The 142,722-nt window shown below is 41.2% G+C and overlaps 8 protein-coding genes across 10 annotated transcripts; 1 reads left to right on the forward strand and 7 right to left on the reverse strand.

Moving 5' to 3' along the window:
- Positions 1-480: 480 nt before the first annotated feature.
- LOC147305330 (interleukin-17 receptor D) lies at positions 481-14,849 on the reverse strand. 2 transcript variants are annotated; one of them, XM_086278307.1, is made up of 12 exons: positions 14,631-14,849; positions 11,778-11,862; positions 9,037-9,195; positions 8,559-8,677; positions 7,282-7,405; positions 7,069-7,107; positions 6,822-6,967; positions 6,628-6,702; positions 2,624-2,690; positions 1,997-2,140; positions 1,677-1,849; positions 481-1,514 (listed from the first exon to the last, which is right to left on the reverse strand). In XM_086278307.1, the coding sequence occupies exons 1-12, from the start codon at positions 14,742-14,744 to the stop codon at positions 999-1,001; spliced, it is 1,761 nt and encodes a 586-aa protein (XP_086134433.1). In that variant the 5' UTR covers positions 14,745-14,849; the 3' UTR covers positions 481-998. The 2 variants fall into 2 exon arrangements, with proteins under 2 accessions (XP_086134433.1, XP_086134432.1); XM_086278306.1 differs by having other exon boundaries at positions 1,997-2,143.
- Positions 14,850-15,074: 225 nt separating this feature from the next.
- Positions 15,075-32,744, reverse strand: fam50a (family with sequence similarity 50 member A). The gene is made up of 13 exons (XM_086278082.1): positions 32,505-32,744; positions 31,685-31,769; positions 31,466-31,565; positions 24,174-24,295; positions 23,275-23,348; positions 22,825-22,891; positions 20,933-20,994; positions 20,720-20,796; positions 20,086-20,140; positions 19,833-19,881; positions 18,189-18,259; positions 17,125-17,235; positions 15,075-15,290 (listed from the first exon to the last, which is right to left on the reverse strand). Exons 1-13 carry the CDS (start codon positions 32,613-32,615, stop codon positions 15,282-15,284), a joined length of 993 nt encoding a protein of 330 aa, XP_086134208.1. The 5' UTR covers positions 32,616-32,744; the 3' UTR covers positions 15,075-15,281.
- Positions 32,745-33,109: 365 nt separating this feature from the next.
- On the reverse strand, positions 33,110-36,870 carry cav4b (caveolin 4b). Its single transcript, XM_086277578.1, has 4 exons — positions 36,269-36,870; positions 35,902-36,185; positions 34,739-34,926; positions 33,110-33,684 (listed from the first exon to the last, which is right to left on the reverse strand). Exons 2-4 carry the CDS (start codon positions 36,178-36,180, stop codon positions 33,501-33,503), a joined length of 651 nt encoding a protein of 216 aa, XP_086133704.1. The 5' UTR covers positions 36,181-36,185; positions 36,269-36,870; the 3' UTR covers positions 33,110-33,500.
- Positions 36,871-37,297: 427 nt separating this feature from the next.
- Positions 37,298-68,639, reverse strand: LOC147305333 (SLIT-ROBO Rho GTPase-activating protein 3-like). Of its 2 annotated transcripts, none has more exons than XM_086276947.1 (24): positions 68,371-68,639; positions 59,318-59,675; positions 57,324-57,495; positions 57,051-57,213; positions 56,178-56,240; positions 55,909-56,082; positions 55,584-55,712; positions 55,182-55,403; positions 54,671-54,772; positions 54,343-54,528; positions 54,119-54,203; positions 53,669-53,696; positions 52,798-52,825; positions 51,017-51,077; positions 50,775-50,852; positions 48,353-48,481; positions 47,612-47,717; positions 47,254-47,481; positions 45,480-45,535; positions 45,211-45,382; positions 44,206-44,304; positions 43,900-44,007; positions 42,105-42,207; positions 37,298-40,329 (listed from the first exon to the last, which is right to left on the reverse strand). In XM_086276947.1, exons 2-24 carry the CDS (start codon positions 59,385-59,387, stop codon positions 40,105-40,107), a joined length of 2,787 nt encoding a protein of 928 aa, XP_086133073.1. In that variant the 5' UTR covers positions 59,388-59,675; positions 68,371-68,639; the 3' UTR covers positions 37,298-40,104. The 2 variants fall into 2 exon arrangements, with proteins under 2 accessions (XP_086133073.1, XP_086133072.1); XM_086276946.1 differs by lacking the exon at positions 52,798-52,825 and adding an exon at positions 53,340-53,436.
- Positions 68,640-70,189: 1,550 nt separating this feature from the next.
- Positions 70,190-77,234, reverse strand: LOC147305334 (U8 snoRNA-decapping enzyme). The gene is made up of 5 exons (XM_086277386.1): positions 77,110-77,234; positions 74,775-74,906; positions 74,578-74,618; positions 71,105-71,345; positions 70,190-71,014 (listed from the first exon to the last, which is right to left on the reverse strand). Exons 2-5 carry the CDS (start codon positions 74,904-74,906, stop codon positions 70,769-70,771), a joined length of 660 nt encoding a protein of 219 aa, XP_086133512.1. The 5' UTR covers positions 77,110-77,234; the 3' UTR covers positions 70,190-70,768.
- gss (glutathione synthetase) lies at positions 76,818-88,520 on the forward strand. The gene is made up of 13 exons (XM_086277385.1): positions 76,818-77,505; positions 77,791-77,932; positions 79,316-79,461; positions 79,625-79,700; positions 80,699-80,838; positions 83,196-83,312; positions 83,646-83,726; positions 83,845-83,922; positions 84,047-84,116; positions 85,060-85,254; positions 85,398-85,479; positions 87,108-87,297; positions 87,422-88,520. The coding sequence occupies exons 2-13, from the start codon at positions 77,795-77,797 to the stop codon at positions 87,543-87,545; spliced, it is 1,437 nt and encodes a 478-aa protein (XP_086133511.1). The 5' UTR covers positions 76,818-77,505; positions 77,791-77,794; the 3' UTR covers positions 87,546-88,520.
- A 10,441-nt stretch (positions 88,521-98,961) lies between these two features.
- mrpl49 (mitochondrial ribosomal protein L49) lies at positions 98,962-100,267 on the reverse strand. Its single transcript, XM_086277287.1, has one exon. The coding sequence runs from the start codon at positions 100,265-100,267 to the stop codon at positions 99,671-99,673; it is 597 nt and encodes a 198-aa protein (XP_086133413.1). The 3' UTR covers positions 98,962-99,670.
- A 34,000-nt stretch (positions 100,268-134,267) lies between these two features.
- pim1 (Pim-1 proto-oncogene, serine/threonine kinase) lies at positions 134,268-138,249 on the reverse strand. The gene is made up of 6 exons (XM_086277693.1): positions 137,827-138,249; positions 137,470-137,576; positions 137,298-137,348; positions 136,796-137,162; positions 136,079-136,255; positions 134,268-135,983 (listed from the first exon to the last, which is right to left on the reverse strand). Exons 1-6 carry the CDS (start codon positions 137,906-137,908, stop codon positions 135,769-135,771), a joined length of 999 nt encoding a protein of 332 aa, XP_086133819.1. The 5' UTR covers positions 137,909-138,249; the 3' UTR covers positions 134,268-135,768.
- Positions 138,250-142,722: the final 4,473 nt, after the last annotated feature.

Genomic DNA, 142,722 nt, shown 5'->3' on the forward strand with positions numbered 1-142,722 from the left:
GTCTGACCACAGAACAGTTTTCCACCTCGTCTCAGTCTATTTCAAATGAACTCTGGCCAAAATTAGACAACAGTGATCTGGATTTTGTTCACATCTGGCTTCTTTTGTAAACTCATATCGTAAACTGTTGCCATTTAACCATATTAGTTGCAAATTGTTCCTCCAGCTGTTTCATTTTAGTGTCACTTGACTTTTCCAGCCTTTTGTTGACCTATTCCAACAAGTGAGCTGTTAGTTACGCTGCTGACATTTGGTAATAAACAGATAATCTTCAATTATGGTCTGTCTTGTAAAGTTTATATTCAGAAAAATGGAACAGTGATTGACGATATAAAATTTCCCCCTGTTTTTAATACAGTGTGTGTATGAGCCAATATTTAACCAAGACTGTTTCTGATCAAAGACAAGCTGAGGACTTACAGCACCAGCAAAATGTTAAAAAACAAACAAAAAACAAGTCGCAATAAAATGGCATTATTTGAAACTTTTTTATTTTATTAAAATTTTCGATGTAAATAAATTGTATTATTTTACACAAATATAATGTAATATACAAGACAAGACATTTATTCATATGTTTAAATGACATGAAGCTTTGATTTCCATTTGTACGCAGAGATGTACACAGACACGTGAAGCATGGCTGTAAAGTTGCTTGTTTACAATATTTAAAATTCAACTTCAAAATAAACAGTCTTACAGAGTAAGCTTGATAATAAGATTAATAGCTGATGTATTCATGGAACCTATTACACAATACTGCAAGAAAATTGACTGAAAATATTTATTTGAGAAAATATCTTTTTGGCCAGGACACATAATACTGGGTGCATATTAAGTTGCATATTAAGGCATTGCAGAGGTCATAGTGTGTGCTGAGGCACAGGTGTAGATCCACTCCTCACGTTTGAGGTGTAAACTCACAGTTTCATTCAACTATCACATATCGAGCTGAGAACTATCATTAACTGAGGGTGTGTAAGTCCCTTCTTCACTATCTAGTCCCCTTCTTCCAGAGAGTGCTGTCCTTTTCCCTCCAATGCCATTCCAGCCTCATAGATAGCCCACTGCAGAGCAGCTCCAGCTGGCACCTTGGCAAAGCCTTTCTCTGAGATGTGGTCTATCTTAAGGTAAGCCCCAGGCCTGTGCAGGGCCACTCCATGGAGGTGGGAGAAGAGCAGTGGTAAGTCACTTGTCAGTACATAGTGAGAAATGAGCCTCAGTTCAGTGGGAATGTCTGTCTCCTCTGAGTACTCGAAAATGGCTGCCATGTATTTGGACAGGTCCTGGCCCCAGGCTTTGGCTCGGCCCACCTCTGCACCAATAAGCTGGATGATTGCATCAGAGCTGTAGGCCTGATCTTCATCACCATCATCATCCTCTGGCTTGGGTCTTTGGTTAAAGCCCCTAGAGCACATCACCAAGACAAAGTCACTTTCCCGGATCTGCCGGCAGTGCCAGGCCATGCTGCCTTCCTCAGCCACGCTCAGAGAGTCCCAAAGATCCAGACACACCTTTGAAGAAAAATAAGTGGGAAGACTTTGTTAATATAAACCGAATCCCATCTCTTTCTCTTATTAAATGCATCTCATACTAACGAACACTTTGGCAAAATCTTGCCAAAACTGCCCTTACAAAATGTGCTGCAAGTTAAGAGATAAAATGTAAAACTGTACCTGAGTGGCCATGTGCTGCTGTATGAAAACACCTAACTGCATGACAGCTTTGACATGAGCGGGGCCCTCATGGCTGCTGTAGCAAATCAGAAGACGAGGAGGGGTCAGCCTGTTTTTGCGCAGTGATACCAATTCTTCCTGATTCCCAACTTCCTCGTGTTTGTTGATGATATCTGATGATTAAAAAAACAAAACATTTTCATGTGCTGCTGGGGAAAGGAGCAGATGGATTAGAGATACTAAATGAAAATGTATAAACGTAATAACTGGCAGTGGTTCAAATACTGATTTTACATGACATGTCTGGGTTGTTTTTGCACCTAGTTGTATGTCAAATTTCTTCATCTGCAGCTTGGTCCTCCTCCTAATGACAATAGCCAGACAGCCTCCAAGTACGGCTACCGCGACCAGACTCAGAGGAAGGACAAAAGCCAAGGAGGGAGTGACAGAGCGTGGAGAGGCATCTTCTGATAACACCAAAGTTTGAATTATTTCTTGAGACAGTTTAGTGGATTATCCCACTGCTTTTCAAAGTATTAGAATAGTTAAAATAAAAAGACTTATTGCATTGGCCACAAGTGTGTATCAGTAACAAACAGACAGCGAAATACGTATAACAAGTATAACTAACAAAGTAGCATTAATGTGTTTCCTATTTTGCACAGAAGTCGGCGTCATCTACACAAGGGTGGAAATCTTGCGACCAAAACAATTAGGAGGGTTGCTTGCTGCCGCACCTTCACCTAGTGAAAGCCAGTAACTGCTTGCCATTGGGGAATACACATTTTTCATGTCCAGTGATAGTTCTTGAGAAATTTGTGCATGCATGCAAGAAACCTGCATATGGTTCAGGAGATATAACTTTACAACTAAAAGTACAGAAAGCTTTGTACACACTGTGACATAGTAATTGTGTGAATATGCAGCAACAAAACAGCTTTCCTTACCTTTCTGAGTGTGCACGACATGAACATTGAACATTTTCCTAACTGCATCCACTTCATTAGCTGCAATCTGTGGAAAAAAGTCAAATAGGTGAAGCATGAAAGTACATATCTGACTGAGCAAGTGAAGAGCAAGTGAACATTTTGTCCTCTAAGTTAATGTGTTAGGAGCAGGAAGATTAGGCAAGCCCAAGGATTTGAGCAACTTTGCCAAATAAGGATTTGAGCAACTTAGGATTTGAGCAAATAAGGATTTGAGCAACTTTGCCAAATAATTCTCCAGATTTCCTCTCGTAATCTGGAGAGGAAATGGCGTGTCACAAATTTAGAGGATCATCATTTAGCCTGGAGAAATAGTTTGCTGCTTTATAAGAAAGCCCTCCGCAAAGCCAGAACATCTTACTATTCATCACTGATTGAAGAAAATAAGAACAACCCCAGGTTTCTCTTCAGCACTGTAGCCAGGCTGACAAAAAGTCAGAGCTCTTTTGAGCCAACAATCCCTTTAACGTTACCTAGTAATGACTTCATGAACTTCTTCACAAATAAAATTTTTATCATTAGAGAAAAAATTACCAGTAATCATCCCACAGATGTAATATTATCTACAGCTACTCTTAGTACCATTGATGTTAAGTTAGACTCTTTTTCTCTAATTGATCTTTCTGAGTTAACTTCAATAATTACTTCCTCCAAACCATCAACCTGTCTTTTAGACCCCATTCCTACAAAACTGCTCAAAGAAGTCCTGCCATTAATCTATTCTTCGATCTTAAATATGATCAACCCATCTCTAATAATCAGCTATGTACCACAGGCGTTTCAAGCTAGCTGTAGTTAAACCTTTACTCAAAAAGCCATCTCTAGACCCAGCAGTCTTAGCTAATTATAGGCCAATCTCCAACCTTCCTTTCATATCAAAAATCCTTGAAAGAGTAGTTGTCAAACAGCTAACAGATCATCTGCAGCGGAATGGTTTATTTGAAGAGTTTCAGTCAGGTTTCAGAGCTCATCACAGCACAGAAACAGCTTTAGTGAAGGTTACAAATGATCTTCTTATGGCCTCTGACAGTGGACTCATCTCTGTGCTTGTCCTGCTAGACCTTAGTGCAGCATTCGATACTGTCGACCATAATATCCTATTAGAGCGATTAGAACATGCTGTAGGTATTACAGGTACTGCACTGCAGTGGTTTGTATCATATCTATCTAATAGACTCCAGTTTGTTCATGTAAATGGAGAGTCCTCTTCACACACTGAGGTTAATTATGGAGTTCCACAGGGTTCAGTGCTAGGACCAATTCTGTTTACATTATACATGCTTCCCTTAGGCAGTATCATTAGAAGACATAGCATACATTTTCACTGTTATGCCGATGACACCCAGCTCTATCTGTCCATGAAGCCAGATAACACACACCAATTAGTTAAACTGCAGGAATGTCTTAAAGACATAAAGACCTGGATGGCCGCTAACTTTCTGCTTCTTAATTCAGATAAAACTGAGGTTATTGTACTCGGCCCTGAAAAGCTTAGAAATATGGTATCTAACCAGCTTCTTACTCTGGATGGCATTACCTTGGCCTCCAGTAACACTGTGAGGAACCTTGGAGTCATTTTTGACCAGGATATGTCCTTCAATGCACATATTAAACAAATATGTAAGACTGCGTTCTTCCATTTGCGCAACATCTCTAAAATTAGAAATATCCTGTCTCAGAGTGACGCTGAAAAACGAGTTCATGCATTTATTACTTCCAGGCTGGACTACTGTAATTCATTATTATCAGGATGTCCAAAAAACTCACTGAAAAGCCTTCAGCTAATCCAAAATGCTGCAGCAAGAGTGCTGACAGGGACTAGAAAGAGAGAGCAGATTTCTCCTGTTTTGGCTTCCCTTCATTGGCTTCCTGTTAAATCCAGAATTGAATTCAAAATCCTGCTCCTCACATACAAGGTCTTAAATAATCAGGCCCCATCTTATCTTAATGACCTTGTAGTACCATATCACCCTATTAGAGCACTTCGCTCTCGCTCTGCAGGCCTACTTGTTGTTCCTAGAGTATTTAAAAGTAGAATGGGAGGGAGAGACTTCAGTTTTTAGGCCTCTCTTCTGTGGAACCAGCTTCCAGTTTGGATTCAGGAGACAGACACTATCTCTACTTTTAAGATTAGGCTTAAAACTTTTTTTTTTTGCTAAAGCATATAGTTAGGGCTGGACCAGGTGATCCTGAATCCTCCCTTAGTTATGCTGCAATAGACATAGGCTGCCGGGGGATTCCCATGATGCATTGAGTTTTTCCTTTCCAGTCACCTTTCTCTCTCACTATGTATTAACAGACCTCTCTGCATTGAATCTTATCCGTTATTAACCTCTGTCTCTCTTCCACAGCATGTCTTTTATCCTGTCTTCCTTCTCTCACCCCAACCGGTCGCAGCAGATGGCCCCGCCCCTCCCTGAGCCTGGTTCTGCTGGCTAAACCCTTCTCTCAAGCTTCATGATGTAGTCTCCTGAAATGGTTTTCACCTCACAGCTGTGCCTCATCAGGGTTCATTTGTGGAATTTCTTGCCTGCTGGCAGCCCTATCTGACAACTGTTAGAATTTGTGTTATGGCAAGAACTAATCGGCTAAGTAAAGAGAAAGAACAGGCCGTCATTACTTTAAGAAATGAAGGTCAGTCAGTCCAGAAAATTGCAAAAACTTTGAATGTGTCCCCGAGTGCAGTCGCAAAACCCATCAAGCGTTACAATCAGTGATACGAATGACGGCGTTACTTTTTTCAGTAACGAGTAATCTAACTAATTAGTATTTCTATCGTTACAACGGCATTACTGTTACTAACAAGAAAATGCGGTGCGGTCGCGTTACTATTTTCCAACAAACAGACGGTTGAAGCTGTGTTCAGCTTACCGCACCTTGGGGTGAGATAGACTGCAGAGTGAAGGCAAAAGGGCCAACAAGTGCATCTCCGGGAACTCCTTCAAGACTCTTGGAAAACCATTTCAGGTGACTACCTCATGAAGCTAATCGAGGGGAATGCCAAGAGTGTGCAAAGTAATAAAGGGAGCCTATTTAAAAAAAAAAAAAACTAAAATCTAAAACATGTTTTGAGTTACTTCACACTTTTTTGTTTACTAAATGATTCCATATGTGTTCATTGATAGTTTTGATGTCTTCAGTGAGAATCTACAATGTAAATAGTCATTAAAATAAATAAAAACCATTAAATCAGAAGGTGTGTCCAAACTTTTGACTGGTAGTGTACCTAAGAATTATTGCAGAACATGTATATGCTTTCATAGAAACGGTGTTCCCTAATAGCTGTGGGGCTCTTTCAGCAGGATAATGCACCCTGCCACAAAGCAAAAATGCTTCAGGAATGGTTTAAGGAGCACAACAACAAGTTTGAGGTGTTGAACTGGCCTCTAAATACCCTAATCCAATCAAGCCATGCATGCAAGCCAGATACCAAAGCACACATTCAGGAGTGGTAATAAAGTCCATGCTTCGATGGGTCAGGGCTGTTTTGGCAGCAAAAGGAGATTAACACAATATTAGGCAGGTGGTCACAATGTGTGATCTTCGTATATGCATTTCACAACCACTTATTTGCTAACTTTGATTATGTGTGTGTATGTGTGTGTGTGTGGGGGGGGGGGGGTTGAGCTGTTGTATCAGACAAAGTTAGCTGTTTCTGGGAAAGAGAACAATGAAAGTGCACAAAAACAGGAAAGCTGCTGTCCATAAAAATTGAACGGTTAGTTAAAAGGCAGTAAAAGAATATGAAAAGACCTACAATGTCATCACCTCGCGCAATATGACTGATGAGCAAACTATTTTCTGATGAAATCCACACATGTGGTAAAAAGATTTGGGGGAAAAAGTCAATAAACACAAAGTCCATTCAAGTATTCAAGTTTATTCATCAACCAAGTCTTTTGGTGGAAAGCAGTTATACTTATGTCCACATATACTATAAACAGTGTTAGTCATAATTCTTTTACCTCACAGGTGTAATTGGTTCCTTCTTGAAGGTCGCTCAGCTGATAGCTATGGTGAGTTTTATTTGTAGTCAGATCCTAAGATGATGAAATTAATGCTTGTTACATTTATAAAGAGAACCTAAATGATCAGAAATATCTAAAAATAAATAAAAGGCACTGAATGAAACAAAGGTGCAGCACAGGAAATTACTTACCGGTATTATGTCGGTGTATTTTTTCCTGCCATTTATGTAACACAGCGAGAAGTAGCTTCTTATTCCCAGATTTGGAGGAGCCAAGTTAAAGGTCACAGTGATGGCACTGCCTTCCTGCTGAACCTCAATATGTTTAGGGTACCAGTCTGTAACCAGACCATAACAATAACATAATGTCATGAATAAAGCAGATCTTTGGAGAAAGACTGTCACAGACTGGACTTCACATGAAAATAAGTTTTCTCACCATTTTTACACTGCTCAAAGCCATTCTTCTCTGCACATGCTGCAAGAACATGAAGCACATGTTACTCTAAATATTGATTTAATGCAGTGTTGACAGAATAGCAGAGCTGATTGGTGGCAAAATATGTAAATTTATGATAATGCTATTCACTGAAGTTGGACCAAAACTAAAAAGGCAGATTTAAATAATAAAGGTCACCAAACAGCATCTTACATCGTGTAGAGAAGATCTCACTGCGGTAGAACCTCTCCCACTCCTCAGGCACTGGCAGAGCCATGACAGTAACAGCATACTGGGATCCAAGGGAGAGGCCGGGGAACGGGTCTGACTTGTACACCTGCAGAATAGCATGGGCACATTATACACTTCATATATGGTTTGGGGCAGTGAACTGTGATCACAGACGATGGTTCCTGTGCTCCTGAGCTCATGCAGGGATTTCAATGACAGAATCGTGTCTGTTTTTAATGCAACGTCACCCAAGAGGGTCCATGAGGGTCCGGAAATTTCAGCCTTGTCCCCTACTTACTGAGATTTTTTCAGATTCTCAGAATCTTTAGATTAAATTGTGTACTGTAGATGAGATATTTAATCTTCTCAATTTAAAACTGAAACTATTCTGAAAGAGGAATTTGTAGATGCTGCCTTTTTCCAGATCAGTGAACTTCTGCTCATCTTTACTTCTGAGACACTTTGCCTCTCTAAGAACCTCTTTTTATACCCAATAATATTACTGACCTGTTGCCAGTTAACCTAATGTTCCTCCAACTGTTTACTCAGTTCAGATTTTTTATGTTTTTCCTTGTTTGCAAATCATTGCATTGTGTTTTTATTTAAATTTTAGGCAATATCGCACAGGGGAACTTTAGTGTGAAAGAGCGATTCTTCGTCAAGAAGAAGTAAAAAGAAGCTAGTTACATGTTGTTGTTACTGTCAGTAGTGTTGCTGCTTTTTCATTCTTTGAGACTTACCAGTTAAAAAAATTGAATGGAGCTATTCATTGTTGTGTCCATGTGGTTTGAATATATGTAAATAATTTAAGTCCACTGGGGACGAGCTTGTTAAAAAAAGGCTTCATCTATAAACAATAGTCTTCTATGTCCTGCCTCATATTTACAGCATTTGGATGATCTTTAGTATAAAATGTTAAACTGTTTCCTCCAAGGACATGTTGTCAGTTTTATGTTTGATCGTAATCTCATCCAGAACATTATTTTGTTTTATTCTGTATTCAGTGTTTTGCAGTTTTCACCCCAAAACTGAAAGATGCTGTTTAAGCTCTGGTTCAAGGGAATGTAACTGAGAAAAATTTAGAAACCACTTGTAACTCAAAACATTTGTAAATGGAAATATATCCACATGAAGCCAGTTATTGTCATAACTAGCTGTAACTCAAAACTTTAAAAGCTTGACGTTTTCTTTGTGTGGTCTAACACAATAAAAGGAAAAATAACACAGCCAAAGGCCAAAGCCAGCGGGGCTCTTCCTACCCGTTGAGCATGTGAAGTTGGGAGGGATAAGTTGCGGTGGAAGAGAAAGAGCTGACAGGCAACGCTAGTCCCTCCCAGAGCCTGGAGGGACACCTGAAAGCCACGAAGGAAGGCGATCCCTGCAGCAAACACAAAAGAAACAAAGAATTAGCAACAACCCTTCATCAAACTTGCACACTGTGTGTACGAGTGTTTACGTCTGAGAGTTTGTTCTTTCTTTTGTTTTTTTATCAGGCTCCGACGTTGTCATGTGTCAGTGCCTCAGTCACATAGTACAATAAGAAAAATAATTTTGGAGACATCTCGCATATGTCTCATAATTGAAGTCAGATGTCTTTTTTAACCTCTCATAATAATAAAGAAAAACAAATCATAGATATCCCACCACCAAGTGAAAAATTACTCTTTTCACTTAGAAACTTAGGATACGACATGATAAATGATAGGTATATATTCTCAATAAGCAAACAAATTTTACCATAGTAACTGGGTTTCCAGGAGACAATGATGGTGTCAGATTGGGAGTTTGAGTCATTTAAAAACTCAACCTTCACATCATTTGGTGCTTGGACGTAGTGTTGACAGATTTTAGGGTCTTCATTTCCCAGCAGCTCAAAACATGGCCATGGAATACAACCTGAAGAGGAATAATGAGGAAAATACTTCAATAATAGCTCTGAGAGGCTGCACTTGCTAATCCCAACATGCTAACACATTTAAATTAATATGGTTGGAATGCTAAGATGGTAATATTTGCACCACAAATAGTTACAGTTTGGGCTGATGGGAATGTTATTGTAAACAATGGTCATAAAGCTGACAGCGGTAATGAAAGGAAAAGACAGATAACACAATTCTCTGACCAATCCTCAGTTTTTCAAATATAATCTATCTGAACTGACCCAATCCAAATCTGGTTCAATGGAGAAATAGGATTGCAAGATCGGATAAGATCAGGTAATCCAAAATTATTATTTTTTAAAATCTGGATTAAACACATTTTAATAGGAAAATAATTTATTTGATCCAGAATATCAGGATTACCCGGATCCCAGCAGAGGGTTGAATTCAGTCTGATCACAAAGGAAAAATCAAAACTCAAAAAGCAATCAAACAAGAAAACTAGACGTGATAAACAGAGTTAAGAGCTGGCAAACTGGATTATTGCCTACTCTGTGTTAGGTATTTATGCAACAAAATATTGTTATGCACTTATTTCAGTCATTTTATGATGCACTGTATTTTATAGATACAATATAAACATTACGATCTTCAGTTTTTAATTAATTAAAGTGGTAAAGAGAGGAAATACAAGTAATCAATTATGAATGTTAAAGCTGATTGCAGTACATAACAGTTAAACCATTGCAAACTTAAATCTGTAGACATGCTCTTAATGATTTCTGCCATCAGCATGTTGTTGCTGTACAAAGAGCAATGTTCATGTTTTAAAACCTGCTTTGTCAACTACATGCATGAACCCTCTCTCCTTCATCACAGTGGGGATAATCTGAACAAGACTTGGTGTTATGGTGTTATGTTCACCATTTGCATTTGTTTCACATGTCACATTCAACATACATCACTTCTACATAACTTAACGGTCACCAAAATTTGGAACCACAACAAAATATCGTTCGACTAGCCGCTAAATTTGGAATGAAGAAAACTGAAAAATCCCTGACAAAAACAGCCTAAATGGTGAGTTTTTGCTAGTGTAATTAATCAGTTATCTTTTATTTTATGTGAATTTTGGAACCCCCCTGAATCCCAGTTAATCCCAGTAATTTGATGAGCCGGATTTGATAATCCTCAAAAGTCTGTACCTTGATCAGCATACATTCATTCTTGTTTGAACTACTGGAACAAAATTGAGCGGTATTACTCGATCCATGGAAGGAAAAAAATGTATTACCAAACCCAGACAATTTTCATCTTTGGAACGACCGGGCAGTGGGGAACATGACTAGACAAAGCAGATTTAATATTAGTCATGGTGTTAGCATCAATTAGACAAGCACTAGCTGTAGTAATCCTGATAAATGTACTGCAGTTTTAATACTTCTAGACATTATTTGACATGTACATGTGCAAATTCTACACGATGCCTGTTTATGGGATGAGTGCAATACAACTATGTTGTCTTTATTTTTGTATTTTTTTAAACCTTTTTTTGTGGATTCAGCTAAATAAAAGAGAACAAATTGTTGTTTTTGTGCCAAGCCGGTTGTAAAAAAAACAAGGAAAAAAAGAAAGAAAAAAAGATATATTTTAACACTGATTCTTTGCAAAATTCTCAGTAGCATGTAGCTACAACAATCACTCATCCATTGATTTAGGGGTCTTTTTTATGCTTGAATGATTCATAGGTCAGTGTGAAGTGGCTAAGCAAACAAAAAAGCATTCCTTGGGACTTGAGTGAAAATGAGTGTAAAAGCAGCCAAAAGAAAAACTTTGAAAAACCTCCAGAAAGAAACTATTTCTCAAAAGCACTTTTAAAAGCTAAAAGACCGATTAATCCTCTGGGGACCATGAATAACCAAATTACATGGAGATTTGCTGACAGCTAAGCAAAGTTTTGTGTTGACATGGATCTAGTTGGACCAACAGCTGCCAGTCATTACGTTATAAAAAACATATTGGCAGCAGTCAGCTGTAGTGCCTCAGCCTCCAAGTAGATGCACCTATGTTATGAATGTCAAAATACTGGGTTGCCTTATTCTTAAGTTATCGCATTCAGAAGGCTTGACCTCTAACCTGCTGGTCTGAAGCATTCAGCTATGTGCTAGTGCAGTGCCAAGAAGGAACTGGTGTTGAAACGGTGATGATCCTAGTGAAACAACCATTGATCTGAGAAGCGTTATGAGGTAATTAGTCTGTCATTCTACAGAGAGAAATATTATTTACAAATGGAAAACACTGAAGACAATGTTGAAAGGAGTGGACATCTCTGCCAATTCTGCAAAAGTTAGCATGTTAAATGTTGAAATTAATCACAGTACAATTAGAAAAAGATTGAGCACGGAAGGTGGAAGGGTCGGAAGTTTACCAGGAAAGAGAGAAAAAAATGATGGTTGAAGCAGATGCTGTGCAGAGATAATAATTACAAGGTGAACCACATTCTTAGCACTGTGGAAATAGGTGTGAACCAAGTTCATTCAAACCTCAAACTCAGATAGAGCTCAGATATTTGCAGTATGATGTTTGAACCTGACTTACTTCCAAACCTTTCCATGGATTTAAAGCCCAGAGCCTTTCTGACATCACTCCTGGTTATTCTGCAGTATTCACATGCTGGACCGCCCTGCATAGGAGAAAATAAAGAGGTCAAACTGTACACACTCATCTATATCTCTTTCGTAGTTTTGTGCACACAAGGTTCAATTTGACCTTCCCTTTAACTTTATAATGAAAAGCAGGACTGTGTACAATCCCTGTTCAGCTGCCAAAAGTGAGGAGGAGTAGGGAAGGGAAAAATGTGACTTAATAGCAGCAACAATTAAGTCACATTCCTGCTTCCCAACAATGAACTAATATCCTTTGGCAGTTTTGCTTTACTCTTCATAGAGCTTAAGTTTCAGTAACTTACGTATCTGAAATGTATCTGTCCAACACTATGAAAGCCTTCCATGAGAGACAGTCTGAAAACGTTCAACTGTGCACTCTTCCAAAGTGTGTCTTTATCCTGTCTATCTCCCCTCACCCCCAACCGGTCGTGGCTAATGGCCACACTTCCTGTTAAAAGGAAGTTTTTCCTCCCCACTGTTGCCAAAGTGCTTGCTCATAGGGAGTCATGTGATTGTTGGGGTTTTCAGTGTTTTCTCTTTATTATTTTGGGGTCTTTACCTTACAATATAAAGCACCTTGAGGTAAGTGTGGTGTGATTTGGCGCTGTAAAAGTACAATTGAATTGAAAAGAATTGTATTGTAAGAATTGTAAGAATTGTATGTTCAGTTTGCCTGCCATAAAAAAAGGTAGTGCACCACTTCAGTTCAGTTCAGTTGAGTTCAAGTAACAATCATCAGAGGTGCTTTGATTTCCAAACATCTGCACATAGTTACCTATCACAGCTTAAACAGTGGATCAGCACTGACAACCCTTCATGGTAAGTTTGGAGAACCTTGTTGCTATATTACAAACAATATGGTTCTTGTTTTTGTAAGATTCTCCATGTAAAATCTGATTCCCATCTGTACAGTATGTGCTGCGGCTTGTTCTTGTGTTTAAACAGTGGATGCTTCTCAACATACTGTGTAGTGAAGGCACTGATCAGGGTTGACTCACTGTGCTCTGCTGTTGAGTGAACATTATCAATGAAGAGCAGGACAGTGCATTTCCCAAAGCATCGCTTTTACGGGGTGTTTGTGTAATTATAGTTAATGCTGCTTCACACTCAAAGCACGCTAAATTACAGAAGGACATATTTGACTTGTTGGAGCAGTGAAAGTGTGACTGGGTCACTGAATTTGTTATAGTTTCTCTGTAATAAAACAGCTGTTTACCTCCACCTTCTGTGAAAATGAAAGTCTGGTGTGCCCCTAGACAGATATAGCACTGGCTGTTGGTGTTTCTGTCATTAAAAAATTGTTTGATCACTTTCTTACACTGCTGACTTGCTCTACAGGTTTTAGAGATCATGACTAATAGGATGATAAAAGAGAAACCGTGTGTGCGGAAGGTTAGGTAGAAAGTCTGCGTAGCCTAAACCTTCGTTTTCTGGAGCAAACCAGCTGAGCAAACATGGAGGAAGTCTTAATCCATATAAAAAGCCCACACAAATTAAGTTTTGGAGAAAAATCAAAGTCTAATTTCTACAAGATGACTGAGTGCCCCACTTTTCATTAATCAAAATAAAATTGAAAGGAATACGTGAGCATGGCCCTTTGGTTTAACCATCTCACTGTGGTATGGTAACCCAGGGGTAATATCTTTTCAAGTAAAAACACTGCATTACTGACAGCAAATCTGGCTCAAATAAAATCAACATTTTGGATAATCGCTCACGACTGGGTCCATTTTAATGAGTTGCATCATAAATCTCTGTGGCACAAGCTCCAGTGAAAAGTCTCCAAATGCTCTCCTCCTTTGCTTTTTAAACTTTTTCACATTTAAAATCTCTCCATATGCGGGTGATGAATTTATCTTTGTGCCGGGAAATCATTACAACTCCCCCCTCCCCTCTTCTTCTTGTGACACCTAAAACTAAAGGTAACTGCTGCAGATTTCCTTCTCTGATAATAACAATCATAGGTTCATTATGTGAATACACACCACACAGTCATCACGGTATAATCTGTTTACAGCCAGTATGTGTAACTCCAGCCAACCTAAATAACGCAGTGAAAACATTCCGACATCCACCGAGAGTGTGGACAGATTGAAACTGTTGGAGCTTGTAGTGTGAGACGATAGCATGAGAAAATCCACTCAAGCCCCCCTCAATTTCTAACTTGATTTATGTTCAAGATTACAGGGTTACACACACACACACACACACACACACACACACACACACAACCACACACACACATTAAAGGAACATAAGATTTGTTTCTTAGATGATAACAAATATAGGAAATCTTGTACACGTCATACTTTCCACTACAGAGAACAACATACCCACTGAAGGGGCGGGAAATAAAATGTGACACCTGGGATTTTAAACCATGCAGCAGTTTGACGGTTTAAAATGAATTTTTTTCCCTACTAAATTTGGATCTTATATTTGAAGAATTGAGGATGTCGTTTTCTGTGTAACTCATCAGTTACGCAGCAGGAACTCAATCTGCAGGTTGTTTATTTGCTATTCTTTAGATTTATCTTGCGACCACTTAACGAAGACCTAAACTTTTCTTAAAACCAGGACAAACTGAATAATTCTCTTAAAAAAATGTGTTATGTGAATTATCTTTAGTCGGGAGTTTTTCTTACTTTTCAAACAAAGGCTGAGAGAACATCTGTCACAAAACAAAAAATAAAACATGATGCTGCATATTGTACGAATTATACAAAGTTACTGAATTAAGGTGAGTTAACAGTTGACTATGAAGGAGATACAACCTCCAGCTTACCTGCTGGATACAGTCCAGACTGCAGCTCTGAGGGGTGACAGGAGCAGCTGTGGCCTCAGCCTGACAGCAGAGCAGCTGACAAAGCGTCAAAAACAGGTACAAAAGCTTCCACATGCTTCTAGGGCCAGGACCTCATTGTCATGGCGAGCACTGGATCTCAAACTCTCACCGACACTCTGGCAGCTGAAGCACCTCCAAGTTGTGCTCGAGCATTAAGTGACAGCAACCTTGGAGAAGGAAGAAAGACGTGGAGGGGAGTGGTATCTTCAGGCTACACGGGAGGTGTGGCCTATAAACTCCCTGTACATGTTGGAACAGCTCTGCTGCCACAATAAGTTATTAGAGTGCAGAAAAAAACAAACATCTCATGGCAAGTCTATTAAACCTAAGTATCAGGTGAGGAAAAACAAGTCATTGCACAAATTTCACCAAAGACCTTTGAGGTGTTAGCCAGGTTCATTTTATTCAGCAGATGTTCCAACAAAGGTTTAGGAGTAATCAACTATGTACACAAAAAATTTTGTTTTCAAATAAAACCAATCAAATGTTGAAAAGAAATACTGACATTAAAACAAATAATAGAACAAGTAAAGATGGAAATTAGCAACTATTTGCGTCGAGGACCGGACATAGCGATGGAGCATCGGCGTCTCATCGGATCTGGAAAACAAAAAAATATTATGTAACGCCAAAAGAATCAAATACAAACACGCTGATTAGATAGAGTGTATCATGCATGCTCCTCATCAAACTGCCATATTTTTTTCCAGGTCCTGAGGCTGAAAACAATGAAAAACAAATAAGAATAAAAAAATCGCCTTGTGCAATACCACAAAAGGCCACTAGATGCTCAACAAACACTTGAGCTTTTCCCCTATTCCCACTGCAAACAGTCATCCAGTCATTGGAGTGTCAATAAACTATTTACTCACTAACAATCAATGATAAAGTAATATCTAAATAAGCTGAAACAGCTGCTTATTTGAAGTATTACAGAATTTTGCTCATTTTTAACCTCCTAAGACCCAAACTCTTTCATGGCAAGTATTTTTAATTTCTCTTTGATATTTGGGCTGATTGGAACCTGATGAATGTAAAAACAAAGAATTTCCTGATTTCTGTTTCTAAGAAAAATTAGAGCCACATACATTTGTTTAAAATTTAGATAAAACAGTGGCAGTATAATGTCCTCGTAAGTGGATATCAGGCCCTTGTAGAGCAAGATTTAGTATTTTGGTCTAAATAACCCAAAATGTGATGTCCACATATGTGGATGCCAGGTCCTAGGAGGTTAAAGCAGTTCTGATTATGTTCATTTCCAGCCTCAAAGCCTTTTTTTCTTGGACTACTAGAGTTTCCAGAACCATCAAGTCAGCCTGAAACCAGCGGTTAGACCTCACTGCTCTGAAGCCGCCTCGTGTAAGAAAGCACTGATGAGGGAAGAAGCTGTACCATGCAGCTTGCAGAGCAGAGTCCCAGAGGTGCTCATTAAAGTTTCACTACATTTGTAATATATGTGCTTAACAATTTCCATGCAATTTTCTGCATTTAAAAATTAAATGCATGCCATAAAGTGAAAAGCATCTTCTCAGTCACAATGTGACAGTACAAAGCTCTGGACTTCCTTCCAGCATCCCTCTGAACAATTACAAAGAAAACTCGTGCCACAAATCATCCTGTCAGCACGCAGCAATGAGCCTGATGCAGGGAGCAGAAATATCATTACATTTCTCCCATGCTGTTTCTCTTCACTGACTCATCATTGAATCCAGGAGCAACTTTAAAACCCTGCTCATTACTCAGGCCACAGCTACAGTACCACAGCTTTCATGTAGAGCAGCTTGCTCTGACCTTGGATTTTCCCCTTTATTATGCTCTTATAAGGATGCCACAGGATCAGACTGCCAGGTACACTCATAGATTTCCCATGATGCACTGAGCAGTATACATGTACCTTCTTCTTTTCACTCCTCATGTGCTTTTGCCAGCACTGCATGTCATTAACTCTTGTCTCACTGTGCTCTTCATTTTGGTCTTTCCTTTCTCCTCACCTCATTCAGCAGATGGCTGGCCCTGTCTGACCCTGGTTCAGGGTCACTTCCTGTTTAAAGGGAGTTCTTCCCATCCTGCTTTTCACAGGTAATCCAATATTTGGGGTTTTTCTCTCTAATATTGTGGGGCTTTTATGTCCCATATAGAAGCGCCTTGAGATGACTGTCACTGTGAAACAGCACTATATAAATACAACTAAACTGAAACTGAACTGCACACATGGAAGATATTAGAGTAATGAGGTCCAGTCATCTCCCCTCTGCCTCGCATTCTGGTGCTCCACCTGCAGTTAATGATGAACCTGAGAAAAGCTGGGTCAGCTTCAAAGCTTTGCTTGCAGCGTTGGTGGTGAGGCCACACAGAGCCAACGAGACTCCAATTTAAAATGAAACTGGGGAAATAACCAGCTGATTAATTTTTGCTTGGCAGAAATGACTCTTACCGTGTATTTGTCCCATTTCTTCTCAGGATCGTATGGCTCCCAGCGACTAGCAGGGAAGATATGCTTGTTCTTCTCATACCAGCTCCTCAGCACCACTTTCCCTGCATGAGACTTGAGGTAAAAGAGCAAAGCTGCACTTAATATTTTTGTTTGTTTTCACAATACAGCATGGGTGGAGAATACATTTTACAGAGATATTCAGACATTTCTGTCCCTAAAACCAGTCAGGACAGCCAGACCTCCAAAGCCTTCAACGATACACAATCCATATGACATCAGACCCCCACTGCTCAGTTTGTGGGTACACAGTGGATTGGACCCATGTGTCTCAGCCACATATGCTTGGCAAGTCAACAAGTCCAAACGTGGCTCTAGGGTGTGGTATTGGTTTCTTCTACATTAGTGTCAGTGTAAAGATGATTTCTGGGTAAGCAAAATCTGTTTTCAAACTCTGAAAACACAACTGCAAACTACTCAACATTCTTCCTGTCAAAGAGGACAATTTAGGACATTTTAAAGGATTTTTATCCTTCTAAATTAAGTGAAGAGAAAAAAAATCCTACTAATACATGATGAAGAGACTGACTCATTTCAAGTTAGACGTTGCACAGGACAGTAAACTATTAAATTAATGCTGTTTTTACATTTTACAATCAGAATTCAGTGACTCCGACACTGATGTATCAGTCCAATTAACAGTGTGTGTCTATTTTTGTGTCAGTTTTACATTTTATCTCCATTTTGGTCCAGAATTGATGCTTGCTTAATTTTTTCAGTCTACCTATATGTAGCGCGCTGCCTTGTTTCTTCTGTTTGCTCTCTCTCTGATCTCGGCTTGTGTCTGACTTCAACATCACACTCTTTCTGTTCATTCCTCTATAATCTTATAAACTCCCTTTCCTGTATCAGATACACAAATATTTCATCTTTCTTATGAGTATTTCTAATCAAAGCAACTGTAGAAACAGACTTATGACATTTCTTTTTTTGAGTACTTTAGGAGTAGCTCTAATCAGCTAAAAAAAAAAGGAAACCATTTCCCATAAACTGTTTTTCCCCCTCACCTCATCTTTCTCCACAGTGGCATCATTGACCAATCGGATATCATCGTGGACATCAAAGCTGAACAGAGGGCCTGCGGAGAAGAAATATCAACTGGGTGAAAAAGCAGAAAACTAAGAAGCATGAGGCATTTAAGAAAGAAAGAATTTCCGACACATAATTGCCTCATGATAATATAAACTACAGAGACTATAACATCCCCCATGGGCCCAGATTTAACCCCTATAGGGCTGGTGGAGGGACTCTCTGCTTTTGTTTCCAAGCTTCTTAGACTATCAAAGTGCAGTGATTAATGAGACTCTGTTAGAATGAAGCCTGAATGTTATAACTAGTGATGGGATTTCCGGCTCTTTTTAGAGAAACAGCTCTCTCGGCTCCGAACCGGCTCTTCAGGTTGTTTTGTTGCGTTAATTAATTTATTATTAACAACAATATAAAATTATGCACAAAAAGAATGTTGAAATTATTTTTTAAAAACTGTTCATTTACCTGTTACCACACACCAAATCTGGTCGATGGTACTTCCTGGCTTGTGTAGCCACTAGTTAACAAAAGCTCAACACTGCGCTCAGCATCCTGGAGCACTTCTGTTGTGCTTCGGAATTTGCATTTGTTTTGGAGTTTGTACTAAACTAAATAAACTATAAAATACAAAAACCAACTATTTACATTTCAACTTTTAACTATTTAAATTTTCAGCTTTTTCCTTTTAAACACATTTAAAGTGAAACAGCACAAAACACTGCAAACCACAACACAATTAAATATATATTAAAATATGCAAAACAAAAAAAAAGATGCACATTCTCTGTCATATAGGCCGGGGATGATTTTTTGGGAGAGTGTTTTCCTGCTTGGAATTCCATACACAGGATTCACTGCATGAATAAACTTTCTGAATCCTTTATCATCCGCAACTGAACAATAGTTGTGGATGATTACTATACCTTTCTAATGTGACGTTGTTGTCTCTTTCTCTCTCTCTCCCTCCCGCTCTGTTCCTGTGCTACTGCGAGTGTAACTACCGCCCCTCCCCCCTCTTCCCAGCGCAAAGCACAAGGCTCGCATGCGGAGTGAAGCGGAAAAAAAGTGCGAGAGGGGGTGAGAGAAAAAAAAACAAAAAAAAACACGACTTGCATCGTTGACTTCAAAGATCCGGCTCTAAGAGTCGTTTCGTTCGCGACCGACACATCACTAGTTATATCAGATTAGGGGTAGCCAAATGTGGACAATATTCCTGGTCTCGCGCTTTTCTCTTTAGACACCCGCAGTCTAAAGCAACAACATACAAACATGTCCAGAATAAAATCCCCCGTCCACTTATCGCGATTGGACGAGCTGTGCTATTTAACTTTAAATTGAATATGAAATATTGTGTAAAAAAGGAACGACACAAAATGCTATTAGTTTAAAAACAAGGATTAATAAACACTAAACCACAGTTGATTTCTAACAAAACATTCTGGTTTAATGAGGGACTATTTATGTTTGGGCCTTTGTGTCACATGTCACTGTGGCTTGGTTCATCTTTTATATACACTCTATAGCACAACAAAAATGTTTTATATTAGAGCTTTTCTATCGTCTGTAGCAGGAAATTGGAATATTGGATGTCAACAGTGTGGAAGCTGTTGATGCCTGATTACCTGATTTGCCTCTGGCTTTGGTCACAATGAAGTCATAAAAACTGTGATGCTGAAGGAGACAAGGAGACAAACAACTTTACATCAAAAACAAAATTCTCTTTCTGATTACAATCTACTAGTGTGACTACACTTAACTATCAAAGTGAATTTGAATGGCGCACAGGTGTTTAAACAAGAGAGGGAGGAAAAAAGGGAAAAAACAAAGTTAAGCAAAGGTTTGGCAGCAGTTAACTGGGTGTGTCACAGCACTTACATGTGGGATTATCAGATCTTCTTTAATGTACATCAGCTGCTCTACTCCAGCAGATCTGTAGAAAAAAATCCCATTTATCATTTTGTCACATCCATTAACTCCAAGGTGCCTTTTTTTAATGCCTCCATGGGAACTGAAATAAAACACTGGGGCTGACAGCAATGCTTCAGTTTATCACTCTAGTGTTAAAAGATGGAGAAACTGAGAAGGACACATGATGTGCGCCAAGTCAGTTCTGGCAAGTCAGAAATTGGCCAGCTGTTCACTGCAGGAGGTCTCTTACAGACAGCACTTACACCACTGTCAAAGCTTTTTTGCAACTGTTTGGCTAAACTACAGAAAAGCTTCTATTTGGGCTGATGGAAAATATTCTTTTATTTTCAAACTCCCCTAAAATCTTTTTTTCCTTACACAGACAACATCTTAGTTTGTTTTTCTTCACTCTACTTTTACTCATCGGTGTCAATTTCAGCTGATGCCGCATTCAGTTATATGATGGCCTGTAGTGATGAACACTCCCACCATGGAACCTTCTTTTCGTATGGCATAACTGCAGCTACTTTTGTAAATACCTGCATTCTCAAACAGTCCGAGTGAAAAACAAAAATGATCCTATTTTCATGTCTAAACTCACCGGAGCTCGCTGAAGTCCTTTCTGAGGACTTCCAGGGCTTTCTGCAGGAAGTTCTGAATGGTGTTACCTTTCTTCATCTGAAGCAGAAATACACAAACGGAGAGAAAACAAAAGCATGAGGAGAGAAACCGGTGTGTAAAGTGTTGCTACGCACGGTGCAGATAACATTTTTTTCTCCTTAAAAACCTCAGTGCCAGTTGGTTCAATCTTTACCTTGACAGTTTTCCGATGTCCAGAGCCATCCCAGTAACTGAACGTAATCTCAATCTCTTCATCTGATGACACAGATGCACACAGTTATTACAGATTTAGAGAGACATAGGGTTGCGCACTGCTGTACTGCCACACTGATTTCATAATAATGCAATAGCAACTTTTTAATTAGGATGTTCGTTTTCAGATCACCGGGGCCCTGCAGCCTGATGCACACTGCACCCAGCCCCTGCAGTGCCTTCTAAAAGTAATGAGGCCCCAAGAGGGTGAGTCTGGTCTCCGTGACCGGACCGCACAGGCTAGACGCAGACAGACATCCAGTGGAGCTCAAAGACCTTGGTGGTTGTAAAGAAGGCCCAACAGTGTCTCCATTTTCTGAGAATCCTCAGAAAAATGGACGTGAAGAGGGAGCTGCTGATTGTCTTCTACCGTTGCTCCACTGAACATGTGCTGACATGCTGCATCTGTGTGTGGTTCTCCAGCTGCACCATGGCACACAAAAAAGCACTACAGAGGGTCATTAATATGGCCCCAAAAATCATTGGACATCCTCTTCCCTCCCTGAAGGACCTGTACAGCATCCTACAGGACTGCACACATCCAGGACACCGGGTGTTTAAGCTGCTGCCGTCTGGCAGGAGATTCAGGCTGCTGATGTCTCGGACAAACAGACTCAAGGAAACCTTTACAACAGGGCAATAGCTTTGTTAGCTCAATGCTAACAGCTGACCTCATTGGATACCTCCCTGGTGTTTTTGTTTGTTTTGTTTTTGTTTTTGGGGGGCAATAACATAACAATAATAATAATAATGATAATAATAATAATGTGCAATAAACATTCACTCATTCTTTTATTTATTTATTAAGTCATTCCTTTTTTTGTTCATATCTTTCTTGCACTTTTAAAAAAATCCACTTTAAGTTACTGTGTTGTGTGTAGTGCCAACGTGGGACGCTTTCCAACTTCGTTGTACTATTGTACTAGGTATGACTGTCCAATGACAATAAAGAGTCATCTTCTCCTAAAGCTTGGCAAATAAGCGTTCTTCCTGGCTCTGAATCACTCTTTGTCAGGCCCTCACCCAGGACTAATATGACTTGGGAGACACTACCTGAGGCAAAAGCATCTAACCACATTGCTTCTAGGAAATCCAAGTATACACAAACTGCTCCACTACAATAAGGTGGAGGATGTGGCTCCTCCGACAGAACTTCAACAGCATTCTGAGGGTCAGTGAGTCTGAATGGACCGTGTTCCTAACCTCCACTGCTGAAGCGGCTGCATGGAGCTGTAGCTAATACTTGTAGTGGTGGTAATCCCTGAACCAGATGGTAGACACCAGAGGTGAAGGGAGCTTTCAAGCTAAAGCAGGAGTCTTATCGAGTACTGCCCGAGAAGAGTTTGGCTGTGGCGGTTGCTGGTATGGGACGGTTCAGTGAAGTTGTACAGAAAAAAAAGAGTTGAGATCACAGCGATCATGGCAGTTGAACTTTGACTGTTTTCATTGTACTAGTTTGCGTGCAAATATAGAGACCTTCAGAGCTTTTCAGTAAGCCATTCATTCAACAGCTCTGGGGATGTCAGGAGGAAAACAGTTCCCATTGTTATTTAAAGGTTGTGAGATGACGGTTAGGCGGCTGGGTCAGAGCAAACAGCGATGTGCACAGCACCTTGTCACACTGCCACTAGCACAGTGACACTCCCATTGCAAAGAACTAAAAAACATGCTGGGCTCAGGGGAAAACACTTTGGTCGGCACTTCACTTTGAGGAAAGTGTCAACTGTCCTCACGGAAAACATCCAAAATGGATCATTGTGTAGCTCCTGCCTGCCTCCTTGTATTCAGCATTAAAGTGATCATCATTACTTACTTTGTAATCCTGATACTCACTCTTAATTTTCTCCTGTTTGAGCTCCCACTCCTGCCTGAGCTCCTCTCTGAGCCGGTTCTCCTCCTCCTGAGTACACAAAGCCCATCAGTGGAGCAAAAATACTTACAAACAAGTTTTACATTTAAAGACGATCAGATTACAGAAGATTGACAACACCACCAACTGATCAACAGTGACACCAACTCTTAACTTTTGAGCTCCAATTATTCAGAAATCTGTTTGTTATTTTGCTGACATGGACAACTGACAGTGAAGTGGAGCTACTTGTGGAGAGGTAATCATTCATCACTTCTTAGCCTTCGTGTTTCTTAAGATTTGCAGTGTCTGGCAGCTTGCCAGGTAAAACAGAGCACAGCTGAACATACATGCAGAGCTAAGAAGAGCCAGAAGTGCAACCATATTATGTTATCACACGCTCATGGAGTTAATGTGATTTACAACCACCTCACCTCTCTGTCTCGATCAGGCAGGAAACTTGTGTCCACATCTGGATTTTTCCCCAGTTTTTTCTTCTTGACTGGATCTACAAGACAAAACCAAAGATCAATAAGAAATCATGTGACATCTAGATTATTTATGTTTTAGCAGTACAAGAAAAAAAAAAATCACAGTTATTAAGCAGACTTTAAAATCCAAGACTGTGTTAGTCACCAAGTCTAATTAAGACTCTTACAATCTCTAATGAGAAAGACCAAACCAAGTCACTGTATACATGAAGATAGACAAGGCCATCATGACTGAAACCCCATTGTGGAGACGTAAACTGAGGCCATCTTTGAGGGGTGGCTCAAGATTTTCGCACATTAACTTTTGATCTTTCTGGAATTTTATTTGGCAATAAGAAAATAACTGTGATCACCACCATCAGTCTGCACTTGTTGCCTCACGGTGGTGACGAAATCTCTGAGTGGGGTGTTTTGTTACCTTTAATCTGTATGAACACACAGAAAAGACTTTGGCTGCTCCTGCACCACTGCTGCTCTTAACATAACTCTTATGGTTACACGTGGGGTCTGGCCAGCAGTACTGAGTATTATCAATCCCTCTAATCTGATGATCTAAACGACTTGTAAGGAGTGACGTATAACTAATTGTATAGTTCAGAAAAAGAGAAGCGACAAATCAACAAGTTCAAATGAACCTTTAACAAGTATAACGAGATCTCTGCCGTTTCTGGAATTCAGATTAGTCTCCCTGCAGGGCTCGGTCTGAACATGTTCATTTCAGCAGTAAGGCTCTGACCTAATCTAACAGATTTAGAAGAGATTTTAAACAAAGTTACAGATAAAGAAAGAAAACTGCTTCAGATGACTGAGGCCTTAACGTCCCAAACAGAACGAATGCTCACAGTCTTGCTCTTCCTCTTCATCCTCCTCCTCCTCTTCCTCGTCCTCGGGATTAAATGACAAGCTGGCTATTTTCCTCTTCTGCTCCTCCTTTCTCTTTTTCTCTTTCTGCTTCTCGAGCTTGCTGGAAAGAGAAGAGAAAATATAAATATTGACCCATCGAGACACAAGAGGGTGTCCGTGAAAGCAAATACTTACAGTCAAACAATTATTTGCTGCTGAGCTTGGCTGAGCTGAGCTAGAGCCCAGAAAAGAAAATTTACTGTTTACACGCTGTGATAAGCTGCTTGTAGGTTTCATATGTTTGGCAACACAATTCAGGTTGGACAGCCACAAGGAGTGTTATTCATCTGTATTTTATTTGGGTCCTTAGAGGGACTGCTTAGAGTTTCCTTAAACTGTTCACACACACGTGCACTGAATTTGTTCTTTCTGTTGACCAAAACGAACTTGCCTGTATTTAATGATCTGGCAGCATTCGTTCACAAATGCAGAATTACTGCCAACTTAGTAAGAATACACATGTGAGGCATCTGGTGAGAATTTTAAAAACAAAAATTTAGAAGAGTTTGTTTCCAAGAAGCCCAACATTTCAAAAACAGGATCTGCAGGTCGCTGCACAGTCTGCATTCTTTCTGTTTCATCTGCACGGAGACTAACAGCCAAGATTTTAAAAAAAGAAAACATTGATTTCAATTCAGCTGAAGTGAAATTATTACAGTGCACATAACTGAAGCGAGGAAGCTCCTGAAGTAGAAGGGTAACGTGTTGCTTACCAAAAAGGCCAAAAAGCTAACAATTTCCATGGGAAGTACACACATCAGATACATTTCAGAAGAACTGAACTCAGGAACTACATTCACTATCCATCAATGTAAATTAGGCCATTTTAATAGTTTGATAAGCCAGTAAACAATAAACCAAAACAAAAAGGTCCTTCCTCCCTGCAGCTGTCAGACTGCACAATCAAAACTGCTCCCAACAATCACAGATGTTTACATCTGCGCTGTAACTGCAATAATTCAATCAACCAATTCGCACTACAACCTGGTTTGCCTCTTATCTGTAGTTAATTTTATTTTATTTAATAACTGTACAGTACTCTGTTTATAGTAACCATTGTCCTTAATGTAAATATCTAAGAAAAATTGTGTATGTTTCTGTTCTGTGTCCTGTTTGTATATGTGTCTTTCTGGCTGCTGTTACAACCAAATTTCCCCTTGTGGGACAATTAAAGAATTATTCTATTCTATTCTTCTATTCACACACCACACCACCAAGGAGAGTTAGATCAGCCACAGACCAGATGCTACATTATCTGGATACACTTATCCTAACTTGGGTAATCCTCTCATTAATTTCAGCGTTTCCCCTGCACATTCGCACGACAGGGCTGACCCTGGTTGCATCTAACTAATCGCAAATATGGATAAGTATCCTCGCAGCAGAGCGACTGATTTCATAAAAGAAGATCAAATTATAGTGCAGGAAAATATGACGAGGTAAAACACATAATAGAAACTGAAATTCACACGGCGATGTGAGTGTGAGGAAAAGCACTGTGGAGTGTTACAGTATTAAAAATGTGCACTTTAACTGCTCCGGTCAGTAAGACTGGAAAACAGCTGCTATATTCAGAAGAAAGAAAACAAAACTGACTGTGTGAGTCAACAGACTTATCAATATCACAACTCTATCAATAGGACATGAGAGAATCTGATGGATAGCAATCAATTATTTCTGCAGCATCGGTGCCGTTTAAGAGAATAAAGAATTCATATTAAAAGAAAATTCAAACGTAGGCTTAGTCTACATGCAAGTTTGATATGAGGTAAGCAAATACAAACAGGTGCTATGTCATATATTAATTGATTAATAATTAATTAATTATTGCTCATAGAATAAAACTGCTGTAAAACCATTCGCAGACAATAGGAATCAAATAATAAAGTGGTGTTTAAGAATCTATGTCCATCTGTGCTCGTTGGGCAAAAACAAAAACTTTAGACCCTCCTCCAAATGTCCACGCCCAGAAGTCTGGCTGATCTTCTGGGAACGGTGACGCTAATTTCTGGAAATGTAGTTGTTGTTAAATTACTGGAAATCCAGCTGTTTTCCTCAACCAAGGTTGAAACTTGAATTTAACCAGATGAAACACAAAAGGAAGCTCACCGCTTTTGTTGCTGCCATTAGTTCAGGGAGGTCCATGAACCAATGAACATGCTCCATGCACCACTCAGCAGGCCATTTGTAAATATGTGTACAAATGGTTGGTTTTTTGTACTGTTTTTATCAATAAATGTCAGCAACAAAGGACATACAAAGGACATGTGTTGATTTCTCCCTAAGATGGCAAACTGAAACACTGAAACACTCCACTCCCCCACCCCCTCAATCACTCAGTGAGTGATTGAGGGGGTGGGGGAGCTGCTAAAAGCGGTGAGCTTCCTTTTGTGTTTCATCTTGATGCATTCTCAATCATCCAGGGAAACAAATCTCCAAAAGTCACCAACTTGGAGTGTTTCAGTTTGCCATCTTAGGGAGAAATCAACACACATGGGTGTATGTCCTTTGTTGCTGACATTTATTGATAAAAACAGTACAAAAAACCAACCATTTGTACACATATTTACAAATGGCCTGCTGAGTGGTGCATGGAGCAAGTTTTGGGTGGCTTGCGACCTAAAATCCAAGTACACAGATGCAAAAAAAATCAGGCCACTGTGCGATGTGTTCACTGCTACAGGTACACATGTGGTAAATGCAGACGACAGATACCGTGGCAGTGCCAGGATTGTGAGTGATTGCTGAAAATGTTGAAATGTACTCACTCACTTTTTATCATTATTTGTAAATATGTGTACAAATGGTTGGTTTTTTGTACTGTTTTCATCAATAAATGTCAGCAACAAAGGACATACAAAGGACGTGTTGATTTCTCCCTAAGATGGCAAACTGAAACACTCCACTCCCAAACCCCCTCAATCACTCACCCCCACTCCCCTCCCTCCAGAATTCCTAGGTAACGACCTAATATACATATGAATGACTCCAGCATTTGACTGACTGCTCTCCGGCTTTTAAAGGTAGAAACGCAAAATGATGACTCCGCAGGGGTCTAAGGTAGAAAACCAAAATGACTGCTCTCCGGGGGTCTAATTAAGCAGTACACAAAAGGACACCCCACAGCTGGTTCTCTGACATTTACTGTCATTACTTCCGGCACCGCTCCGAGCTGGCAGCCAGTATCAGCAGCTCCGACCTGACCGAGTCCTTTTTTCTCTTTAATAGTTGTTTCTTTGTTGTTCTTGTGTTTCTTGTTTTTGGACTGTTGTCCCCACAATGGAGCTCAGAATTCTATGGACAATCGTGTTCTTTATTACATTATTTACGGCGTCTGTGTCCGGAGAGCGCGTGGAGGTCCGACCTCCCATTGTTTACTCTACCCTCGGAGCCTCCGCTGCCCTGCCTACCACCGAGCAAGCCAACATCCCCCACGAGGTGAGGAGGAAGAGACACGGTACTCGGGCCGGGATCGGGCGTCGCAGTAAAGTTAGGAGGTACCGGCCAGCGATTCCATCTATTATTATGGGGAATGTGAGATCTCTCCCCAATAAAGTAGACGAACTAGCGGCTCTTACCCGACATCAGAGGAGCTACAGGGAGTGCAGCCTAATGTGCTTCATAGAGTCGTGGATAACTGCGCTAACTCCGGACTCATACGTAAACATAGATGGTTTTCATCTGATCTGGGCCGACAGAACAGCGGAGAGTGGTAAGAAGAGAGGAGGGGGTCTGGCTGTGTTTGTGAACGATAGATGGTGTAACTCTGGGCGTTTATCTATCAAAGAGACGCTGTGCTGTAAGGACATTGAGCTGCTAGCAGTTAGCATGAGACCGTACTATCTACGGCGAGAGTTTACACACGTGATTGTGATAGCTGTGTATGTCCCGCCCTCTGTTAACACTACAGCAGGCTGTGAGGTCCTGCACACTGTAACCAGCAGAATCCAAACACAGCACCCTCAGGCCCTTTTCCTGATCTCTGGGGGCTTTAATCACATCACATGTCCTCCACTCTCCCCACCTTCACCCAGTACGTCAACTGCCACACCAGAGACAATAAAACATTGGACTTATTGTATGCCAACACCAAGAAGGCATACAGCTCATCACCTCTCCCTCCCCTGGGGGGCTCAGATCACAACTTGGTTCATCTCCAGCCTGTGTATAAACCTCTAGTACACAGAGAAACAGTTGTGAAACACCCATTAAGCAAATGGTCGGCAGAGACTGAAGAGGCCCTGAGGGACTGTTTCCGTTCTTCTGTGTGGGACAACCTCTGCAGCCCCCTGGAGGATGACCTCAACAGCATCACGGACTGCATTACAGATTACATGAACTTCTGTGTGGACAACACCGTACCCATCATAAAGGTACGGTGTTTTTCTAACAACAAGCCATGGATAAATCCTGAAATTAAGGCTCTCCTCAAGGAGAAGAAGAGAGTCTTTAGATCTGGAGACAAACAGGAGCTGAGAGTTGTTCAGAAGAAGCTGAAATGGAAGATAAGGCAAAGGAAGGAAAACTACAGGAGGAAGATGGAAGAGCAGCTGCAACAGGACAACTTCAGAGGGGTTTGGAACAGCCTGAAGACAATCTCAGGACAAAAACCAACCCCCAGGCTGCAGGAGACTTGGGGTGGGTGAATGACCTAAATAAATATTTTAATAGGTTTGATCAACCACCCACCCTTCCCCCAGCATCGTCCCCCCTGCTGCAATCTCCCTCATCTTCAGGGCCTGCCTGTCTTTCATCACAGGACTTCACACCTCCCAGCTCCCAGTCATTACACCCACCCCCGGCTTCTGTGGACTCCAACATACACCCCCCTCCCCCAAAATCCACTCTTTCTATCTCAGCACTTCAAGTGAGGAACGAGCTTCGCAAGATCAAGGTGCGGAAGGCTGCAGGTCCAGATGGCATCAGCTCCAGGCTCCTGAGGTGCTGCACAGATTAACTGTGTGGCATCCTAGGATATCTGTTTAACCTGTCACTGGGGAAAGTTCCACAGCTGTGGAAGACCTCCTGTGTGGTACTGGTACCAAAGACCTCCCAACCTAAGGACCTCAGCAGCTACAGGCCGGTAGCCCTGACATCACATCTGATGAAGACCCTCGAGAGGTTGGTTCAAAACCATCTGCGCCCCCTGGTGAGTTCTTCATTGGATCCGCTGCAGTTTTCCTACCAGCCTGGCATCGGGGTGGAGGACGCCATCATCTACCTCCTGCACCAAGCTCTGACTCACCTGGAGAAGCCTAGAAGCACTGTGAGGATCATGTTCTTTGATTTTTCCAGTGCTTTCAACACCATCCAGCCACAACTTCTGAGAGACAAGCTGGAGCTATCGGGAGTGGACCACCACATGTCCTAGTGGATACTGGACTACCTCACAGAACGCCCACAGTATGTGAGGACACGGGGCTCTGATACGCTGGTCTGCAGTACGGGGGCCCCACAGGGAACTGTGCTGGCACCGTTTCTCTTCACCCTCTACACTGCAAACTTCTCCATCAACTCCCCACGCTGCCACCGACAGATGTTCTCTGACGTTCTCTTCAACTCATCCCAGGTGAGGACGACTCAGAGTACAGACAGTGGACTCTGGACTTTGTAGACTGGTGTCAGCAGAACCACCTGCTGATCAACGCCGGGAAAACCAAGGAGTTGGTGGTGGACTTCCGGAGACGCAGACCCACCACACTGACACCAGTGAACATCCAGGGAGTGGACATTGAGATAGTGGACTCTTATAGGTACCTGGATGTTCACCTGAATAATAAACTGGACTGGAGCCACAACACTGATGCTCTGTACAGGAAGGGTCAGAGCAGACTCTACCTGCTGAGGTCATTTGGAGTACAGGGAGCGATTTTGAAGACCTTCTATGACTCTGTGGTGGCATCTGTCATTTTTTACAGTGTTGTATGTTGTATGAGGAAGGACATTTCTGCAGGTCCTTCCTCCCTGCAGCTGTCAGACTGCACAATCAAAACTGCTCCCAACAATCACAGATGTTTACATCTGCGCTGTAACTGCAATAATTCAATCAACCAATTCGCACTACAACCTGGTTTGCCTCTTATCTGTAGTTAATTTTATTTTATTTAATAACTGTACAGTACTCTGTTTATAGTAACCATTGTCCTTAATGTAAATATCTAAGAAAAATTGTGTATGTTTCTGTTCTGTGTCCTGTTTGTATATGTGTCTTTCTGGCTGCTGTTACAACCAAATTTCCCCTTGTGGGACAATTAAAGAATTATTCTATTCTATTCTTCTATTCACACACCACACCACCAAGGAGAGTTAGATCAGCCACAGACCAGATGCTACATTATCTGGATACACTTATCCTAACTTGGGTAATCCTCTCATTAATTTCAGCGTTTCCCCTGCACATTCGCACGACAGGGCTGACCCTGGTTGCATCTAACTAATCGCAAATATGGATAAGTATCCTCGCAGCAGAGCGACTGATTTCATAAAAGAAGATCAAATTATAGTGCAGGAAAATATGACGAGGTAAAACACATAATAGAAACTGAAATTCACACGGCGATGTGAGTGTGAGGAAAAGCACTGTGGAGTGTTACAGTATTAAAAATGTGCACTTTAACTGCTCCGGTCAGTAAGACTGGAAAACAGCTGCTATATTCAGAAGAAAGAAAACAAAACTGACTGTGTGAGTCAACAGACTTATCAATATCACAACTCTATCAATAGGACATGAGAGAATCTGATGGATAGCAATCAATTATTTCTGCAGCATCGGTGCCGTTTAAGAGACTAAAGAATTCATATTAAAAGAAAATTCAAACGTAGGCTTAGTCTACATGCAAGTTTGATATGAGGTAAGCAAATACAAACAGGCGCTATGTCATATATTAATTGATTAATAGTTAATTAATTAATTATTGTTCATAGAATAAAACTGCTGTGAAACCATTCGCAGACAATAGGAATCAAATAATAAAGTGGTGTTTAAGAATCTATGTCCATCTGTGCTCATTGGGCAAAAACAAAAACTTTAGACCCTCCTCCAAATGTCCACGCCCAGAAGTCTGGCTGATCTTCTGGGAACGGTGACGCTAATTTCTGGAAATGTAGTTGTTGTTAAATTACTGGAAATCCAGCTGTTTTCCTCAACCAAGGTTGAAACTTGAATTTAACCAGATAAGACTGAATCCTGGATCGTAACAGAGGCCCCAGAGCATCAGTAAGAAAAACTCACAGCTGGAGTTCCTTGGACTGCTCCTTCTTGGCCAGCTGTTTCTCTCGCTCTTTTACCAGCGCCTCCTGCTTGGCTTTCATATCATTCAGTGTCACCAGACCTGATCAAGAGATTTAAGAGAACAAAGAAACAAACAAAAACCACAACAGGTAAATTAAAAAGTAAGCAAGAATGCCAGAAACAAATCATCCTAATCTAAATATAACACAACACACTCACCAACTGTGCTGGACTTCAGCTCTGCCTCTACAGCATCATAGTGAGCCGAGAACTTCTTGTCAATGTTGGACTTGACCATGTTGTCCTATGAGAAAACACACACACACAGTGAAGGCTCAGTGAAGAGCAGGTCAGGCATGTTGTTATCCTGGTGTGGTCACAATATTAGAACAGATCAGAGAGCCCTTACAGCCTTTGTCTCAAAAATCTTAGAATTCAAACAGAAATTTGGACAAATCTCTCATTTTAAACATTTTTTCCCATGTTTTATGCGATTGTAACGGTAAAGTAGTTTGTTTCGTGTATAAATACCTGGATCGAACTACATAAAAAAAAGTTAATTATGTATCTGTGTCTGTGTATCTTGATGACACAGCAGATTAGCTCATAATACTGCTGATCACCATAAGCTAAACTCAGCACAGTAGTAATACACAGTACAACTGTCTATAAGTGGTGCTACATTTGTATTGTGCTTCTTTGTTACTTTATCTGCACAAATAAGAAAAAATGTTAGAGATAGCATTTGATCTTTGCCACCACTACCTAGATTCAAATATTGTACAGGCGTGTAGTTTAAGGAGCTTAAATAGCAATACAATATTTTGTGAGAGATGTATGCCCTCTAAAATCATCACAGATCCATCCTGGCCACCCCACGGACAATTTCCTGGCTCCGCCACTGTCCTTCACTCGCTTTGCTCCCGGCCTTACGCGACTGCGTTCTGTCGTTTTGACCACTTATAAACGGCTAAAGTAGCTCTCATTGACACTGAACTATTATTGGACTTGTTATAATCAAGGGGGAGAAGTTCCAAACCTCTGCAATCTTCTGCTTTAGTTGCTCCAGCTGCTCTCTTTCTTTTTCACGCTTCTTCATGAGCTGCATGGCCCTGCCAGCCTCACTGGCAGCGCCTTTGTACTGCGCCATGTTTTCAAAATGAGCTTAAAAAGATATTTGTTCAAATACAAGATTAATAATAAAATCTCTCAGAGACTTTTCCAGAACTGTAAAGACAGCGTATCTCGCAAATCACAACAAGAAAAATGGCGACGGCGAAGTGCATGCCGGGTAGTTACGTATTAAACGATGCCTTCAAGGGCTTCAGGGAAGCTCGGAATAATTGTGGAAAAAAATTTTCTCTCTCGAAGCAATTAACACTAAGTTCGCATGCTTCAACTACTGATTAAGCAATCAATCAAAATGTTCTGATTAATTTGTGAAAATCATCCATAGTTTTTTAGGAAAAGCTGAAAAAAAGCCCCAAAGCCAAGTTTGAAACAAATGAATAGGACTTATATTTTTGCTTCATAAATTATTTTTAAGACGAGATAATTATTTGAACATTTATATTTTATAGTATGTGTAAACTTTCTACTTAAAAAAAAAAACTAACTAAAAACAAAATATTTGTGACCTTAATATTTCTTGAAAGTTGTTTGATTTACACTCATATCTATTTCATTTTGGAAAATAAATAAATACCCAATATAAAAAAAAAATACCCGTGGAAGTCTTGACATTTTTATTTGTAGTTTGTTTCAGCTTTCATACAAATAAACCAGAAATCAAATGATTAACAACAACAACAACAATAATAATAGTAGTAGCAGTAGTAGCAGTACATTTCTTTATAGCCTGATGGTGGAAATAATAGCAGAAATTGGTTTACATGTAGAAAACATTTTGAGTAGGATTAACAGAGCAGGTTAATAAAACATAAATAAAAAAAAACATGAAGAAAAAGAAAGAAATGAGAAATAGGCCCCCAATTTAAGCATTCACTCAGTCACCCACTGAGTGCATATCTTGCATTCATACTGTGTCTTTGTCTTTCATTTGAATCCAGTCCTTGTTCGACAGTGAAATTGCGATTTGGCTGCAGCAGAGAGCAACAGATGCACAGAATGGAGAGATGACAACGTTGACGGCACACATACACAAGGACCGCAGGCATGGAAGGAAAGTGTTGCTCAGCTGTATGCAGGGAACCAGAAACCTAGGCACAGACAAAGATCAGAGTAAGTTAGTGAAGACGGCTTAGGCAGCAGAAACACCTGTGTAATGTGTCTGAACACTCATGTGGCAAACAGCTACAGGAAGAGAGGCTGAGTTTCTCAGAAGTAAAGAGGGGCAGAAGTTCACCAGCTTGCAAAAATAAATCTATAAATTGTGAAACAATTGTTCAAACACCAGTAACAAAAACACAAGACTTGTCCAAAGCTGCAACAGCTGCACATTTACAAAGATTTTACATATCTCATCATCTATAGGACATAATCAAAAGATTCACACAAATTGGAGAAATTTCTGCGCGCATGTAACAAAGCTGAAAATTTGTACTGCTGAATATCTGCTGGCTGTGGTGCGACCACACTTGCAGTACAACAACAACAAAGTCTTATTTGACCCAAAAATCCTTTTACATTTATAAGTGAGACATCTGCAATACTGCTAACAGGATAGCCAAGACTGTAAATAAGGTTTCTTTTGCTTGTGTATGGAAGAGGATTAGGGCCACTGGAAAAAGAAAAGTGGGCTCTTCCGTAATTATGACCTTAGTCCACTGAGGTTTCATTTTAGTGAACCTTCCTCAGTGTCTACAAGAGAGTTTTATTCATGTGACATTGGTATAATGTCAAGCAGGAATCTGCAAAGAAAGCTATTAAACATGTGACTGTCTGCAAACGTATTTCTGCACATGTGAATTGCGCCATAAAGAACTGCCCCTGCCCCTTAGTCCTAATCCTAACTGTATACACACAGTAAAACAGGATGCTGGTATGAACTGGGCAGAGACGAATATGTAAGGGGTTACGTGACAACTTTGTCCATCTCTGATATATAGTCCATGCACTCAAATGTTATATTGAACATGTTTTAAAGTAGAGACTGTGTCTGATGTTTCATTAGAGGCTAACTACACTCTTTCTTGCTAGGAAAAAAAAAACATGCCAATAATCCTAATAATACTGTGGATGTGTGTTTGTGGTTATTTGCAGATAAAGCAATGTGTGTCCAGAGGAGAAATATTTAATAACTCTCCAACATACCAGACATGAAGGCAGGCAAGAATGGCCAGGAAAATGCCACAAACGAGAGCGCAGGGCACAGCAAAAAGCAAGGAGAGGCACTGGTACGTCCAGATACGAGCATTCTCAAAGCCAGTGACGCTGTAAATCCACACTTGGTCTATGCTGTGAGGTTTGCTGGGTTCTGCCAACACATCACTGACCTCCACCTGTAAAAGGTAACAGGAGAGAACGCTGAGGCTGAACACAATAAACTAGCCAAAGTTAATTCTATTTTTATCAGGATAGTTTCAACTGCTATCTTGATCAGTTAGATCTTTAACATGACAACCATGCACAATGTGCTTTGGGAACATGCAGGTTTTGGTTTGTGTATCTGTACTGAAAGCTATTTCATTCCTATTCCTAGATATTCCATTATAACAGAAATAATTTATTATATTTTATGTTTTTTCACTCAGACAACTCATGTTGGAAACTATGTTTGCAGCAGGAAATTATCTGGAATATCTGTATCTGAGCGATCACTCTGGGAATACCATTCACAGCATTTCTGGTCAGCTTAATGTTATATTAAAAATGATTAAAAATGATCTAGTTAACTTCAAAATAAAACAATATAAAATGATTTAAATTCGTTTTATTATCAAAATGTCACAAAGTTTGGGAAAATGAAATGTTTCATGTCTGGCTCATCTGAGGTTTTCTGTTGCATTAACTCTTTCAATCAATAAGGGTTATTTCACTGCTGTTTTGTTGTGTTCTTTGGGGTTTTATTTGTGTCATCTATAGATTGTCCCATTTAACTCTTTCCAAAGAGAAAGAGCCCCCTCCCAAAAAAGCCAAAAAGAAACCCAGGGAAAAAAATAAATAAACAGGGACATCTGTCTGTCGGATGGGAAAATGAGGGTGAAAATGATTGTGTAGCCTCACAAGTGTGCAGCATTTTAAAAACCAAGATAGTCTTATAAAGAGTGTACAAATTCCCCCAAAATACATTTTTATCTCAGATATTTTGTCATAGATATAGATAACAGTTCTGAGACTGGTCAGATCCAATTAGAAGGTTAAAAAAACAATTTTCTGGTAGGACTGTGTCTATGCATGTGACATCTGGATTTTAGGACTCAAGGGCAGATGTTGTGACAAAGCAGACTGATAATAAAGAGAACAAACATCAGGACCTTTAGGTGCTGGTTGATACCACGAGGATCCCTGCTGACAGGACGAGTAGCTGCTGCTGTAGGAGGAGCAGCAGGTGGAGCTGGAGCTATGGGTGGAGTCGGGGCCCTGGGCGTAGTCAGAGCTCCAGGTGGAGTTGGAGCTTTGGGTGCAGGGGTTGAGGATTTGGATGCAAACTCTGGGGGAGGAGGGGGAGTGTTTATCTGTTCTTCCCCTTCGTCGTTTTCATCGCTGTCGTCAATCTTACACTCCACCAGGCAGTCGTCGCTCACCATCATCATCTTCGCTAAAAGCAAATGTAAATGTTTGCATTCGAATCACGCAGAATTGTTGAAGCCAACTAGATTCAACCCACAGACAGAGACTCACTCCTCCAGCTGATTGCAGGCCAGTGTAAAAGCGAGCTGAGCTCTGGCACTTCCACCTGTTCTTCAGCCTCCCGAAAAAGAAGTCAGTCCAAAATCTGTAAATAGCAGCTGGTAATTTTAAGACGGCATTTTTAAATGGAAAGCTCTGCAGTGCGGCCAGTGGTCGCATTAGATACAGTGCAGCCAGTGGTCGGATCTAACACGTGTGCATTTAGAACATTTCTATCAAAAAGGTGAAAAAATATATCGGTGCGTCCTATGAAACTTTCAATTCAAGATTTACGATTCACCACAGAGACAGCAAAGATATGAATAAATCATGTCTGACTTACCTTTTTTTTTTAAAACAAAATGCTATCTTAATCCTTTCTCACTGACAGAGACCCTCAGAGAGAGAGAAAGATGGGGCAGGGGTGCTCTGCTTAGTGCTAATCTGAAATGTCAATGAGATCAGTTCAGCGGCTTCATCACAATGTCCCTCGAAGCTGAAGTGGAATTTACAGGACATGCAGAGACACAACACAGACACCTACAGTGTCTGACACCGACTTAGTGTGTCAGGAGTGCAAATGCGGTACAGTAGCTCTCTATGTGTGTGTGTGTGTGTGTGTGTGTGTGCGTGTGTGTGTGTTGGGTGGCTGTGTCAAGGGGTTATTTTAGGAGAAGGAGCAGACGGGTCCGAATGATCGCATTACAGAATTGGTGTGGTTTCCTAAAACAGAAACAATGACACATGCACCCACAGAGACCAATTATGTCGTAAACATGTTTCAATTAACATTAATACAACACTGATTCACCACAGTGATGAGTCAGACTGCAAGAGAGACTGTCACACGCAGGAAGTTGGGGTTGTTTATTTTTCCAGAGGCAAAATCTTTGAGTGACTACTGGAGAGCCATGTTCAGAAGCACAGCGCAACCACTTGTACCCCCATCATGCCCGAGTTCAGCTGAACCACGTGTGGCAGTCACACCAGTCAAATGAACAACAATCCCCTTAAATACAACAACAATCTGTTAACCATTCATCACTTTGTCATCTTTATTCATTTTTTTTAACCACATATACAGTTGGACGCAGTAAACTTAGTGACATCATCGAACAGTGATCCAGAACAACAGGGTGTTTTAACCATAGATGCAGAATCAATAAAAGAAGGGAAAACAAAACAACTCTTCTTTCATTTTTCCAATACTGAAACACAAAAAATGTGAGATGATGTATGTAAGATTTTAAAATGCTTTTAGAGTCAAAGGAGCTGTTCACCTCGCTGCAGGAATCCTGAAACACGTTTGAATGGGACCTGTGGGGAAAAAACATGCTTCCTGGTCCTAAAAATAAAGCCAATGCAGAAGTGCCTAAAAACCTGCATTCTCTCTGAAGGCCACCAGATGGCAATAGCTGTTGTTGAAAAAGACTGTAGGGGTCTTTGGGTAAAACTTTACTTTAGTCACTTGTTTTGGGTCATATACAATAATAATAAAAAGTAAAATCTTGGTTATATCATGTCTCAAAAAGGAAGATTAGCAGTGGCATTTTCTGCTCATGCACTGTCTAACGACTTGTCAGGCACAAGATATTGAGCAATGAGCAAGCAGTTTCACTGCTGCTTGTCCTCATTGGAGCCAGTGTCTTGCAACCAAGATGGCGACAACAGAAATGTTCATCTTGTGGCTTCAAAACGGGACCTCAGACACCAACAGGTGACATCACGGTAGCTACGTCCATGTTTTATAGTGCCTATGATGATGCCATAAACACAGCAAGGGGGGCCCAAAGTGTGGATGAATGAGACAAGAGTTTCAATTGTGGCACCAAAATGGCGCCATGGTGTTCACAGTTTAAATCAGAGAAAGAGTCGGACACCTCTCTGATATAGGGGCCGTTTTGGCTCTCGAGACAAGGGCACAGTTTCCAGCTGAAGAGTAAGTCGACCTAAGACCTGAGAGAAAACCCTTTCTTATTCCTTCTAAGCCAAACCTGAGTTAGCCTGTCCTTAACTCTGCATAAGCCCTGAGATTTGGCCAACATATCAGGCCACGTCACATATGAAGGGGAATGTGTTTTTCTTCTCTGTGTTTTTTCAACACAACATGCTGTTATGCAAAGACCAAGTATACCAACCTCAATGCTAACAGCGTATCTAGCTAACACACACGGAGTCTCAAAGTGTTCAGTTTTCAATAAATTAATATGAAATAAAAAATCAACAGAATAATAAATGTAAATGTTAAGTTGTAATTTGTGAGATGATTTAGGATATAATCATTATAAAAAGTTGTTTGATCATTTTTTTTAGCTTGAAAGGAATTTTTCAAAAAATATTCACAAAATATTAAAAAAACCCTTTTTGTTTTATTTTTTTTTCTCCAATAACACACTATTTAATGACAGAGGTGTTTTTCACTACCTTTTTTTTTTAGCAGTATGCTACCGTCCTAAAGCAGCTAACAGCTAACCTTGCTAGCTGTTGAGCTAGCAGGGTTAGCTGCTAACCAAACCAAACCAATTCTAAATTAGCTACTGCTGTAACTCCAATAAACTTCTTTTATATAAAGCAACAAATATGATGTGCCTAGCATGTTGTTCTCCAAAAAGAGTCAGCTGGAAAAAACAAATGGGTTAGACAGTAAACTTTCGTTAACTGGTGAAGTAGTTAGCTGATGTCATGTTTAAAATCGGCCATTTCCTGTTCCATACAAACCATATTGGATCAGTGTTTTTCCAGGTATACTGCTAATAACTTAAACTTTCTAAATGAGGCCTGTTCACTCAGTTGTAGCTCATATCACTTCGGGATAAATTTCCCAGGACATTCACTCCTGAGAAAATTGACAACATTCCTAAATATTTATCACTTGTAAATATTCCTTTCCACTGTAGAATGATGGACTTCAGACTGTTTGGAATGTGTAAAAAAAACCTTTCCAGACTGATGGACAGCAACAGATGCCTCCCAAGATCATTGCAGATGATACATGGTGACACTTGCTTGTTGATTCAGTTAATCAGGTGGATTTAAATAGCAGCACCTGGACACTATTTCTGTTACTTCATATGAAAGCAGTAAAGGAGTACTTAATTCTTCACACACTTCAATACCTCAATAAAATGTGTTGTATTTTGTATTTCATCTGAGGCTTTATTTACTTAATTTTAAGATCTGCTAAAGATTATTTTTATTATGCAGTGATGTGTCAAACCTTTAGAATTGAAACAGGGAGCACTTTCTTTTTATCATGCTACAATGTTTTGCTGCTAATACTGAACACTTTGGGTTCCATACACATCTGCCTGGGTCACATTTTTATTATAATATGCAGAATTGAAAATTATCAGATCTTTTCAAGTGAATTAAACATGTAGAGTAAAAGATGTGAAGGCACTCCTAGACACAGGCCCCAGATCAGTTTTCTTTTCTCTTTTAAATAAGGAAAAAGGTTTTTGGGTGAACTGATCTCAGACCTGCCACTAGGGGGCAGTTTTAGTCTTCTGTTGTTGATGTACAGTTAGTATCATGGCAACTGTGTTTAAATAGTCAGTCTGGTGAAGTCACATCCCTGATTGAGAACAAAAGCAGACCAGGCCATAAAAAAACAACAACAAAGCAAAAAAAGAGACCAAAACCAGACACACTGGACATACACGGCACAGAGAATAGTGGCACTATGAGATGGCAGAGACTCACTTATTATACACGTGTCCAAAAAAAAATGGGAAAAAACAGAAGAAAAAAAAATCAAGATCTTTCCCAAATGCACAATTGGCATCAGCGGGATAATTATCATTGTCAGACAATGAATCAATAATTTCCTGGCTGTCCCCTCCTTAGTCTCAGTCCACCGGTCTGAAAAGGGCCCGTCCCCTGAGACCGAATCCTGCTTTTTTGGCCACAGGGGCAGCCTGAGGAACAGAGGAGGAGGTGGACAATGAAGAGGAGGAAGAGGAGGGTGCAGGGGCTGCAGTGGCCACAGGTGCAGTGATGCCGGACCCCTGCAAGGGAGGCTGGCGAGACAGGAGCTCCTTGAACACCGAGTTCATCTGACGGTTGATCATCTCCTGAGAGAGCGAGAGGAGGAGGAGGAGGGGAGGTGAACATCAAAGTTTTTCTGTTACATACTGCATTATTCTACTGCTGCATCCTGACACTGTTAAAGACTGGAAGGTCCTTTTTTTTCATCACTTTTTTGTGAAGGCTCTAACTTGGAATCTCATAACTGAGCGACTCTGAAGGTGGAGTTTTGTATACAAAGTCAATTTAATCTAGACTTTAACAGAAAGTCCACTGACTGAACAACATAAGTTGCTGGTGGTGTTCTCACTGCAGAATGAATTCACTCTCACATCTAACATCATAGTTACTTACTCAGAATCAAGAAGTGATGTGATCCAAATATCATATAAAGCAGCGGTCCCCAACCCCCGGGCCACGGACCGGTACTGGTCCGTGAGTCGTTTGGTACCAGGCCGCCAGAGTTGTGGCTCGGGTGTAAATTTTAAGGTTTTCGGGGGCTTTTATCGTTAACTCGGTTTCCCGTGTTGAAGTTGTGTGTCTTATTTTGAAAGAAATATTTATGCGTTACCATAGCGACCAGAGAGCTTTAAGGGGCAGAGAGGAGGATGTTATTCTCAATGTTGTTGGTGCATTTCAGGACGCTGCTAATAAAGTTACACAATCACACAGTGAATTTGCGTTTATTATTATATTTACAAAATACCACAGTTTTTGTCTTGATCGTATCATTTTATTTTGTTGTATTTATCACAGACACCTTAAAGGCCCGTCCGTAAAAATATTGTCTGACATTAAACCGGTCTGTGGCGCAAAAAAGGTTGGGGACCGCTGATATAAAGGACCATTTCCAAGAAAATGGATGGTGTCATTCTTTGTTTAGATTATTGGAGTGTTTTATCACATGCGTTACTTGTCCAATTTAACAAGGATGGAAAGAGTATGAGGAAATTGCTCTCAAGAAGTAATGCTACACAACCACACACTTATTATGTGAAAACATGCTTTGATTAAACATTACTGTATGCTGGGAAATAATTATGTGATGATAGTAATGCCTTAGAGCAGTGATTGATCATGCATGGTTTGCAGTGGTGGTAAGTGGTTAGTTAAGTTACTGTGCAGGTTGACAAAAATGCGTCACTTGGAACAAATATGGCAACTGATTGTTTAAATGAATTTTTTTAAAGCAATCTGAACTAATAAATGAAATGAACTAATAAAAACAGCCGTGATGAAGACCTCAGAGTTTCAGTGGGCTCCAGAGGATTTTCAGATTTTTCTATCTAGAGCCCTTCTCTGTAAAATAAAAAGTACTTCCCCTCTCTAATCATCAGTTCTGAATATATATAACCGCCTTTCTCACAGTTGCATTAGTGGTGTTAACCAGAAAGAAGAGCAAAAAAACCCCCAAAGCCCACCACGGCTGCTTTTAATAGTCTTTATGTAGTAATACCAACCTTCATAAATTGCACCAACATCTACTTTTAGACTATGTGAGTGCATAATAAACCCCCAGTAAAGCAAGCTAGGACAGAGATGCAACTCTAAAACTAACATTTTAAAGCAAAAATAGACCTGCAGCTGTGAGCCACAATGCAAAAGTCTCTAATATAAATCTAACGTCAACGAGCAAAACTAGCAAGCTAACACTCGTCAGATGAAACATCGTAAAAAAACACCACCAGCAAAGTTACTGCTTCATATTGTGCATACATTTGAACTTTTTTATAAAAAGTCATACCCACATTTTAGAATTTTTCGTAATGTAATGCTTTTGTTTTGGTTGTTAACAAAGGGTTGAATATGTTACACCGCTAACCTTATCAATTGGTGTTCTTTCTGCCTGAATGAATGGAGGTCTGTCAGGGGGTCTGAAGTTTCCCTGTCTCAGAGTGTCCAACGTGTGCCTTCGCTCCTGAGACCTGAAAGAAAAAAACATAAACAGCTTAACAGAGATGTTGAAAGACACGGGCAGATGCCACCTCTGATCTGAACCTTACTTTAATGTGTTGGAAAAGTTTCTCTCCATCTTCTCACGCTATAAAGACTAAAGTTTTGGGCTTTGCCTCATTTATTCCACAGCTGAATTGTGCAATTGTGGAAAGCAGTGTTCTGACCTGCTATGTTACTTTCTATGCTGTAGCTCTGCTTTTCCACAATCTGATTCCGAAATCCACAAATTCCTCATCCTCAGCAGCAGAAAGTGCTGCTCCCGCCTAAACCTGTAAGCAGCTGCAGCTCTTCTCAGAAATACTGTGGAGATGAGCCAAATCGACAAATTTCTGCATCAGTGTGTCGGGCTACTGATACAAAGACACAAGGACACCGGCACCATGAAGTAAAACTAAAAAATACAAGAGTAGTGACTAGCAGTTTAACCCAGAATAGTGCACTGTTATTAAGAGTTCTGAAACATTAAAAAAACAAAACAGACAGCCGCTCTACTCTTAAGATTAGGCTTAATTTCCTTTTTGACAAAGCTTATAGTTAGGGCTGGATCAGGTGACCCTGAACCCTCCCTTAGTTATGTTGCAATAGGTCTAGACTGCTGGGGGCTTCCCATGATGGACCGAGTGTTTCATCTCCATTCACCTTTTTTTACTCTGTGTTTATACACCAGTCTGCATTTAATTATTATTATTTTTTATTATTAATCACCCACAGCTTGTCTTTTATTCCTCCCCCAACTCCCCCACCCCCAACTGGTCAAGGAAGATGGCTGCCCCTCCCTGAGCCTGGTTCTGCTGGAGGTTTCTTCCTGTTAAAAGTGAGTGCTCAATCCTAGCATTCGTTTCAATGTCTCACCATGGGATGCTCCTCCCTGCGTATTTCTCAAAAGCAACAGTCTCATTCCACCAATCCTGATTGGCTGGTGATTGCCACAACCACTTCGGGAAAAATCACCCACCCTTAAATAGTTTACACTTTTACATAGACGTCATTGTAGGGTCCTTACGGTACTAAGAGCCTTGAGTTATGATTGGGTGCTATATAATAAACAATTGAATTGAAGCGAATTATTGTGTAGGCTGTCAGATTGCTGTTTAACTCAGCTGTCAATGCCAGGTGAGAAGCGTGCACCTTTACTCTGGAAGAAGCTGTAAAACTTTGGGAAAGTTAATGAGAATGCATCAGTTTGTTTCAAGTTCTGTGTAGACTTATGATACAGTTTTTTGTAATACATAACCTAAAAAAATTACTGAATGTACCTGACTGTAAGTGGAAAAAAATGAGATATTACAGTGGATGTAATATGCCTTCAGTTTGCAAATGACCAGATGTATGCAAATAAAGACTGTGTACTACTATGTAAATGGTAATGTTGCACATTGTTTATATAGACAGATGCACACGTATATAGATAATGACAGTTTTATTTTCTCCCACTGTAACTCTCAGTAAGCAGTCCAAACAGAGGGTGATGTGGTGCTGTACAAAAAATGTAATGCAAAACCTTCGTGGCTCTCACGTGTACATTACTTCCCCTCATGCAGTTTTTTCCTGAACAGAGTTTATCCACAGTCTCAACTGGCTGCAAACCTAATTTATATCAATCTGAGTAACGCTGCACATGCATGAGGCCTGCAGTGCGTCAAGATAGGTGCGAGTCTTACACTGGCAGGTGTCGTGTGGCGGGGGAGGTTGGTGGCTTTCGACTAGGGCTCCCCTCACTTCCTCTCTGCCGTCCTGGCAACGAAGCGCTATCGCTGTTCACCCGCATCCTGTGAAGACACACACAGAAACTTCTGAACTTTCAAGTCTATTTACGCACACGAGCTTATATGCTTCTTTGTACAAAAATGTGGAGCTGGGTAGACGTATGAGTTTGTGTACTTAGATGTTTATGGCTATTACATGTTTTTAATAAACCGCAGTGTGCATTTGAGTGTGTTTGTTCGTCTGTGTATGCTTCTGTGTACCGGGTTGTGTTCTCTGTCTGTGGATCTTCTGCTGTCAGGTTTCCAGTGCTGCCTCCTCCTCCACCTCCTCCTCCTTCTTCTCTTTTCCCTCGATCTGACCTAAGGGAGGAGAAGGAGAGAGATATATATTTCACGAGAGAAAGCACAAGCAGTACAGTTTTAAATATGGGATGAAGACTGAGCAACAAACGTTTTGTAGGAGGGACCAGCAGCAGAGGTGAACTTATGTGTGACAAGAACAAAATAACTTCAAAATAAAGCAACAGCTCCTCAAAAAAGAAAATGACCTTTGAGAAACTTGTGATGTCCTGGTGGTGCTTAGTCTGCACTGATATTTAATCACCCTCCTGGGAATGTTTGAGGCCACAGTTTTTAACTTTGATAAATGTTGGATATCATAGCACTGTTATCTCTTCATATCTGTATTAGAGATAACTGGGGATTGGTATAAGGCGCTATGAATTAGATATGCAGTTCAGACACCTACACACAAGCAGAGAATATGAATTGATGCTGAAATACTTTCTCTCTCCACTTGTGGGTTTTAAATTCTACCAGTTTATCTGATTTAATGGCATCCAATCAGCATACACACACACACAGACGCTGTTTTTCTTTCATTTTGTCACTTCCTGTCACTTTAACTGGTAAAGAATATTAGTGGGGCCATTTGTAATGGAGAGGTCCAGTTCAGTGAATCGAATTACCCAAGGTGCCCGTGTCGGCACTTGTCGTTCAAAGCAGCCACACTCCTAACTTTAAACCTTAACAGTATCCAAACGTATGAGTTATTAAAGAAAATCTATCCAGTCATACTGCAGGCTGCCGTGGCGCTCACTCAGGGAAACCGATTTGCCTTAATTTCACTTTGAATTGTGGCACTGAATAAACTGACCTGAATAGCAGGCAAAAACAGTAAATTCTGTATGAAATGATAATGATGCCTTAAGGGTGTCATGAAATTTCATTTTGGCAGTGGTTATGTGACATAGAAATGTCACTCACCCTTCCAGCACACTGATGTACTTGTGAGGGATGAGGCCCTTAACCCCTCCCACCTCTCCTCGCCACCAATCAGAAGAGGCCTTGCTGTGAAGGATGAGAGGCTCTCCCTGCTTGAAGGAAAGCTCCGCCGGGGATCTCGCCACGTAGTCAAACATAGCCACCGCCTCCCATTCTGTACACACCAGCAGACACACAAAGCAAGGTTATAATGTACCTTTGTGGTGTAACAGTACAATAATGTGACAGGGTTGGTGCTTATGCGTACTGACCATCCTCACTGGGCAGATGCTCGGTCTCACCATCTCCCTCTTCTGTGATTGGTTCACTGCAGAAAAGCAGAAAACCAAAGTCATGCTCGGTTCCTCTTCTCTTCCGCTAACTGTCACACCACAGCCTCTCTTTATGCAAGACTTCATACTGCTGTGAGATTTCCCAAATGACCCTAAAACCTCAGGCTTGGTCTAATGTCATACTGAATGATTTTTAATAAAAAGATCATGAAGGAAACAGACTGACTTTGGGTTGTAGGGGGTTAGCCTGGAGGCTAGTGTTCCATTTTAGCGAGCAATCGGCTTAATAGCATTAAGCGTTATGTTTTTACACAAAGCATTATGAGCTACACAGAAGTGCCTTTGGCGTGGCATGAAATTCTGTTTCAAGAGGATGAACCATGAAAAGGGGGCTGAGGGGTGAAGATACTTTATGTACTTGGAACCATCTCAGCCTGAGTCTTAAAAGTTTGACATGAACAACAAATCTCTGGAGCAAAAAGGCTGCTGCCCAATTATTTACTGATGACAGTAAATACTTCAACAAATATCTTTTCAGACTGAGCGTGATAGGCACTTTTATGTATTTACTTAATTTACTGCTCAAAAAAGCCCAAAGGTACACTTTTTAATCTGAGTACAGGATCAAACATCAGCCGAATTTCTGGGATATTGATCCTCTCAGTTTTGTAGCAGAGGGGGTATTAATCAGTTTCAGTTGCTTTGGTGGTAATGCACTAGAGGGGCAACAATGGGACAACCCCTAAAACAGAAATGCTTTTACAGCTGGAGGCCTCTGACATTTTTTCCCCTCCTCGTATTTTTACTTTTTCTCACTAGTTTTGCATTAGTTTAGTGTCACTACTGGCAGCATGAGGCAATACCTGGACCCTACAGAGGTTCCACAGGTAGTCCAACTCCTCAAGATGGCACATCAATACGTGTCATTGCTAGAAGGTTTGCTGTGTCTCCTCGCAGTCTTAAGAGCATGGAGGAGACTCCGGGAGAGGCATTTACTCTAGGAGAGCTGGACAGGGATGTAGAACGTCCTTAACTCATCAGCAGGACAGATATCTTCTCCTTTGTGCAAGGAGGAGCAGGCTGAGCACTGCCAGAGCTTAAAAATGACCTCCAGCAGGACACTGGTGTGAATGTCTCTGACCAACAATGTGAAACAGACTTCATGTGGTGGCCTGAGGACCCCACCTGACCTAATGGAACACCTCGGGGAAATTATGTTTCCGTCCATTGATGCTTCCAGGTTGCACCTCAGCCTATCCAGGAGCTCAGCGATGGTCCAGTTGTGGGAGGAGATCCCCAGGACACTATCCACCATCTTATTTATAGTGATGCATGTATACGAGCAGGTGGGGGCATACAAATTGAGTACCATTTTGAGTTGCTACAATTAAATTTCTGCAAAATGAACTAGCCTGCTGCAGAACTTTTACACTTTGATTTTCAGGGTGTCTTTGAAATCAGTCCTCTGTAGTTCGATGTAAACAAAGAGCCCCACCCACCTGCATTTCAAACCATCGGTTTGTGAGGGGCAGCCAATGCAATGAACGTTGGCTTAAACAAAGGGTTAACAAAGGGACTAGACAACATTATTTTCATGACTAGCAGGTCGCAACTCGCTGCTTCTGATGTCAAACTGAAAAAGTTGTTTTCTTACTTTGCGTTGTGTTCACTGAAATTGCTGTCTGTTAAGAACTTAGAGTTGTTGTCTTTTTGCAGCAAAAACAACATTTTTATCAATGAGTACTCCTCTCACCAGTACTCCTGCTCCAGAGTCATGTGCTTCTCGTAAACAGGGCCCGGCAGCTCCGATTGGCTGGGGAAGATGCTGTCATGCTGAAGGATCATGGTCTTGACAAGGTCGTTAACCTGTGGCTGCCTAGCAACAGCGTCATCAGAATCCATCCCCCTCAGCAGGCTTGGACCAAAGCAAACAGCCAGGTTGTAGGGCTGCATCATGTTCTCGTCGCTGTACTGAGACACACTGAGAAAAAAAGAGAAACACAAACACGCACATGGTGACTTTCTATTTCTGGCACGAGTGTGCAGTTTTATGAGGATGGCACATATCTGATATGTGAAAATATCCCACACTGGGTTTTGGTGCAACTTACTGGTTGAGGAAAGCAAAAAGGTAACGCATCACAATGAGGAGAGGCCTCGGGAAGGTCGAGACAATCGTTTTAATCTGGACGGCTTTGTCCACCTCCTCCTCGATTTCTGATGACAGGAAGAAAACAAAATGACCTGATGAACTAAAACTTTTAGTTGTTGCATTTAAGTTTTTCCAAGCCTGCATTGACCAAAATTCACCCAAAATCCTTCCTTAAAGAAAGAGGCGAGGAGGATGGATTGATTATGCTATGCCACTAATGGAAAATCTACAAATTTAAGGGGAGTAAACAACCCCCAGGCAGGTTTGCTGCACTGGTTAGCTGTGCAAATTGTGACTCAGAGCATCTGTCCTGGAAAAATAAAAAAACTGAATTGGGAAGAGACCTACAGAAATAACAGGGAGATAGTGGAAGGGATAAACACACAGCAAACTATGCGCTGCAAGAACCAGCTGTATAAGTTGCATCTTCTTGCATCAACGCTGCATTGTTTTTGCTGCTTTGTGTTTGAGCATCAGTGAAGTTATATCAAGATAAACAGGATCACAGGCAAAAAATGGTTCACTGCACAGTACGCGACGGGCTGAGTCAGCTTAACCAAGGTTGAGAAAGTATCTAGGAACTACAATGTTCCAGAAATACTCGAGTAACTGAAAGCAGACATGAAAAAGCCCAAGTGAAACCAGTACACAATCTGAAAACAGACACACACACATAGAGAAGTTACATAAGGGGTCTTACGGACACACTCCAGCAGCTGAGTGTAGCTGTCGTAGGGGAAGAGAGGAGGCTCGAGGCCTCTGAAGTACAGCTTCAGCACACCGGCCACAGAGTCCAGGTCACACTCACTATCTGACAGAGGATCCTCTCCTACACAGAGGTTAAACACACGTGAGATGACTGAATCGGAGTAGCAGAGGACACAGGCATGAGCTTTTTCCTTCACTCTATGAAGCCTTTTAGCTCTATGTTGTTGTCTCAGATCTCACAGTGTAAACTGCATGCTACCAGCTCAGCGCTGAAAAGACAAAGTTAGCGAATAGATGATGAAAGTCACTGGCAAAAAGGATTCATGCCAGTTAGAATTTGCAAAACTGTAAAGGTAAGATGTATTTGCAATCTAACTTAGACCAGGTTACAGGTTAATACTCGCTTGCTGACTCAATCATGAAGAGCTGCTGACAACACGGACAAGTGGGTGATCCTATTATACTCGTTTAGTTCCACTTGAGTAAACTGAAAGGATTTGTTTCACTCACACACATTAAAAATCTCTCTCTCTCTCTCTCTCTCTCTCTCTCTCTCTCAAAAAAGCGACATCCACATGAGGAGAAAATGATGAACTGCTTTGGTATTAAAAACTGCAACACAGAAGAAAAGTGAAGAAAGTGCTATGTTTGGCGCTCTCCAAGCAGATCCAAGCCCTTGCAGAATCATGAGGAGGACACTGTAACGTTGGTGTCAGCCTCTTGGAACATGGTCTGCTTTTCAGGGCTGTAACTAAAGAACATTTGAGCCAAAACGTTGTGTACTAGTTCTTGTTTATGAATACAAAGAGCTATTAAGAAGCTAAAACTGTCAGCCGGTAGTTTGAGGTTGATTTGGGAAAAACGTTTAGTCTTCTGCACTTCACATGACCTTTTTACAAGCCACTGGCTGTCAGTACCAACCGAACTAGAAGCGGACCAGAAACCAGAAAGCTTTTAGAACCAAAAGTCACGTCCCCTACCTACAGATATCTGTGTGGTCATATGCAGATATTTATTTATAGACGTATTATATTTGTAATTTCTCCCAGACCTATTTTATGTGTGCTGTTGTGGGGTGTTTCTTAAAACTCATTGTGGCCAATGGTTAGCGGGAAGTTAATAATTTTTACATGATCTTTTTCATCAAAAAAACAAAAAACCATGTCAGACCTAAACTAGGGTTCAGAGATATCCTGAGGCACATGCAATTTGACATCTGAGCATCCAGAGCAGATGGGCAAGCAGGCCGCAGACAAACTTGCTGGGGTATTTGGACAATGTTGTGTGTGTGTGTGTGGATAAGGTTAGTGGTTTTAGAGACAGGTGCAGTTTCAGGCAGTGCATCCTGTCTAAAACAGCCACATATGGCATAATGATTTGGTGGAAAATTGATGCCAAAAAAATAACTGAAAACTGATTACTGACACGGCCCAGAATGTAGCATGCATCTAGCCCTATGGTGATTGGTAGATGGATGGATGGTTGAAAAACTATAATTAATCACATTAAACCATTTTAGGATGGTATGTTGGTGTGGTAGTTAGCATCACTGCCTCACAGCAACAACAAAAAAGTGTCATGGTTCTGGAAGAAACAGGACCCAAATACAGGACTCACTGGCAAACTAGGTAAACAAAAAAAATGTTTTTAATTACACAGCAGAAACTACTTAAGGTTATGAGAAAAGGAAAACAACTACCTAATGGGAACAAAGAACACAAAAATCTAAACAATAAACACCTGAAACTATGAAACCACAGAGATTGGTGAATAAAAGGAAATCAAACGTTGAGGAACAATAAATCTCTAGTACAAATGGAAACTGGAACTAAAGAGATTCTAAAGACATCAAACTCATTTTGTGAGTAATAAAAAACCCAACTGATTGTACAAAACTAAAAATGTTCAAAATTCCAAGCTCAAAAATCCCAGGACTATGACAGGAAGTTTCCTGGGTTTGAATCCACGAGCCACCCCAACAATGATCCTGAATTGGATAAGTGGAAGAAGATAGATGGCTGGGAAACAGTGCAAGCTTGATAAAGACAAATGTAGTATTCCTGTGTAAATAAATGGCCATGAATGATCCAGCTCACTCATTCGAGTTGCTAAAATTTACTTGGTCGATTGAGGTCAACCCTCAGTTATGCTAGACTTACATTCACTGGCTCTGGCTTCATTGCAAACGCAGTTTTTGTAAACCACTAGTTTGTGCTAATGGAACAACTATAGTGTTCTGCAGTTTTAATTGTGTAAACTTTAACTGACATATTTATTGCAATGTAAATAAACAACTTCCCTTCTTTGATTTAGTTTTCTCCATCTGAGGAAAAAGTTCTGCTATCTCAGCACATGTACAAAAAACAAACAAACAAAAAAAAAAAAACGAAAGAAAAAACGAGGAAAGCACTTACCTCTTTCAAATGCATCTCTGAGGAGGTTCACCTCCCTCTGTGAGCCTGGAACTCTGAAAATTCCTTCATGGTGGAGGCCTGCGATACACACAAACACATATTCACACCATATGACGCGTTCATAGATGCCTGATATGCACAAGTGCACAAAAAAAAATACAAAACAGGTCCTTCCACCTACTCATTTTCACTGTCCAAAGCTCTCACAGCATGACTTACTGATATGACAAAAACTGACTCACCATGAAGGTTTATGAAGCGAATGCAGCTTTCAACCACCACAGGAATCTGCTGTCCAGAGCTCTGCAGAAAAAAGACGGTTAGAAGAAGAGAGATGAGACGAGAATGCGGTGCTGAAGACAGAAACAGAGTGCAGAGGGAGATGCAAAGAGAGGGGGAGGAAAAAAAGGATGAAAGAAAGGAAGACCAATAACAGGGAAGGGAAATATGCAAGACAGAAAGATGCAATGCAAGAAACTAAAGATGACTGAAAAGTACAAGTTTCATCAATTGAGGTTCTTTTAAGGGCACTTGGCTACAAGTAACTAAAAACTATACAACCACCGTTGTCCATTATGTAAAGCTAAAACAAAGACTTTATAAAAGCAAGTCGACACTTAAAGAGTCCTGAATAGAAATCTATGGGACACTTCTGTAATGTAATGATGATCCTTTTTGTATTACTGCAAGATTCAGATGGGATATGCAGCCTTAATGAAACTTTGCACATGCACAGGAAAAGTTTAGCTAACCTTTAAAGCATTTTCTAAACAGATTCGACTGTCGATTCTACACATGATGTTTTTAAGACCAAGCGATAATTAAAGGGTTATGGCTCTTTTCTCATTCATTCAAATAGGGGCATCAAAAATAACTGCCCACATAACTGCACAGGGGCATTACCAGTCACAAGACTTACTTCTAGAAAGACTTTGGCTAAAGCTAGTAGCTTAGCACAGTGGAAACAAGAGCTAGCATGCAGACTGACAGTGTCCTATGTTAGTTTAAGGCACACAAAAAAAGAAACATCTAAAAAATATTTTAGAAAAAACTACTTTTTCAACAAAACTCAGCTAACTCTTCTTCTCTGCATCCAGTTTATGCGCTATGCTAGGCTAACCGACAGCTGATATTTTCAACGATTAAAGTGCTACAGTAAATTAGGGCTGTGACACTGATAATGATTGTCAATTTGATAGATCACCAGTAAAGGTGATTTTTAGGCAATTTCCTCACTGATGCATAAAATTAATATCATTATTATTAGGTTCATAATAAACTCAACCTTCCAGTCTCATGATTGTGCACAGAAGTTCATGCCTGAACTTTTGTGTGCATTGAAATGACTGAGCTATCATCATCATCAAATGAGAGAAAATGGGAAATATTTTTGACTCTTTAGTTGTTAAATTGGAGCTTAACGTGACTGTGCATTTGCAGCTGCACCAGTTTTTCTTGTCTGCTCTTTTTTGTCTACTGGGCATTTTAGTCGGTGAAAAACTCTACTCAAATGTGTGTGGAAGGTGAATGATGAAGACAATGAAGAGATGAGATATTGTACACAGAAAAAAAAAAATCTGTATTATATAGTACAACTATAGGTGTAATGTAAATAAATAAAAACCCAGCAACTTCTATGACTTTCAGCTGTTGTACTGTATGTAAACATGCAAATGGTTAGATTAAGAGTATTTCACCAGTTTTTCAGGGCCTCAGTAGATTAAACATTTACGGTGCGTGTTGCTGAGGCCAGGCTGCCAGTGTCAATTCTATTTCTATAGCACATTCTATCGTAAAAGGTTGAGCAAAGTGCTTTACAAGTTGGCTAATGAACATGAGAGACCCAGACTGAAGGGGGAATACTGCATACACATTTCATAAAAAGAGCTTTACACCTGCTGCTAAAACTTCCCTGAAAAAAGCTGCACTGGACACGACTTAGACATGGTGACTGCTTTTTTGTGGTAAACAGTCCCAAGTCTGCATGCACTGCATAAGCAGTCACACAGACGGTGCTGAGTACCTGTGTCCGAGACATTCGCCTTCTTCTTCTGCACCAAGCCAAACACAGCAGAGCGGGGACACAGAAAAAGCAGATTAGAAGAGAAGGGAGAGGGGACAATAAGGGGAATAAAGATTTAGAGGCAGTGGGAAGAGGCACACATAAGCATACGCGCACGCACACATACGCTCATGTACACACACACTGAATAGAGGAGTTGAGAGGAGGCAGCAAAGAGGCCAGTGCATTTTAATCCTTTCACAAGAGAGAGAGGAGGAGATAAAAGGGGGAATGGATTGAAAGGAGAGAAAGCCAGCAGTAAGCCATAAGCATGACCATACACACGAAGGCAGCAGTAACTACACTGGAGGGGGCAAGGGGGGTGGGGGGCTGTCATTGTGCGCATGTGCTGCAAGAACCCTCAACAATCCCCAATTCTTCTGCATCAATGTGGCAGGTTTTCATTTGGAAGGTTTGAACAGCAGCGCAGCAAACAATACAAGACAAGTAAAAACAAATGAAGAGCGGATTTGGTTTTCTGTGTGAATGAATGTGAGTGTTACCTCTATGTAGGACAGTATGTCTGTATTGAAGAGTGTGTGGCAGAATTGGGAAACAGGTCTGGACTTCCGAACGCGCACTGACCGAGCACATTGCATTCTGGGAAATATAATAGATAAAATGCATGATCCCATAGTGACAGTCAAGATGTAGTATTGTTGATAACTGCAAAGTCAGGTGTCCGCCCCTCTAGAAATAGATTCGTATACATCATGGAAAAAGCAATTTTGGTTTAAATTTAGCCCATCACTGTCCTCTCTCCATGTCCTCTGTACTCTCTCCATTTCAGTCACACTGATTTATTCTCAGCTCTTATATACAGTCTGTTTACCTGGAAGGGTCGCTGTCAACGGCTTCAGCTGGAAGACAGAAACAGAAAATATGTGAAAGAGTGACATCATGGCTATGTCCATCTTTTGTATACAGTCTATAACTTTGGAGAGCGTGAGGACATCTCTCGTAACATATGTATATGTGTGTGTATGACAGAGTTCAGTGCAATGCACAGTATCAGAATCTGAGACTACCACTGATGCAGTCTTATTATACTTGGCCTGTTGTGGCTGCTCTAAATGTTACTGTGGAGCATGTACAGTCATGCTTTCTTTCTGTTTTATTTTTAACAGGTTTTTTCATATGAGTGACAAAACCTGCAAGATGCTCATTAAGCCAAGAGGCAGTTTGTGGCCATGTTGGAATTTGGTTAATGTATGTGGATATTTTGCAGACATAATCAAAGGCAACACTGGAACAAACTGCATTAAATCCATCCTCCTTGTACCTTTCTGTATGGCATCTTGTAGGATATCATGTTTGGCTTGAAGTTTGGAGGCCAGAGAGCTGCTGGTAAGGAACTCTTTCACTTTCTAAGATGAAAAAAAGAAAGAAATAGTGAATAAATCAAAAACAGTTGATCATTTTTATCTGTGTTTGGAAAAAAAAGCCACTGCTCATTTAAACTGCTATCAGGAAACTCCTGTCAATCATGTCAATTCATTAACTCACTGTGAAGTAGTAGGTCTCTGTCTCCTGTTGATTGGCTCGACGCTTGGCAAGGGTAAGTTTTGGAAGGGTGCCTCCACCGGGCGGCTCGTGTGATAGGTTGCTGGGCACATCGGGGGAGGGGTTACAGTCGCTGTCGCACATAGTGTCCAGAAGGGCTGCGAGTGTGGCTTTAAGCGTTTTACTGATCTGAGAAAGGCAAAAAAAAAGGCGATTTGTGGGTTTAGCTGCTCCGAGTTCAAGGTTTAAGGCTCATGTTGCAAAGCTCCACCCTGGCTAACGCAGTGTCAGACAGACCATTAAGGAAACAGGCAGAAAACAAATAGCTGACCTCCTCTGTTTCCAAGGTAACGGCAGCAAGTCGAGACTGAAGTTGCTGGAACCTGGTCTCCAACTCGTACCTCACCTGGCTCTCCGCACTGACCTCGCACACCTGAAATGCACAAGAGATATAAAACTAATGTCAAATAAGGTATAGTAAAAGAAAAGTGGTGCTGATCTCAGCAAACATTCAGGTATATTTTGACCAGTGAAATCACACAGCACTAGGAAATGAAAACTTGTAACTTGTATTGTTTTTAAGATGTTAGGGGAGCATTTTAGCCTTTATTTCATGGGACTGCTCAGAGAGAGTAGAAAGAGAGAGAGGCGAATGAAATAAAGGAAATGGTAGAACCCTGTGTATAGGTCTGTTATTAACACATAGGTCACCTATAATAAATGAACCTTACCTTATCTTAAATGGATGTGGCTGTTCTTGCATTTATACTTAGACTTTCACACATTTTATTGAACACTTTGAGCTGGGTCATACAGCTCTACCAGAGGTACGGTAGCTTCACCTGGTCTCCTTCATGTGGGTGGTAGTTGAATCTGAAAGGAAGGCAGAAGGCGGCGTCATGTTGCTGCAGCAATGCATCTCTGTCTCCGCTCTGGTCCAGCGATGTCACCGCAGTCTCCAACTGCTTAAGCCCCGTCTCCTCAGTCTTTTGGATGCGCCACCTGCTGGCCAGGTAGCATTTCATCACTCTCTCCACAGACAGATGGAAACCAAGGTCACAGCACTGGCAGGAGAGAGGGAGAAGAAATGAAGGGTGTAAGAAAAGCGTGAGAAAATGTGGATGAATGTGCATTCAAACTATTGTTTTTCTTCTCCCTGTGACAACTTTCATTTATTATTCTGCTGAGGTGTGTCATAAATGCATGAACATACAATCACCCGACACAAAGTGCATGTTTCTTACGTCGATGAGGGTGCTGACATCCTGCAGGTAGTACTTGTTCATGGCAGCATTTGCTCCTGCTAGATTCAGCAGGTAGTCATTACGAGCCTTGGTACACTTCAGCTGGGTCTCCTGCACTCTGCCATGCCTCTGCGTGTGCATACACAAACATAAAAAGTAAGAAAGAGAATTAGCACGAATAACAACTTGAAACCACATCTAGTGATAAATATCCGGATGTACAGTAGTCAAGTATCTGGCACTTGAATACAGGAAGTGGTTTGCTTTGTGAGAAACATATTAAGACTGCTGTTGTTCTTTATCGTTCACAGAAATACAGGCTCACCTTCTCCATCAGTCTTTCCATCTTCTTAACAGAGCTTCGCCTTTGCCCTCCCAGCTGTCCGGGGCCCAGTTCGGCTGACTTGCCGGTGTGTCTCTCCTCCAACCGCTCGGCTTCCTTCAGTTTCCCCTCAGCTATTAGGCAGTCGGTGTGGTACTGGTTATATGTCTTCAGAGCCTTCATCAATAGCACAAACCCATGTCAACATGCTAGTCTCAGTGACTGTAGTATTTTGTCTTGTTACACTCAGGACGGCTGTATAATGTGCTCACCGTCTGCAGTTCAGTGGTAACCTTCAGCAGCTCATCTTGCATCTGGATTCCAACTTCTTTGCTCTGAAATAAAGACAAAATATATAAAAATGGCTTCCTGTTGCCCACCAATGCAATATGCCCTTTACACTTTAAAGGCCTGTTACACTAAGTCTCCTAGTACAGGTAAGAGTACTAGAAATAGTACTAGCAGCTAAACGCTAGAATTAGGGTACGATTAGGAGTGAAAAGGGTGAAAAACATGGAACCTTTAAATTTGAGTCTGTGGGAATTTAGGACCTTCAGAGCTTGACAGCATTAAAACCTGGAGGTTTATTAAATATGATTTAGTTATTCTGTCTTGGTAAAATTATCTCTTCACTTCATATTGTTTCCATAGTATTACTTTGATCTGTAGCAGTAATTCATTTAATACAGTGCTGAAAGTGATATTAGAAAAACTAAAAGAGTTCCTCTGCTTGATGTCGGGCCAGACAAAACCTCTTAGCTCCTCTGACATGTCTGTAGTGGCTTAATTAAGATTCTGCTCACATTTCAACCACAAGAAGGTACGGAGAGCATGTCTGACATCCAGTAATTTGAACAAGATGAGTCTGTGTAATGTTTTTTTAAGTGAATGAGGCCCAGCGTTACCAAGACAAATTAGGATCTATATTAAAGCCGTCACTGTATTTGGTATTTGTCAAAGCTGCAAGTTCATATCTGGGAGCCTGCTCAGTTTTAAAGGAGTCATTTTAGAGTAAAGTAAAAGAAGTAAAATCATCTTTTTATTTGAAAAAAATAAATGATTGGCTTGTTTTGGAGTAGAAGGACTCTCCCTCTACCTTTTGCTGCTTTTCATACATGTGACCTTACACTATAACATCCTCTCACCCGTTTGTGCAGGCGATGTGTGTCCTCTGTACCATGTGCCAGCCTTTGTGTGAGCGTGTTGCAGCAGGTGTCACCCAGTGCTGCATGTTCCCGGCTCTCCAGACGGGTCTGAGTCAGCAGAACAGACCAGACCTGACACACGGACTGACCCCACTGCTCCTTCCTGTACAGTAACAGAGATGCGCACCGAGATTATGGCACGATCACGCACGTCAGACCCATGAGAGGAACAGAAAAGACCCAAATGTATAAACACAACTGATGCAGCCTTACTTTTTTGTTTTATGAGTAAACCTCTCTGTGAGTTTGTCAAGGGCCCGTGCATATTCAGACTCGATGTCACCCCGACGGCGGAGAAACTCAGACAGGTCTGAGAGCTGCTGCTGTTTCACCTCCACCTGGGAGTCTAAAATCTTTATCTGGTCTGTCAGCTGGGCCCGCAGGTCTGAGATGCGAGGGAGATGGAGACAGGGGAGACAAAAAATAGATTAGACACTGAAGTAAACACATGCTCACAACCTCTAACAATCACAGCAAATGTAATTACCTGCTCAGCCAGTGCATAAAATACAGTATGTGCCTGATGTCCAACTGAATCACTAAATAAAGGTTTGGAAACGAACTTTAAAATAACATAAGCACAGGAAAATAAATAAGGATTATGATTTTTATAACTGATTCAAAAGCTACTATAGAGTATTGTATAGGTTGTTTTCAGTGTTTTTTTCTTTAATTTTGTTTATTTAAAGCGTTAGAAAGCAACACAGTTTATCTTCCCTGTGTGTGTTTAATAACATTTGGATTATTAACAAAAATTAAAATGTGGATAATTGCACAACCCTATTCGGGGCATCTGTCTTCACTGACATTATAAATAGAAAAAAATACTGAATAAGGAGTTTGTGACTTATATTGACTTATTATTGCTACACGCACTCAGACACTTTATCAGGTGCAACCTCTCGCTTACCTAAATATCCAATCAGCCACTCAGAAAGCAGCAACTCACTGCACTGAGGCATGAAGATGCAGACAATATGAGTATCTGAAGTTCAAACATGAGCATCAGGATGAGGACTTAAACCAGATTAAAACAGTGTTTACAGTCTTAAAAGGTGTTCTCACAAGGGCCAATCAGCTCAAACTTTTCATGTTTAAGGACATTTTGTACATTTGTAAGTATTTTTTTTTACTTTTAATTGCAAAGAATGAGAGTACGTCTACCACCACCACTCAAAGACAGGCATCCCCAGACACCAATAACAGAGGACAGGAAAAATAAAAACCCCTATCACAACGGCTCCTGAAGTACAAGCTGGAGACACACTGTATCTCTGCACATTTGGAAATAATGCACGCACATTCACCATTAGTATATGAATCATTTCACTGGAATTCTTTCCCTCTAACTCAGATAGAGGATCAATAATAATTCATGTCTTATGATCAGGTTTATAAAACGCAGCCAGTGGTGTGACCGATACAGCTGTTTGACTACCCCTGTAATGTGATAGTGATATACTAATTGTTATAATCATATCGATATGTATTACACACTAGCTTGTATGCAAACCCAACTAAAGCAGTAGCACAGCGACCCAGTGCTGCTCTTTGCTCTAAAAAGGCTAATACAAACATCCTTCTCTCAGAAAACACCACCTTCGCTTGGCTCTTTCACCTCACCCCCTGCCCCTCTACCCCCACCCTCTCATTGCTCATCCCTCTACTCCGCCCGCTCCTTCTTTCCCCTCTTTACTCTTTTTCCTCTGTCTTTGTGTGAGTACACAGCCCGGGGCTGACTGGATGTGAGGAGACAGCATCACTAATACTAGCTATAAATACACCCTTGTAGTACAGTACACAGAGCCAGGCAGCCACGGCATGAAGCCTCCAAATCACGACGCACACATGCGCACACACAAACACACAAAAACATGCTGGTGTCACGAGAAAACCTCATTACGCCAGCACTGGTCATTTTTGCTGTTGTTTTGTTTTCACTTACACAAAAATGATTTGCTTCTTTCTAGGCAAGCTTTTCTGCTCTCCTCCCTTTACTCTGCACGGAGCTTAGGTTTGAGTACGCACACATATGTTCAGATACTGTGTGTGTTATGTATATTTGTGTGGGTGTGTGTGGATGACTGCGCAGTGCACACATTCATGCATGACTGCCCGTGTGCTGTCTTGTGTGCAGTCATGTGTGCAGGCAAACGCACATGTACAAACGCAAGCGTATACACGGAGACAAGCGCATGCATATTCACCTTTCATCTGCGATTCATACTCAGCCAGGCTCCCCTTCTCCCGCCTCAGCTTTCCGTGTGAAGTCATCATCTTCGATCCCCTGGCCCTCGTCTGTCACTGAGACGCTCCTTCCCGATAGCTTCTCGGAGTCTCGCTGTCCTTCCCTCTTTCTGAAACCTTGTAACCTCAGCTTCTGCTCTTGATCAGTAGCCTGTGACCTTTCACCCTTGACCCCTTGGCCTCACTGCTCTACAGCTGAGTGCAGTGCATCGGCATCAGTGTCGATTGGCTGCTCTTGGCGGGGATGTGAGTCAGGTCGATGCGTCCATGGAATCCCCTGGGTTTCCGATGTGAGCGGTGATCCATAGGTGAGCTGGCCTGAGCAGCGGGCAGGGGAGAAAAAAAAAGATAGAAGTACAATGAGATTGGATATGGATGAGGAAAAAGGCAGCAGGAACAGATTTACGGAGGCCGCAATGAGAGAGTGAACGAATGAGAGGAAGTGGACACATGGGGGCAGGGTGACAAGACAGAAAGGGACAGTGACACCAGAGATGGAGATATAATAGGAGGGGTGGAGAGACAAGGGTGGTGCAGAGAAGGGACAGTAAGAGGGCAGAGTGATGGGGATGTGAAGGATTAAGGACTGGGGTGGGAGGGAGATGAGAGATGATGAGTAACACCAATAATGAAGGACAGTCGTAGCCTCGTAGGTTGGTTGTTGGGGATGTCCGTGAAGGTAATAGGCAAGGAAATACCTCCAGTGATTCAGTGATTTTTCTTTTCTTTTCCAGAAGCACATATATATGAATGCTGGTTAGAGAACAACCACACACTGGTCTATGTTTTTGTTTTTTCAATCACTGGTGGTTTGCTGATCTATTAATGACTTGTCATTCTTGGTTTGAGGGTTGGTTTGTGTTAAGAGGTGACCCCACTAACACAGCAAAGTCAGTGTATGTGCTACTCAGGCTGAGAAGAACATCAACCATCAGGTAAAAGACATAAAAATCTGTTGTGAGATCCCCTAATTCTGCTCCTCAACTTTAATCCGAGACAACTTTATTTATGAAGCACTATAGAGAACATTAGTTCAAGTTATACCCATTATAGTATTGTATACTTGTTATACCCATCTACAGGCATTGGTGAAACAAGAGGCCACCTTCAAGATGAAAAGGGATGCTAACATGTAAGAGACAAAAAACTGCAGTTCCTAAAAATGGCCAGTAGAGGCCAACTTCAGAAGTGAGTCAATTCCCATTTTAAATTTCCCAACAGTTGGGCATTATTCACAGTCTCCTCTGAAAAAGCAAGTACACACTTACTGCTTCCATAGGAATTAAGCGTAACTTATGGGTAACTACTTAAGAGTGAGTAGCAGCCAGGTAGTGATAATCAAATGTACTTCATTAATTGATCAGTAGCCTGCTTGAGCACCTCTATAAAACCAGACGTTCTGGCAGTTTTCTGGTCCGGAGCATCCAGGTGTGTGTTCACACAATGTCACAATCTTCCCAGGAGTGGGTAGTCCTATAAATCCAACTCAAGGTCAGACTGTGCAGAGCTCACACAAACTGCAAAAAACCCAAGAGTCACATCTCAGACAGTACAGGCATCAGACAGCATGTTAAATGAGAGTGCATGGAAACACAGCCTAGGTTTACAAAGTTGTATCTGAGCAAACAACATGAAGAAACCACAAGACTTCTGTAATAACCTTTTCTGGACAGACCAGACCAAACTGGAGATGACTGGTCACAAAGCACAGCAACAACCAAACACAGCTTAACAGCGCAAACACCTCATCTCAGACATTGCTTATGAGTGAAAACGTAGCGCTTCCAGTCGATTTTAAGTGGAAACTCTGAGAATAGCCTGTTCCAGACAACATTATGTGTTCAGCATAAGTTACCGTGGTGATTTAGCCGGATGAAAAAGTTAGCCACTTCTCGGACACGGAAAACTTTGACATAGCTAAAGCTCGACTGAAACTGGGTGATGCAACAGGACAATGATCCCAGCTAATCTAGAAAAGAATAGCAGAAAAAGAAAAGAAATAAGGGGCTATCATCCTGGCTAGTGGCATTTCTGAAACAGCTGCAATTATGCACTAATAAACTATGTTTAACCTACTAGCATTTCTGACGCAGACGAACAAGAGCAGCAACATACAAATGTCCCGACGTGCACATCCCCAGCCTAAATATAGTTACTACTTCTTCCAAAATACTAAGACAGCGCTCTGACTTTGGGGTTTCATAAAAGGACTTCATGAAACAACAGTGGCTACATCCATCACATATATACAGTCTATGTTTGCTAATGATTTCTACTGTGCAAACAGGTGGTGTCTATTCCCTACCTCAGTGTATTCAGTTAGTGGGCAGGTTTTTCATTGGTTGAACCTCGTAATATCACACTGGGTTGGGTTTTAAAAATGGCTACAAGCTGATTTCTCCAACACAGAATAACCTTTTAAGCTTGGTAACTGGGTGAGGGTTTTTTTTTAACTTAAATCATCTTCTGGTCTAGTGCTCTTAATATTTAAACATTTTTACCATTCACTGTGTAATATAAGGTCTGGTTATCTTTTGTTTGTAGTCAAATCATAGTGCTGTGACGTGTCATGTTCACAAGTTCACAATGTAAATATATTGTGCCTATGCATAACTAAACATACAGAGAAGAGAAGCCAACAGGAAAGAGACCGGGAGAAAATAACATATTTAGAGAATGCAAAGTGCGCTTGATTTTCTGTACTTTGAGGACGACTTTCAAGTCCTTCGAGGCTGTCAATGAAAATCAGTTTCTTACTCATCTCTCACTTTTAACTTCAACACACATGCAAGGAAGCACACACACACCCATATATACAGAGGCAGCTTCACCCCCCACATCCTGTGTCAGTTTCTCAACAGGTTTCAGAACCCTGTGAAGGATGCAAAAAAAAAATCCTTCAGTGGAAATTGTTCCTCAATCCGCCACAAGCAATCAATTGTGTTCAGTTCACAAAAGTAACTGAAGTTAAAAGACACCAGGTGGTTTAATGCAGTTTCATTTATACTGTAAAGTTAATACTGTTGATGCAGGTAGATTGTACGGCAGTACGGCACACTCAAGGAGATAAAAAACAAACAAGAAAGCTGGCCTGGCATCTCTTCAATGCCATCTTAACAACTGTTGTCAGACCTGTGCTTTCATTTCCTCCAAAAACAGTGCACTGAATGTGATCCAGACATAGTCAGTCATGGTTTCAAGTGGAGAGTAAATCTGGAAGCAGAGCGAGCGAACGCGAAGAGAAAATCTGCAAATGAGACTCCAAGGGTCCCGAGACCTCTGGAGGCACAGGAAGCCTTCATCAGCGTGCGACCTTAATCTGCACAGAACAAAGCCACTGTAAATGATCTGAGGAGAGAGGAGGGGATGTGAGGGATTCAGCAAAAGACGAGGGAAAACAGTGGGGGTGGGTGGGTGGCGGCCGGGACAGAGAGACAGAGGTTAGAGGGGACCAGTGTTTCATACTTAAAGTCAAGGTCACTGAATGAAAGAGGTCACGTGGTGCACGTGGTGAATATAAAGCAGACTGACGACAGGGCAGGATAAATGTGGTAGCGTGTCTTAGAGCTTTACTGCCATCAGGGGGGTTTCCTGCTAATGTCAGTTAAAGGAAAAAAGAAAAAGGGACACTAAGCAGAATCAATACAAGGATGATATTGTGTTAGATGTTATGCTGATACTGCACGGGGATTTCCTGACACTACTGTTAGCCAGCAACGATTTGCTATGTTGACCGTGTTAATGTGCAGAACTTTATGTTGTGCTGTCTAATTGCAAATTGTAAGACTTCTCACAGCTGCCTCGGAGGAAAACTATCCCAAAACCCCCTGAACTCAGGACATAGCCAAACCGTAAAAACAAACAAAAAAAATCATAAAAACAAGTAAGGAAATATATGGGTGTCAGCCAGCGGGACCCTCGGCCAGATGATCTAACTTCCCGAAAAGCTGACTTTTGGGAACTATTAGGCTTCCGCTCAACAGCACTGCAGACACAGGTGCTGAAGCAGCTTCGTCACCACAGATGAATGTTGAAAATCATGAATGCATGATCATGCTAATGTATGCTCTAGCTGTAAATTGACTGATGTGAAAGCCCAAGTCAGACAGAGTCAGGTGTGACACCGATCAATTGACGTGCTGATTGGAGAGCCTCTTTTAGATGCAATCAGGACCTGGGACAGGATGGAGCTGGTTGCAGCTTATACTGCAGGAGGAGTGAGTAGGATAAACATCAGCTAACAAAAATGTTACATTACATGCCTTACAAAAAAGAAAAGAAAAGTATAGACCCATAATGTGTCTGGCACGTCATATTATTGTACAATGTGCAATGTAAAAAAAGCATACTGATGAAACAGAATTTGCATAAATGATCAACAATCTGGACCTGTGGATGGAAAAATATAGCTGCATCATGTATTTTTAAGCATATATTGTTCCACACATAGGGAGGTAACCTAAATGAGGGATCACACCTTCGGCCAATTCTGTTTACTAATCATGATAAGTACTTCTCAGGACATGATCATAAATGTTTAATGGTCTAGAGGAAACCCTGATGATGTAATCAGAGTTATCTAAAGAGTAAGTGCATGCCACACATCGTGGGTGTGAAATTAAAAAATAAATAAAACTTCTGTAGTGGGCAGAAGGAGACTGAATAAAACCCGCTGTCCAGTCACGATATGGTTCATGAAGAGCTTTCTCATATAACCAGCTGAATGTGTAGATATCTTAGAAGTTGGCTGCTTCCGTTTTGACTGCTGTTTCTAAAAGTCGTCTGGTTTGAGTATCCCAGTTTTGTGAAAATGCAACACTGACTTTCTGTAGTAACTCTTACAGTGAGTTTTTGTAGCCTTTTTTTTTTTTTTAATTTTCACCTCTGTGACTACAAATCACAGCTGGAGATTGACACATGCTAAAAGCCAACAGCAACTTCAACAGGTTTTACATTTAACCAAAGTAGATGAACTGAAAACTACACTTCCTTTATTGTCCACTTGATGCTGGCTCCAAAACTGAGTCACGTCCCATTTGCTCCATTGTTAAAATGTCCAGCTTAAGCCTAGATTAAAAACAAAACAAAAGTTTTGCCTTCATCGTTAACCAAGGTATGGTGGACAATGTTACCCATACTAGTGAGCTGTAAAATTAGAAATGCGTCTACTTTTGCTGGCAGGTTGCTTGACCTCTGCTGATTCCTGAACTCAACCAGCCTCAACCATGTTTGTGTTGTTTAGGGCTGCCACAAACGATTATTTTGATAGTCGACTAGTCACCGATTATTTTTGCGATTAGTCGACTAATCAGATCATCATCCACTGGACGTAAAACGTACAGCTTATTGCACCAGCAGCATCTGCTCTTATATAACTATCATTAGCTTACAGCTTTAAGTGTTTAAGGTATGTGCTAACTAAAAATAAAGACAAGATGATAGTTTGTTTCAGTGAAGTTTAATAAACTCCTTGCTATCTAAAATATAACAGGACACCGGAGTAGATTCTCCAGCATCTCACACTTCTGATAATCAGTTGTCTGCTTGACGTTTATTCAGCTGTGTAAAAACTAGAACTTTAATCTCAGCCAAACAGATTTACTCAGGAACAAATAAAATACTAAAAGAAAAAAAAAGCCAAACAATAACATTTTTAAGTTATCTAAGTGACTCATATGTTTAACCTGAGTAGCGAAAGACGGCGGTGGGTTTGAAAACGATTTGCCGGGAGTCCGGTGTTCTCACGGCTCTAGTTAGCCTAGCCCCCGGCTAGCTATCGAGCTAGTGGGTAACAGACGTCTCCGAAAACGTCGGAGCGCTTTTGAAAATATGCGGTGTCTTGATAAACTGAGCAGATATTTGAGGTTTCCACAGCTACATTCCCGCCTGAAAATATGTTAAACGTTTATTTTGTGACCCAGAAAGAATAATAAGAGTAATATTAAAACTAACTAGCTGCCGCCATTGTTGGAAACTGAGCTGGGCCGCGCTATGAATTCTGGGACACAGCTTCTTCTTCGGGGTTTAACGGCAGCTGGCATCCTTGTACATGCAGTGCTGCCATCTTCTGTTTCAATCCGTTATTACACTCTTAAATCCTACTACATATTCCTGCGTCTTTTGTGATCTTACAAAGCTTCAAACGACGCGTCGACTATTAAATCAGTCGTCGACGATTTTGATAGTCGACGTAATCGTGACTAGTCGACTAATCGTGGCAGCCCTAGTGTTGTTGGTGCCACTTGGCGGATTTTTAAAGAAAATTATCTGATCAATAATATGGCCTGCTGTGTGGTGCGGAGTTTCTTGCCCAAAAAGTTAATGATTCAGTTTTAGTGAGTGAAATCCTACGTAGCATTAATTAGCAGGTTTACAACCTGATGCACCTTGCTAAGCTTGCTAGCATTAACTAATAACTTAGCACTTAGAACTCCCTTCCAGATATGGTTATATGGATCTACAAAATCCCCCCGCACAGCACAGCAGAAGGTAAAATGCTAACGTTGAGGTTTCAAGCTACGGAGTCTAAAACCCAAGTGATGATATTGTGGCTACATCCATCTTTGATATACAGTTTTTTTTGCTTAGACTCTACAAAAGAACAGTATTAGTGAATGGCTGAGTGTGACTTGCAGTGTAAAATGATTTGAGTCATCAAGATAACTAGAAAGGTAGTGGGTATCAACCGACTTTCAACTGCTGGAAGTTACCTTATTTGTCAGCCAACTGGCTGCATGACGGTAATTCTGAAACCACAGTATACAGCCAACGTGACTGCATCACAACAAAAGGTAGCACAAACTCATACCGACTCCAGGCCCATAACTTATTAAGAATCTGCCATGAGATTTAGGACGCTATATTCGCCATGCAAAGTAGCCAAAATCCAGGTTTGTTTGCTTCTTGCCAGAGTTTCTATACACTCCTGTGTACCCTGTGAAGTGCTGCTTGTGCAGAAACTTCCACAGCAAACAGGAAACTGCATAATAGTATGCTACCACAGGTTTTTTTCCTCTCACAACCATCTGTAGAGAATTACTCTGTTACCTGAAAATCTCACCAAATCTTTTTAGCAGCAGCTTAATCCTGGTTCGCGTCACAGCCAAAAACACACAGCACAGGGTCAGCTAGTTTCAAGGTGGTAGAGGAGAACCACACGGAATTCATCCCATAAAAGAAAGTGCAGCCAGCAGTCCACTAAGTACCGGCACAGAGCAAAAAGATTTACATTTGCAAAAGGACATACATTTTTTCTGGCAGTAGCACAGTAGCCATATTATACACATGGCAGGCGCCTTTTAGATTCTGGCATGATACCTAATTGCAAAAGCACGGAGAGTTGACTTTAATGCAGAAGATCATTTACAGGCAATGTTTGTGGAATGCATACCTGTAGATCCCGTCAGATATCAAAAAAAAAAAAAAGGTGAAATGAAACAGTTGGGCAGTGTGAGGGGGTGGAAGGCTGTCAGGCCACATCCGCTCCTCAGGCACAGCTGAAACTGCCTGAGCACAGCGCTGAAACCTTCTCTAAGTGAGATAATTAATCAGCGCTTTAGGTTTAGTTCTACTGATATTTTTGCTCCTCGGGTCTACAGTACTGAAAGAGAAAATCTCACTGCTGTAATATGAAATCAGGGACATTTACACAAATATCTCCACTGCTACTAAATCTAACTACAGTTTTTTTAAGATATGCATATATATTAATAGTAAGCATATTTGAGGCCACTTTCCATTTCCATTGTTCTACATTTACGGAAACAAAACTACTTTTGACTCCACCATCTTTTAGCCAGACCTGCTATTACAAATTTGAAGTTATGGTCATAAAATAGTTATAAAGCAGGTCCACCCTACCTGACATACATTCACCTATATTGAATTGGTTACAGCATATGACTGCATCAATAGATAGAAAGTAAAATTACTGTTAAATTGTTCTGCATCCTTTGGGTTAAAATGACTGTGACCTAAAGACTGTGACCACATGTGGTTTCAAATTCTGTGGAAAAAGTGTCACGCCTGATTTCCTGTAATGTCACTTAAGTGTCCGGCACAGCTCATTGGCAAATCAACACATGAGGGAAGTGGAGTAGGTCAAAATTAGCACCACGTTATGCATGTGCAAGCACAGCAAACACGCTTGAAGCACACCACTGTCTGTGCAGTTGTTTTGATGCAGTGAAAGCAAGGACGCTCGTGTTGCCATCTGAGGTCAGGGATTTGCATCTTAGATCAGGCCAACCTGTGAGCCGGAAGGGCTACGATTTCAATCAACGTGAGAATTTCAAGTTTTATCGTGACAATGTCGCTCTCGAATCTGCTGCTCCTCCTGGGTTTAACTAAAGGTAAGCTCATCAAATAAGAAAACAAAACACACCATTCGGCTTCCTACATAAGCTTTTGAGCTTGCTGTGTCTGTACTCGAGCTGCTGTCTTACATTACTATCACAATCTTTGTTGTTGCACTGTGAACCAACAGCACAAAGGGAGCGCTACTTTGCAGATGCCTCTGAGAAGCTTGTTTATCTGCGTGCCTTAATAACATAACATGAAAATAGCTGTGAACTCCTTATAGGTGAGAAGGCCAGCAGGTGGGATTTAAGGTTCCACAGCTCCATCAGCACTGGTGTTTTTTTGTTTTTAACAGTGGCTGTAAATCACCCCATATGGTCAAGGCACAGTGGCAGGGCTCCACACAATGGCCACATAAACACCTCAGCATAATTACACAAGCACGCAAACACACACACTCTCTCTCACACACACTCACACTCATATACAGAGCATCAACAGTGAAAATGGTGCACACTGTATTACATAATTGATACTCCTCTAACAGCCAGTAGCTCCATTTGTCCACTTACAAACCCCCCAAGAGGACACAGTGTCCATTTAAGACACCAAACTATATATAAACACACAGACACATTCACTTCAGTCACGCATGCACATGCTCACACACACAGGTTGTTTCTGGATTTATGAGCAGCATGACAGCCGTACATACCTCACTTTGTGGTCCTCTTCGGTCTCTTTCTATGTGTTCCTCAGCTCTCCACCTCTCTTTACATCCTTCGCTCTCTTTCTACCACAGACACACACACACACATACACACACACAGACAGTGTGTTTGAATCTGACAGATTTCTCTCAGCTCAGTACTCTCCACCCTCTCTCTCTATTTCTCAGGGACACACACACACACACAAACTCGCTCACTCAAAAAACAGCCCTCCCTCTCTCCCGCCTTTCTTTCTTCCTTCCCTCTCCTGCCAAATAGCCTCTCCTCTCGCTCACTCACTCGCGCCAGAGCTGCCTCTCTCCTCCCCACTCTCCCTCTCCGCCATGCGAAGCAGCGCAAAAAGCCACGCCCCCGCGCTCTCTCCTCTCCTCTGGGCGGCTATAAATACCGCTGCTGCTATGAATATACCGTCTTTCTCCCTCAGCATCCCTCGCTCCTGCTCTCTCCCCCCTGCATCCATCCTTCCCCCTCACCTACACTGCACCACCCTTCAACCCCCACCAATCTTTTTCTAAATGTTTCCTAATGACCTTGTATTATTTTCCCTTGCAGCACACGACAGCATCCTTTTACCCCCCCCCCCCCCCCCCACACACACACACCTCACTGTCATGCAAGATGCAACCGTCGACACACAAAAACACAAAAAGGGCCACAGGATCACATAAAAGGCAACCACAGACAGGAGCGATTGGTACTACCAGTCTCTTTTGCTTCCTGTCTATCGTGTCGGATGTGGTGCGTATTCCCCCCCTCCTCCTCACAGCTCAGAAAAACACGCTCGGATCGAGAGACGCGCACCGACAGCAGATCGCACCGTACTCCGCTGCACAAATTAATTCTACCTTCATCACTAATAGCATTAACACCTGCTCGATGATGAGTCAATCTGCATGTAGCCATGATTAATGGACACCCCTGTAAGAATGCAATAAGTCCCCATGAAATCCATTATGTTAGATGAGTGAACGAGCGGGATACTCTGCACATTTCTTCCACGCGTTCCAGCTTTTATCTGATGAATGCAGGAGGATGAATGCAGTGTAGTAATAATATGACATGGATAAATGATGCTCCTGCACCTGCAGAAGTTGACTGATTTAAAAATAAATAAAAATAAAATAAAACCAGAGAATGGATCTTATACTTTCAGTACAGTAGGTATCATGAACGCTGAGCAACATCCTGTCTCTGCTCTTCCTCACTGGCAGCAATAATGTTGGGGAATGAGGTTACTAACATCTGGAGCAAGCGCGTTATGTGCACCAAGGGTGCACTTAAACAGAATCAAATCTTCGCCTGCAGGCTGTATAGTATGTCACGGACGTAATTAATCCTCCACCACCAGCACCACCACTGCTGATGTGCTACAACTTCAAATGAAACCTACCAACAACAACAAAAAAAGAAAGAAAGAAAAGGAAATGTGAGGAGCACACAGACAAAGAATCCCTTCTGACTGAAAAGGCTGTAGATCATACACATCCTGCCTCATTATTGATACCAGCAGATAAAGGAAACCACAGGGTGCCTATGCAATGCCATATAAGGTAACCCCTCATCTTATGTTGCTTCTCTGAGTGCTGTGTAGCACTTTTGATAGATGCCTGTGAGATAAGTGTCAAAATTGCTGCTAGAATAACAGAAAAGTAACCTTCACCAGCACATAAAGATGTGACTGTAAATGTAAAAAAAAAAAAAAATGTAAAAATGCTCTCGCGCCTTGTAATTAGCATTTCAATTTTGGCTGTTTGAAATCAACACAGTGCTGACGACTGAAATGAAGAGAAATGACAGGAAAGACTCAGACGTGATGGGCAGTGTGAACAGCTTTATTTCCATTAATTGTAAGGTAGCTGATAATGTTTTGCCCCAAACTGTTTGGTGCACAGTATGCAATTATGAGTCACCAGCTCAGAGTCAGCGTGACAGCATGAGTGTGAGTGTGGAGGTTTATGTGTGAGATTGTGCTGCGGAGGGTCAAAACCGAGCATAGGGTTAGTTCAGGCGGGCCACGGAAATCAAGCTCAGCTGAGACCCTTCTACACAGTTAATTGACAAATGTCAAATAGGGCACGCTATTTAAGCCGGTTCAGTCTGCCCACGGTTACTGTGCATCTACAAGCCGCTTTGGAACCCACCTCCACTCCTGCCTCTCTTATTTTAATGCCATGTCTGACTCAATTAGTGTCATATCCGTTGTCCTTAATGCCTGCTCTGTTCTTGCTGCTGGCCTCCCACCTTTGGCTTTCCATACTCATGTATGGCAGGGAGTTTCCAGAGTATAAGTTACAGTGGATTTGAAATCATCTTTTGTCTATAACAGTCCTGATGGATCTGTATTTACATTTTGAGAGGATGTAGCAATGCAGCTGCATTTTTTTAAAACTGTTTCCTCAATCCCTGGGTCAGTGCCAGGGCTGCTTGCAGGTCCTGTTTCGTGTGTGCATGAGTCTTTAGAGAGTGCGTCAGGGCTTTGTGCAACTCCCCGGGGGCGACCAGGTTGAGTCTCAGCATCGAGTGGACCAGCTGGGAGCGAGCGTTGCCGATGAAAGAGTGTGACAGGAAGGATGCGAGCCCTCCTCCTCCTTTCATGGTGTAGAGAGGGACTCTGACCATTCCCAGGACCTGGAGTCAGGCAGAGAAAGAAGGTGGTGAGGATCAGAGCATGAGATCAGGTAAATCGCTGCAATCAGTCACTCTGGAAGGACACATTACCTCCAAACCGTGATCTGCTGCAGTGGATGCAGCTGCCCTCTCCACCTCCCTAATCTGCTCTTCATCCATCTTCTTCACGTAAAAGTGAGTGATAAGACGTGAAGAGGAGGAGGGGGAGGAAGGAGGTGCATAGCAAGAATCCACATGATCTTCAACAGAGATTGGCAAAGCCAGGCCTAGCTCTTCTGACAATTCCCTGCTAAGCCCCGACTCAAGGGTCTCCTCCGAAGGGTTAACGAGCCTGAAGTGTGAGAATCAAAGGTCAGCAACAGATGTGAAAGTAGATAAACGATGTCAGAGGCACTGCTCTCCTGACAATAAATCACACTAATTGAAAGGCTAATTCAATTTAAAGCCCTAAGTTAGTTTGTCCAGGTGATGGTGCTGATCACTTCTCCTTCAAGTCACTAGATTTCGAGTCTCATCTTAGAAAATGTGCAAAAAAAATATAGTAACAAAAGCTCAACCTGAGCTGTTACAATAACAATATACCGGACATAATGGACGAAATGCACAGAGGCTAAAGATACAGTTTCACTGTGTTTGACAGTGCGCAAAAATAAAAACATTTGCCAAAGTGATCAGAGTGACGTTTGTATCCAGAAGAGCACAAGTACAGCAAAAGGAAAGCAAAAGGTAACAGCTAGCGGGATGTTAAATGCCTAAAAGCAAATCGCTTTGGATATCAGCCAACAACCGTTTTATACGGAACACTTGCTTATCAACAGCTCCGTGTGATTCTAACATATCAAGTTTGTCACGTTTTCTTTTTTTATATATATTTCAGAGCAATTTATAGGCTTCTATAAAAATCTCTGAAGGAGTTTAGGTGTGTTTTGTACTGTTGCCATAGTGTCAAAGCATTGGTCAACATCCAGATGCACATTTCCATTATCATTAGGAGAACACCGACAACTAAGAGCAGCTCTTTAGAGAGGTTCTTAACCCTCATAAATGTCACTGGAAGAGACAGAAAAGGCCACTTGCTGTCGTGCAATTAACTGAAGTGACCGCTGCTTTTACATGTATCGTGTCTCAGCAGGTCACTCTCTAACAAAGCTGTGTGGACAGAACTGTGACTGGGCACAGTTGGGAGTCCTTTTTAACACGTTTATTATCATTATTGGTATCATTATCAATCTTTGTTACGCTTACTGAGTATTTTCTGCTGTGGTGCTTGGATTCTTTTGTTTTTTTTTCCATAGAACATGAGTGATAACTCATGCACAGCTTAATTGTGGCCCCACAATTAATAATAGGTTAAAATGGTGCTATTATGCATGTCCATATTAACAGGGCTAAAGATTTAAATAATGAGGAAAATGTGAGTTAAGGCAATCCTCATGAGCCAACAGTTCAGGCTTCAGTGTTTGGGTCACAGAGCGGGAACAGCCCCACCCACATACCGTTAACAACATCTCTTCTTGAGGGGCAGCCAATCAGAAGAAAGTTGTCTGAAAGGGAAAGTGAACTTAAAGGGACAGTAGCTAAAAGTGTGGCTACATACAGTAGAGGCTCAGTATAAGATGAATGACTATTTTGAATTGTGAATCATGCAAAGCTACAATAGTAGATCAAATCAGTTAAAAAAAACTAAAATGGAAATAAGCAGTAGAGGGCCCCTTTGATGATGCGAGACGAGTGTAGTGCAGAATGAGCTGTGGTTCAAATAAACTCAAACTTTTTTTTTCCAGTTTGAGATGATTTTGCTTCCAACTTGGCACTGCTGCAGAGGGCAGTGACCCAGATGCTGTCTACAACAAATATATGGCTAAAAGTAACCATGAAATGTAGTGACACACTGTGTCAATACACAGACTTCAAAGAGCTCAGAAATTAAAAAACTTTTTTTTTTTTTTAGAGAAACGTATAACCACATTTCAATAGAACAGCCATCTGTGGCACAACCTGCTCTAATGTAATTCTGGTATAACCTCAAACTCAAAATCAGCCAATAACTATTTGTTTGACTGGTCTAAGGCATAAGAAAGCCAAAGAAACTCAAACTCTCACTCAATTTATCCAGGCATGTAGAATCAGTCACAGTGCCAACAGACTGATGATTTGAAGATATTAGTTTAGCATTCATAAGCAAAAAAACCCAAAACAAAAACATTTTGTCGCAAATAAAATGTAAATTTCTCATTTGAGCTGACGATGGCCACTGATACAAAGTGAACAGACTGCCTCCAAAAGGGCGACATGAATGTTTGTTCCAAATTGCAAATCGGAATTACCGTAACACCTTCAAGTCTGAGACCATGGTCCTGAACTGCAAAAGGGTGGAACACTCAGGGATGAGTTGTTGCCCTAAGTATATCAGGATCTAGTTTACAAGCGAGGGTGAGTGAAGCAGCAGACTGGCAGATGGATTTCTGTGGCGTCTGCAGTCATACAGATGCTGTACAGGTATTCTGTGATAAAGAAAGAGCTGAGTGTGAAAGGAAAAGTGTGAGTTTACTGGTTGATCTACGCTTCTGCTCTCACTTATGACCACAAGTTCTGGGTGGAGGCAGCGGAAATGAGCTTCCTTCAAAGGTTGATCCCTTGGCCAAAGAGTTTGAGGAACTTGGACATTTAGGACGCACTCAGAGTATAGCCTCTACTCCTACATATCAAAAGGAACCAGTTAAGGTGGTTTGGGCATGTCTTACTGACAGAAGATGCCAGGGCAGTCCCAGGACACAGATCATGTGTCCTGGCTGGCTTGGGAATGCCTCGGGGAATGCCTCGGAGTCCCTCCCAGATGAGAAGGAGGAACTGGCCGGGGAGAAAGAGAGGGGACTTGTGCTTAGACTGCTGCCCCTGTGACTCTGACAAAAAATGGATGGATGTGTATGAATGCCTGCACAAGTCTAACAGCTAACTTTAGTAGCAGACCAAATTTACACAACTAACTAGTGTTTTGGATGTTTAATGTTGCCAGGCAGTACACGTTTTTGAAAGATTTCTTCATACACCACCTGCAGCAGTATATTAAAAACAGAGGCTACACAATTCATATGTAGTTGTATCAATAGAGCTGCCACTGTTGCTATTTGCTGACGTAGTTTTCTCTTGTTTTGCATATGTCTCTATCATTTTTCAGCCCTGTCTCTTTGCCTCCTCGTTATATAATTTCACTGTGCTGGCAAATGAAATGCCAGAGATCCTGGCAGCGACTACAGTAAATCACAAAGGCACAAGTGATTCATTTAGCAGAATACTAATTAAGCAGTATGTGACAATCTCAATCTTTACAAATAGGGGTTTAAGGCAAGATAAGTCGCTTTAAACAAGAAGCCGTCAGGCACATTTTATCATCGCCAATCCTTGCAGGACGAGGATTGTAGCATCAGTGTTTGAATGTTTGTTCTGAGCTGTAAAGGGTTTCTTTTTTCTTTCTTCTGTGAAGAACAAGAAGGCTTTACAAACCAAAAGCTAAAATGTACCTATGTTTGCAAGGAGCAAAAGCAGCACCAGGAAAGACTCACCCGCCAGGGAAACCCAGCAGACCGTCAAAGCGCATCTGCATCTGTGGAAGTGACACACAGAAATATGCCTGTTCACTCAAAGAGGCAGACATGTAAAGGTGTGTGTGTGTTAGAGTAGCTCAAATGACACACACACACACACACACACACACACACACACACACACACACACACACACACACACACACACACCTCACCAGTATGATATGTTTGATGGGAATTCTTCCAAACAGCTGAGCTTTCGTGTCAGCGTAGAGCATCACATGGCACGCATGCCTGCAGCCTGAGCATGCCAATGCCTCCGCCCTCGACAGCTGTCCACTCGCCATCTACAAGCATACACACAAACACAGTGCTAAATTATACAGTCACAGTTCAGTGCTTCCTGAACACACTGGCTGGATGCCCTCTTTTGCCATGTGCTACCAAAGTGACATCATCCTATTATAGCTGCTCTTTTTGGTCATTTGTTCTCCCTCATATGCTGAGCCAACAGACCTTAATGAAACCTACTGATTAGCTGGAAGGCCTGTGGGCTTGTATGCAGAAAAAAAAACACAACAGATCTGAGTGACTTGCATTGGGAAAGCTTTAGCTCCCTCTACTGGGGTGGAGCAAACTGTCGAGTGAGATAATCCCTGTTCCATAGTGAACTTTTCCTCAAAATTTGGAATATGATTATGAATTTTGACACAGTTGCCTTTCATTCAGTATCATAACCAAGTCAGCACAGAAACGGCAAGTCTATTTTATGAGGATATGGAGGAGTATGTGAGACTCAGAAGAAGAAAGACAAATGAGCTGGGATTGATCAGAGATGTGTGTGAGACTTGCTGAAAACTACAACAAATGGTTGCAGGCTGTTCCAGCAAAAAGGAATCACAACTGACTATTAGCATTGGGGAGGGAATTAATTTAGACCTTGGTGGTTTTCATTTTTATGAAATTATTTTGTTTCTGTGTGCAAAGTAAAACAATGTAAGCATACAAAATAAAACAATTAATCTGTATTTCCTCAGATCTCAGATTAATGTATTCTTTGGTCAGCTTTTTAAAATTCTTTATAGTTCATTAAAATTGAAAGAGGCTGTCATTTAAAAATGGACTAAAGATGCTTTGCTCAAAGTCAGTTATTTAATTTTGATTTTTTTTTTCAGTTTCAGTCTTTTATACTTTAGGCTCTAACTGGAAAAATTATGCTAAATCCTCAGCAGCCAGGGTTAGTGTTGTATATTAGCAAACCATATGGGCCTTACGGGCACCACCGACTGGAGACCCACTACAGAGAAGATCCAATTAAGACTCAGTGAGTCAGAATATTGTTTAGTGAAAACCAACAATGAACAGCATTAAAACACGCTCTAAAATCAAGGTTTTTATGATTGAAGTATGACTGCCACCTTCTGACAGTGGTAGAACATTACATCCAAACAGCTGGCACTAAAAATAAGGTGAAATATACATTTCAGACCAAAAAAACCCAAAAACCGTCACATTGGCCATAACATTTTTAGATATTTTTTAACTTTATATCCAGTTAAATATTGGAAACTCATGCTCATTTCTAATTTTGATCGATTGCCTATCAAAATAAATCATGTCTGGCCTATGATGACATTTTGTGTGCTGAAGTGGCTGAAGGTGCAAACACAGACGTCTCTGCAACAGTGTATGAATAAAATACATCACCATGTAATCCAGAACTGAGAAAATGCTAATAACCCACAAATTTGTTTTGTGGAACTCTTTCCTTTGATCTGTCAAAACATATATATTTTGTCAAGTTTATTCCTTTTTTCAGTTTTCCTGCTCGAATTCAAATCCATTCTTTGCAGTTGTGCGCATGGATGTTTTAATGATCCGTAGATGGCTCAACAATCTGGTCCCCCAGATTCGTCCTTTTCACCGAGCGGTCGTCTCTATTGCCAGTATGACACACAGGTATCACTATCATCTTCAGACAACAATGAAATTATTTTTTATTAAAATAAATAAATAAATGATTTAATATTGACACGTGTATGCATTTGCACGAGCTGGAGATGGAAACCTTTTTTGTCGAGGTCTTTAATCTTGTCAAACTATATGACATACGACCACGCGGTGAAAAAGACGAATCTGCGGATCCAACATCTGAAACACGGAGAATGGAATATGTAAACAAATCCAACCAGTTAACAAAACAGTTAACCTGCAACACCGGCACTCTCCGCTCTGCGCTTACACTTCCCCATCGTTTAGCAAGCTAAAATGCGCGGTAAAGGCTGGGTAAGCATGGACGTTATAAACATGAGTATATTTCCCCAGCATTAAGTTCTCTTAATAAGTGTGTGTTTCTATTTGTTTATTTAAGGAGATTGATGTCTTAACTAACATTCAAACACTGTTATCGTACAGTTTATAAATTATTTTCTTAATATTTTGACATAATAGCAACACGAAATAAAGGTTAGTGCCGCGTTTGGTCAAACAATATTACTTCTAATCAAAAATGAAGTAAACCCGCTTGTTTAATAAGTCACACGCATTTACCTCTGTTCTACATTAAATGCTGTCTCATTCTTCAGTCAGCAGTGCCTTTTCAAAACTTCTGGCTTTTCCGATGACGTTCTGGCCGTTGATTGGCTAAGCGAAGCATGTGGTTCCGGTTAGCTCCCCGGTCAACCAATCAGCTTTGGCTAGTAGTAGCCGTTCAGCCGGTTCATCTAGTTTATGCGTCAGGGATTGAAGTGTGTACATGCTCCGGTTAGGTCTTGTGATGCACCGTGGAAGGTAAAGGGTGGCAGTCTTAATCGCTCTCTGCATAAGTGTGAAAGTACTTGATGAGAACACAGTCCAAGGGAACCTTCTAGGTTGATGGCTAACTAGCTTCTACTACCGGTGACTGCTAACAGACGGTGTTAAACGACCTGGTTAAAACTTAAGCAGGTAAGTTAGCCACATGTGTTGTTTTGATGTTATAAACTATCCTATAACACGATTATTACAGAAAAGAAAATGTTTAATGTATTGTTTAATGTTACTATCGATGTATGACGTGTTTCATTGTAATTATTGTTATTTAAATATAATTTATTTTAGTATTTACGCTTGTGTATTGTGTATATGTATATGTGTATCATTTAAAGCAGTTTAGGAAATTTAAGTGATGAGCAAACACTGCGGTAATAACGTTAGCAGTAATAGTAATCTTATTTGGTTATCCTACTTCAGGTGAATGAGAATGGCGCAGGGGCTACCAGACGAGATGCTGATGAACTCGGCTTTGATAAAAAAATTGGCAGAGGAGGCAAAAGACTCAGCCGTTACACAGGGTGTCCTAATGAGGCTCCAGGAGACCCCCAACTCATCTGAGGTGCGAATTATACACACATGTAGCATGTAGCGGTTGTAGCATTGAGGGGTGGCTGTAGGTCAGGAGGTAGAGCAGGTCATTGATCGTGGCTGGCTGCTCCAGTCTGCATGCCAAATGTCACTGGGCAAGATACTATCCACAAGTTGTGTGAATGTGTGTGAATGTTAGATAGAAAACACATATAAAAAGTATAGAAAAAAGTGCCTGTATGAATGGGTGTGAATGGGTGAATGAGGCAAGTTGTATAAAGTACTTTCAGTGCTTAGGTAGAGTAGAAAAGCACCATATAAGAAACAGTCCATTTACCATTTACATGTAGAAGCACTTTCACTGGTTTTTCATTGCTGGATAAGTGTTAGTATAGTTATATAATCTTAAAGAGGGAATGTGTACTTGTGAAACTCATATAAAATTTGCAAGTCTGCTCAGGTATGATTTTGAATCGTCTTATTATATTCATTCTTGCCCCATCCAACAACTGCACCTGAAAGAGTAAAGCTACAGACCATGAGAATACATTTCCTCAAAATATTCATTCAGGGGAAGACGCTACATATTTGTAACATGTAGTGTATATTTGTAATATTATACTTTTCCTGGTGTTAGGTTTAGTGAAGCCACGTAACAAAGCACGTTCCCTTGTTGCTTTTGGATTATGGAACTACTGGGAACATGTTGACTGACTGATTCTTAAACAAACAGGTAACCAGTGAAGGGAGGCTAAAATTTCAGTAATCTGGTCTTGCTTCTCTTTAGCCATTAATAGGTAACCTACAGTATTTTAGACCAGCTGCAAACATGTAATAGATGTCATATTAAGACCAATGCACAGTTCTCCTGGCAACGGACAAACCCAGAGTCGTCCATCGGATTGCCAGACGGAGACTTTTGGGAATATAGCGTATGACCAGTTGCAGGTCTTTAAAACAAAGGGTTAATTCAATCATACTGAACTGAATGAGACTGACCTTAACAACTGATTTAATCTGTTTGTCCAGTTTTAGCTGAATGTGATTGAATGGCCATGAGCAAAGTAGTGAAGTAGTTATACTTTAAATAAATGCTTAAACTAAAAAAAAAAAAAGTAAGTAAACATTTTTTTCAGCATCTTTAACAGAATTCATATGTTAGGTAATAAGCCTCAACAACAAAGATCACATACCAGTGGAATGTTAAACCGTTGCTGATGAAAAGGCCGTGTTGAATGTGAAGTCATGTTAGGAATTTGTTCTGCCTTAGGGCAGAGGATTTCAGAGAGATCTTTATTAAGCCCGTGTTTTGAGTCCACAAGCCATCTCCAATGTTTGTCCAACAGTTTTGTTTGTTTTGTTTTGTTTCCCCTGGTCAGCATTCTTTTCTCACATTTTACATCTTGTTTTTCAGGTGGTCTCCTTTGCTCCATTCACACTGTTCCCCACACCTGTACCTAAAGCTGTATTCTCCCAGGCTCTGGCAGTGCAAACACACTACAACACCCTGGTGGACAAGATTAGTCAGGATGCAGACTTCCTACAAGAAGCTTTGGCTAGGTAGGATGCATTATGACCTCATGTATGTGGTTTGGAAGAAAAAAACTCATTATTGTCACAGTCTCTGAAGTCTGTCTTCAAATGACCTGTTAGTTTAATTCAAAATGAATACACTGTGATGAAAAACCTGCTGACAAGATTTGAACAAAGTGTCTGTTTACAGCACCATCGCTGTGGATGATTTCACTGCAAGGTTGTTCAAAATCCACCAACAGATCCTTAAAGAAGGCAGGTCACAGGTACGTCAGCACAGCCCCGATGACACTGGTGTTAGGGGGAGCTCAGGAGGCAGAGTCTGTAAGTTGGAAGTTTGGCGGATTGATTACCCAGTTTGTCCAGATTCCAGTTTTCTTAGGCAAGATGATGAACCCTGAGTTTCCCCCAGTGCATCCAGTGTGTGCGAAGTTAGACAAGGCAGTTTGGAGGCTTTTGTGTGGTTGGGTGAATAGGGTTTGCAGTAAAATGCGCCTTTCAGTTAGAGCAAAGTGCTGCATAATTATCATTCCATTTCCCATCATCATTGTACTTGAGCTGTTTGGGCTCTAAGGCCTTGGTGTGTTGCTAAATCCAACAAAGCTGTTTGCTTGCACTCAATAAGGATTCAAAAGTAGTGAAAAGAAAGAGTGTATAAAAAAATCAAACAGTTTCTAGTTAAGGAAGATTGGATTTCAAATAAAGTATTTGTAGAATGAACATCTTGGGTCATCACTGCAGGTGTGAGGTTGTGTAAACGTTTACAGGAATGATTTTTCAGCCTATCTGTTCCTTTGGGGTGTTGGCTGTTTTGGGTTACCTTCACCACTATGTATTTTCACCATGAAAACCTTTCTATCTGGCTTCTTTTGGGGCCATTTTTGGAGGGAATTTTTTAAAAAGTTGGAAATGGAACGATGATGCAGGCTCTTTTCTTTTTGGGCTTCGTATGCTAGCCATTAAATCCTGAGAGATTTCTTATGAGAAAAAAAGACAGGGAACGACAGGGAGGAGAGGGGTGAGAGGCAAAAGCTATATTTTGGCTAAAACTAAAATCTTGTTTCAATTATCAGCTGTTTTGCTTTATTGCTTGACAAAGTTCTTCACAATTTTCTAAAACTCTGTGACATCTTTAGATCTGCTGTAGCATAGAATGAAGAAAACCATTAGGTTCTTACAACAGTGTAGCTGGGACCATAAAAATCTATTAATGGATTATAAAGTGACCAAATGCTGCAGCTGGGATTCTTTGCCTTTGTTACAGTCCATTGTGTTGGGTCTCAATCGGTCTGACTACATGCTGGACCAGAGAGAGAATGACACGCCATCGCTAAAGCAGATAGAGATCAACACCATTGCTGCCAGTTTCGGAGGCCTTTCATCGCGCACGCCAGATGTACACAGGTAAGCAGGTCATTTATGTGTCACCCATATTCTGTAGGTTAGCCACTAGAACTCAGCAGTAAGAGTGATCATGTTGGCCAAGACCTTCAAATATATTTACTGTCATCTTTATAGCCACCGTTTCACACAGCTACTTTACCCTTATTTAAAAAAAAAGATAAATAAAAACCCCACATTCCTTTATTTCCCTTACAGTTGACACCAATCTCTTTGCTTTGCTGTCAGTAGGTTTGGGATTTAATACAGCTATAAACAATCTACAGGGTGGGCCATTTATATGGATACAGCATAATAACATGGGAATGGTTGGTGATATTAAAGTCCTGTTTGTGGCACATTAGTATACGTGAGGGGGCAAACTCCTCAAGATGGGTGGTGACCATGGTGGCCATTTAGAAGTCGGCCATCTTGGATATATCGTTTTTTTTTTTTCAATAGGAAGAGGGTCATGTGACACATCAAACTTATTGGTAATTTCACAAGAAAAACAATGGTGTGCTTGGTTTCAACGTAACTTTATTCTTTCATGAGTTATTTACAAGTTTCTCTTTGTTCACAGCCATTGACATGTCAAAGAGGTTAACACGTGAGGAGCGGATCGAAATTGCGTTAATATCTGGTGATACCGGGTCATTGCAGCAGATTTCAATGTAAGACACCCTACGAGATCACCCATCTCCCATGCTACAGTTAGCAAACTGCTTGCTAAGTTTCATGAAACTGGTTCAGTGTTGGATTTGCCAAAATGTGGACGCAAGAAAACTGTCACTAATGAAGAAACATCAGTGGGTGTCCTAGCTTCATTCAGCAAGAGCCCACAGCGTAGCACTCACCGCATGTCACTGGAGAGTGGCATTAGTCGAACATCCCTTCGGCGGATATTAGCTACTCACAAATGGCACCCTTACAAACTCCAGCTACTGCAGCATCTCAACGAGGATGACCCAGATTGGCACACAGAATTTGCAGAATGGGCAAAACAAAAATTGGAACAGGACCCTCAGTTCACGTAGAAGATTTTGTTCAGTGATGAGGCAAACTTTTATGTGAATGGTGAAGTTAACAAACAAAACCACCGCTATTGGTCTGACACTGACCCACATTGGATGGATCCCTCCAAGACTGTTGGAACAACAAAAGTGATGGTTTGGTGTGGTATATGGGGTACAACGATAGTGGGTCCATTCTTCATCAATGGAAACCTCAAGGCCACTGGATATTTGAAATTGCTACATGATGATGAGTTTCCCTCTTTATGCACTGAAGCTGGCACGTTCCCTGAGTTTTTCCAGCAAGATGGTGCACCACCACATTATGGGTGCCAGGGCCGAGCATTCCTAGATGAACAGTTTCCTGGAAAGTGGATTGGTCGTCGTGGGCCAGTTGAATGGCCCCCAAGGTCTCCCGATCTGACCCCCCTTTTATCTTTGGGATCATCTGAAGGCAATTGTCTATGGTGTGAAGATATGACATTTGCAACACCTGAAACTACGGATACTGGATGCCTGTGCTGGCATTTCTCCTGCGGTGTTGCTATCAGTGTGTGAAGAGTGGGAGAAGAGGGTTGCATTGACAATCCAACACAATGGGCAGCACATTGAACACATTTTATAAGTGGTCAGAAACTTGTAAATAACTCATGAAAGAATAAAGTTACGTTGAAACCAAGCAAACCATTGTTTTTCTTGTGACATTACCAATAAGTTTGATGTGTCACATGGCCCTCTTCCTATTGAAAATACAAAAGTTATATCCAAGATGGCCGACTTCTAAATGGCCACCATGGTCAGCACCCATCTTGAGGAGTTTGCCCCCTCACATATACTAATGTGCCACAAACAGGACTTTAACATCACCAACCATTCCCATGTTATTACGGTGTATCCATATAAATGGCCCACCCTGTATAAAAGATAGACATAGCTTTTGTGTCTGAAAAATGAAGCCACTGCAGAAGTTCTTTTAATCTGCATTCTTTTCAGTGGCCAGGGGGGGGGCGCCTCTTGTGGTTGTGAAAGATATTCCGTTATATAGACGTCTACATGAAAATGCCCCTGTTATGAGTTTATAGGCTCATTAATGTCATGTCTTATTAAATACAATATAAAGTTAATTTAATATAGACTATAAAAGGCAGGATTGATCGACAAGTTGCTAGCCTATGGCTGTACAATTTCCCTCAGTTTATCAGTTTCAAGGTGGCAAGATGATGGCAGCGAAAATGCTCATCTTAAGGCGTCACATGCGACTTAGAGTGAGACTGGATTGTTCGAGGCATGGTCAGGAAATAATGATGATAATAATGATAATGTGCTGTGATTAGGTTTGCTGAGAGTGCTTACAATCTTGCTTGACAGACATATCCTGAAGATGGCCGGCAGGCTGGAGGAGAGCGAGCGTATCCTGGATAATAATCCTGCAGCTGGTCTGGCCAGGGCTATTGCCAAAGCCTGGGAGCTCTATGGATCAGAGAAGTAAGAATGAAGTACATCCATCGAGTACATGCCAGACATGCTGTTGATCGCTCTTTGCTTTATTCACTTGGTCTAATTATGTCACCATACATGATGAATTAATTAGTACATCCAGAATAAAACTTTTTGCCAGTGGAGCTGTACATTCAAACACTGCTTCTGCTGGTGTGGTTGCTCAGTGCATCATAATATTACAAACATTTCTTCAGGACAACAAAGGCCAGTGACAGTTTTGGTAGTATGGGGCACCAAAAAGCAAATCATTTCAGTTAAAATCAAAACCGTGAGAACCAAAAGTCCAGAAATTTTGAGATGCAGTTGTTGTCGTTGCAGAGCAGTCGTCGCGTTCTTTGTGGAAGACGTCCAGAGAAATATCTTTGATCAGCGATTCGTTGAGTATGAACTTTGGAAGAGGTAGGTGTGTGTGAAGGGTTAGAGCTCTCATACCTGCATGTTTTCTTTGTGTGGAAGTTAAAACATTATCTTAAAGCATTTGAAGAGTTGTGCTTTTCACCAACATGCCGTGTTTCAGAAACATTCACGTAATAAGACTGCGGTTTGAAGATGTCTTTAAAGCAGGGTCCCTTGATCAGGACAAGAGGCTTTTTGTGTAAGTCGATTTCTGTCAGCTCACAATGCACTGACACATTATTTAAGTGTATTATTCTCAAACAAAAACTGTGTTACGCATAGCAGTGGTCCTTAATGTGTCTTTTATGTCGCTTTCACTTCAGGGACGGCAAAGAGGTCGCCGTGGTGTATTTCAGGAATGGTTACATGCCTGACAACTACACTTCTGAACAGGTCCAACTTTTGATTTGCACACAGAATGGAAGATTACATTAGAGTTTAGTTAGAAACATGCAACATGCAGACTTACTTAAAATGATTCGTATTCATGAGAAACTAGAACGTCATTATCATCCAGTTTATTTCTTTCCCTGCCTAGCAACACCAAGTCTAGCCCTGATTGGCTGATATAAGTGACAACAGACCTGTCGCCTTGTCAGTCTGAATGGGTGATTAGATGGTAAATGGCCTGTATTTGTATAGCGCTTTACACTACATTCAGTCATTCACACACTGGGGATGGCAAGCTACATTGTAGCCACAGCCACCCTGGGGCGCACTGACAGAGGTGAGGCTGCCGGACACAGGCGCCACCGGGCCCTCTGACCACCACCAGTAGGCGATCTAGACTGTTGGTGCCGGGGCTCGAACCGGCAACCTTCCGATTACAAGACAAACTGCCAACTCTTGAGCCACAATGTTCTCTGCAACATTGTGTGTAGATACGTGCAGCTGTGTGTTAATTCTGCAGGCAGGAACAGGAAGTGAAGGAAAACTGGCGAGCACCATGGAACCAACACTTAATTGGACATAACGAGTTAAAACAGTTTGCAAATTTAAGCCAAACTGCTGAATCTACTGTCCAGGCTCTCTTTGATAGCGTGACTCTGTGTTGTTCTCCTTCATTCTTCTGTCTCTGTCAAATCTCAGCATAATATAAACCAACTATTGTCACGCTCTGCTGGTCGGTGTGCTGGCTGTTTTGTCTGGAATCTCAACCACGAGAAAGTTTGTACGAACGAAGCTAAAAAAAACCTGCGACAGTGTGTAAAACGTTATTAGCAGCAGTGAAATAAGATTCCAAGAGTTAGTGAAATGATAGAGGCTATTTTATGCTGGAAAATCATCTAATGATAAAAAGACAAGCAGAGAATTCATTGTCTGTTTTCAATTACAGAGCTGGGATGCTCGTCTCCTCATGGAGCGCTCTCGAGCTGTGAAGTGTCCAGATATCAGCACTCACCTGGCTGGTACCAAGAAGGTTCAGCAAGTGCTCGCCAGACCCGGAGTCCTGGAGAGGTTCTTCCCGGACCAGCCTCAAGCTGTGCAGCAGATCCGAGCGACGTTCGCCGGCCTCTACACTCTAGACATGGTGAGAAAAAGCACACGATTTTTTCATTGTTTGGAAAGTTTGGCATTAGATAATCCTCACCTGGGTGTTGATGTTCAGTGTAAGCAATATCATTCACATTTTATTCCTCTCATTTATTTCTCTGTGGTTGTGCTCGTCTACAGGGTCCAGAGGGGGACAAAACAGTGTCAATGGCCTTGGCAGCACCAGAGCGGTTTGTCTTGAAGCCTCAGCGAGAAGGAGGAGGTAAACTGAACTTTTTAATAAAGCACACTTGATGTTAACACCAGAAGCAAATGATGGAACTTGTGTTTGCTGCTCACCATTTGTTAAACTCGGGAAGTTTAAGCAGTGCATGGATCTGCACACACGTGCAGTATTTGCTTCATTCCACGTATGAGCTAGCCTCAGTCAAAACAGTAATGACACATACATGACTGCCTGCTGTTTTGCATTACTGTGTATCTACTGTGATTCATGCATGCTGTACTGTGACTGAGATAATAGTGTGTATGAGACACACTTGACAACAACATTGATCAGGATGTGAAAAAGCTACCAGATACAAGTTGTCAGCAGGTTATGGCTGACTAACCACCCTGCCTTACATCACTCTGGGCTAATACTGTAAAAAGCAATCATTAGTTTTCTTTGTAATATCAGAGCATTTGTTTTGATAAATACTTAGGTCAGTATCAGGGTTCATATGAGCTATTTTAGCAGTAATTTTACACATGAACTGGAAGGAGAACTTTGAGGAGCTGATGAATGTAGAAGATGAAAGAGAGAGGAGGATGGAGGAGGGGAGTTAGATGAGAGGGCAATCTGACCAGACCGTTTAACAGAGACTGAGAGGATGCCCGAGGAATGGAGAGGTGTGCTGCTGCTGATTTTCAAGAACAAGACAGATGTGCAAAGCTGTAGTAACTACAGAAGGATAAATCAAGAAGCTTTGGGACAAAGTTGCTGAGACTAGGTGAAAATGAGAGGTGACGTTCAGTGAGCAGGAGTGTGGCTTCATGCTGAAAAGAGCACAACAGATTCTCTGGAGAGAAGGTGAAGGAAAGTCAGCTGACGCGAGACAGAATACATGTATGTGAGTCAGAGGGAGGCAGGTATAATGGTGGAGATAGAAGAAGTAGAGATAGTGAAGGTAGATGAGATTTAATACTTGGGGTCAACTATCCACAGCAACAGACAGCACACAAGAGAAGTAAAGAGTTGGGTGCAGGCAGGGTGGAGTGGGTGGAGACAAGTGTCAGAGGGGATTTGTGACAGAAGGATAGCAGCAAGAGTGAAAGGGAAGGATTACAAGATGGCAGTGAGGCCTGCTATGATGTATGGTTTGGTGACAATGGCATTGACAAAAAGACAGGAGGCTGGGCTGGAGGTAGCAGAGCTGAAGATGGAGCTGCCAGGCAGGAGGAAGCGAAAAACCAAAGAGATTGATGGATGTGGTGAAGGAGGACGTGCACAGGGTTGGTGTGACAGAGGAGGATGTTAGGGATAGCATGACAAAGGGGCAGATGATCCGCTGTGGCAACCCCTAAAGGGAGCATCTGAAAGAAAGACTACTTGAGGCAGTATTTGTTTAATATTTCTTTATTCTAAATATGTAGCAACTTGCTTGTACTAGCAAGCAGGCTAGCATTATCCAACATAAGTAGGAAAAAACCCAGCCAAATAAAGATCTCTCCATTTGCCTGTCAGACTGGCCGGGTGTAGCCAGGTGTGGTTCACTGGGTAAAACTGAACTTTCTCTTCACTAATTTTAAAAAGTGTTTTACAAAAGTTTGCTCATCTGCTAATGTGAAATAATTCCTATCTAGCCATGTCCATTTTATCTATACTTAAGTGTAGAATTGTTTTTCTAGGTAACAACATTTATGGATCAGAGATCTGCCAGGTCCTGGAAGAAGTGAAGGAGAGTACCGAGCGTACAGCCTATATTCTGATGGATAAAATCCATCCAACCCCTGTAAGGAACTACCTGATGAGACAAGGCAGCCCCCTGAAAATAAGCAACTGTCTCAGTGAACTGGGAGTGTTTGGAGCATATGTAAGGTATGTGACCACTACTGCATTGATATTAAATGCATTTTGTTTGTGGCTGTTTTTTTAGAAGTATTTGCAGATTCCCAGTGTAGTGGTTGTTTCTAATTTTAGCCTTTTCTTTGTTTTCTTACAGACAGGGTAAAGACATGGTGACAAATGAGTGTGTGGGCCATCTGCTGAGGACCAAGAGCTCAGAACACTCAGACGGGGGCGTCGCAGCAGGAGTGGCCGTGCTCGACAATCCTCTGCTGTTCTGAGATTTCACACTCCTGCCTGCACATACAAACCACAGTGAAGTCACAGCAGAAATGTCTCTTTAAAAAAAAAAGAAAAAGTCTTTGTTTATTTTTTTAATAAGTTCAGTAATTAAGTGAAGAAGAGTGATTAGATAAATTGTTTCTTGCATTTTTGAATTAATGATTGTGTTTAGGATTATTTCAGAAACATGTTTAGAGGATCTTTGTAAGCCTGTATTTACTTTAAAAGAAGGGAAGCACTTCTTCGTTCTACAGAAAAGGTGACACATTACAGATGAGTTCATAAAAAGTGTCACTGTCACTCTTTCAAGGCTCTGTCACTTGGTAAAGTAGGCCTAGGCTGCCATCTTGTGGCAGTGTGTTGTTACTACAACATATGAAATTGTGTTTCTATTGGAAATATAATTCAGCGCCACTGAGCCGCTCTCTCAGTTACAAACTGAACCCGTTTTTTTAGACATATAAATCACTAAAGACAGTGAAGCTTTTGGTTTTGTAAAAGTGGTTCATAATCAAAATGCACGTTAATTTTATAAGGTTGAAGAGCAGTTAGCAGTGCATTCATGGACGTCTTTTGTCACGATGGCATGAACTACAAACGTGAGCTCCAGATGAGACTGCACAGAAGAACAAGTGTCCTTAAACTGCATCAACTGATGACTTCTTACAATTTTATTCTGTGTTTTTATAATCTTTGTGTACACATACTAACACAAGCTACTGTAACTTAGAGAAGCTCAGCAATATATTATTAAGTATACAAACAGTTCCAGGTTCTGGACTTTTTGAATGGCCCACTTTGGATCATGTGAAGGACGTTCAGTTTTTCTTCTTCTAGGCATTGAAGGGTTAATGCTGTTAATTGCATAGTACAGTGACAGATAACTTGCTGAAGTTGGTGCACCTTGTGGACCAAAGAATAATATCCAGTATGATGTAAATGAAAAAAATAAATGTTATGACTGTAAGGCTGGACTTTCTTCTCTGTTCATTTGCCTAACCCTAGCCCCAAGTAGCCCCTATTCAGCGACAGGTTGCTTCTCCCAAAGTCAAGAACCAACAGACTTAAAAACTCCTTTGTCCCAAACGCCATCCAGCTGTTTAACTCCTCGTTGGAGGAGAGAGGGAGGGGAAACGGGGACAAAGGAGAGTGGGAACAACTGAGCTGTAGTGGGTTTTTTTACACTGTGCAATATTCACAATATTTCCTCTTATATTCGACTGTGCAATAGACTCACTCAAATGTGCAATCCACAGGTATTCCTATTTATCCATATTATATATTCTGTGTATATATATATAAATATATATATATGGTATATTTATGTTTAAATTCTGCTCTGATTCCCCTTGATTGTATCTGTAACATGCAACTTCTGTCAGTGCTACTGGAAACTGAATTCCCCGGAGGAACCCACCTGAGGGATTAATAAAGTTTCATCTAATCTAATCTAGTGAGATCAGTCTCACATGTCTGATCATAGAAATTGTGGACTTTTCAGGAAATGTATTTAAAAAACTAAAACAAGAGTAAGATGGGACAGTTAGAAGGAAATAAGAAACTCAATTCATTTTTAAATAAATTGTTCCCATATGTCTATATGCTGTCAAACTGGCAGTAAGAAACATGGTTTTAAATAGCTCTATATGGCATTACTAGCACTTCGACCTTCAGATCAATTTATTAACGAAGAGGTCACAGGTCAAATGTGACATATGTTTATACACTACTTTCTACATGATGACAATACACAGTACACTTTTAAGAGTCATACTTTCTAAATTATAAGGCTTTTTGTCAATTTTTGACCAACAGATCATGACACTGACCTTGAAAACCTCTGTGGATGTTGGGTGAAATCAAACGGATTGGTCACTTGAGCCCACACTACACCCCCACAAGGTTTTTTTTTTTTAATTTTTTTTATTTTTGTATCTGAATTCATTAAAAAGTTTTGAGTAATCCTATTTACAGACAATATGACAGAATATCAGGCACAGATGCAAACACTAACAACCTCCCTGGCAGAGGTTATGTGATGTGGCTTCAGACTTTTGCACAGTACTAGATGTAACACCTTCACGAAAGTACTTATGTCACAATGAAAGAGAATAGTACTACAAGCAAATGAAACTCTATACACTGTCAAAGGCAAATACATGGTTCGTGCTCTCGCTTCCGGAGTGGCACACACTGCACTTCATAAATATCACACGTCTTCCTGTACATTTTTTCCCTGTGCTTTTAAAGGACACACTGATCTTGGAGCTCGGTTGGCCTTGGTGCTTGTTGAGTGTGACTTACACATTTACACATTTTTTGTACACATTTTGACTAAATATGTATTAAACCTCACCAAATAATTGTTCAGTAAGGCAAAACTTACCCTGATATCATGGAGGAAGACTTCTAACTTTTTCAGTTCTCTCTGAATGTGTTTCAACCAGGGGCGGAGCGTGGGGGTGGCTTACTGGGCTTAAGCCCGGGTTGTTTTGTCAGAAGCCCGGGGTCTTTTGGAGTGTAATTTTTTCATAGTTAGATGTCTGGCTGACAACTGTATAAAACAAAAAGTACACACAATATTCGAAGCACATAGTGCACACTGTGGGAATTTACGACTGTGCGTGAATCCCCCCTCATATTGGTATGATCCGAGCTCAGGCACTAAGCGACTGAGCGAGGGGGCGGGGCAGCTGCTGCCAGCAGTGAGTGCGCTGTTGGAGAAACGGAGCCAGCCATACTAAGGAGAGCTTAAGTTTGACCAGGTACCAAAGCAAATCATTCGTACCGTACAAATAATGTAAATATGACGGTGAATCACGAAAGATTGATATGAAACTGATCACTTGACCAATATTACGTTACTTGCTCTTCAAGTGAATCAACAAATGGCGAAATGAAAAGCCGAACAAATGCTATTTTTTTTAGAGAGTCTTAGCTTACGTGTGTTTATTTCATATTTTCAGTTCTTACCCTCCCCGACTAAATCGGTTTCAGTTATGTACTGAAACATAAGAATGGACATAAGGAGCTTCTTTCAAAGAAAAAACTATAAAATGTTATTTTATATATTATGCTTTGTATGTTGTTCAGTATATTTCTATGCAAAACAAGAGGGATTTCAGGACACAGCAGGATATTCACATTTGTAACCAGATATTTACACTTTAGGGAGAAAACATAAAACATTTTTACTGTACAACATCAATTTAGAGTAAACTTTTGTTTTAGATAAATATTGAAATATATTTTGAATTAGTTAAATGTCAGAATAAAGAGAGACAGAGCTGTCTATTTATTATCACTTTCATCAAATTTAGGAGTACATGTACACTAAGTTTATTGTTAATTAATAAGAAAATTCCAGACGATTCCATTCTGAGCTGAAGAAGCTTCTGATAGGTTAGCAGAGTCCATGTGAGTAAATTGGTGGCACAGCTGTGGATGCATATAAGGCAAAACACAGAGCCTGTTTCTGTGACATGGGAAAATCAAGAGATGTCAACCAAAACACCAGGAAAAGAACTGTGGAGCTCCATAAGTGTGGCTCAGTTTGAATACAATTTGGTGCCATTTACAATTAAGAAATACAGATAGTTTCTCTCTTTACTCTTAAAGTTAACAAATATGTTTATTATATTTATCAATCTAAAAAAATAAACATTTAGTCTGATTTGATGTTACAATTAAAAAAGTGTTTGTGTTTTGATCTGAAGAGTTTGTAAATATCTGGTTTCAACTGTATATTTGATGATTGTCAGCACAAAGAGGGAGAGAGAGGAGCAGAGAGGGAGAGAAAGGGAGAGAAGAAAGGAGAGGGAGATGGAGAATGAGGACAGAACAGAGATGAACAAGAGCAGGTGAGACACACATGTTAGTCAAATGGTTGTTTACCAAAAGTATCACCGTATCATAGGTCCTCATGTATCTCGTACCTAGTGTTTCTTTTTAGCTTTGCTATTTTTCAAATTCTATATTTATTAAGTTATGCAGCTTGTTTGCACAACAAGGCTAAATAATTCTATAAACTTTTCTCAATCTAAATAGTGTACTTTGGTAGAATTAAAAAATAAGTGTAGTGCAGGTCTATGATGATTTTTAGTGCTACTATCATCTAGTTCTGATTGTGGTTCTGTCTTGGTTAAGTCCCAAGTTGCAGTCCTGTTTTAATTCCGGATCAGTTCTGGGTCTGGTTGAATTGGGGTTTAGTCCCTGTGTCTTGATACAGGCCCGACTTTGTTCTGCCTTGCTGCTTAATTAAAAAACTAGTTTAAGGTGTCCTGCACATGTGATATATATTTTTCCCTATATGAAGTCATTCTTTTTTGAACAAAACTCAAAACAGAGCATATTAATCTTTCAGTCATTTCTAACCCCCCCCCCCCAAAAAAAAAAAAAAAAAATCCCACATGCATACTACCCTTTAGGGCTAAGCCCCGGGTGTTTCAAATGTCTGGCTCCGCCTCTGGTTTCAACATGTTCTCTGAAGACAATTAAAGTGAAACCTTAGGATTTCTTTGCTACACGAGGTAAGTATACATTGTGTTAGCATAAAATATCTGATGGATACTACTGATTCTTTAGCTAGATAGCTCTCTTCTTCACAAACGTGTGAACACATATTAACTTGATTTTAAGGACGGGGAAGTGGAATAGGGCAGGCTTGGCCAACTCCAGACCTCGAGGGCCGGTGTCCTGCAGGTTTTAGATCTCATCCTGGGTCAACACACCTGAATCAAATGATTAGTTCATTACCAGGCCTCTGGAGAACTTCAAGACATGTTGAGGAGGTCATTTAGCCATTTAAATCAGCTGTGTTGGATTAAGCACACATCTAAAACCTGCAGGACACCGGCCCTCGAGGCCTGGGTTTGGACAGCACTGGAATAGGGGCTTGCTCCGTCCACTCCACACATGAATCTGGTATTGCAGTATTTCCAGGAACGGTGCATTTCTCTAAACATCTGAAAAAACAAATCTCCTGAAGTTGGGAGTGTTACATGGAGTGTTATAGCAGCTGTTTGTCGTTCAAACAGGTTTGTATCTCTTCCTATCATTTTTAGCTGAAGCTGCAAGGAATAGAGGGTAGTGAAGTTGGACGGGTTTAAATACCCAGTAGTGTAATACTGACAAAAGTAATCCTGGTGTGGTTGGGCTGTACCCCGCAGTGACAGTTCAGCTGATTGGACATCTAATCATGCAGTATCAGCTGACCTGTCTGTGAGCTGGTCTCTTGACTCTTTGACTAATAAACTAGTGGTGGGCGGATCAACCCAAATATCGATTGTATCGATACCCAGTCGGCATCGGTATCGGATCGATACTAGCCTGGTGAGATCGATTCTTTACTTTAAGTTCCGCTCTTGTTTGCAATGCTGTGGACTGTACTTGTTTGTTTTAATTTGTTTACTGGTTTGTGTGCACTTTTTATTTAAGATGAAGAATATTAATTTTCTATAAGCATTTTCTATATAATTATAAACTTTGTCCTAATTATGTCCTGGGTTTAACTATTTAATAATACAAAAGGAAACATCACAAAAAACACTTAAGGTCATGAAAATTAATTGAGATTTGGCAATTCAATAACGCATCCACCTTATTTATTGAATAGTATCAGTATTGTTATCAGCGATACCAGCCTGTATTCACTTGGTATTGATAGATACTACACTAAATAATAAAAAGCAAAATAGTGAACCAGGCTTTGCCCTTTTTAATCATGAAGTTATTTGACTTTGAACTCATTGATAATAAATGAAAGACAGAAACGTATAATAATCGAACCATATTTGACTTCTTCATAGTACTCTCCGATCAGCCTATTTGATTATTGGACTCAGACTAATGTGTACAAAAAGTATATAATAAGACAAGTACAAGCTTTTTTTTTCAACATTAATTAGGATGAGATGATATACTGTATCTTAGGCTTGACAGGTGTCTTACTTAGACTTAGATCCTCCCGCGCATCGGGCGACAAGAGAGCGCCATTGAACTCGGTCCATCGCGGCAGTTGTTGCTTCATCCCAGTTCGGCTGAGCGTAAATCTTCAAGGAAAGTCCTCCTCCATGTTATTTTGGGTCTTCCTCGCCATCTCTTTCCATTCTTCAGGTTCCAAAGAACCACGACACGGGCAGGTCCCGGGTCCGGTAGCCGAAGGATGTGACCGGCAAATCTGAAGCGACGCTTGGTGACTTGGACATTGAGCGGCTCTACTCCCGCATGGCGATATACTTCCCCATTGGCAAAGCGATCCCGATATGTGATCTTGAGCAGCCGTCGAAGACAACGTTGTTGGAAGACGTCGAGATGGCAGTTGATGTTTGCAGTCGATTTCCAAGTCTCCGCTACGTACAGTGCCGTCGGTATAACGATGGTCTTCAGGAGCAGCAACTTGGTTGGTAAAGGCAGTGCGGTGGTCATCCATATAGGTCGTAGACGTTGAAAGGCTGCCCATGCTTTCCCAATTAACGTCATGCTCCACGTCCCCATCACTGCTAAAAGTGCAACTCAGGTACATGAACCTGTCCACATCTTCTAGCTGCTGCTGCTCATTCACAGTAACCGCTGTGTTTGATGGTGTAGTGCAGGGGTCCCCAAACTTTTTCCAGTGAGGGCCACATAACTTTTCCCTTCTCTGATGGGGGGCCAGGGTCCGTTTGTAACAGAAAAAGTGTGACGATTGCAGGTTTGCTGAAATGTAAACATTTATTGGGCTTCATCGTTGTCGGCAACAAAGGGGTTTTGGAAAAGACGGATTTCTTTTGCATGAACATGTAGTTGATGGAATCGCACACTGAACTCCACCTTCAGCATGTCCAGTGCTTCCACACACTTTTCAGCTGGGAACGGGACCGCTGGGTTCTCTGCAGAAAGGTTTTGGGTAGCAGGGAGATGGGTGAAGTTGTGCTTTTTCACTTGTTGTTGTTGTTTAACATTTAAACCTATTTTCTGCACATTCCAGCACATAAAATAAAATATTTTTTTGTGTTTACACTCAGTCTTTCACATCAGATCACAGCAGAAAATAAATAAAATCAAAGACTAGCGGTCCTTTTGCTCTATTGTCACCTGTAAAGCAGGAGTGGGGTAGGCGGAGGTTTACCCTGGTGCAGGTGAGCCGCAGCGGTCAGTGGAAGAATCCGCGAGGTGAATTTCCCATTACGTCGTAGCGCACTCGGTGCTTGCTTGGAAGTTTAGGGGTTTTTTTTCGCTGTAAAGAGAAGTTTTCTTCCCACACACAATGGACGCTAATGTTTTTATCACAGAATGAAACTCAGTGAGGTCAGTACTTACATGCTTTAAACGTTGCACGCTCATACTCTCTCCTGCACTCGATATATTATCCATTGTTGATCTGCACACAGCTGTTGCCACAAATGTTGCACTTGCTTACGTCATTGTCATGACACATTCTGGTAAAAAAAAATCACGGTTTTAGTAACGCAGTAATGCAGCGTGCTTACGGGAAAGTAACAGTAATCTAATTACCTTTTTTGCAATAGTAATCCCTTACTTTACACGTTACTTGAAAAAAGTAATCGGATTACCATCTCTGGTCATAACTAAAGCAAGAAAACTGGTACATGCTGTCAGAAAATCATCAGTGGCAAATGAAGAAATGTCCAAAAAACATGGCAAAACTCAGATCCGGGATTGTACTGCTCGTTGGAAAAGTACTTTTGACATGTTCAGATGACTGCTAGAAACCAGAGCTGAACAAAACCAACTGCTTGAGCAGCTGAGGATGGACACACTTCTCACAAATGATTGTGCCAAGATGGAGAACCTTGTCAAGCTGTTTGAACGCTCATACAGACCATCTTCAGAGTGACAGCCAGTCGCTCTCAATTACAAGTAGTGCCATGTCTGCTCAACCTCGAGGCACATCTGCTGACAAGTCCTTTTAGGAATCAAGTGCTGCTGAAGTGTTTAAGAGAACGTTTTGCTGCTATTCTTAATCCTGATTCCACACAGTTTGATGCTACACCAGCAGGAGCCTGCCTGTTAGATCCAAATCACTGATTTCAGTCACCAGATACAGCAAGCAGCAAAGTCCTTTGTGCACAACCTGGCAGCTCAGTATAACCCAGGCACTACTTCTCAGGATGATGTTAACACTGCAGAGTAGTGATGTGTCAGTCACGAACGAAATGGCTCTTAGAGCCGGATCTTTGACATGAACGACGTGAGCTGGCTCCTTATCACGAGCCGTGGGTTTTTTTTTTTCTTCCTCTCACCCTCTCTCTCACCCTTTTTTTCCGCTTCACTCCGCATGCGAGCCTTGTGCTTTGCGCTGGGAGGAGGGGCGGTAGTTACACTTGCAGTAGCACATGAACAGAGCCAGAGGGAGAGAGAGAGAAAGAAAGCCAGGGACAACATCGTCACATTGGAAAGGTATAGTAATCATCCACAACTATTTTCAGTTGCAGATGATAAAGGATTCAGAAAGTTTATTCATGCAGGCCCATATGACAGAGAATATGCATCTTCTTTTTGTTTTGCATACTGTAATTTATATTTAATTGTGTTGTGGTTTGCAGTGTTTTGTGTTATTTCACTTTAAATTAGTTTAAAAGGAAAAAGTTGAAATGTAAATAGTTGGTTTTTGTATTATATAATTTATTTATTACATTTTATGTGGAGTGAATAAATAAAAGTATATTTACGGTGGCCCCTAGAGACAAAGCAGCACGTACAAACTCCAAAACACAACAGAAGTGCTCCAGGATGCTAGGGGCAGTGTTGAGCTTTTGTTACCTAGTGGCTACACAAGCCAGCAAGTACCAATGACCGGATTTGGTGTGTGGTAGTAACAGGTAAATGAACTTTTTTAATTATTTGAATATATATGAATGAATGTTTGTGTATAAATACACAAACAATACACACATGCTTTCATGCTTTCAATTGTGTAATTTAAGTGATCTAGGTAGCTCTGTTTTGGAAGTTCAGTTCATGCTAGAAATGTGTTTTGGAGTTTGTACGTGCTTTGTCTCTAGGGGCCACCGTATATATTTATATATAAACATATGTAAAAAACCCACGTTTTTTTTTTTTTTATATTAGTAATTCCGTTTGTGCATAATTTTATATTGTTGTTGATAATAAATTAATTAAAGAAACAAAACAACCCGAATAGCCGGTTGGGAGCCGAAAGAGCCGGTTCTCTAAAAAGAGTTGGAATTCCCATCACTAGTATTACCCTTCCAGGACCTGAAGCTCAGTAAAGCACCCCTCCAACAGCCAAAGCCATCTGTTCTCTGATTAGATTGGTCAATGTCATGTCAGTCACAAATTTAACCATCAGCTGAAAGGAAGAAAAATCAAGTCAAAAGTTGTACTTTTAAGTTGAGAGTTACACACAGCCAGGGAACCTGAGCGCAGTTTTACACGTAGTTTTTTGCTTTGTATCTGTAAGCAGACCTTAAAAAAATGTGTAACTCATGTAAACACACAAATTACCATCTGTAGATGCACAAACATACAATTTTCACATATTTTAGTTTAGAAGGTTACAAAACTCAGTTCACAAATATGCATTTGATTTACAAGTACAAAATATTTATAACCACAATTTCTGGAGTTCATTTGCAGTAAATCCTTTATATCTAGCTTAATCTTGTTTTCCCCTAGGTTTGGAATCAGTTGGCTTCTTTCTTCCTGATAAATTTGACAACGCAACAGAACATATTCAATGGTTTCACCTGTTCCACAGCGACTACATCCCCCGTTTGATGTTTCCCCATAATGAATAGTAAACTGTTTAACTCTTTAAATAGCCCTTTGAGTCCAGCTAGTACTTCCAATTGAACTCCCAGCTTGCTTTCTTCAAATTCCTACGCTGCTCAGACTTGAAACTAACCAAATTCAATCCAGATCATCATGGGTGGGTCTCTAGCCTTCACTTAATTTCATAAGATTGCAAGCAGCAGCCCCCTGCCCATGTTTAACTTCAAGATAAACTCCCAAGTCCTTGAAAGCAGTTAGCCTGTTACCTCCAGCTTCAGAAATCCCAGCAAGTTTCCCCTTCAGACCCTCCAGTCATCACTGAGTCCGGCCACATTGCTGCCAGATTCTGGTCCTACTCAGACTTCCATTAAGTTTTCTCATTGCCTGGAATTTTTCCCGATCCCTTCTCTGGCCTTTCCTTCTAAACTGGGACGGGTACATACAAGGAGAGCAGCTTCACGCAAAAGAATCCCCGACCAACTCATTAAGGTCATTGGAAGCCTACCACTTATATATTTTTTCATCAATCTTAAAGTTTATTCCATCCACCATTCACTTTCAAGAAACTATAACTGAGGATGTGTTCCCTGCTAGTGAAATTAAAATATTTTGTCTTAATTCTGGGAGTGGGACTGCACCTCATACACTCCCCTTTTAGTTTTATAACTGATTGTATTCCCACATTACACACTTTTTGTTCTCATTTTCGTGCCCACACCCTTCTCTATTCTTACTTATCATTAGTACCTGCTGTCAGTCAGAAGGGTGCAATGAAGCTTTTCCCAAACTCCAGTCTCAGACACGGATAGAAACACCGACAATCTAAGTGAAGACGTGGTTCAGATTTTACAGCCAGAAACAAAAACCAGTTTCTATAGCTAGATTATGTTCCCTTTACTTAACTACTGAATGGTGTTTTGATTGTTCTGTTTTTATAACTCAGCTGTTTTGAAACTTACACTTAGTGACACTTTGATGGGAAGGTGTGCAGACACAGGCAGCCATACAGCCAACCTCTGCCTGCTAGGCTTCAATTCATCTCATTTTACTTACTGATCTGGACCTCTCGAGGTCCTAGGTTTGGTGCTGCAGTGCAGCTGGTCATACTAATGGCTTATCCAGGCTTGTTGTACATGAAATTCTATTTATCTATTTGGCAGCACTACTTAGAAGTGTCTACTATCTTGGAAGTGTTTCACAGAGATTCTGAATCTATCTGTCCAAACGTCTCAGAAACAGTTTTAACAAAAGCTGAACCTTCAGTTAGTCAGGATGCTTTGCAGGACTGATATCAGGTCGGAGTAACCAATAAAGTAACACTTGGGTGTAGCTTCAACAGAGCTGGTCTCGTAGGACAAAAACACAGTGACATGTTCTGTCCTCTTGTGTGTGTGTGTGCATCTGTCAGGAGTTGGAAATGCTGAAGGAAGTGTCAGAAGCTTCTGAGTCCATGAGCGAGGAGGTAAAGCAGCTTCAAACACAGCCTCGCTACTGGAGCCGTCAGTTTTAATACTCACGCTCACATTTAGAGTTTGTTTAATATTTGTTTCCTCGCTCTTCTTTTTTTTCTCCACTAGCTGTTCAACTGGAAAAGGTTATCAGGTGAATTCTAGACTTTCTCTCTCAGCTAAATTAATGATGTTGTTTAGAGTGACAGACTCATCAAAATCATGGAGGAGGGTCTGAGCTGTGGTTGTGTTAAGACACAGACAACACAGCTATCATTACAGGACCACACACCTCTTTCTTTAACTGTGAGGGACAGAAAGAGGTGCGTGTTCACTGGAGTCATACACCCTGTTTTAATATGAGCATGACTGACATGTTGGGAAAGTACTGCACTCAGTGTTGATGTAGAGATTTGTGAATTTCATTAGTGAATAAATGCTTTTGGACCCTTTAAGGCTGAAAGCGTTTGTCACACTCATATCACAGACATCTGACGTCATCTTGTCGGCCAAACTGAAAATAACAAACAAACAAACCGCCCACCAGTAACACTTCTGCACATTGACCTCCACAGAAAAGTGTCACTGTTAAAGCAGGTAATTTTAATGTTTGTGCGCACTCAGTCTCAGTCTGAATAATCTACAAACTGTGAGTCGAGATTTTTTACATCATTTTTGGAGAAAGCATGGATGACATTAAACAGACAGTTGCTATGCTTCAATGTTTAATCACAATGACTTAAACTGGCCTGCATCATTTTACACTCAGTGGTCACATCGCATCTCACTGCTGTCAGAGTTCATTAAATTGGCCCAGGTCAGCAGTCTCGCTTCCATAAGGACTGAAGCAGGCTTTGAAGTGTGCTCCTGCTGACAGGCCTCCTCCTCCACGGCTCTCTGTCCCTTCAGCAGGTCGATGCCAGCAACTGAAGCTCTTTCAGTCAAAAACCTTTGCTGACCAGCCAGTCCTTCAACTCCTTATCGAAGTGACCTTTGACCTTCAGGGTCATGGTGACCTCGTTGACCTGTGTAGGTAGCTCTTTTCCCGTCACCTCCTGCAGGTACTGCCTCACGTCCTTCTCTAGAGCCCAAATGTCGCCCTCCACTTTCCGTATCAACGTTAATTTCCGGTTGCTATTGGTCACGTCGGTATAAATCGGGATGTTGTGCATGCGGGAGCGGCGGATCATGTAGGGCAGAGACGGCGGTGAATCCGCAGGAGGGATCCAGCCCGATGGGGTAGGACCGGTGTGTTTAGGCGGAGTGGGAATCCGTGATGAGGGGATGAGCCGCTCAACGTACTTGTATTCCTCCGTGGACTCTATTATCGGCGACCGATTATCTTCTGGAGCAGCATTACTCACAAACCGGAGCCCGGCAGCAGAGACAGGAGCCCCCGGTGTCTTGCAGCACAGGCTGGAAGGTCCCAGCCACGCTCTGCGGAGTACGGTAGATCCGAAGAGGGCCGCCATGATGTGGAACGGTGTGGCGAGCGCGACCCGGAAGTAGTGTGCAACTTCCGGTACGAGGACTTTCATAGAAAAATAAAAGGACTTTTATTATTATTTTAGTTATTTTGATAAAATAAATAATTTGTTATTCATTTATTTAAATAAATAAATAAAAATAAAAGGAAGAGAGACATGTTCACATTAACTGAAAGTGTAAAATATGAAAACATTGTTTATTTATTTATTTATTTATTTATTATGCCATAATTATTAACAGTAGTTCAAAAGCCTTATTATATTAATGTGGACGGTGACCTCAGCTTATCCTTGTTTTATATCTCATGTGGCTTGAAGCTCATTTACAGTTGTATGATTCAAAATTCAGTCTTCAGACCGCCACGCCATTTCAGACAGTTCCCTCTACTCAGCTTGGTTTGATGTCAGAAAAAGCAGCTATCTCATCCCGTGGGAAACCTTCTGTATACAAGGAGAGCCTTTCCAAGGAAACTGGCTTAAACAAAAGGACAGGAGAGCTAAAACAATCTGTTCGAAACAAAGGTTCAACTGAGGGGTTGCTCTTAGACCCAGTATAAGATTAGAATAAATACATTGTAATAAATAAAAATCTACTCAAATAAATATGGATGGAGCAGGGAAATTTTATTATGGTAAAAGAAATAGATGAGAGATTTTAAAAACAAAATGTTGAAACTGTTTGGTCCAAATCGATCATAATGGGAACAAGATGTTGAAAAATCCCTCCTGAACATGCATCTGAACAGACCCAACAGAGCACCTCAGTAAAGGACTTCTTATCATTGCTGGCATTTTGCATGCAGACTGGCACACTGAATCATGTTGTGGGTTTGTACAACTGTGTCCTCTTTTTGTATACTGTTTACAGCTATATTACCCTGCTGATATATTTAACAAAAGCTGGGGTAGTGGGTATGTCTTAATATCTTTGGCTTTTGTTATTTGTGATATATTTATATGGTAAAGCTAGCAATGGGTATTTTGGGTATTTAAAATAGCTGAATGTAACTATGTGTTCCCTTATTGCTCTGATCCCATGTCAATCATATGCAGGCTGTACTATAACAAAGATAATCTGTACAGTATTATAATATGTTGTGTGATATATTCTGAAGAAGGCTCCAGAAAAAATAATCCATTTAGAAGTGTGGTACAGTACTGCAGCATTGTGGCTTCACAACAAGCTTCTTGATTTGAATTCGTGGTTTTATTATGAAATATTGGATCATATTCCTGACTTTGAACATCATCTTACATTATAAAATCATATAAGGCTTTTAGAACAGTCTGAATGACAAAGTGACAAAAAACAGTTGTTTAGTTCAGTGTCACTTCATCATTATTCTATTAAACTCCTTGATAACGGGGAGAGAAAGGAGGTGCATGCCTAATGTTAAGAGGAAAAATAAGAATCTTCAGTTCTTAAGACCCCTGAGAATGAACTTGTAACCCCTCATCAGTGTCTGTCCCATGCTCATCAGCTGTATGGAGAGCTGAATGATAGCTTTGGGACTCAGACATGGGCTGCACCCAGGTGTGACGTCTCACACCCTTGTGCTAGACAACCAGACTTAAGTAAATGTCTCTGCTGGCTGAAACTTTCTCTCAGTATTTCTGAGATATGTGGAGGCTTATTCAATTCAATTTTATTTATATAGCGCCAAATTACAACAGCCGCCTCAAGGTGCTTTATATTGTAAGGTAGACCCTGCAATAATACACCGTCCTGTATCAGCTCAGATCCCATTCTCTGTAAAGATGATCCCACACTTCTTCAATAATGTTAAGGCCTGAGCTCCGAACAGTCATGACTTATGATGGTCCATTGTGTTTTTCTATCCAGATAGCCATTTACTGAACTGGCAGAGAGTTTGTGATCATTGTCATGGTGAAAAATGAATTTTGCCAATATAATTGTGTGTAATTGTGTTCTCCTGTACCAACTTACAACAGAAAATAAATACCATAAAAATTTGCAGGCCTATGTGACCTTATAATGATGAACTTATTTTCCCTTCACAATCACTGTTGAAATATAGCTTTTGAAATAAGTTTTTTACAATTTAAATTTAATTTATAAACTGTATTTTGTATTTACTTTTGTGTTTAATGATAATATGCAAACAGGATAATTATGCAAAACATAACATATCAAGAAGAGGGGAAAAAGGTTCTTTCAACAGCACTATATGTAAAATATTTCCAAATGTGGTATATATGCGGTGGAAGTATACTGAGAGAAATGATGTAATATTTTAACTTTATTTTTTGTGGATAATGACAAAAAACAAACCAGCATATATCAATTTGAAAAGCTTCTTCAGGATTTGACAAATACATCATCAGACTAAGTTTAACATCAGCCATGGGTAGCAATCTAGCAACCCTTATGGCATAGCAGTCTATAACAGCAACCTGTAGAGGCTACCAATGATAAAAGCATAAACCCACAAGATACAAGAGGTCACAAACAAACAAAGTTCTAAGAAACAGTGAGAGAGTTGAAGACGTGGAGTCTCTCTTTGTATGCTACCATAAGCTGTGTTGATGGAATAAGTCTGTGTCATGCATATCACACTAGCCTGGATCAGACTACTTCCATTGCTTGTGGATTTGCCTCACCAGATGTGAGTAAATCTCACTCACTGATTCTTTTCAAAATGTCCAGGCAGCAAAGATTATGTTGAGTTTGTCCTTGTGGTCAGGAAACATCATTTTGAGTGATGGGTCACTAGTATCTCTATACAGTGCACCCTCTCTAGAAGCATTCACAGCTGTGCTGATCACCATTTACTATTTTTAAAACTGGAAGCACACTTCAAATGCTGATGGATCATGTGTGTTTACTGATGGCCTGACAGAAGACAATAGCAGTCATTTTTTTAATCAAAGGTGTAAAAGAATATACTTTATGCTCAGTTTCATCCAAGTGCTAGTGACTGGACAATGACAAAGGAAAGATGGACAACAGCTCAAACCCAAGGAATTTTGAAGCTACGAAGGTAATGTTCTATGCATGTTATTTATGATTTTACTATGTATAAATTTGTTGAACTGTAATTTCTTGATTATTGTATAATTATAGGTAAATAATTATTTCTTGCTACAGTTTTTTGTTCAGCTGTAAATCAGAGCTGAGAGGCAAACAGATCACACCTCGAGCTAACTGTGTGTTTTTGAGTTAGATTGTCCAGCTGTTACGTTCCCCTAAAAGGGTCAAGACGATGACGGAAGGTAACAAAAAGTGTCCGGGTCAGAAAAAGGAGACAAGGAGGCAAAAGGGTCAAATTAAAGAGTTTTATTAAAGTAGCTCAACTAAAAGAGATGGACAAGCCGCTATCACCATTTAAGGAAACAAACAAAACTCAAGTGTTGGTCAAAAAAAGTAAGTCAAAAAAGAGCAGCTCACTAGCGGCAACCACACAAACACGCAGCTCACTAGCAGCAACCACTCACAGCTGCAGGCAACTTCAGGAGGAGGCCCTGCTAGGACCGCAACACATGCTTTTCTTTTCTTTCTTTTTCTTTTCTCTTATTAAAAATAAAGCATTATATTTTTTTGGGCTGTGGCTCTATGTGATGCACACAAAGTTGGGCCAAGGAGTGCTGCGTTTTTTAATCAAAATGAAGCGGCCTGCAGTTAACAGAGTGAACACAAGGTGGCAGAAGAGCCAAAGGCATTTTGCACCAGTAACAGCCAAACCTGAGGAAATCTGCAGGCAGCAGAGCTCACGAGGGCTCCTCAGCATGCAGCATGACATGCTTAGAGATTAAACTGAACATATTTACATCAGTAATGTGAAAACATCCTCATTACAATTTATTATTAACTGACTTATGCATGTATGAGTTTAGATATTTAATTTTACAAAGTAAACTGTTGATGATTCAAAGTTAGGGTATTTTTTGTGTGCAAGGAATGACACCGGGCTGGTATTTAGCACTTTTCTACTATTCTACCTGTGTCTACTCTTTAGTCTACAAGCTACATTTAACCATGCATTCATTCTGTGCTCACATCAATGGAAAACTTAGAATCTTTGGTGCGTAATGACGTGTGGCACAGGTGTTCAGCTACACTTGTTATATACCAAAAATTAATCCATGCCTTCCAGCCAGCCAGTCAGAATCTAGATCTTTATGCAAATAAGTGCTATAAGTTGCACAGCAGTTGGTCTCATCCCTTACACATCACTCATTGCTTGTGCCACAGAAATCTTCCTGTTATATATCCACCTCCTGTTTTTCTGCTTCTTCCAGATTAGAAGTTGTTGGTGCTGACTTGCGAGTGCCACATTCTAGTTAGCTGCCAGGGTCATGAAACAGAAACACATGTCACTGTCAGTGAGGGCCATCGCCACGGCACAATCTCCCACAGGAAACACGCAGCATTCATCGTTCCACTGCGATAATAGCTCCAGACAAACACCTCTGTGGAAGCGGTTTTCCCCCTAAATGTCAATGCAATGTTGCTGCTATGAATTCTGGTAGTTTGCATGCGGTTTTCATTTTTGTTTTTTTGATGCTGATATATTTTGAATATATCAGCATCAAAAATATGCTGACTAAAAGTCAAACATCAGCAAAGTTCAAACCATTGCTGATGTTTGACTTTTAGTTTCGGGTTATGATTTAATGGCAAGAATGTGCACCATCAGCCAGTTTCAAACAATTTAACAAAACCGATTATTAACAAAAAGATTTCCTTTTAAATTCTTTGATGTATTTCCTTTAAATCCTACATCTGTGTTAGTATACAGTTATGTTGCACAGGCAGAGGACAGAAGAAGAGAATTGCGATGTGGGTCACAGCAGGATGTAAGTGGGTCAGAGTCACCCTGCTCTGGTTTTGTAAAGAGGAAGAGTGGGAAGCAGAGGCATCAGCAGGATTTTGAGATGTGTTAGTGCACTCTTAATCAATAACAGTTTCTCATAAAATGTAGGGTGTGTGTCTGCGTGTTTATCCTGTGGGTCTCTACGAGGAGACACAGCGACGGCAGATAGCGCCCGCTGCTTCATTCCTAGCGTTATTTTGTACGTCCCATTAACAATAACTGGAAGTAAAAGCACCACTTTCATAGGCTGGAACATGTGCCCTCTGACTCCCATTGTATCTTTGACCACAACTGCTAATTTCCTATTGTGGTATGTCAGTTTTCCTCTCCAAGTGCCAGAACACATCTATAAATATTACCAATATATTACCCTTTATAAAAAGCAGCATTACTGGCATGCTGCTAAAAAAGGCGCTAAAAAAAATCCCATGTTATGTTAGTGGAACAAACATTCTGCTAAAAGTAAACTGCAAAAAGGAAATCCTGTGCAAAAATACAGCTTTAGCAACAGTAGCGTGGTGACTCCAAGTGCGACTATGGTGGTATGCCAACCATGTCATTGGTTGACTGGTTAGCCCAGGATATAATGAATACTTTCACAACAAGTTATGCTAACTTTCGTAACACTATCACTTTTTTTAGTATCACTGTGAGGTTGACCTTTCATATTTTTAAATATCTCAACAGCTAGTGGGTTCATATGGAAGCCCATTTTTGCCACACAAAAAAAAGAAAAGCTATACATAACTCGATATTTTGACTTATTAACTTGAAATTTTGACTTATTAGCTCTAAAGTTTGAGAAAAGTAACTCGAAATTTCGAGTTAGCTCTGCCAACCAGTAATCTACATGAATGACGTCATTTTCTTGTTACCCGGAAGGATATGGCGCAGAGGAATGCGCACTCAAAACTGGATTGCAACAAATTGGCACCCTCGAGGGTACGTTTGCAGATAGTAACGCCATGTGATTCGGCTAATAACGCAAGAATTTTATCATTTGTGAAGAGTTACTTTTCTCAAAATTTCGAGTTAATAAGTTGAACCTTCAAGAAAATAACTCTAAATTTCAAGAAAGATATGGATACTTTTTTTAAGAGGCAGAAACGGGCTTCCACAGGTTCAAGATGTGTCTAATGACTTCCAACTAACTGTCTCCTGAATTTTCCTCTTGTGCCACCACAGGGTGCATGGTGTATCTCAGTTGCTGCAGGATACATTTTAGTACATCCATTTGCAACCCCTTTAGAGCTAAACTGGTCATCACCTGATCAGGTACCACCACGCCTGTCGATTTTTTGTTTTTAGCAAGCCTCAACTGGATAAGCAGACAAACATGGATGGATTGATTTCCTGTGGTCCTCTGCAAGAAGCAGGTCAAAGTTTCACTCTCAACACCTGCGAGGTTAAACTTTGTCACGATTCTCAGACTTTGATGTCTTTTTTGATGACTTTCACCCACCACCGCGAGGCTCACATTTGTCAAATGAAACGACCTGATAACTGCTGCACGGACTGTTACTTCATGTAATGCAAACATATATGGGCGCCTTGGGAAGAAATGTAATTATGTTAGTGACACCATAACATTTTCTTTAGTTTCGGCTCCACTTTAGGACAAAATACTTTTAAAGATTACATAAATAGTCCATAAATGACATCAGCCCAGATCTGAATTAACAGATATTTGTTGGAGATGAGGAATTATTTACTGAAATGGATTCTTTCTGATAATGCAGAAAAAAGTGGAAGTAGCACTTTAGCTTTTACAGTCAATACCGTGTACAAAACACATTATTGTGTGTTTGTGTTTTTTTAAAAAAGATTATTCTAATGAAAGAAAATAGTGTGAAGATAATATATGTAAGTCTAATTCCTCAACTCTTTATTTTGAAAGTGCTTACCCTTGATAAGATTTGATACAGAGTGCTGGTAAGGGCGATCGGTGAATGTCTTTTTATTTGATTTGTTCATTTGCTGCAGTTTGTTCAGTGATACTATGCTGCTGAAGCAGTGCACAAGACAAAAAACGATACCTGCTTTGGAGAATGAAGGCTTTAGCATGCTGATTCTGGCATTTAGCTTAAAGCACTGCTGTCCATGCCTCGCACACTGGACAGGATAGCGGTGTCTATTCATAGATTCTGAGCAAAGACATCTTTATATTATGAGAGCAAATGTTGAACTTTTGACAAACTAAAGTGCCCCAAGATTCAAGAAAGAAATATTTTACGGACCGGTCTTTAAGGTGTTGCGTATAAATACAACAAAATAAAACCAGTACCGGTACCAAAAAAAAGAAGATTTATTCATAACACATGTGAAAAGACCCAGGGAAACCAGGTTAATGATAAAAACGATGAAACATAACGCTAAAAACTGCTAAAAACCCTGAAAACCATAAATTTCACACTCGAGCCTCAACTCTCGCGGCCCGGTACCAAGCAACTCACAGACCAGTACCGCTCAGTTGGCCCGGGGGTTGGGGACAGCTGCTTTAAAACACTATAGCTTCCTAGTAACAACAGAGATATGAAAATGCAGTATTAAGAATTGATGCTCATCCTGCTGTCCACACATATGTTTTGTTCCAGATGTTCCAGTCTTCCTTCAGGTTTCTGTGATTAGGTTTAGGGCTTCTTTAATGTTCACCCCTTTTTATTGGAACTCCTACAAACTTTTAACAGAAAACTATAACAACAAGATGAATGAAATTTCATTTGAAATCATTTCCTGTCCTATGTGTCAGCCCTGTGACTAACTGGTGACCTGCTCAGACCTCTCGTTCCACGACAGCGTCGCTTGTGTAACGTGTTATGGTAGTGCATTGCTTCAAATTGTGCGACAGCCTTATCTCCTTTGCTTTGATACAGAAGAGGTCCCTCTTAATAAAGGAGTTTTAATTCAGAGAATTCAACCAGCTCCTCATATGGTTTCCTCACAGATACTTCCGGTTCACTTCTCTCATTTACTAGAAAACGTCCCAAGTAAAACAAGCCATTCAAACTCAATCCAAGTGTCCTGCTATTGAGGTCACATGTGCTGTGAAAGTAAAGAAAAAAACTAGCCTTTTACAATAAAATGTTTTTTAAAAAGAAGAAGAATATTACAGTTGGACAAAATAAGACATTATTTATGTTTCACGTTTGACCCTGATGTGACCCTGAAGAGTAAGCTAGGCTTGCAAATGATAACACAAATGTCTGATTCAATGGAACAGACACTTTCCCTGAGTAATCAACATGTGCTTTGCGCTCGTACCTGTCACAGACTGTGCTGTCAGGTTCATGTGCAAATGATCACACACTGCTGCGGTCTGATAACAGCACTTCAAGTTTCAATTCAATTAAAGGCAAATGGGGTTGAAAGTCAGCATTTGCCTTTAAAATCTGTCTCCTTATCACGATTCTGTACAGTGCATTCTGCATGCACCCATATTTGTAATGTTAATGTCAGCATTGTTTGCATTGTCTCTCCGGCGATCACTGTGTCCTGTCCTGTCATCACTGTGTGTGCTGCCACGAGTGATGCCAGTAACAAGCAAGCAATCGACCAGTTTCATCACACAGGAAAGACTCCTCTGTACATTCCAGCTACAGCACACACACACACACACACACACACACACACACACACACACACACACACACACACACACACACACACACACATGGATTTCTCTACCTGCGGTGGCTCAGAGGAAGCAAGAATGTCCATTTACACACAAAGACACGCACACATACACACAGGCACATGCACACACAAACAGTCAGCAGGAAGAGTCGAGGTCAGTTCCTGTTTTTGTACCTTTTTCGAGTTCTACATTACTGTAAACCTCACACGGCTTAATCGTCAGTTTCCTCTGCTAATAATGACTGATTAACAAACAGCCCAATGGAAAGTTCAGCAAGGACACAGCTTTATGTAACCGATGGTCAGTGACTGCTGACCTTCTCTCCCTACTCAGCAGTTACTATCAGCATCGCAGGAGCCGGAAAGCTTGCTCTCACTCACAACATTCGAGTGGGAAATTCATTACACCATTTTATTCTGTTCCGGAAAATAAGCAGAGAGGAATTAAAGGTGTTTGAGATGAAATGATTTCTAAATTTTGTTTCAAAAGATAAACCGCTCTACGATGAGTATCGAAGGGTTTTGTCTTTTGTGTTAAGATAAGATAAGATAAAACTTTATTAATCCCTCGGGTGGGTTCCTCTGGGAAATTCGGTTTCCAAAAGCACAGCACCGACAGAAGTTACAGAACGTGAGCAGAATATTATATATATACACATATATAAATACAGAGACATATATAAATAAAATATACGCAAGGGATAAATGGGAATAAGAATACAAGGGAATTGCACATTTCAAGTATTGAAGTCTATTGCACTGTTGACTATTACAGTTTTTTCTGATTGCTTAAGCACATTTTTTGTAACTTTTGGCTAATTTTGCAAAACTCTTCACACAAATAAGAAAACCTGTCACCCAATAATCAAAACATTGTAGTTCTCTTGTAAAAGCAAACACAGCTAGATTAACTCTTCACACCTTCGTAAAAATGGTGTTTCCGTATCAAACAGTACACACAAGCCATCATCTACTAAGCACACAATGCGCCAACTGCACACTGATGGTATGAATACAAAACACATCTGGCTTTTGCTTTCTCTGTGCACAAGGTAGGCTATGTCAGTTTGAGCTCATACTTCTGTCATAGATCCATAAGCATAGAGGGATCCAAACTTCAAGTACATCAAAACAAACACAAGTGTTTATTTCCAAGTATAGGATTATTTGCAATCGCCATAATGACTATATGGGTTACTTGGTCTGCAGTGAACATGCTTCCTCTGCCCCCAGCATCTGGTCATCTAGCAATTCTGTAAAGTAACAATTTCAGTATTTTTACATCAATGGTATTGGTGTGTTTCTCATTGGCATATGGCAGTGCTACAAATCTTTGTGCGAAGTGACTGTACTAACCGATTCTCATTTCAAGATGTCCCTATGGTACTTGCTACAGTGTAGCGGCTCGAGTTAGGCTGGACCCGTTGGCCAGCTACCCTCAGGGTCATTACACGGTTGATTACATGGTCCACTATTGTAGCTCTGATGTCATCAGCAATTCTATTTCTTACTCTTCCTACCCTTCCTCTCCCCCCTCCTCATCTTCCTCTCCCTCCTCCTCGTCTTCCTCTTGCTCCTCCTTGTCCTTGTCGTCCTCTTCATCCTACTTCTTCACCTCCACGTCCTCTTCCTCGGCCTCCTCTACTTCTCACTCTTTCTGCTCCCTCCATTGTACTCCGCACACACAGCTTACCTGTATTATAGTGCTTAGGCTGATTGCAAAGTGAACGAATTATCTAAAAAAGTTTTCACATGTGAAAGTGTGCCAGACAGTTGGCAAATTAGTGTTAATGATAGCCATACATGTGTATACTTTTGCTAGGAGTGTGTTGGAAATTTGGTAATTGAGTGTTGTGCAGTGAATTGTGCCTACAGTTTTGCAAAGTGTGTGTTACAAAATTGCAAACTGAGTGCAAAGCAGTTTTTGTGCTTTTAGTTTTGCAAACTCAGTGAGTGGTTTTGCTATAAGTCTGAATAGTTTTAGAGATTGTGCTACAGGAATCACAGTTAGGGTTTAAGCATTCAGAAAAAACTGTAACAAAAAGTATTGCACAAGAAGTATTGCACAGTGAAGCGAAGAGAAAAGGCCCTACAGCTTAGTTGTTCCCCCCTCCTTTGTCCTCCTGTTTCTCCTCCAGAGAGGAGTTAAACAGTTTGATGGCGTGTGGGACAAAGGAGTTTTTAAGTCTGTTGTGGGTACTGTTGGAATCGTTACTCAGAAAACTAATGATTACACATTATTCTGCACTTTACTTCAAAGTAATGCAGTAAATTAACCATTTTCAATCCCTCAGTGGAGAAAACAATTTGTTACACTTATCGTGATTCTTTAAATCACTCTGGGGTTTTGGCTAGCTTTGCGTTAGCATACCGTAATCATGTAACTGTATTGTAATTACTGATTTTAGCACAGTAATGTGTCATATTTCTACATTATTAAAAATATAATGTGATTACAGTAACATGTTACATCCAGTACTGGTTTTAGGTTGGTTTTTCTAGTCAACAAAGGCCTGTATTAGTAAGAAGGATTTGTAAATTCAGGTTTTCAGGCTTATACAGGTGGTTGGCTTCGTACTGTGGGCCTAACTACCAGGTGCTGAAAAATACAATAAAAATTGACCTTTCTCTATTGGCTGGCTTCAAAACATGAATGTTTTTCTGGTGTGTTGGCTTTAACTCATAGGTAGATGCTGACACAGTCAGGTGTGTTAGCAGCCCTCACTTGTGGTTTTGTTGAGAGAAAATTCGTTTTAGTTTGTTAGCTAGCATTAATTAGCACATACCTGTGTCTGTGGTGTGCATGCAACCAAATGTAATAATATTAGCTGACAACTGATGAACTTACCATCATCTTCAAAATCCTCCTTTTAAGGGCCAAAAACCCCAGCAAAGTTACATCTTTTTCAACGTTTTCCCACATTCTTAGCATCTTAGATGAAAATTTATTACGTTTTATTTTTCCTGCTAACTGCAGAGTTAAAAAAAACAAACATTTCGATGACAAGATTTGCAAGTAAGCCTAATCAACAGTTTTTCAATTTATTGGTTTGGTGTTTTTTCTTTAAATTTAAAGACAATTTACCAACAACATGGTTGCAGCTAAAATAGTCATTAAGAATGACTTTAGCTACATCTAGAAAAGTCAATAAGCCTATTAAGTTGCACAGTTTTTAGTCACGCCACCGACTCACTACCTTTGTGGGAAAATCATTACTCCATTGTGTCGGCCAGTAGTGGACAGTTGGTGGTATTGCAGGATGGAGGTATTGTTTTTTTTCACCTGTCTCAAGCAAAGACTCTGTGGATGTTCTATCCATGGATGAAAAATGCAGATATGAAAATAATTTAAAATTTTTCGGAAATTCATATTCTGCCCTGGGTTTATTTAAAAGTTGCAAGGTCTCTCCCAGAGCTTCAATTTAGTGATACCTATTGGTATCTTGTAAAGAATCCCTCATGTAGCACAGCTAAAGGATGAAAGCTTTCAAAGTACAGACGTTAAAGCAACGTGAAGGGCTACATAGCTATCTTAAACAAACTCTTAGTTTTGTTGACTTGGTTGATGGTGTACGGGCACAAGATTTCTGCTAGTATTAATTTGAAACATTAATGTAATGTTGTCTTTAAATAAGCGTTGTTTAGTGCATCTGATAGCACAGCAACTATCTGGTGTGTTGGCTAAAGGCTGGAGGACAAAGGACAACAGTGCTGTTTTTGGCCATCGGCAACCAGTGTGTGAATGTGTGCGTGAATGGGTGGATGGATGACTGGATATGTAAAGCGCTTTGGGGTCCTTAGGGACTAGTAAAGCGCTATATAAATACAGGCCATTTACCATTTTACCATTTTACTACTTGCAGCATCTGACGACACGTGAAAATTGGGAAATATTTTTAAATGCTCATTTTTGAGGATTGCAGCAATAAAGTAAGTCTATTCTGTGATACTAAATTACATGTTTATAAATAAACTCTTCCTTTTAACTGGTTTATTTTTTAAATACCAGGACACACTTTTAGCTTTTCAACTAGGTCACTATTTCCCCTATGCTGGTCAGGTACTGTGTTCAGTGATCGGTAATAGCCTTTTATTTGTGCTAGCTCTGAAGATTCCACAGAATCAATGGAGTGCAGAGGAGGAGTTGTTCCGATTATGAAGACATCAGTACTCAGTGTAGATGATACCTTTGCTGCTGAGGCAAGCTTTTTTCTTCTTTATTGCTTTAAGAAATCATTCCACACATCGGGAAATGAGCCTGCTTATATTCTTTCCAAGCAGTAGATGAGAAAATCAATACTGCTGTTATATCTGTTCTTTACACCAGGAAGACACTGCACATTCTTATTGATCCCTTATGCCACGTTAACGAAAAGCCTTTAAGCGTGGCCACATTGCACAGATGATTGTGGCATTTTTGTCCCAATAGTATGGGCGCGTTAATGCATATTGTCATATCTATGTGTATCAGTGCTACATACAGTTAAACATACATACAGCCATTAAAAACTGAAGTTTTCACCGGAATCTCTGCAGTCGTGTGGAAAAATAAATACACCCTATGATATATTAGCTTATGTAATGACCTTTAACAGCAGTAACTTAAAGTGCAATGCAACGTGCTCAGGTGTTATAGCTTATCACCCCTTCTGCACCATGCTTGACAGTTGGTTTCCGGGTTTTTTATGATGTGCTGTATTTGGTTCTGTTAAATGTGGTACTATGTATTGTAGCAATACATGTCCACTTTGGCTTCATCTGTTCAGAGGACACGTTTACAGATTCCTTAGATGCAAGTTTGCCGACACCATGCTGCCATTTTCTTTTTGAAGAGAAGAGACTCCCCTGGCAGCTCTTCCAAACTAGCCACACTTGTTCAGTCTTTTTCTAATTGTACTGTCACGAACATCAACATTTAACACGCTAGTTGAGGCGTGTAGAGTCTCAGATGTAGCTTCAGACCAGCAAACTGCCAAAACGTCTGCTTTTCTACAGGTACTCACGTTTGCTGATGATCAGTTAATGCTGCAGTTTTTGATAAGCTTTGTGTTTAATGGCTGTATGTTGAAGAAAGTGAAACTGTGCATTGTGGTGTACAGAGGACCAAAACCAAATAATATTTATACAAGCATTCCAGTTTCATTATGCTGAGAATAATGTTTTGCTATTGTCTGTATTGTTGCTACAAATAAATGTTGCACGTGTTTAATTCTTCCACAAAGTTCAGTTGTTGAAGCAGTGCATTGATTTTGAATGCAGACTTGTTTTGTTCCTTAATTAGGATTATTTTGTCATTTTCATCTATAGTTTCTCAACGGAATCTTTTTTTTTCCGATAAAACAAACAAATGACCAACACAAAAGGGAAGGATTACATTCCCGCCTTGTGTTTCCCTCCAATCCTTCGAGGTTGTCATGGTCCTGGGTCGTTGACCCAGCGTTTTGTGTTTTGTGATTATTTCCCTCTGTTCTAGTTATTCTGTGTCCTCCCCCCTTGTGTCCGGTTCGGGTTCTAGATTTCCTGTTTTGTTCTGAAAGTCTGTGTCTGTTGTCATTGTGTTCAGCTTGTGTCCTCCAGTCATCATGTGTATTCAGATCAGCTGTTCTTCCCTCCTGTGTGCGATTACCCGATTACCTTGTGTGTGTGTGTGTGTGTGTGTGTGTATATATAGTGGGTGTCGGTCTGTGTTCGTTGTCGGCTCGTCTGTGTTTCTTGGTATCCTGGTCCTTGGTCTGCGTCTCTCTGCTCCGCTCTCCGTTTTGTAAGATTTCAGGTTTGCTCTTTAGTTTCTCCCAGTTTAGGTTTGTCATTACTCATGCTTCATTGCCTGTTTTTGCCACTGCCACCGTGTAAATAAACTTCACTCGTATCATCAGTTTGCTGCATTTTGGGTCCTCCTTTTCCTCCACTCCACACGGCCCACTCCGCCAGCCGTGACAGTACGAGCCGACCAAACATGGACCCAGCGGCATCCGCACCTCCCGAGGAGCTTCGGGAGGAACTAATTGACTCTGTTTCCAGGTTGGTTAACCTATGGCTCGAGCATGAGGGGGAAGAGTGTCTCCGCGCTGTAGAAGCCAGGCTACAGCAGCTCATCTCTGCTCACTCCTGGCTGCTGGACTCTCTTCACCCGCTCGCACAGGACTTCATACTCAACGAACTGCACCTTCACCCACCAGCCGCTACCGCTTCCCAACTCAGCCCGGCGGCGAAGATTTTGCCCGGCCCGCCGGAGGTTTTGCCCGGGAGGAAGCGACGATCGCGCCGTCGGCGCATCACCCCACAGCCGAAGACTAGGACTTTGGAACTGCCAGCTGTGGTGAGTGAAGAGGACCCTTTTTCTGTTTTGGACTGTGTGTCTGTTTATTCCGGGGCTGTGTTTTTTGAGTCGGCTGCCCTGCCGGTAGCTCAGTTAGCTGCCCAGCAGCCACTAGCTCAGTTAGCCACTCAACCGTCACCCCCATTACAGTCACAGCCAGACCTATTAGACACTTGGTTACAATCCATAGCTCAGTCAATAGCTCAGTTGACAAGAGACTCATCCGCCTTATTATCACCTATTCAGCCATCGTTGTCACCAACTCCTCCTGCACAACAAGTTAAGTCCATCCAACCCGGAAAGAACTATTTTTCACCTGTTCATGTCAAGCAGAGAGACACACCACATAATACTGTGAAGCGCCTTGAGGCGACTTTTGTTGTGATTTGGCGCTATATAAATAAAATTGAATTGAATTGAATAATACTGTAATCAGTCCTCAAAAGCTGGCCAGCCCAGAGACTGTGACACACTCCAGGGCCTCCCCAGAGGCTGGGTCCCAGCCCCCGGCCGACTCTGGACCCCTGGAGATTAAGAAGCCAGCTGAGGACTGTATCCGGCTGTCGCTGCCTGAGCTGAGTCGATGCTCTGTGCAGCTGCAGTCTGCTTTGTGTTTGCCAGAGGCCCGTGCGCCTGCTGGTTCTGAACTGTGCCTGCCAGAGGCCCGTGCGCCTGCTGGTTCTGAACTGTGCCTGCCAGAGGCCCGTGCACCTACTGGTTCTGACCTGTGTGTTCCAGGGGCCCCGGTGCCCACTGGTCCAGAGACTGTTTTCGCTGGGGGGCCCGAGGAGCCCGTCCAGCCTCCTGCTTCGCCTGCTGGGGGGCCCGAGGAGCCCGTCCAGCCTCCTGCTTCGCCTGCTGGGGGGCCCGAGGAGCCCGCCCAGCTTCCTGTCTCGCCAGCTGGATGGCCCGAGGAGCCCGTCCAGCCTCAAGACTCATCGGCTGGAGGTTCAGGAGAACCTAGCCAGCCTCCTGTCTCGTCAGCTGGGGGGCCCGAGGAGCCCGTCCAGCCTCAAGACTCGTCAGCTGGGGGGCCCGAGGAGCCCGTCCAGCCTCCTGCCTCGTCAGCTGGGGGGCCCGAGGAGCCCGCCCAGCTTCCTGTCTCGCCAGCTGGATGGCCCGAGGAGCCCGTCCAGCCTCAAGACTCATCGGCTGGAGGTTCAGGAGAACCTAGCCAGCCTCCTGCCTCGTCAGCTGGAGGGCCCGAGGAGCCCGTCCAGCTGCCAACTGCAGCCTCATCATCCTCGCCAGCTGCAGCCTCCGAGCCTTCATCCTCGCCCGGTGCAGCATCGTCATCTGCCTCGCCTGGCCCGGCTGCAGCATCGTCATCTGCCTCGCCTGGCCCGGCTGCAGCATCGTCATCTGCCTCGCCTGGCCCGGCTGCAGCATCGTCATCTGCCTCGCCTGGCCCGGCCTCTGCTTCAGCCTCGCCTGGCCCGGCCTCTGCTTCAGCCTCGCCTGGTCCGGCCTCCGCTTCAGCTTCAGCCGCGCCTGGACCAGCCGCTGCTTCGGTCTCGTCTGGTGCTGCGACGGCCACGCCACCTTCGGGTCCCGAACTGCCGCCTCGACATCGGCGGTCATCTACCAGGCCGCTGGTGGAGCGTCATCGTCAATATGGATGACCTCCTAGACGCCGCCGCTGCCTTCCGCGCGGTCGGCCTCCAGACTTGTGTCATCGTCGCCATTGCTGTCCGCACGGTCGGCCCCCTGAACTGCCTCCACTCCGCCACCGCTGCCTTCCGCTCGGTCGGCTTATGGATCTACGTCGCCGACGTGGCCGGCCTCAGAAGATGAACTGTCCTGGACTTCTGAGTTGTCAGCCTCCGGGCCGGCCTCCTGAACTGTGTTTTGTTCTCGTGCTCCAGCATGTGTGTTTTTGTTTTGGACAATTCTCTCGGTTCGCTGGAGCTTGTGTTGGTCCCTCCGTCCTGGGCCCCCGCCGCCCGCCCTGGGTTGGTCGTCTGTTTTTGTTTTGGGCTGTCTGGAGCCAGCCCTTGGAGGGGGGGTACTGTCATGGTCCTGGGTCGTTGACCCAGCGTTTTGTGTTTTGTGATTATTTCCCTCTGTTCTAGTTATTCTGTGTCCTCCCCCCTTGTGTCCGGTTCGGGTTCTAGATTTCCTGTTTTGTTCTGAAAGTCTGTGTCTGTTGTCATTGTGTTCAGCTTGTGTCCTCCAGTCATCATGTGTATTCAGATCAGCTGTTCTTCCCTCCTGTGTGCGATTACCCGATTACCTTGTGTGTGTGTGTGTGTGTGTGTGTGTGTGTGTGTGTGTGTGTGTGTATATATAGTGGGTGTCAGTCTGTGTTCGTTGTCGGCTCGTCTGTGTTTCTTGGTATCCTGGTCCTTGGTCTGCGTCTCTCTGCTCCGCTCTCCGTTTTGTAAGATTTCAGGTTTGCTCTTTAGTTTCTCCCAGTTTAGGTTTGTCATTACTCATGCTTCATTGCCTGTTTTTGCCACTGCCACCGTGTAAATAAACTTCACTCGTATCATCAGTTTGCTGCATTTTGGGTCCTCCTTTTCCTCCACTCCACACGGCCCACTCCGCCAGCCGTGACAGAGGTATTATGATACACTAAGCAGTATCACAGTAAAACCCTTTTTATTGCCCCTGCACCTCTTTCACACTGTTAATCATTAATCCTTGAAGTATCAGTCATCAGCAGTTGACAGTCCATAACGACGCGTTTAAGAAAATGAAGCGTGTTGTCTTGGCTTCCGAGGAGCTTATCTGTAAATAAGCATCAGACACCCTGCACTGCAGCCAGCACGAGCAGGCAGAAGTTTGAGCGTTGCCACATCAGTGTTCTTTATTAGTTTTTTCAGGAATGAGGAAGTGAGTGAGGCAGCATCTTTACGGGAAGACAGCCAGTGTGAGAGGGAGGGGCGGATGGGAATGCACGTGGGCAGGGAGGTTATGACAAATATTTGTTAAGACAGACAGGAAGAGCTGGATGAGAAGAAGGCAAAGTGCAAAGGTGGAAAACTTTAATTACATTTGAGGCTGGATAATCTCATTTCTCATCTTACTCACACTGCGGTTGGTTTGTTGTGTACCCGCCCTGCCTGTGTTACTACTTGCAATGTCTTGGCAAACCGGTGGTTGTTGTGAAAGGAGTCTTATTTGGCAAAGGGATGGCTTATTCAAAGAGGGAATTATTATAGCTGGGGGTAATCATACATTCTGTTCCCTTTCACAATGCCATTAAAAAACGATGTGTTCTACTTGGCAAGCACTGCAGCACACAGAATACACAATGTGAAGCTGATCACAGATCACTGACATGTATGTGTTTGCCTTATTGATCTGTGTGTGTCTCCTCACCCTTTGCCCAACTTCCAAACTGCCTGCTGACAGAGCGGGAAAGCAGGCTGACCTTTCCTTAACGGACGTGGCACCAACCAGCACAATGTGTAATGCTGTGAGTCAGTTGGAGAGGAATGTGGCACTCCCCTAGAATCTCCTGTAAACATCACACAGGTTCTCACAGAGTGATAGACAGCTAAGAGGGGTGTTTAGGGAAGACTGACAGGAGCTGATACCACTCACCCATATTTCCTTTCATGTTGTTACATATGAAACAACCACAAAAGTATGTTTTAGCAGAAATATTAAAATGCAATTGGAGAAAATAAGTCATGTTTATCTCATAAACCAGCCAGTACACCCACACAATACATGTCAGAACCTCGCAACATGTACTTGTTCACACCATCGATGTCACAAAAATATTCAGTGATTGTTAATGTTCAGCCCCTCAGATTCTAAACCAAAAACACGAATATATTTCAACCTTTTTCTCCCACAAAAAAGTATGAACACATGCATATTTTACCACACTTGGTGGTAACATTAAGCATTTATGCTATGAGTAGGACCTAGTATTTAATATTTAATCCTCTTTATACATCTGGGCCATCCTGAAGAAGTTAATGCTAACCTTTGTAGCAGAAGTAGCTCACAGACTTTGCAAACAACCATGCTAACATTTTAGGCTAAAAACACTGAATACTTGTTTAAGAGCAAAGTAAAGGCTTGCCCTGTCAAGCGGCTTTATTGTCATTTCAACCATGTGCAGTGGTACAGTCCACAGAGAAACAAGACAATGTTCCTCCAAGACCACGGTGCTATGTATAACATATAACAACACATGACTACCTAAAGTGCAAGTGTGCAAAAATTGCAAAAAAGAAACAAAAACAAAGACAGTGCAACACCAGACAGAACAGAACCATACAGACACAAGAGAGTGCAGACACAACAGTGTAATAGAAAAGTGAACAATAACAGTGAGTTGTGCAAAATACTGAGAATTAAGCAAAAACTTGATGTATGAAGGTGTGCAAGTGTGTGTGTGTGTGAGAGAGATTCTACAGGTAAGTGTTTGAGGTAGTGACGTGTATGAAGTTTGTAATATGTTTGTGATGTTTTATTCTGTTCTTCAACACTTTGTAGGTCCTTTCACATTGGACACGGGCCCCACAGCGCTGTACTGAACTCCATTCTTTTCTATTGCTTGCACTGCACAATAACGGTTGCGCGCTGTGACGTACCTTTGACGAATAGAAACGAAGCCTACAGCCGTGCTAAGTTCAAACACACAATGAACAAAAGCATTCTGTGCATATCGGAGTTCAGTGAAATTTATAACTTAGGTTTATGTGCATACATAGGCACCGCCAGAGCCCTTGACTAAGTCATTCCTTTCAATGTCTCTGAGGACCTCGGGGTGAAAAGTAGTCTTCACTAGTAGAGATCATGACAAAGCTCACTTCTTTATGGATGAGAGACACATGTTTTCACATGACATGGAGCAGGCGCATCTAGTAAATGTAGAACGGGTGCAAAAAAAATGACAACAAAAAAACGCAACAGCCATCACAAATTTTGGACCATTCGCACTAGGTAGCGGTCAGCGCAGTGCATGCAACATCTGTGAAAGGGCCTTTTGTCTTCTAGGCTTCTTCTTTTGTTTTCTGTGCTTGTAGATGTGTTGCTCCACCAGAATTTGACTTCTTGTTATTGTCAAGTATCTCTGCTCTATATAAGGTTTATGATATGTACAAAAGTTTTGGGCCACATCTCTTAATCTTTGAAATCAGGCGTTTTCAGTCTCATTAGTACGGTGTATTGTGCAGTCTACCTTTACAAACATTTGTGAAAGAATGGGTCATTCTAAAGAGTTCAGGTCAACTCAATCCAATTTTATTTATATAACCCAAACCACAACAACGGTCAACTAAAGGCACTTAACTTCTTAAGCCCCAACGCCCCCAGATACGGGGGCAAAAGGCAGGATATCAGTTAGGCGTTGGGGCTTAAGAGGTTAAATATTGTAAGGTAAAAACCCCACAATAATACAGGGAACCCCAACAATCAGATGACCCCTTATTAGCAAGCACGTTGGTGACAGTGGGAACGAAAAACTGGAAGAAACAAACTTCCAGCAGAACCAGACTCATGGAGGGGCTGCTATCTGTCTCAACCAGTTGGGGGTGAGGTGGAGGGGATTTTATTGAATTCAATGATATTAGTGTAAAAGGATGTCATCATAGCAACAAATCAGTTTTGTCAAATCAAATTTCTTCTCTCCTTGATATTTCATGACTGTCTGTCTAAAAGTGGTATTACTACAGAGTGGAAGTGTCAACCACAGCCACAAAGTTGCAGACCATGTAAAATTACAGAGCGGGGTCACAGAATGTTAAGGCAAATAGTATGTAAAAGTCTCAAGCCCCCTCTGGTATTAATATCAGCATAACAACTCTGTGCCAGGAGCTTCATGGCATGGGTTTGCATGGCTCAGCAGTTCCTGTAGGTTTAATGTGTAGGTGGTCCAGTACATTTGTCCATACAGCATTTATCCATAGAAAGCAATGCTTCACAAACACCCAAGTAAAATTAATAGAGCAAAGTTAATTAAGTCAAATTAACTGCAGATTAAACCATAGCACTTATAAGCACCAACACCACAAATGGTTCAAGAGGTCGAGGTCAGGAAGGCTGCCAGCTGCAGCCATGTGTGTTGGCAGTCACCTGCAAGACAGAGTGGCTACACCCCATACATAAGCCTGTCATAAAAATGTAAGCTATATTAATAATAACAGGATTAACATTCACTGGTTACAACTTTGTGGATTCTTTCACATATTAAACATACAGAACAACCTTGGTATGATATAATTGATCAGATAAAAGTGAATAGTATTTTTCTAGATAGTATTTTTTATGTGATAAAATCTCCACACTTAAAAAAAAAACATAGAAAACTTCCACCACTCTCTGACTTCATGCAGCCAAATAGTTCAAGCGATGTTATCGTTTGTTCTGGGATTTTATTTCGAAGCAGCAGAAACTCAGTCCTGTTTTCAAATAAGTCAGGTGCAGCCAACTTTAAAATGAGGTTCAGTGAATAGAGTTCCTCTCTCTAACTACTCAAAATGAAACTGAAGGTAAACAAATGACGTCTCCTAACCCTCAGCAAGAAAACAAATATGTATATCTTTTCAAAATGCTGAGTTTTTCCATTAAGGGACCAGTGTGGGGCTGATCATTCATTTATGGGGACGAGAGAGAGAATGACACGTTCAGGTCATGACATGTACTCTAGCTCACACACCATCATGAATGCAGAGCAGAACCCTTTTTTGGTGATTTTGTCCGGAACCATTCTTCCGAGCTTCCTCAACCTCCCCTTCCCATAACCTTTCAGATTTAAGGATCCGTTGCCTCCCCCTTCCGCAGCCTATCAGCTGCTCAGGGAATTAGCCAGAGAGAAAGTCAGGGTCACCCTTGGCTCAGACAAGTTACTCCCACTACCCTGGAAACCCAACAGGCATCCTGGAGACAAACACAGAGTCACTGAGCTACCACACAGAGTTCCTGGACTCCCACAGTTCCCAGCCAGGCCTGGGAAAAATACCCAGTGAAAATGTAAGGCAAATAAAAGCTGAGAGGCTGCTTGAGTTTGTTTGGTGAGAAGCTCTAACTGGCCTCTATTGCCTCACAAGTCTCCATTTCCTTCAGAGCTTCAATGTGTTATCTGTTGTTTTCCTCTGGCAGACAGAAAAGAAAAGTTCCGCTCATCCTGAGTTGCTTGGTCTGTCTGGCACAGACCCAAATTAACCTTTTGCAAATGCAAAACTCCTCATCAGTGTGTTAAAGCTGTTTCTACTGCAAATGAACAACAAGTCACATAATTGTGTGTGTTTTGTGTGTTTTATCATCTTTTAGCAGAGTTGTGGATTGACTAAAACAATTTTGCTATTCTGTTTAACCCTAACCATTGTAACCAGTAGGGGTGCAATAATACCAACCACAACCGTTTCTTCTCCCCCACAGTGGCTTGCACACGTAAAGCTGTAATTTGCAGTTTGCATACAATTAGGAAGGAGAAATGCTTCCTGTTGACTGGTTATCGTGTAGAGTAGATCCTGGTGTTTTGTACTTACACTCTGATTCACATTCCTCAGTATGATTTCCTTCAAATTATGCTCCCAGATGTTAATTGACGCCTTTGTAGTTTGTAATTTCAATGTGCTAGACAAAAATGCCAACATGACAATGCACGCCCTCTGGTTCCTAATATTTCTTATCAGTAAGGGAGAAACTGGGTGAGAAAAGAGGTTGCCGCAAGAACACTTGCACAATATGGTGGTACCTGTGTGTTTATGCAGCCTTCCCAGGCCAAAGCTCCCTCTGTACTCCCCTCCATGTTCAGGCTTGTTAGCAGTGGAGGTGTAACGTGGCCGGTGATGGCCACAACCCATGGGATCCTGTGTAACTTCTCAGAGAGAGTGCAGAGGTGGGGCAGTGAGCTGTCAGCCCTCTCCCTCTCTCCCTTTCTTATGATGAGGGCTGAGTCATTCACAAAAATGTGGAGACAAAGTCAACAACACAGGTGTCTTCATGTGACTACAAGTTGGCAAAGAATGACTGCTGGCTGTTTGGTAGAGATTAAACCGAGCAGGGGTTGTTTAAGCACAGCGCAGAGGAAAACAGTCTTACTTAATGAGGCAATAAATAACATTGCCATGGGAACATCAGTCGACGAACAAATGCTGTGCAGCCCAGTTCGCTTTCATTATTTTCACGCACTGCTGTCTTCCGTTTGCTTCACATCTTCAAATGAACAAAATACAATTAACACCCCCGGTGCTCTGAGAATACTCTGTTCTGCAGCTTTACTATGGATACAAAACGATGATGATTTTTGCAACAGCCAGCAGTGCAAACTAAGATTAAACTAATGAATATTTTGGAAAAGCGCCTTTTAAAAAGAATTGCTTTGTTGTTTTATTTACTGCTCATACAGTCAGTTATGGGTGGGGCTAACGGCCACTGCATTGTAATTCTGACAATTATTGTGTTTGCATTCATCATCTCCTTTTCATTGGTCTGGTGGCTTCCAAAAGAAATGCAGACACTGAAAATGCCCTGCACATATCAGCACTCTTATAAATGCTTCTTCTTTTTAAAATACAAAGTAATTTTACAATTAAATGATGAAACAAGGTTGTTAAAATTCAAAATTCAACAATTTGAGTGTTTGCTTTCCCACCTTTTTAGAGCTAGTAATGAAAATCTTTAGAAATGTGTAATTTGATTGCGCTCTTTATGGTGCCAATTAAAAAATAAATAGTTAGCTTTGTTTTTGCCGAAAGGAGGATTCTGTTTTACAGTTCTGAAAAACCTGTGCACTTCCAGTAACCTAACAGCACTTATCCCCAAAAGTTGATTCTGTTTATCTGGACGTAGCATTTTAAATGAAAACGCTACGTCCAGATGAACAGAATCACCTTTCCTGGATGAGCATGCATCAAAATAATAGCACGTATGTGCTTGTGAGGTGAACATGGAGCATTTCCCTGTGGAGTTGGGGGAGTCCAAAAACGAGCATCAAACAGAATGTTGAGAGTTATTTCTCCCATTTGTCAGGTGGCTGGAAACTCCCCACGGAAGGATATGTAAATAAGGAACTGTTCATCGGGTATTCTATACATAGGATTTTTCTGTTGTAGCTGGTCAACAGAGGTAGTTTTAACTGTGGGGTTCTTCGATGATTAATGTGCGAAGAGAAGCAAAAATTATGAGGGAGACATCTGAGGAGCTTTTGGGATTAAACAGTCTCTAATATATGTTGAAATGCATTCCAGACTTCAGCAGACTGAAATAAACTATTCCAATGTTACTGACGTCTTGTGTAAAATCCCCTCTTTGACCTTCCCCTGACTGCTCAGAGACAGCAGACAGTATCGTAAATTAGGAATTTTGTCTTGAAAATTGTGTAACTCTGGAAAACAGCCACTTGATTTGTTGTACTGTGGGATCCGGAACCTCATATTAGCTTCAGAGGAATGTATTTAAGAAGAAGGAGGATCAGAAGTTCAGAAGGGACAGATTTCTTTGATGCCAGAAAAAAATAAATAAATAAAACTTTTTTCACTGTAGTTTTTAACTCAGAAACTTTAGAATTAAAGTTCACTCCAGCTGCTAACTGTTTAAAAAGAAGATCAAACTGTAGGTTTTGTAATTTGTGAGCTTGATTGACTGTATTGTGGAACAGTTCTGACACCATACAAATGCACTGTGAAGGTTTGCAAAATTCCTCTCCAGGAAGGTTTTGTTCCAATCTTTGCAAACCCTCGGATCCCTGTCCTTGGGTGAGTTTAAATTCATGCTCAGTTTGCCCATGGCAGAGAAACTGACAGATGTTTGAAGCAAAAACACTTTTTGCTTACTTAGATATGTCAGTGTAATATCCTCAACTTGTATCCGCTTGCTTCCGGTAATAAACAAAAAAGGTATGCGTGTTTAAAATGCTCTGTTAATGGAACCGTTTCACTGAAGCATTTCTTAAATAAAGCAGAGAGTTTAGCAGCCAAACAGCCAGATGAAGCCTTTAGAGATGGAGGAGACCAAAAACTGAGCTAAAAGTGGATCGATGTTGCATGGAAGAATTCACCAGACCGCCAGAAAAAAAGTTAAACCATCTTTCGCTTACTTGAAAACAAAACGCATAGAAACTTATAGGATGTTTATATATTACTGACACCAAAAAGGTACTGAATCTTTTTCACCCAATAGAATATCTGCAAACTGGGATATGAGCCTGCACAGGAATTATTCACACTTCATTTTATCCACCCAACTGTCTTCTCCAGCAACATATAATTTCAGCGTAAATGTAGCATGAAGTGTATTTGCGTCTTATGCACGCAACTACAGTGAGAATGTGTTTGTGGCTCTGAAGGCTGCTAAAATGTGGGTGACCTACACTTAGTGCCCTGAAGCACTGAAGCTGCTGCTGTGCTAATATGCTGCTCACGCTATCCTGTGCAGACGCTAGTGTTGGACTTACATAAAAGCTTTAAGCAGTTACTCTCTGGAAAATGAAACTCAGCTTTAGTTACTCTGCACAGCTCCGTCAGCTGCCTTTAAATAACTTCAAATGGCCCACAACCAATTCAAAATATTCTTCTTCACACAATTCATAATTTGTATGAACAGCAGCTGGTGGCCATGCTTTTACCCACCATGTGTGATTCACTCCAGTGTGTGAGGATGGAAACTATGATCTGATCTCTGGAAAGTATTTTTTTCTTTCAATCTGGCAACAGACAGACAAATTACTCCTTATAGGCTAAATTTGATTGAGCATAGCAGCCAGGAAGGCCCCAGCAGTCTGGTGCCCGAACCCCTGCCAACACACTGAAAGAGGAGAGGGAGAGAGTCTGGATCAGCTGTCAGATAGACAGTGAAAAAAAGGAAAAAAAGAAGGCCAGAGCCAAGTGGTGACATCAAGAACACTGTGTTGCTGTATGAGCAGGCAGTTCAGCTCAACCTTTACCAGAGCATCATGCCCTGGAACAAGTGACACAGACACTGGCTGACCACCATTATTACTCGTTTACTGTTTGTGTGAGTTCCATTATGAGGTTGAAGTGACCTTATCAAGGTGGAACCATGTAAGAAACTGGAGCTATTTTCCTCCTCCTCGCTTCATGTGTCAGCGTGTCCTGTAAAAATGTGTGCCATTTCCACAAAAAGATCAGAGCTTGCTTTTTGGATATCAATCTATGATGAGGAACAGTTACAAGAGTAACTCTTTAAAACTATGGAATAAGGAAAATACAGTGTGGAGAAAAAGGGTTCAAAAAAGATTATGTGTGCGCCATTTACAGCAGTGCATTCACATATTTACTTTGCTAAAAGTATTACCAACAATGTGGATTTCAAGACTCAAAAGGCAAAGTCCTCATGAGAGATGCACGTATAGGACGATAAACCATCTAGCGAATTGACGTATTTTTTTATTTTTACATACCCGCTTTAACTTCTTCGGAAACTATAAATAGTGTTCTAAGGAACTGAAAGGTGTCTTGTGCATTGTCACCTAAATGTCAACTGGCCCCACACTTGCCAGCAATAGCATTGCTTCAGAGCTGAACACTGACTTATTAGGTAACAAAATCATTCAAAAAAAGTTTCCAAATCCAAAATTCTCTTTTTGTTCCATGGATTTTTTTTATACACTTTGAGCATTAGGACCATGGGTTATAGCATCGCGTCAGCAGCAAAAATGCTCATATATTTTTGTTGTCTATTGATAATTATAATACTGAATAACAGAAACAAGCATTTGTTATCAGATGGCAGATACAGCATTCAGGGTGATGACTGTTGAAATGTTCTATAAGCATATTTGGGTACACCTTAAAAGGTGGTTAACGTCAGGTTACAAAACAGTTATAGCAAATGAAAGGGCTCCGTGTTATCTACATTTTGACACCAAGCTCATCTCATTGCCATGCGCCCACTTGATCAAAAATAAATTTCTAATGTAGTCAAATTTTTATATAGCTTATTAAATTAAAAATAAAACAAACAAAAGACATTATTAACATGTCCTGTGGTTTTTCCAGAATGCTATAAGTGTCTGGAAACAGTTTGTTTCTTCATTTCCTGCTCACCTTTTTTTGATATAAGATGGCAAGCCCCTCTCACTCATTTGAGTTTGAGTTAACTTTAGGTTGGAACAGTCTGCTGTTTTTTTACGATGTCTATCACCTGTACTTATGAAATTATTTATTAATGTTTTGAAAATGCTGCAAAACAAAATCTTTGAAAATTAAAAAGCACAAATTTTGACCCACCCATTTGTACTTCTTTATCAGCTGATTCTGAAGGCGTTAGGTCTGAGACACTGACTGATGTTTCACAGAACAACCCACCTATGCCACCTTCCATTTTTAACGCATTCGGCTCCATATTGTCCTACTCCAACCTTTCTATTTCACTAATAGGACTATGCTAGGGCTAAATGAGTGAAAAACATTAGACTAACTGACTAGTCTAAAACTAAGAAACACTCAGATATTAAATTAAATTTGAGAATGTTTAGTTGAAAATGTCAAAAACTGATTAAAAAAAGGCATCTGAAATAAAAAAAAAAAATTAAAAATATGAAAAATTAATATTAATCACATTCTTTAATAATGAATCATGCCACGTGTAATGTATTGTACTCCAGACAGACAATGAAGAAAAAAAACACTTACAATAAACCAATGTTTAATATGTTACTACAAAAAGTTGTTCATGTATTGTTAAAATATGACAAATTAACATCCGAAAAACCCTTAAACTATGATGGAAAAGTGTGGCCCGTTGTGCCGTGCATTATCAATGATGCGCAGTTTGAAAATTTGTGACAATCACTTTAATAAAAGTTAAAATTCTAAGATAACGAAATAATAAATCATCCAGCCATTTTCTTACGTTTATCTGAAGCTGGGTCGTGGGGCAACAGCCTAAGAAGGGAAGCCCAGACCTCCTTCTTCATCCAGCTTATCCGAGGAACCAATGAGCCTTCCCAGGCCAGCTGATAGATGTAATCGCTCCAGTGTGTCCTGGGTCTATGCCGGGGCCTTTCACTGGTAGGACATGCCAGACCAGAACACCTTACCCAGGAGGCGACAGCCTTAGCTGGCTCATTTCGATGTGGAGGAACAGCCCTACTCTGAACCCCTCCTGAATGACTAAACCCTAGCGCTAAGAGAAAGAGCAGCCAGCCTTTGGGGAAAGCTAATTTACGCCGCTTGTATCGCTATCTTGCTCTGATAGTGTTAACAAAAGATCAGGCCAAGATAAATTTACATTTCTAACTCCATTAATGAGCTAGCAGGATTTTTATGTATTTTATCACTTTAGTTTGGAGTGACTGCAGCCCAGGAGGCAGAGCAGGGCATCTACTAATTGGAAGGCTGGTGCTACAATCATTGACTGTTCGAGTCTCCATGCCAAAGTAACCTTGGGCAAGATATTGCACCCCAAGTCGCTCTCTGATGCATTCCTTGGAATGTGTGTGTTATACCTCTTTTCCACTGCTTGGTTTGGATCGTTTTCTATTACAGTTGAGTACCACCTTAATGTGCTTGGGTTTTTACAGCACAACAATGTAGGACAATGAGGCAATTTCGTTGCTGGGGTTTCAAAAATGGCATTGTTGATTTTTAAGAAGGAGATGCACTCATGACTCATCGAGTGACCCCACTGACTGGCCAATTGGTGGCATGCAGTCTGCTGACGTCACACTTTTGGACTGACTCAAATCGCTTAGAACCACGGCCAAGTAGGTGCTAAAAAAGTACCTGGTAACAGGTACTACCACCTAATGAAAAACCTTAAAAACTGAGTTGAGTCAAGCCAAACCGAGGAGGTACTTGTGGAAAAGGGCCATTAGAAAGCACTTAGGTGCAGAAAAACGTGTTTGTATGAATGGATGTAAATGAGTGAATGAGGCATATTGTATAAGCGCTGTGTAAAAATCAATCCATTTATCACTTATGTATTAATAACTCTTGAGTTATTGCTGTTCCACTTGTGCTGTTTCTGATCCCCATTCTTTAATGTAAAGCCCAACACTGCATATTTCATAGTACTTCAACATCAACATTTCTCAAGGAGGTAAATTACAGGTTGGGCCAGGGAGCACGTGGTTTCCCATTCATCTTTCAGTAAGTCCTTTGTGCAAGAATGTAGATGTGTGTGTGTAGTGTGTCGTGTAGTGGAAGCAGGCAGATAAGAAGGGGGCCAAACGCTTACAGACTGAGAGAGTGACAGCGATAGGGGCGGGGTAGGGGCTGAAGGAAGTTCCTCAGAACATTGCCCAACTGCCCCTGCTCTACATCTAACAGTTGGAACAGGGAGGAGGTTGATTAGGCAACAAGTTGGCTTTTTGTTTCTTTCTCACAAGATAAAGGTGACGACACACGGCTTACGGGAAAAAGGCCTAGATGAACCAATCAGCTCTGATTGCTAAGGTGTTGAGAAACCTCTGGCTCATATCGGCTGCAGATGAGAAGACCATATTCCCAACACGCTTGATCAAAACAAATGACACATTGACTGAGTCAGAATCACACACAGGGTCTCTTCACAGGGAAACATCAGCCTTATCAGTGTGCCTCTGAAAGCTAATCATAGTGTTTGCTGTTGCTCTTTCACGTTGTGGCTTATTTTTGTAATGACTCAGGGTTGAAGCAAAGCAGTCAAATGAACACAGAACAAGGGTTGGGGGATGGATGTGTGTCAGTGACTCACGACAGTCCATGCAAATACCTGAGCCTGCATTTGACTCTGAAGGCGATTTGCATGATTAGTCCTTCGAATGAACAATAGGACGAAGCAGCTCGCTGTGTGGGTTGATGCAACTGTGGCTCTGCTGGACGTTTTCTCTGCCCCTTGTTGCCTGCTTTCCACTTTTTGTCTCCGACTGAATAAAAGCCAACGTGCTCCAAGTGTGCAACAGAACAGAGGCGGCCTTTTAAGTGTTATGTGGTTCTCAGAATGAAAGGGGAAATGAATCGTGGTGTCATTCGTAGAAACTTGTGGTCTCCGATACACTGCAGCTTCTTCAGGGAAATAGAGCGGTGTGTGAAAATCCGAAAAAGAAGAAACCCAGCGTCAGATCAAAGAAACTCGAACACTGACATGACATTTTCAGTTCATGCTGCAGATGACATTTTATATTTAGTTAATTTTGTTGTGTTGTCCTTTGAAAGACACCCCTCGCCTGTCTATTATTATCTGTTATAAAAATACATGTAGGGACTTGAACCACTTCCATTTTCTGCTTTTAACTCTGTGTCAAGCTGATGGGCTTAAGGGCCTGCACAAGCTGACCTAAGAACAGATAGCAGGGATAGGCTGAGGATTAAATGGTGCTCCAGGAGCGTGACCCCCAGAGTTTGATTATATGAGTGTGTGTGCAGCAGGGGTGAGGCATTAGGATGACTGAATTAAACCCCTTTATGTCACAAATCAGTGATTATGTGTCATTTATGGGGTCCTGTCTAAACTGCAACATAAGGTCAGAAATCCTGCAGCATATTAAGACAAGTCATTAAAACATTAGCTCTGAATGTTTTTCTTTTTTTTAATTATAATGAGTGGGAAAGATTACAGGCAATTAAAAGCCTAAAAGCTAATTCTGGCCACTGGAAGCCTGGTTAAATACTCTGTGAGGCTGTCCTTAGGCACAGCAGTAATTTGAACTAACATGCACAGAGTGTAAATGTTCACTGCAAATATTTAATCATCTTAGCTAATTAGTAAGTACTCTTGCAGTACTGTGCGAGCGCCTCGAGTCACCCCTCATTTCTTTATATTTTACTTCCAAGAAACCAAACTTTCATGTATTTTTATAAAGTGGTTGCGAGCAATAGTTCTCTGGGCTTTTTATTGGACCTTGGCTGCTTTTCTGCTCCTTTTTAGTCCACTCCTTGTACCTGATCATTTTTAGAAGAATATTTTTATTTGCTAAGAGACATCAAATGGAAAACAAAAGTAGAAGTGCCAGGACTAGAAAACTTTTTTTTTTTAATTCACAGGACCTGGAAGATGCCTTTGACCACACTGTTACTCATCAGAAATGGCTGAGGGGGAAAAAGGCTGAGGTTTGCTAAATTATACAGAAACTGGATTGAAATTCAATAGCAGCAGTATTTATGGAATGATGAATCCAAATTTGTATATAAACATATTTTTTTTGTCCCGATTGTCAGCAGTGAGTGTCTACAGGCTGTAAAAGACAGTGCAGGCTCTGTCATGGGGACATTATGGTTGTCTTGAGGATGTTTTTGGAATTATGAACTCAGGAAGGTACGGTTAGATTTTGATCCATCATGTAATCTGCAAAATGTTTCACTGCCAACTGCTTTTTTCAACAATGATGAGAATGGAGCAGTGCGATTTCATCTTAGCAAAGACCAGAATAAAAGGCAACAGGCCAACATTCATAGAAGACTTTGAATGTCTTTCGAGGAGCCTAGAGAATTATTCCTGAAGACTACTTAAAGAAATTATAAGAAAGTTTGCCTGAGAGGGTCCAGGTTGCATTGAATAATAAAGGCGTTGACTTTTAAACCTTTGGCTTATACATTGTTTTTCCCTCTATGTTTGCATGTTTTAAAAAAACTACACCCATTTCATTTCCCATTTTCTAGCAAAATAGAAAGAAATAAAGGGTGGCTCAGGAATGTTGCACAATACATTTTTAAGAAGTTAATGGATTCTAAAGTTGTTACATTTCATCCTGTTGCACAACAATACACAGACTGATTCTTACATAGCGCTTTTCTACTCTCCTGACGTACTCATATACAACACATTCACTTTCTTCTAAGCTTTTTAGCGTTTCCTAAACAACATTCATATTCGGATGGATGCTCTACCTCCTGAGATACAGCCACCCCTGTACACTGTGTTGGTTCTTTTGGAGCTAGAAGTTGCAATATATGAAAGAGAATAGAGTGCTAAGATATGAGCTAACATTAGCAAGCTTAATGCAAGGTAATTTGTGGGACCATTAAAGTAGTTGTGAGTAGTTGTGTTCAGGGTAGACCAAAGCTGACATTGCCATTTATATAACCATTCCTTAGCCTAGCTAAAAAAAAATATCAATACACTTGTAATATCTTTTTTTCACTTCTGGGTATCCCTAATGAACTTTGGAGCTACAAACAAACCGTTTCATCCTTTCAGCTGACACTGAGGAATGTCACCTGCTAGCTGCTAACTGGAACTGCCGGTTGTTTGATGTGAGAAAGGCTGGGCTAAATGTGTTCAGAGCATTCCTATTAAAAACTGCTTCCTGTAACCAGTGAGCTCGAGCTAAAACTGTAAACCTGAGAGCGGCGAGGCTAAAACAATAATTTGAAAGATGCTAATAAGCTTTGTTGAGCTTAGGGGAACTATAAACGCTTTCACACCCATGTCCTTTATTTCAGTTCTCAGCCGTCCATTTAAATCTCGGCTTGTAAACACACATTATATTCACCTGACAGACACTAACTGGGACTGATGGCCCGCCAGCATTTCCAACCTCCATGTAATTTGATGTTGTGTAAATCTTTGTCTCGCTGTAGGTGGGGTGCTGGCAGAGATGTCTCAAGGAAGATTAGCGGCGAGGCCGGCAGTCCCCCCGGGAGCATCACAACTGATTAAACCTACAGCTCTTATCTATCCAAGAGAACAGATCCACGATAGGCTGCTGCCCACTGGTTACTATCACCACTCAAATGTCTAGATTAACCCACAAGAGCATCTGCAGCCTATTAGTGGGATTAAACCCATGAAGACAAGCGGCCATCCTGCTGTGAATTGGCTGAGGGCAATTAGTTCAAACCTTATTCCTAATGACTGATACTTTAATGAGCGGTGGTGACGAAAATTCTCAGATCCTTCACTTTTATGTATCCATCTAAAAATACTCCAAAATAGTCCCTAATAATTCTCATTTTTTAAAGCTGCTCAGGACCCTTAAACAAGTCGATGAAGCTGTGTTGTTGGAGAATTCAGTTTTACAACTCAAATCTTGCTTTAATTGACTTTTGTAGTTTTACAGTAAGATCTTTATCTACAAAATAACTGAAGTGGCCAGATGTAATAAACCCCCCAAAACAATCCTTTAAAATGTATTTCAGTAAAAGAACAAAGCAAAAATAACCACAGATACACACATCTTAAAAATTGACTTAGTGTTGGTCCTCATATAAATATACTTTCCCTCATTGATGAGCAGCTAGTTTTACCTTACCCTTTTTATGCCCTTTATATACCGCTATTTATCATTGAAATGCAACCCTTCATCACTGTTAAGAGAGGGTACAAAGTCAGTGAAGAGGTGAAAAAGTGAAGAGGACTCCTTGTAGTACAATGAAATAAAATGCATGCAGCAGTGTTGTGCTTTATTTATTTTGTATTATATTTACTAAGACTTACTGTTGACAATTTATTGCAATTTTGATTATAAAATATTTGATCCATTGTCAACAAAAGCGTTACTTGATGTTGTTTGGGTAGAATTATATTGATTTTTACTGGAGGGTTTCATCACTCAAGACTTCAAAACTCTCCTACGGTCTCCATCGTTGTTCGTGTTATACTTAATGTTGTTTCGCTGAATTCAGGGAATAAGCGTGCCTTTTTATTTCCTGGGGTAAATGCTTTTATTCATCCATGAAAGATCACCTAGACACTAACATTCCACTTCTGCATGACTTTTGTCAGAGAAGTCTTTTCCTGTAAAAAAAAAAAAGAAAAAAAAAAAAAAAGAAAAAAAAAAAAGAAAAAAAAAAAAAGAGTTCTTCCTTCCCGCATTCCCCAGATGCTACTCATAAGCAAGCGAATGATTGCCTGGGTTTTCCCTTTTTCCCTGTTATTAAAAACTGAACACTTTAAGAAGCCCCAACTCCTCTCAAAGGTCTTTGTTGTATATGAATGAACAATTATAATGAACAATTATATTCTCTTGCTTAGAAATCTTTTTTAAATTTTCCTCTTTTGTTTCTTTAAATAATTATTAATACTGAAGCTAGTGCTTGAGTATATCTATCTGCACTTGAAAGCCAAGCGCAGAGCTTGTTTTCTCTTCGCTAACATAGATATAGGCACCCTGCCCTATGTTGATGCCATCTACCATCCTCTTATCTCTTCATCCGTTTCCCGTTTCTGACGCTTTTCTACAGTCTTAAACAGGAAGTTGTATAACCTTCTGGCCTAGTAAATTCTCTGTAGGCGTTAAAAACAGTGCATAGGCCATTGTTGTTTCTAGCTTAAACCCCACCCCCCAAAACAACCCTAAAAAAAAAAAAAAGCAGTGTTGTCAATCCATTTTTAGTCTGTTGCAGTTCTAAGTTTATTTTTAACCCCAGAAAACAAATGAACTCTTTGAAGCAATACAAAGGAGCACAAGTTGTCATAGTTTTAAAGAAACATATTTATTGAAATTGTATAAAAATAGCTTCTAAAATAATTTACAATTCTAATTTGAAAAGATGGAAAAACAAAACAAATATCCAAGCTGCGATCATGCAGCCAGAAAAGTCTTCTGAGTCTCGCACTCACACTCACAACATTCACTCAAACAGCGCAACGAAAACCAGTTACCATCAGTAGACATTGGATGTTTACATACATTAGGATGGAAGTGCTTTTGGGACTATTTACATGTTATTTACAACACATACAAACATACACATCTGCTCTTTTCAAATTTTTCAAGCCATAAATATGGTCACATCTCTGCTATTATTTTTAAATAATGTGGGCCCTTCAGTGATGGTGGAATGAAATATATATATATATTTGTATATATACACACATACGCGCACACATCAACAGCCGAAATTCTCTCATAAATAAATAAATAAGATCTGTGACCAAAAACAAACAAAACCTCATTGAGTGTGAAAAAGAAGACAGCAATAATAAATATCGTTCTTATTTACAATTCTCGTCCCCAGCGATTTTTTTAAGACCTGTGTGAGGCACTGTTTATAAGAAAAAAAATTGAAGAGCAGAGGATGTTATATCTCGGTATGGTTTTGCATTGTGGTGTGCATTCAGGTGGGTTTGAATGAGCGGTTGCCTAAGCCTTGTGTTTGTATACAACACAAGAAGGAGGAGGAAGAAAAGGTTGTAGAATAGAGGTGGATGCTGTAGTAAAGAGTGAGGTAAGTCCAGTTTTTTTATGATTTGTTTGAACAGGTTGCTGCCAGAGCTATGAGGTTGTCTGGTTGCTAATGACATTGGAGTAGTAGAAATAGTGATAGTAGTGGTTATAAATGGCATAGGCTTTACTGATCTAGGCCCACGAGAGGAAAAACAGTGACAGCAATAAACGCTATAAAGCCTTGTAGAGCGTAAGGAGCAAAAAGGCCATTGATGAAAAGCCTTTTTGCTTCACAAATTCAAGTATTTTCAGGCGCCTACCCCCCCAACAATCTCACAGAAGGCACTTTTCTTTGAGAAAACAAAAAAAACTAAAGTCAAGCTTCTCTTCACCAGCGTCTTTGCTTTTCCCTCTTTGCTGTGATCTCGAGGGAGAGAGCGGTGCAACGAGAGCTTATGTAACTCTGTCCTCTTGCCATTCAGCACAACAGCCACACAGGTGTGTGTTTGCTCAAAGCAGGTGTGTCCAGAGCACGCCCTCCTGCAGACTCACGGACGTCCGGTGCCTAGATCAGCGTCCAGCGAGGATGATGTCATGACACTAATGGCTGGGAAACTCAAGTAGTTGGGGTCGTGACAGTGAAGAGGGTCTGACCCGCCAGGCCGAAACTGCCAGATGTGTGCAGTTGCATACACTTTGCTCTGGGGTGTGGGTGGCCAACGTTCCTCTCCACTCTGCTTCAAGTCTTTTGTATCAGTGCAGTCCAGTTCAGACCAGAACAGCCCAATTGTAACAGTCCGCGCCCGTATCATCGAGCCACGGCCACGGGGGTGGGTGTGAAGGCTGAGGGCTCGTGGCCGATGCTGTGCAGTCTGATTTCTGTGGTCTGGTTCTCTGTCTGCACCGAGGACGGTACTACAGAGGAGGACATGCTCTGCATCCACGAGTGGTTGAAGATGTCCTCGAAGGACGGGCGGTCGGCTGGCCGCAGAGACAGACACCATTTGATTAGCTGCTGGCATTCTGGTGAAAAGGAAGCAACATGCAATTAGTCCTGGTCAACACATGAGTAAAGTAGATGATGTGCAACGTGTGACTGAGCTGCAACGTGGGTTTACCTGATGAGATTCTTCTCCGGAAGAAGACCTGCCCCCTCATGATCTCCTCATCATGTTCAAATGGGATGTCCCCGCACACCATGTCATACAGCAGGATACCCAGGGACCAAACTGTGGCAGAGCGCCCGTGGTAGCGATGGTACTTGATCCACTCTGGAGGACTGTACACTCTTGTGCCTGTGAGACAAAAATAAAATAAAAGAAACAAATTAGCTTAAAAGGTGTACTCTTTCTAAAAGAAAATTTGAAAATCTCAGAAAACCATGTGACTTATCATAACACAGTAATAGTGAAAATGAAAATATTTCTGGGGAGAGTTGAATGATAAACAAGGACTGGGGATTTGTCAGCTGAGTCTGTTTCTCAGGCTGTTATCTGGGCTCAGGTGCCAGGCAGCGTGACAGGCAGTTTTTGCGTGCGGTAACAGAGTGCACTGGAGGGAGGGGGAGCAGACATGTGACTTTGTTTACAAACTTTGAGTTGTAAAAATACCACTTCCCTCCAGTGGGGGGCAACAAAACTAAGGCAAAACCTTCCAGCATGTACTAAAAGGCGGCTGTGTGGAGTATGATTACACAAGCTGGGAATTTCTGCTGTGGTCTAAACGGGCAAAAACCTTATAACCCTAATGATGTCGATAAAAAGTATATGTAAACAAGTTAGGTGAAAAACAAAAACAATATACAGCGCACTATATACTGAGCGCAGTGAACTCACCATCAAAGTCCGTGTAAATGGTGTCCTTCAGCAGGGCTCCGGAGCCGAAATCGATGAGCTTCATCTCCCCGGTGCGGAGGTCGATGAGAATGTTCTCGTCTTTGATGTCCCGGTGCACTACGCCGCAGTTCTGGCAGTGCCGCACGGCCTCCAGCACCTGGCGGAAAAAGCTCCGCGCCAGGTCCTCCGGTAAGGCACCTTTCTCGGTGATGAAGTCGAACAAGTCCTTGACGTTCTCGGGTCTCTCCATTACGATGATGAAGCTGTCCGGCCGCTCGAACCAGTCCAGCATCTTGATAACGCCGCGGAAGCCCGTCCCGACTTTTTTCAGCAGGACGATCTCCATTGGGACCCGAGAGCCGTTAGGCTTTAGAGACAAATGACAAATACAGCACTCAATACACACGTACACGCCCTAAACCAACCCGCATGTGTGGGTATTGATAAGTAATATGTTTTTCATCTTAATTAAAAAGGCGCTAATAATAAAACTGCTTCTTACCAGCTCTCCCCACTCCGAGATTCTGTCCTTGGCTACATGTTTGACAGCGACCTGCCATGGCAAAGGAGAGACCGCGTCACACAACGTGTACAACAACCGCACATGTAATAACCATGACAAATAAATGAGCACATAAAAAACGTATTCTAATATTAAAACATGGCGTACTAACCGGAGCTCCGTCGGCTATCTTCGTTCCGGAGTAGACGGTTCCGAAGCCGCCGCTGCCCAGCACGGCGCCGACCTGATAAAGCTTCTCGAAAGGCTCCCTCTCTTTCACTGCAACACAGTATAAACATAGCCGGTAAATACCGGAGAGCAAACCCGCTTATCCGCGCTGGAAACAGCGCAATATAACGGCGCTAATATAAGAATATAAAATATTGCAACATGGCTAACATTACTGTTAATAAATGACCGTCCTCGGCAGTTATTAAGTTAAACTAGCTGCTAGCGTGTGTAGACTGAGCCACTGCTGCAGCGCCGTCCTCCATGACAACACAGCGGGGGGAGAAAAAGGGCGTCTAACCTTGATGAACCTGGAGCTGGATTTTCACCGGCATGTCTACGGTGGAGATGTGGGCCAGAGAATTGAGCTTGGACAGCAGCATTCCTTTAATATCCACCGCAGGTCAACGACGTGTGCCCTCCGTCTTCGTTTTTGTTTTGTTGAAAGGAGTAGTTTTATTCCGACAGTGCGTCTTTCCCGTGCTGAGCTCCGAGTCCACGTTGCAGGAACAAAAATGCGGTAGGGACCCTTTCATCCGAATAGCAGACAAAAAAACAGTCCCTGTGGTCCAGGAAAATATAGCCAAAAACGTAGTCCCGGCAAAAGGATGAAAACCTAACGCGAGCTACGGCAGTCCCCTGCAATGTTTTGTAAACAGTTGAGTAAAAATGCGCGATATAAGGAGATAAGGCAGGGTTCAACCTAGTGCCTCAGTCTGACACCGGCTCCTGAAAATATCTGATCGGGGGGGGGAGGACCCTTATATGACTATAGTAAGGAGGCGGGTACCAAATGCTGACGTCTACATTGGTCCCGCCCTCTTCCGCTCCTCTACACCAATAAAAAGCAAATACCACATGTCAATCACAGACTGAAAATAAAGCTAACCGGCCTGCCAGACACAGACGTGGCGGGAATCAAAACGCGCCAAAAAGGGAGAGACTAAAGTAATAATTATGAATTCATGTTGGAGGGAAATGCAAATCCAAGGCCAAGTGCTTGTCTCCTCCCTTCTCGGGAAACCAAACCGGGTGGGGTGAGGGGGATATAACTAGACCATTAGGAATAAGACTGAAGATAAAAGGGCGGCACTGGTGAAGCTGCATATAACATTTTGTCTACTCTCTGGCATAGCTTGATATCACCTGCAGAGCGTTTTTCCTTTTTTTTTTCACTGTTTGCACGTCACTTGCTAAGCCTGCATTTAACAAAATAAACACCCTGTTGCTGCACTGAAGCATCCAAATTGCTTCATAAAGATATTTGTGCTTATAACACACACATTTGTATGCACTCAAAGTATAGATATGACCTGAGAGCAGTTCATCAATTTGCACTTCAGTTATGCTCACCCCCTGCCAATCACCTGATTAATTTCACATTCAACACAAAGCTTTACGGGATGAAGTGAAGCCCAGGACTGCGCTTTCAGTTGACAATGCCTCTCAACTGGCTGCTGCATCAAAGAGGCGCTAGTGAGAATAGCTGCATTCCACTCATTCTTTCAAATTGGGTGGCCGTGTCTGCAGCCGTTCACAGGATGTGGGAAACTAGAGATAAATAGGCTTCCATTTACCCCCCTTGCCAGGCCCCCTCCTCTTTTTGCCCTCTCTGCTCCTCCTCTCTCCGCCTTCTTTTTCCCGCGCATGTTATTGTCGGAATGGCATGCTCCCTTTCCCCCACCCATGCTTAAGTTGCATTCTGTTTTCCTTTGAAATTTCACAGCAGATCTTAAACGGTCATGCTGCTGATTTAATGCATTTCACATGTATGTCGTGAGATGACGCACCCCAAAAGAATAAAACAGTAAGTGGTGTGTTGGTGCATGAGGAGCACTGCTTTGTAGATACACTACAGTTTAAAAAAAGGTGACAGATAAAGTGCAGATGATTTACTATTTTGCAGCTTTGGTTTGCATTTAGTGGCAGAGATTCGTTTTTTGTAGTTTTTTTTAATGCACGGGCTAGCATGCACAAAAATGTGTGCTTAATGCACCATGAAGGTCATTGAGTGCATGTAAGGAAAAAAAGACTCAGTGGGCTACTCTCTTAAGGTATTTTCAGGTCAGTCTGGCTTAGTGGAATGACAATGAGAGAAAGCGGGGTTGTTGATACATGCATTTGGGACACCCTGGGCAAATTCCTTCAGCCCTAAAATGTTTGAAGACAATATGCAAATCAGGTGCAGAACAATGTAACCAAATGTCAATCTCATTTAAAAGGCTTCCTTCAAGTACTGGTGTGGATGAGGGCTCTGTAACCAAACATATGTACCTTCCTTCTTTCTTTAGGATCTACACCAGCCATTCTTCCTGGGTGTAGATTCCATTTGAGGACAACAGGGAGGCAAGGGGACACACACATGAAGTAGCCCCCAGTAACTGTTGACTTTCAGATACTTCATTTCCTGCATTCTTTTGCAAATTTTAGGCGCCAGTTTGCACACATTTTTCTGCATTATTTGAAAGTAGAAATGCATCGCCAGCTCAACATCTACTGGATATATGTATGGAGTGTCTGTGAGGCCTGCATTGCTTTAAAAGGATTATTCTGAACCCTTTCCACATTAACATTATCCCCACTGAGTCGAAAGATGTAAGCATTATTTGCTCTGTCCTGTTTTGTTTGCTTGGCTCCAGACGTCAGAGTCAAACTGTAATGAGTTTATAATTCTGTGTGACATCAGGCTGTGTTTGTGTCTTTTGTTTGGGGAAGTATAACCTTGTCATCTGATAACATTAATGATAAATTCATTTGCTTAATTTATAACAACCCCGCCCCCAGACTTTAATAGACTTTAATAGCGGCTATGCTTCAGCAAGATTGCTCCCCATGTTCAAAACCTTCTGCACTTTACTGAAGAGATTTTGAAATGCCTAAATTCCTAAAACAGAAGCCAGTGCAAACACTGCTATCCCATTTAGTGCCACTTGAGGCAGGCTCCAAAAAGTCATAAACATAAACTTTATTTGCATAGCACAAATTAAGAAAAAAACAAAAACAAAGCAAGAACACATCTTGAAACCTTGAGATTAGCCTTTATTAGCCTTTACCATTGCCAGCTTGGTTTCAGAAAACGTCATGATAATACCATTTCATCTGTAAAAGGTCATTAACATGATGGTGGCCAAAACACTAACGTGTAAGCTTCAAACCTTTCCTCTTCTTCTTTCAGATTTCATGCAATTTCTTGCATCTAGGTTATGCTTCACTTTTCCATAACACGTACACTCCCTCCCTCCCCTTGCCTTTTATATAAAACATTTCAATTAGCATTCATGTTGCTTTTGGTAGCACTGTTTTATCAAATATTTAAACCAGCATTGTGCATGCTCATGTACAGTGTACAGTCTCATTCTGCTGCAATAAAGAAATCCAGTTGTATAGAAGTCTATTGGAAAATGGCCCTTGGCTCCCTTGATCTCTGTGTTACCCTTTTCTGAGATGGTGATAGCAACTTGCTCGAACAGTTTTTCACAATGCAATGCACCAAGTGGGTAGGCCCACCTCGTATTCATTCAGATTTCATTTACACACCTTTCAGTTCCTTTATATGTTTGCATTAATCAGACTATGACCTTTTAAGGCCTTGATTTTAATGTCACTGACCAGGCTTTGTAGCTTAAATCACATTTGCCACACTTGTATTCGAATTGAACATAGCTTCAGTGTCGAAATATATGTGAATAAGTGGATAATCTATGAAACTGTTGTTAATGCGTTTATGTTCCTGCTGTAATAATGTAAGGGTAAGTGGTGTTACAGTGGCATGGGTTCTGATGGGAGTGTGCGCTTCATGCCCAGTTAGGGGCACAGGAGAAGTGTGTGAAAATGAAACGATCCAAAGCAATGAGTGCCACAGTGAAATGCCACAAGTGAGTGCATCATCTTTCTGTAGGCTGCAGATATTCCTGCCTGCATGATCAGCAATGCTCAAATGACAGCCATCTAAGCCCATCTGTCAAAAGGACAGGTTATTAGTTTGGGACCAGCTGCTCACTCCAATATCCTGACGTATTTCCCCTAAGGGGAGGGCGGCAGGTTCTCAGTGTAAAGCAGGGCATCCCGCTCTTTATGGTCGCCAAACAGAGCCACAGTGACCCGTGTAATGGGCTGGTGGGCTCAAATTTGTAGCAGGTTTTTCATTTACATCAGTGTTATTCTGCATATTGAAACTTTAGAGGCCACAGGATAAAAAAGCCACATAGCTAAAGTTGGCTTGCATAATATGTCTATGAATTACTTCCTCTTTCTAGAGAAATGAATACCATTTCCACTGGAAAGTTTCACAACACCAATGTTTGTGTAGAATGACTGGTCATAATCAGTATGTGCATAACCCTTTGTAAATATTTGGATAAAAGGCTCTTTTATTCTGAGTTTTATGAGATCGCTAAATGCTTAACGTAGCAAAACAAAAAACAAACAAACAAAAAAACCTGAAAAGAAAACAAAACAAGACATCATATCCAGTGAAAATCTTGATACTGTGAGCTGGCTTCTTTGGGAGGGAGCTTGCCATAAAGAAAATTATTATCTCTGTTACCTTTTGGCAAACTCCTGACTTGCTACTCCACCTTCGCGCTTCCTGTAAAAGTTATGAAATGTCCGATATGACATATTTATTAAGAACACATTGCCTTTCAAGGAGATGATTCACTTTCTCTCTCACCCACACGTGTGACCTCTTTTTCACTCCTCTCAGTCTTTCTGGATTGGGGTAAAAAGTGAAACACCACTTAAGACACGTGTCTATCCATCAAACATTAACTGCTGGCCGGGCCGCCTTCTTTAGCTGAACCACAGTTCCCACCTGCTGTAAGTAGCAGGAAAATGATTACAGAAGGTCACGAGATAAAGGTCCACTAGTGGTTCCAATGAGTTAAACACTAGATTGAACTCTCCAATGTTGTTATAGTCACATAAAATCCTGCGACACAAGCATGTATAATTATAAGATATACTGATTTGTATTTTATGCCTTTGCTGTCTGTGTGGAATCGAGACGGGTAATTATTGTAAATAGCTGGTTTAAGTAAAAACATGCAGGCTTTTCCTTATGATACGCATAGTGATGACTGTGTTAATGGACATTCTCTGTAATTTTCCCCCATAATGGGTTTGATACTTCACTCACAGCCTTATCATTCATGACAGCACCTTCAGAGCTCACAATAAATGCAGAGCCCCCCAATGC

This window comes from Aulonocara sp. 'chitande type north' Nkhata Bay, linkage group LG20 (assembly GCF_057382095.1).
Source record: "Aulonocara sp. 'chitande type north' Nkhata Bay isolate Kocher_YH1m ecotype deep benthic linkage group LG20, A_spYH_male_GT1.1, whole genome shotgun sequence".
NCBI lineage: Eukaryota > Metazoa > Chordata > Actinopteri > Cichliformes > Cichlidae > Aulonocara > Aulonocara sp. 'chitande type north' Nkhata Bay.

Bases quoted from the DNA above. Each gene is read 5' to 3' on its own strand.
- LOC147305330 (XM_086278306.1), bottom strand. From the start codon at position 14,744: ATGTGGAAGCTTTTGTACCTGTTTTTGACGCTTTGTCAGCTGCTCTGC. The intron at 7,108-7,281 runs GTAAGATGCTGT...ATGTTCTTGCAG, and splicing joins TGAGATCTTCTCTACACGAT to CATGTGCAGAGAAGAATGGC. The intron at 1,850-1,996 runs GTGCAAAAACAA...TTTAATCATCAG, and splicing joins GAAATTTGACATACAACTAG to ATATCATCAACAAACACGAG.
- LOC147305334 (XM_086277386.1), bottom strand. From the start codon at position 74,906: ATGGCGAGTGGACAGCTGTCGAGGGCGGAGGCATTGGCATGCTCAGGC. The intron at 74,619-74,774 runs GTGAGGTGTGTG...TCACTTCCACAG, and splicing joins CCATCAAACATATCATACTG to ATGCAGATGCGCTTTGACGG. The intron at 71,346-74,577 runs GTGAGTCTTTCC...CTCACACTTCAG, and splicing joins CTGCTGGGTTTCCCTGGCGG to GCTCGTTAACCCTTCGGAGG.
- cav4b (XM_086277578.1), bottom strand. From the start codon at position 36,180: ATGATGATGGTGAGCGACGACTGCCTGGTGGAGTGTAAGATTGACGAC. The intron at 34,927-35,901 runs GTCCTGATGTTT...TACCTTTTACAG, and splicing joins GTATCAACCAGCACCTAAAG to GTGGAGGTCAGTGATGTGTT. The intron at 33,685-34,738 runs GTATGTTGGAGA...GTCTGTGCCTAG, and splicing joins CTTGCCTGCCTTCATGTCTG to GTTTCTGGTTCCCTGCATAC.
- mrpl49 (XM_086277287.1), bottom strand. From the start codon at position 100,267: ATGAAAGTCCTCGTACCGGAAGTTGCACACTACTTCCGGGTCGCGCTC.
- LOC147305333 (XM_086276946.1), bottom strand. From the start codon at position 59,387: ATGATGACTTCACACGGAAAGCTGAGGCGGGAGAAGGGGAGCCTGGCT. The intron at 53,437-53,668 runs GTAAACAGACTG...TATATTTCCCAG, and splicing joins GTTGACAGCGACCCTTCCAG to AATGCAATGTGCTCGGTCAG. The intron at 45,536-47,253 runs GTGAGAGGAGTA...GCTTTTCTGCAG, and splicing joins ACTCTGGAGCAGGAGTACTG to TGAACCAATCACAGAAGAGG.
- pim1 (XM_086277693.1), bottom strand. From the start codon at position 137,908: ATGCTGCTGTCCAAGCTCAATTCTCTGGCCCACATCTCCACCGTAGAC. The intron at 137,577-137,826 runs GTTAGACGCCCT...ACTGTGTTGCAG, and splicing joins CCAGCTCCAGGTTCATCAAG to TGAAAGAGAGGGAGCCTTTC. The intron at 137,349-137,469 runs GTTAGTACGCCA...TTGCCATGGCAG, and splicing joins AGATAGCCGACGGAGCTCCG to GTCGCTGTCAAACATGTAGC.
- fam50a (XM_086278082.1), bottom strand. From the start codon at position 32,615: ATGGCGCAGTACAAAGGCGCTGCCAGTGAGGCTGGCAGGGCCATGCAG. The intron at 20,995-22,824 runs GTGAGTATCAGG...CTGTGTCATCAG, and splicing joins CAAACAGGAGAAAATTAAGA to ATGAAGAGATTGAGATTACG. The intron at 17,236-18,188 runs GTGAGGGGGAAA...TTTTACCTCAAG, and splicing joins CCACTGTGGAGAAAGATGAG to TCTCATGCAGGGAAAGTGGT.
- gss (XM_086277385.1), top strand. From the start codon at position 77,795: ATGAGAATGGCGCAGGGGCTACCAGACGAGATGCTGATGAACTCGGCT. The intron at 80,839-83,195 runs GTAAGCAGGTCA...CTTGCTTGACAG, and splicing joins CGCACGCCAGATGTACACAG to ACATATCCTGAAGATGGCCG. The intron at 83,313-83,645 runs GTAAGAATGAAG...TTGTCGTTGCAG, and splicing joins GAGCTCTATGGATCAGAGAA to AGCAGTCGTCGCGTTCTTTG.